Consider the following 144,179-nt stretch of genomic DNA (forward strand, 5'->3'; position numbering starts at 1 on the left):
TATCCTATACTTGCCAAACATCAATTTAGATTGATTTTCTTTTTTAAACGAAATTTACCTTTCAATGAGTAAGCAAAAATTAAATGGCGGAAATGCCTATTGATGTGTTGGAGTGGCACGGTTCTACGGGGATTTTAATATCTTCCCCGAGGCAGTTGACGGCCGTGCTGATGGAAGCTTAAGAAAGTCTCGTACTGCTCCTGAGTGGTCAAACCAAGTCTTGACAGAACGGATGTAGGGCTATGTTGTCGAGTATCGAGAATAAGCCGACCAATGTGCTCGATAAAGGTTTGGCAATAGCGACCACTAAAATTTGCGCAGACTAAAAAGAGAGTCGGGCAGGTGTCTCCGATAAAGAGCTGACAATTTTGCGGACATAAAGAGTGTGAATAAGGATGTAAGCGGCGGGATCAGGGTAACAGAAGTGTCCGGTAAAAGAATGACAATCTTCGGTACCACAAGTACGGGTATTTAAATGTCCGATGGCGGCGATTGGATGACAGATGCGCTAATAAAAGGAGCGGCCAATTTCCCGTACTTAAAGTGCGATGATCTCAATTGCATTGAATAGACTGCCGGAGACAGATATGCCGCCTGTACAAAAAGCGCGTAGATAGTAATCACTGTTAGCCGGCAGCAGACCACAGGTGTGCCCGCAAAAGGGTCGACATTTTCCGTACCAAAGAATATGAATTGGAATCACTTTCAGCGTCCAGTTAGCGAAAGTTTACACGAAAAAAGATTGACAATCTGCCGTACCTATGGTCAGTGAAAATTGAATGACTCTGAGCGGGCAGCATGCGATAAGTGCCCGATAAACAGCCGACTATCTTCCGTACCGAAAGTGCGGGAATTTCCATGGTAATAAACGGGCAGAACCTGACAATTATGTCGCTGCAGTATTACCAATCTCCCGTCAGAAAAGTAAATAAAGCCAAATATGTACAAATTTTATTGTGCGTCAACATTTGCCGCAGATGGAAATATCTATAAACGCTAAATATCACTTTACATTGATTTTCTTTTTAAAACGAAATTTACCTTTCAACGAGTCAGCAATAATTAAATGGCGGAAATGCCTATTGATATGTTGGAGTGGCACGGTTCTACGGGGATTTTCATATCTTCCCTGAGGCAGTTGACAGCCGTGCTGATAGAAGTTAAGAAAGTCTCGTACTGCTCCTGAGTGGACAAACCAAGTCTTGACAGAACGTGTGTACATGTTATCAAGTATCGGGAATTAGGCGATCAATGTGCTCGATAAAGGTTTGGCAATACCGACCACTAAATTGGCGAGGACTAGAAAGTCGGGCGGCGGGAATTGGCGAAAGTTGTATCAGATAAAGAATAGAATATATTCCGTACATAAGAGCGTGAATAAATTAAAGATGGCAGCGGGGGAGCAGGGTAACTGATTGTCCGGTAGAAGACTGACAATCTTCGGTTCCACAAGTAAGGGTATTTGAATGTCAAATGGCGGCGATTGGACGACAGGTGTGCTAATTCAAGGGCGAAAAATTTCGCGTATTTAAAGTGCGACGATTGGAATAGCATTGAATGGGCTTGCGAGGACAGGTATGTCAAAAAAGAGGATGAAAATTCCCCGTACAAAAAGCGCGTAGAGGCAGTTGACGGCCGTGTTGATAGAAGTTTAAGAAAGTCTCGTACTGCTTCTGAGTGATCATGCCAAGTCTTGACAGAACGGATGCTAACAGAGCAAATTAAAGATTAAAATTTGGTCCTATTATAATATAAATGGTCAAGTGAACCGATAAAATCATGAAATTTGCCCATATTTCGACTGTCATTCTCTGATTTCAGGGTGAAAAAATGCTTGGCCGAATAATGTCACGGATTTGTAGCACCTGAGGAAGTCCTACTTTTAGGACGAAAAGTTGTGCAGATACAATAAACTATTTGAACCAGAAGATTGGTACGTGTGTAATACCCTATAAACGAATATGTATATAACGAAAACAAATTAAGATGTCACTTTACATGTATTGTGTGTGCGTGTGTATGTGTTTGTGTGAACTACAAATCAACCAATGATATCTAAGCGCTTTCTTGTAAGCGATGCGGCACTCAATACCTCAGGAAAGTTTAACAATCATTTCACAAACGTCTCAATGCACACCGCTCAAACACAAACACAAAAAACTGACAGATCGCTATATCTTGTACCCCACTTCCGTATTCCTAGTCACACTTTGAAAGCCAAGGCTTTGACTGCTACCCTACTTTGCCTGATGTATGGAGTAGAATGATTGCCAAATTCGCCTATACAATACTGCAGTTCGTCTATGAAATACTGCAATTCAATGCAATACTGCAGAGCAGGAATAGTGTGATTGAGTGTAAATGAAATACTTAACTGTCATTATGAGATACTGATACGATGAAATGTGTAATGCAATGATTCACTAACAACATGCGGCACACCAATGACTACATGATTGCACATACTGACTGTACGAAAACTTTCATTACGAGCCTTATATCTTGATGTACGCTCCCATGCGAGAACTTTGTAATGGCGAATTCGTAATATTCAAGAAGCCATATACTCATCTCATCACTCAGTATATCATGTAATCAATTGATGATACAAGAGCTTCAATTCATCATTACAAAGTTTTCGCATGGAGGCGTACATCTGAAATAGAATGCTCGTAATGAAAGTTTCATATAGTCAGTGTATGTGCAATCATCTAATCGTTGGTGTTCCGCATGTTGTAATTAGATCATTACATGAAATAACTGAAATGTATCATATCTGTATGTCATAATGACATTGAAGTACAGAGTATTTCGTTGAATCATATTATTCCCGCATTATAGTATTGCGTGGGTAAACTTTGGCACGCATTCTACGCCATATTTGATTCCTAAAAGAGACGTTCAGGGAGCTTTCAGTAATTACAGGGGTGGGTAGGTCTTACCGAGTGCAAAATAAATTGAAACACCTCTCAGATTGCACATATCATTTTCTAGAAATTTTCGATACGAGTAGGGGTGTTCGAACAGTTTTACTTTGTAGTAAAAAACAAATTAAAAACACCAAATTGCATCAGACTGCATCATTGCACATATCACTATGTCAAATGCAAGATAGGGGAAGCCCCCTCTGACACTTTCCCCCTCGCGAATTCTCCCCCTGTACTTTTAAAGTCTGCCCAGTCAGATATCCTAGTGAAAACCCTCTAATGATACCCATCCAAATTAAACAATATCTAAATATACTATTTGGCTAAATACTGGTTATAGGTTATTGTCATGATATAACTGATGATAATCTAGCAGGCCGTACATCAGGATTTGAAAGGTCTTTACTATTGCTTCATTTTGTAAATTTTACAATACATGTATTGGTATTTAAGTCAAAATTTCAGAGTTAGAGAGGGGGTTTACTGAAATTTATCATGATTGGCAGGAGGGGGTTACTCGAAATTTCGGAATTTCCGATGAAATTCCTCCGACCCCCCCCCCCAGGTTGTAAATAATGACGGCTTCCTGATTTTGAAATTTGTCACTGACCAGCACGTCTGCATTACATTAAAGTGGGTATGCAGAGATCATATATTCACACATCACATATTCATCACATATTCACATTCAATCTTGGATTAAGAGCCCTGGATGGGAAATCCTACAAGTTGTGCATTTAAGGAAATAGTGTAATGGGGGCCTTCATAATAAAGAAAAGCATTAGTGAAACACGCTATGATTGACGAAAATTGAAGTTCCATTTTCATGGTCTAACATTTGTTGACTTCACCAAATAAATTCTGTGAATTTGCTATAGTCTTTTCATGTATTCATGGTGTCATTAAAACAATATCATGGGGACGACAAAATTTACACTGCCTGGAAAATAGATGATCGGAGAAAGAAAATAAAATTATTCGTTGGTGATGATACCAGGCGTTTTCATAATTTACTTGTATTGGAGCAAACGTTTACCCATGTATTGATAAATTTTCATTTCCTTTGAAATTTTGAGCCCTTACATGTAGGGCACCGCACACTTTCATCGCGTAAGTTCAGACGACTAAATGTGACACTCTCGATGTTGAATCACTGATTGCTGGTCAGTTAGGTCTTCCTGGTAAAGATTTTTTGTTTTATACGCTAAGTATATCCTGAGAAGAGTTCTATACCTATGGACCACACAGCTGGTCCTCTGTTACTTAATAAACTTTCCGGTATTAAAAGCGAAACGTTGACAAAATGACCACAGATGAAACGATAATTATGCAATCTTAAAAATGTATTGTTTGTTATAAATGTATACAGAGGAAATACTTTAACACCGTTAGTGCTTCAAACGTTATGGGTTGTAACGAACACAATGTATGGTTACGATGAACATAATATCAAATCGAATAGTATTTTCATAGTCAAACAAAGTTACCTGGTCCTATGTTTACCGAAAATATCTCAAAATTTTATTTTTGAGATCTATAACATAATGAGGAAAATATTCCTTCATCAAAATACAAGTAAAGACTTCTTGACGTATATTTGCTGAAAGCCTGCTGAAGCTTTAATCAGAGAAAAGATCACGCTTAGGATTGTACCCAGCTGAGGCAAGGCCATTTATGCAAAAAAATACACTACTAATACATATGATTTCACATCATCACAGATAGTCAAAATAAAAATGTAATTACATATAAAGGTACAATCGCGCCAAGAGCAAATATGACATTTTCGTGAAAATTTCCCCGGGTGAAAAATATTAGCCATTATATCGAAGTGTCTATTTAAGAATCGAAGGCTAGGCTAGAGTAGAGACTTTATTGTGAAGGGATCCGATCAATTCTTTTATTGATTTGCTCATATGCCACATTGATATACAATGTTTTTTAAACAAATAGATAAATATTGTGTGCCAATCTGACATGTGTGCAAATTCAATAATCTTTTTTTTTTAATTGAAAAACCTTGATGTGATACAGTTAAGGCCTACATAAGCTTATATTACGTGAATATCATATAATGTATTGACTATGCATATCACACATTTCTACGTTCAAGAACTTGAAGTAAGACCATGGGTCTATCGTCTGGCTGTAAAAAGTTATTTTTAGTTCACACAACATTACTGCAATAAAATCAAGATACTTTGGAATAAACTAACGATTAACATATTATGACACTGTAATATCGTGCCAAAATCTATTCGCATCATAGTCCGCTCTTCACTTTCTTCGGGCCAAGTAACATGTTGTTCCTAAAGTATCGTTTCGGATCCTCAGTGATGACCCTGTTTGACCTACATGGCATCAACCTGAAATTATGAAAATGAACATAAGTTAAAGATGTTTGTTTAGGAGGGACACAACTCTCGTCAACTCAGTTTATTTTATCGATTGCACAAAACAGAAAATGACTGATTTGATTTCGTCATGGAAAGAGTTTGTTTGATATTGTTTTTGTTGTTGTTGCTGTTTTGGGGGATTTTGTTTTTGTGTCTTTTTGTTTTTGTTTTTGTTTGTTTCTGGGGGGTTCGAGAAAACAAAAAATGCGTGCTGCATGACCATGCTACCAAGTTACCGCTAACAGATTTGAAAATTGTCGGATGCGGGTTTTGATGGGTCGACAGTAGCAAGTCACATAAATTCTTCGTGTTCCCCTAATCAAAAGATTGCAGAATCGCAAAACTTTCTCAGAATATTTGATGGTGGCATATGATGTAATCGAGTGCTGCACTTTATCATCTGAATTTGCTAGAAGATCAACTGTAGGGTCTTTGCATTAGTAGTAGGCAGTTGGGACGACTTAAAAAATAGACGATTCTATGTATTGATGTGATACTTAAGAGTAGTACGCTACCATTCTATATATGAGAGCGCCCTCTTTTGTCCAGAAGATGTACATGTTCCTTTTAGACTACCTAACCTGGTGAGCGTGAATGACAGGACAAAATGGCATAAAATCATGCTAGTGACCTTATAATATTTCTTTCAGAAGTTTTTAAGAATCAAAAGAACCGAAATTATGTTTTTGTACTGAAAAATCGACAGTTAGTGTTATTTTGAAAGATCAGTAGAGAATAATTAACAATTGTAGCTCCGACATAATATCAGTAAGCTAGAGGGTCAAATCTCAGGTCTAACAAAATTCACCTTTTTTCTTCACTTTTTGCTGTTTAATATGAAAATTGCGTGGTGACCCCAACTTTTTTTGCTTCTAAATCAAAGAACACTGTCTGTTTGATAGATATTGCTGTACTTTTTAACATTTTGAAAATTATTTTGTGCATTTATACGAAGTTTATATTTTTAAAAAAGACTAATTTTACAGTTAAATGATAAATTTAGGGTCTAATATTTAATTTTTAAGGCAAGACATCACAAATTTTAGTTGATTGTCCTAATTCAGCTGTCCTGGCGATGCAAAAATGTGGTATGCACACTGGGATCTGTTAATCGTTTGCGATAAAATAAAGCTTCTGCTGGTAAGTGCAAATTTCGCGAAATGGGAGATTTAGTGGTTTTCTGTCAATTTTGGCAGGTGTTTTTTCAAAAATTTTGCACGGGTACCCCATATTTTTTTCATATCTTTGCAATGTACACATAAAGGTTATTTCAGAAAAGTCAACTTCAAGAATGTCCCAACATATTTTGGAATGGTAGCGTACCTCCTTAAGAGCAATCAATGCAAGCAATTCCACCGCCAATAAGGCCATGCCTTTGTTAATAAACTTCTCCTTAAGGTTGCAATTATGGATTTCAAACAGTACCTTCTTTTTACCAGACTTTTTATAAACCAAAATACAAAGGCCGCCGACGCCCACTGCAGCGATGATCACAACTGCCACGGTTACACCAATAATCCAAACCGTAGAACTCTGAACCTCTGTATTATCAAGGAAAGTGTCAGAAACATTATAAAAAAGGAAGAATGTGTATCAAATAATCAATGTGTACGGCACGACGGAAAACAAAGATGTTGTGTTCTGATAATTAACGTGACATGAATTTCGAATAAACTGTCTGAAGACATACTTTTAAGGAAAAAAAGTTTAGAAGAGGACCACCCCTGAATTCAATCGGAAGGTTTCAAAGCTCTAGAAAGTGTGTTGCTTTTAATTTTACCTCCTCTCATGCTCCAATTGTACTGGTCTATGTCAGACAGACATTGTAGTTCAGCATCTGCAGGGTGAAGATCTCCATGTGCAAAACATTGACCGTTGATCTCGCAGGCAGTTTCCTTGGGGAAAAACGCCAATCATGCACTCATAGATCAGTGACATGTTAAACTTAACACTCGTATAATGATTTACATGTAACCACGTGTGTATCTGAATAGAATGTGATCAGCCATGTTTATTTGTCATTTCAACAGCACGAATATTCAAAAATGTAATATTTATGAGACTGTGACTGCACATATTGAAATTCCGATAGGTTTATTTGTTAATAAACGCCGTTCCTTTCAAAAATACGAGCAACTTAATATCCATGTACACATGGATTGGAGACGAGTAGATGTTACACATCGACACATTACGTCACGAGTTATTCCCGAACGAAGAAATGTGTGAGAAATAGAATTATTTATTAATATGTAATTTGGAGAAGAACTTTTTATTTTCAGGCGTATCTTAAATTTAGCATATTTCATATTTCAGTAGAAGGTCAGTGCAATAAAAATTTCCATGTGACGGAATTTCTAACAAAGTTTTAAAACAGATGACGTGATGCAGAAAGCCATGATCATGAAGCTGATATTTTTTTTCTTTTTTTAGAAGAAGAATTTTGCTGTTACTCGTGAATATAAAGAAGGATTTTGCTGTTACTCGTGAATGTAAAGATAATCTACATTATGTACCTTCAATGTGCACAATCCTCTGCTCTCACATCGTAAACACTTTGAATCATATATGGTGAGCAGCATGCCGTTACTTGAGGTGTTACCGGCATCGTTGCTTATGAAGACACGTAACGTTGCCGAGGTAACACCGGAATTTTCATCACTGTTTTCCACAGCTAAGATTATTTCATCAGGCAGACAGTAAACTTCACGAAAACTAATGAACACTGCATCTGCATCAACCTTGTTGTGATCAATGGCAGTCCAAATGTCACCAGATTTCTTGAAAAAATATAAGAAACTCGGTTTCATATATCTCACCGGATAGTTCCACAAAAGCGTTGTAAGTGAGATTGTTCACATGATCACTCTTTACAGAAATGTTTGTCTGTCACTACTCCTGTGTGGTCACAAGAGAGAGCTCAAATGCATCATCAGGATTTGTTTTGAATACATATAAATTCCCGAGAATCTTCAAAACAGTATAAGTTGCACTACTGCATAATCTCAATTATATCTTATACCAACATCTTAATATTGGAATAGTTTGTCCTTCAATACATACCAACTGGATTTTGCTCAAGGCAAACAACACTTGATGTCTGTATTTATCCCGCCCATCCGGCAGGGGCAATAATATTATTACAGTTAAAATAGGGGAAGCCAATTTCGACCAACTATCATTTGTGAAATATCGTACACTGAAGACTAATGTGTCAAATGGTTTGTGCCCTTTTCAATAAATTACAACGCTCTGCTGTAAACCACAATCTCATTTGAAGCTACAATCTTATAATTCGGTAAACATTCGTGCGAAGTTGACTGGCATTAGGCTGTGATGTTATACATTGACTCTTGCCTGCCATTCAGCGATGTAGTATTACATCTAATGTTAAGTTCAAAAGTTTTCAGTTGTCTCTTCATAGTTTTCTGTTTCTGAGTGAAGATGAGTCAGTCTCTCTCTCTCTCTCTCTCTCTCTCTCTCTCTCTCTCTCTCTCTCTCTCTCTCTCTCTCTCTCTCTCTCTCTCTTGATCATCTCAGGGTTTTTTCCTTCCCTCCTTTATCCCGCTCTCTCCATGTCTCCTCCGCTTCCTCCCTCTCCAAAATGTCAAACCTAAATTTAAATTTTACCTTCACAAATTCATATCGACATGTAAGCGTTTGGCTATTCAGCAAGTTGTCCCCGATGACTGAGATGGACTGGCAAAGTCCAGAACGTATATCACATAAACCGTGGTCTTCAGACCCTTCGATGTACCACACATCTGGCGGTCTCGTCAAATCGACTGAACAATCCGCTCCACCATATTCTGAAACATTACAAGTAAAGTTGTTGTTATTGAACGCTTTGAAGGGAACAATAATTTGCAATAAATGTAACGATGAAGGGAGAAATTGTGATTGACAATTTGCAATGACTCCTCTTGTCTTGATAATACAATAATAATCAACTCGTTTACGAGCAATGTCAGCAAGATTGGAAGTTATTTGCACGTGACCCGCTGATAAAGCTCTGTGAGCTTTTGTTGGTTGTTGGTGCTGCAGCGAAAGTGGCTCGTACCAACCGACGAAATTCATACACATGATTTTCTTGTTTCATGTTATGTCTTCTATTTAGACGAAAATAATGCCGTATGTAAAGGAATTAAAAGAAACTCTATGAGCAAAAACAGAAACTCTATTATCCTTGTAGCGTGGTAATGCTAAATCAACTGCCATTTATCATAATAATTAGTACGGGATCCCGCTTGTTTATAGTTTTTTGTCTTTAGTTTTTTACTTTCAGTGTCTTCACATTTTTTGTAATTTGTCTGTTTTCATTTTTCCTGCATTTTTAATGCACAAAGTGTGCATTTTGCATTACTCTACACCATGTAAGAAGAGCCATTGTTTGAGAATTTCATCGAGAAATGAATAATAATATAATATATCAACATTGAGTGTTTGCTTGGGAAGTATAAACACTTCCAGGTACCAATAGAGGGCGTTCTGTACACTGTAGTGCGAAATCAAACTCTAAGGTTTAGAATATACAAAATACACGCGTGTGAACATAGGTATAGTTACCATCATCGCATTGGCAAATCCCTCGGAGACAGTTGCCATGGTTACTACATTGCTGTGGGCAAATCATATCACCCAGAAAAGCTGCCGGTTTGTAACTTCCCGAGGCTGAAAAATGACGTTTCGCAGTTCAAACTGTATACAAACAATCTCAACAACAACAATATTGTTGGTGAGATTGAATCTTAAACTGAAATAGAAATAGCATTAGCTTTTTGATAACAACTGATAATTGTACCAGAAACAAGAACGTATCCTTCTTCTTTTTCACCTGAAGTGTCCCTAAAAACACTAACTTTAACTTTGCAAACACCGTACATTGTTACAATATGTAATGTTAGTAGTCGACTGATAAATTCTACATCACACCACCGTTCAGTTGTCGACAATAATATCGGATTTAACATACCTATCTACCTACCTACATACATACATACATACATACATACATACATACATACATACATACATACATACATACATACATACATACATACATACATACATACATACAGACAGACAGACAGACAGACAGACTAGCTTGCTTGATAAATTTAACATTAGGCTTTTTGACATTTTGGGAATAGAGCAAGCAATTGTATTTTACAAACTGGAAAAAATGACAGAAATGCACTAAGCGTTGATCAAAGTCTATTGTTCAGTGGCGTACTATTGAGTGTTTGTGGCTCGGAAGTCAATTTGATTGATGATATGATTTTGAGGAATAGAATTTGTCGATAAATAAACGCAATGTATAATCAAGTAATATAAACAGCTCAATTAACCTAGTCTTTGACTGAACAATTACAAAGCAAATCATATGTCAGTAGGCGCTATTAAGCAGATACTTGGTTCTGTTTCATACCATTTGAATAGAGTGATACATTCTTCAACGCAACGTCTTCACAGTGGTCGATCATTTCTTCTACAGCGACGTACACCAGATCGAAACCATCTATCAACTTTACAATTGCAAGATTTTGTAATTAGCATTCAAATGTATTCATCAAAGCCATCGAGAATGAAAATTGATCTTATAGGGATAACATGAACATTTCGGAATTGTCCATAGACGAATTTGAATACATTCGTTGCGTATGTCATGTATTTGAGGTTTCAAAAAGCGTCGTTGTGATTCCGAATGATGCCGAATAAAACATTATCTTTGTATTTGCAGAGAAGTCGACCTACAAATCATTGCTACTTGCACCAATCTTCCACGTCCAATATCCATCAGGTTGCCCGCTTCAACGAAGATTTGTTTCAACCTACAACATACTCACACCAATATCTTCAATGCAGCCCGGCACGCCTCTGAACGGATCGACACCAGGAATGTCAGTGCAATAGTTGGCGATCGGTGATTCTAAGACTGTCGCCCTACAACGTTCTTCTGCTTGTTGAAATGTAATACCACTCACTGTTGGCCAATCAGTCTCATGCTGTACGTCACGACGTATGGTCCTTTATTTGAAGAAAAATCCGTAAAACATTGGGCTCAAAACTAATTCATTGGACGGTAAAATTTGAATAACTGATCAAAGTTGTTACGGCGTAGTTCTATCATTCGATGAAGCGTGGCCACCATTGTGTGCACAGTTTTAAACATCATACTCGTCGGGTATAGAATACTTTTGATGTTGTAACTACCGCTAGCCAGCTGAGGTATAGTTGGAGAAAGTAGGTTAGCTTGTGCATTTAGTCTGCGACTCAAACGGTATCGAACGGGTTTGCTTTAAGTGAAATATCTATTTTTCAATAGAAAACAAAAACATTAAAAGTGTAATAATAATAATAATATAATAATAATAATAATAATAATAATAATAATAATAATAATAATAATTTTCAAGTTCTAGCTCATATAACAGCAATGAAAGAAGAAGACTACGAAAACAATTTCTATACAATCTTTTCCCAAAAAGCGCTATTAAAAGGCACAAACATTTTTATTTTCAGATTCTCTTTTGTGCGCTCAGTTTTCGTTGCGTTTTCACCGTGGGTTTGCTTCTTATTGTCGTTTTTCTGCCGTGTCAAAGTTACTCTCTTTGTTGTCAATGGCTGTGCATTCTAAAAAAGTGGTCAGTCATCCGGGCCACTTCAACGACAAGTATAGTTTAATGGTGAAGACTAACTTATTTGTTCTATATCCCAAGTCATATGAGTCAAAATTTGTGCATTACTTTTTTAAATGTGTCTGGTTTGCATGACACGTGTAAAAGATGGGACGTGATGATGAATTGGTTACGTAAGAAGGAATCCTCAATTTAAGGTTTTGTCTGTCAGAAGCCATTGTACAGTGAGCGATTTTACTGCTAGGTGGCGTTTGGGATGGAAGCACCTGGTGTTTTTTAGCGCAGGCGACAACGGCAGTAATATGGCGTTATGGTTCTCTTATAATATGAGTTTAAAATTCATTTGGACCAAGGTGATGAAAAGTGTCGTTACCGACTCATGGATCTTACGGCCGAAGATTTTGTTTCATTCTGGTTTGCCCGTATAGTCCAAATGAGAACCAACTTTTTCATCAATATCAAGGAAAGAATTTAATGTAGTGGTAATGATTCAGTTATAGTGTTAAGGGATTGAAATATAAATGCTGTTAGAGATTTTGATTCTGATACTGCTGGCCGTGCAAAAGATCTTCATTCCAATGCTCGCCGACAAATTGATCTTCTTTGCGAGGAATATAATTTGACAGATATTTGGCATGTGACAAGGAGTCCGCCAGTCAGTTTACGTCGCACAGGCGTAACTCTTCGTATTCAAAGTAGGTTGGTTGATTTCCTCATATCTCTAGACTTTGTTCAAATAAGATTGTCGGCGTCCATTCATGCTGGGTACTAGAGTTGACTATTCCATGATAAGCCTGTTGTTGTGATCAGCATAGTAAGGATTTTTAGAAGTTCAATATTTCGCTCATGCACGATGATCATGATGCCAACGATGAGTTGGTCAAAAACACAATGCAGGAAACAGTCAATGAGTGCAGAGTAGTAGCACATGCTGAAGACGGATCAAATTTTATAATCTCTGACGAGCTTCTGCTTGATACTATTAAGATGAAAATTCAGGGAGTTACAATTCCTTATGAAGCCAGAAAAAAACGCTGAACGATCGCGAACTAATGTTGAGAAAATGTTGAATGAGCTGACTATAAACGAGGAAGAGTAACTCCGCCAAGGACATGTGGAAGGGAGTCGAGTGTCCGCACAAGCTAGATGGTCGTCTGAGGGTGAAAAACTAACAAAGTATTTTTTCTTTGGAAAAGAGGAACAATATCATCGGTAAGCTTACTTTGGCAGATTGTAGTATTGTTACACACGACAAAACTATCATTCAAGAGCAAATAAAGTATCTCGACATTCATAAAGCTGTTACTTCAGAGAAAAGTGTTATGGCGCTAAAAACGTTACCATAAAATCACTGAGCTGGTAAGTGCTGGTGTTTTGGCAGGAGCACGCGTATTCAAATCATTACTGTACTTGATAAACAAAAAGGTAGTATCCGAATACTGAAGTCGATGTCAAAATATACCTACAAGTCTTGGTTCATCAAGCATCCAGTCAGCCTTTCAGCTACCTATCTGCCTGTGACGTGTAAGATTTCTGATATTGTTTCTCTTAGCCCGTGACAATTATCCAAACTAAGCTGTCTGTTGTGATTCGTTAATTTACGGTCACGTGGTATGCATCAGTTGTCGCTTGTATATGCAAAGGGCAAGTTAGCAGTTGACAGTTTCCGAAGCAGTCTACGGGGAAGTTTGAAAGTGTCGTATACGCATGTGCACATTTTAAAACTCGTCAAAGAAGATGGTGTTGTCTACGACCGTCACGAGTGATGATACCTGAGGATCTAAATTTTTCGGTGAGAAAATTGGATGAAGTGTTACAAAACACATTTCCTTCTCCTCGGGTCTGACAGTTGCCAAAGACACTCTGTCCATTGTATTGCAGTGCTACACAATATTTCAGGTGATACATTACCAGATCCATAGGACATTTGTGGTTTTACAAAGTTACGTAGGACCATCCTGAACCACTGATACTCAGTGGTGGTACCAGGTGTCCGGAATGGGTAAACGTACCCTGCTAGCATGATACATCCGTCAGCATTGGTCCCAAAATTGTCTAGATATTGTTTGAAATGATACACTATATGAATCACTGTAATAAGTCAAGAAGTCGAGACGTATACACACCATAAGCAGCTGCGGACGGAATATTACTTGACAAGTGAGGATAATTCTAATTTCAAAATCGAAATCATCCATTTTGTAATACAGCTTAGTGTGTAGCCCATCAGTACCCACTTGTAGGAACAGATCAAGATATGAAGTTGAGTCCTTACCCATGGTTGAGTCCTTACCCTTGGTTATTTCTTTAATTTTCAACTCATGCTGTAAGTAATTTGATTGTAGGGATTGTCTAGAGTAATCAGATCATCAATATATCTGTGCGTGTTGTTAAAACGCCTTGCAAACTTAGCTAGCCATATGTTAGTACATCTTATATTACACTCTAAGACATTCGAATGACGGATTCTCCCCTATTAAATGCAGATGGTGCATTTTCTTATCGTGACAATAAGGAACTCCTCACGGACAGTCAGAATTCTCGAGGAAATATGCTTTGGCCTATAGAAGCTCAGCATACAATCGGTTCTGGAAAGGAGTGTAACTTTCAAAAGAAATTCTTTGCAGCAAGCTCAGGACCATATTTACTCTGCCTGAGATAGGTCGAAGCTAAGGTTGACCTCTTAGGTCACATCTGCACAGTAAGATACCCAAAACTTAGCACAGGTCAGGTCAGGTCATATCATGAAAATGAAAAGCACAACCTTAGGTAGTTTCATGAGATTTACTGTCAATTCATAACATCTGCTCACAAGAATATTAGTAGTTGTGTGGATATAGTCGATAACATTTCATATTTCAATTCATTTTTGCGCTTAGCTTTTGACATACACTTTGGGGGTTTACTATTTTGTTAAACGCATAATGAAGAGGGTCCGCTTATCATTTCGGAGTCACGTGAATGGAAAATTTTTGTGGGCATCTGCATGTCGCAAAGCTCAGACCCTTTCTTTGTATTTTTGTTGTCCAAACCCTCATACTTGAGTCATCATTGCAACACAGTAGAAGATGACCCGTCCAATTATAAAATTATTGCGAGAGCCTCTCAAATTACCTTCTTGCTTCGGTGTGCCCATGATCTGCATCTATTGTGGTAGTCATTGATGAGCCTAGTCGAGAAGCCATGTCATTGATTTCCTCCGTGACATCCAACGAAGACAACTGTCGACCCACTGGTCGACGTGCTCTGCCGCCAGTGGTGTGCTCGCAGTGCCTATCTTGATTTTGGTCAAAAGCCACGTGCATGGAACAATCACATCCCACTTGTTCTTCGCTTTGTCCTCGCTGAGATCGATCGACTCCTACTTTGTCGGGCAAAGATTGAAATAAACTCTCTCCTGGTTGCATCCTCGAAAGGTACATAAACATATTAAAAAGTCATCAAAAGGTGCATTTTAGAGAATATCACATGCTGCATTAAAATTAATCACTTTCCAAGATTCTATGCAAATAATAAGAACATGCGAAATGTTTGGATATTTGTAAATCACAGATTTCGAGCAAGACTAGAAACACACCCGGATATCTACTACATGTACACGATACTTTTCAATATTTTTGCTAAAAATATCGCGATATAATATAAAAATAGCGATACACTGATGAAATGGATTTTCTACTCACATCCAGCTGGAAACAAAGTCGATGGGATCTCTTCCTGTGTATTCAGATATCATGCCATCACTCAGAGTGTAATCGTTTGTAATGTCATCATCAAGTACTCCACAAAGACCAACAGTGCTACCAAAATCATCACTTGGAACCGTTAGATCGATGTCCATGCCCCATTCATATGTGTGTGCTATGATCCTACTACCTGACGGCATTGCTATCTACAAGTGAACAAAATAACCTTTGTTTGAAAGTTACACTACGTCAGCGAAATCTATTGACTAGGATCGGGGAAGTATTTAGTTTATTAACAATGTGCATGCGTAAGGGCTCAGACAAATACCGATTGAGTGAAGGTAGAAGCTTCTAAATTTAATGTAATGATATATCATTTACAAGTTGCAGCGAGTCATACATATGTAATAACTCACAGATACACTGTGATTCGTGTAAGATTTTTGAGAAAGTAGTGTACAATAATCTTGTTAATCATGTTAAATCTGTCATATGTGAAAGCCAACATGGGTTTGTCAGCGGCCGTTCGACCACGACAAATCTGGTATCTTATATTAATTATATCAGCACAGTGATGGACAAAGGAGGGCAGGTTGACTCTATTTACTTGGATTTTTCAAAAGCTTTTGACTCGGTCGACCACACTTTATTAATTCATAAACTTCAGTCATATGGTATAGGTGGTAATCTGCTAACCTGGCTTTCCACATATCTTCAATGTCGTTTACAAAGGGTAGCTTTTGACGGGAACTGTCATCATGGGGACATGTCACATCAGGTGTACCCCAAGGGTCTATATTGGGTCCGCTCCTCTTTGTACTTTATATCAATGACATGTCTGAATGCATGAACCATGCAAATTTATCTTTGTATGCTGACGATTCCAAGTTATTTATGGCCATTACTGATATGTCCGATTGCATCAAACTACAACAAGATATCAACCAGGTTGTGAAGTGGACGAGCAAATGGAAGTTGTCATTAAATGTTAAAAATGTTCATGTATTTCATTCACTTTGAAAAAAAACGTCAAATATTTCCTTACAGATGTGCTAAGCAAACTATCTTGACTCGCACCAACTTTGTAAAAGACCTTGGTGTATTTTTAACAAGTAAACTTAACTGGAGTATGCACATTAACCATGTTGTTTCAAAGGCTTTTAAAATGCTTGGATTTATCAAGCGTTCTTGTAAATATTTTAATAGCATCAAAGTTTTAAAAACATTGTATGTCTCCTACGTCAGAAGCAATGTTGAATACTGCTCACATCATCTGGTCCCCTCATCAATTATATTTAATAAGGAAATTAGAAAGAGTCCAAATAAAATTTACCAAGTATCTTTGTTTCCGTTCATCGATGGCTTACTCAAGGGCTCTGTATAGTAACCTATGTTATAATTTCGCCTTCCCACATTGGAGAACAGGCGAAAATTTTTAGACACTCTTTTTCTTTATAAAATCCTTCACTCAGTTTATAGTGTACCAGATGTCCTTGCACAGATTCATTTTAACGTTCCTGCTTTTACATTGCGTCGTGCTGTTCTTTTTAGACCAGTGTCAGCACGTACGAATATCTTGAAACACTCATTTTTATCACGATCTCAGACATATTTTAATTCTATCTGTAACAAGCAAAATTTAGATATTTTTAATAACTTAAGTAATTTTCGTCATGGATTATGTAAGATCCTTTTTTCTGAATGATTACTTTTATCTGGATGTTTTTCTGTGTGTCTTTCGCTGTGTTGCTGTTTTTTGGTTATTTCTTATGTGAATTCTCCTGTCTGTTTGTTTACGTTGTAACTGTTATATATTTTTCGTTTTTGTATTATATTTTTATTTCAAACGAACCTGTTATTGGGGCAACCTGTTGGTTCGAGATTAATAAAAAAAAAAAAACTAACTCATATTGCTCCATAAGCTATCGCCGACTCGCATGGTAATTTTTTCGGGATAATTTTTTTTTTAGTTGTCCGCACTTGGTATCATTCCACAAAGAGATTGTAGCGGCGGCATCAGCGCGGCATGGATACTTCTATTAACCTAGCTAGAGAGTCCCTGAGTCGTTGATCGCGCGCCCTCACCATCGAAAAGTTTTAGGACAAGCTGTTACGGGGATTTGCTCTTTTACTAATGTATTTTCATGTTTAGGGATAGCGCAACCTTTAACGTTTAAGGCAGTAAGACCTTTATACACCTCAGTAGCTGTCAATTATTACAAGTGTTGGGACACGGTAGATCAGGGGTGGGTCCTCGTGCAAAATATGGCCTTGCCCAATACTATTATCTAAAATATAACCTGCCTCTTATCAAATTTGTTTAACACGACCCTCACCTGTTCCAAATTTGAAACTTCTGCCGGAAACACCATGGCTCAACTTCCCCTGTCCCCGTTTTAAATGTAGCTTCGCCCCTCTCCTCGTTTTTCACCAAGCCCTGTGCCCTGGACAATCAACCGATATCTGCCCTGCCCGACAAAAAAAACAAAATTTTGCTCCCCTGCCATCTAAAATGTGTCCCCTGCCCAAACAAAATTAAAATTTCCCCTGCCCTCAAAAATTGCTCCCGGAATAGCTTGAATAGCTCCGTTGGCTGCACCTGTCGTGTGTGCTATTCATAGTGTATATTTTTATGTATTAAACCTACGGAATGTAATGTATGTACTATGGGATTGCAGCTATTATAATTCTTGTTATAGAATTGGTTTGAAAAGTTATAAATTCTGTGAACAGCACATCATAAGTTTGTCAAATGTAAAATGTGATCCATACCCAAGCCCAAGCTCGTAAAATGTGACCCTCCCCAAAGGGCAGGTTTGTAAAAAAATCCCCCCCCCCGCCGCCAGCAAACGTCTCATAATAACTGAAATCTCGCTTACAGTGAACAGTTTTCCACCGTCGTCTATAGTGATAGACACCCCAGCTGTGAAGTTTCCTTCGCTGTATTTTATCACACGTGGCGCTGTTTTACCCCATTCTCCATCACACATATTGACACCAATTACGTCGTTGTTTTCACGCACCACCACACCACAGTTGCATGCTACTTCCCAGCATCGCCATGTTCTAGCGTGCACCTAATAGCGAATATAGAATTCGAAGAACAATTGATGCGGGAGTTTGGCTTGTTCACTCCAACCAATAGGGCTACCACCACTCTAGACTGATAAAATAATCAAGGATGTAGTGAAGTCTTGGGCAAAATTCCCGACAAAACTGATGATACCAGTAATAGACCGTTTAGTTATTTTGTACATGTCGGAATTTTTTTTCTCGGGGGAAGGGGGTAGAGATTCTCATTATTGTAAGTACTAAATGCATTCTATTCATCTGTTATATAATAAATGATTGGCTCTTACCTACCTATGGTACATGTAGCTTCCAATTTTTTTAATCAGTATTCAAGCTTTAAAAACAATGGTAATGGGACTTTATGAGTGAGCTACATTTTATGGTAAGGTATAGTGTAGCTTACCTCAAAGTCTCTGTTTTGACTTCTTTGAAGTACAAAATCACCGATGATGTAACTGTCAAAGCCCCTGTAAAAAAGATATATTCTATTGAAAGTTTTCTTGACAATACAATATTACAATGCAATTATAAGGTGCTGTAAGCTTACATAACGCCACGAACACACAATATAAGGATTATCAATTTGGACTATTGGCAAATATGTAAGGAAGTTTCAGTCGTCTGTGCAGCAGTTATTTGCTAAGGACAAGTATTAAATGACGTGTTGCACAGACTCACTAACCTTCCGTCGTATGTAATGTAGTGGGGATCTCCTCGTGACGTACAGCGCCCAGTGATGACGTCAGTAACTTCAACCTGAAGTAAACAGAATCAAACCAACACTAAGCGCTGCTCATTAGTCCCTTTGTTTAGGCTACCTCGAGGAAACCATATGAAACAGTTGTATTATCATATGATTCTAACAAAAATTTGGGAAAGCATTGATTTGCTGAATGCATATACACAATCTGAAAACACAAGATATCATCTCCGGCTAAGTACAGCATCGTGAAAGTGCTTTGAGCGGTTTCGCTAAGCTGAAGTACTGGCGAACTTGGTCTTTCCATGGAGGTACCTCCATGGTCTTTCTTATATTTGAAGTGTGACAAGGATAGGCGGCACAGGGATATTATATGGCACAATATACTGTTAATGGTATATCAAATACATATCCTCATCCATGGAGACTCACCATTGATAAAATGTGTACATCTAAACACTTAAAACTTTGTACAATCAGTAAACTTACAGTAATGCTTTCCCTATAACCTTCCTTAACATTAACAGAACAGATGTCAGATGGTTTGACGTAAACCGTCAAAAGCTGATCTCCGTCGATCTGGAAATCCCTGACGGCATCGACTTTGACTTTCTGGAGTGTGTTATAGGAATCATGCCTGATGTCAACGGTGCATGTACTGAAGACTATTTCCGGACGATCCAGGAAGACTGTAAAGAATAGAGTTTATGCATGGATAATTGTCTTTAATAGGATTACGTCTTGTCATTAAAAAGGTGCAAGGAACGCTATACCACAATACAAGACAAACTAGAATGTACAAGAAAATGAACAGAGAGAAGAACAGGTACACACAAACTCAGGTATACGAAGTGAACAACGAGCCCGTCAGACAGTCTGAGAGATAGACATTTTGATAGATGTTGGTACACAGTGAAATAAAGACACATGTGTTGATCCTTTATAACTCTGCTTGAGAAACAGGAATGAGGATGAATCATTCTTCAGTGCAAAGTAAAGGTAATTAATTAAGACCCGGTAAGTGATGACAAGAAAAAACAAGAAGAGGAATAAACTTACATTTACACATGAAACATCTATGGCGATATTAATAAAGTTTATTGTGATGTTAGAAAGAGGAGATCATGTGAAATCAGTGATATGAACTTAAGCTTACATCTTTCCGCTTGTAATTCAATTTTACAAGACATCGGTACCGTGGCCCAGATTGATACGTCATGCCCGGGTCCCGTCATATCTTCCCTTGTAGTAATGAAGTTTGGGCTTGCCTGAACGATTTCAATATATGAAATATTAATTGATTAACAATACGGTTCAAAGATTACCTTTGATGGTAAATTGCCATGTAGAAGATTATGAACTCTGTGAAATGCACATCAATAAATGCGCAGTCGACAACACATCTTTAGAAAACAATATCTTTCTTCTTCACCATATGTGCTTAAGAGAATTGGAATCTGTTAAAAATTGTCACAAAAAGGAAACAATTTTTTCACTATACGATCACGTGACTTGAGTTCTTGATCCATGAAAAAACCCTTTCGATCGAAGTGGGAAATACATAGTGTATTATCTATCCTTGCTGGAGAACAAATCACCTTAGCAGACAACACCGGAAGATAACTTGTCATGTTCATCATTAAGCTGGTAACTATGGAGGGTTCAAATTCAAATCCTAAACTTTGCATATCCATACTGTATTATTTTGGACTTACAATGATGCCGATGAATATGTCGTTGCTTATATAGGCCGGACTCAAAATATTCGAGTCGTGAAAATGGGTGACCACCTGACATTTAATCTATGAGAGAGAAAAAACCATCGACAGAAGTTAGCGTATTTTATGTAAGAATAAATTAACTGGAAATGTGATAGTACGTCATTAGAGCTATGTTTTCATTTTCGTCAGAGGACAACTTTCATGTAAAGTCGACCTGATACGATAGTTACATTTGAAAACATCCCGATTGATTATGACATCAGGCTTTCACGGTGTATTGACAGTGAACTTAATGTATAAAACTTTCCAGCAGGATAAACATACATGGCAATGATACTCGACGATATGATACATTTTACGTAGTATATACATGCGAAGTTACAATCGTTGTTTGTTGTCTGTCACCATATTCAAGCATCCAACAAGAATTATCCGACAAAATTTACAGTCTGGGCAAATGAGCCGTTATATACGACATTTATTAGCTCTGTTTGATTATTAAGGTATAAATTTCTCATGAGATATCCATCTCAAAACTGTCTTTATTATTATTCATGTATCGCCGTAAACTGAATTTAATGTACAGCCAAAGCAATGGACTATATACCCGAAAGCTAGATAATTTACTCTACGACAGGAGGAAACAAGGCCGTTTGTCCCGAGGGTACATATTCCCTTGTTGTTATGATTTTTTATTACTTACACCTTACGACAAATTTCATACTGTCTTTTTGGCTTGATTGGCATATGACTATTATATGCTTGATTTCCATGACAGACGAAAGTTTGTTAAAAATAAACGATATCTGTCACAAAGTATCAACAGTGTGTGGTTTTGTCTGTGTTATACGTGTCTTGTCTCTTGTCATTCTGATTGGTGGTTACGGCAGTCAGGTCCATGTACGTGTATATAGAGGTGGTGAGATAGTGCTGATTGTATAACTTTCTGAAGAGAGCTCTGAGACAACTTATTAATATTCGGGTCACCGGCCAGAACAATAGACAGTGGAGCAGTGAGAACACAATGACTATGAATAAATTATCCTAGCGGATGAACAGTACAGTGGGTGGAACTGTGCACCTGGGTTGGCATATATAAAGGCTCCAGTCAGTAGCAGCGAGGAGAACGAATTACACTGAGAAACTGATAACACCAGAATGATATATACCTGACTGGAAGGCCTCTGCGACCATGTGCCTGAAATGAGCCTACAAGATGAGTGAAACCACACTACTGACAACACTAAACTCCGCTGGACGTGGACACTGAGACACCTTATGTAAACCTGGATACTGAGACAATGTACGCAAACCTGAACATTGCGACACTCTGTGCAAACATTAACATTGAGACACTGTGAGCAAGCCTGCATGAACATTGAGACACTGTGTACAACAACTTGGTGATATTGAACTGCCGAGGACTCGACAGCCTGCAAACAAGCCATTAGCAAGAGTATGGCAAGTTGAATGAAAACACCACCCATTTGTAACTCGTTACATGTTCTATGTCCTTGTGTTGCCTTTTATGTTGTGTCGTGTCGTTCTATTTTCCGAGATATTTCATACATACAGTCCACCTTGTCGTGTATTTAACAGTCACGATACGGGAGACTGTCCCTGTATGGTATTCTGTGTGCTATAGGTACCTTCTTACGATTTGAGCTTGAGAAATAAATACGCTCATAAACTCGGAAACCTGTTTGTCTTGATTTTAACCTTTCACTTGGGCGTCCCAAAGAGAAAAGAAACCCAGTCACAAAGGTTTGAGTAGGCGGACTTCTGCACTATCTGCAAAACAACCAAGCATTGTGACAATATCGATGTTCTTTGTCGAATGGCGCATGAATATATTTGAATTACAGTGACGGGTTTATCGGATTTTCTACTATGGGTATTTTATGGTGTTTACTGTTTAAGAATGATTGTTTATTAAAGGGACTATTAAAGCTGTTTCAATGTATCAACTACAGAATATTACTATAATCCGATCATCATGACCAATGCCCGGTGTCCTGCTTGCCAACGCAGCCTGTATACATGAAATGACCATTGTTATTGTTGATATATTCTACTCCGGACCTGAATACAAAATTTGAACAATAACAATGCAGATTATACTCATATAGGGTATATTTCTGAGCTGAATATTAGGAATTTCTCCATGGTTCAGGGATTCAAACCAGAAACTGCAGATGATACACAGAAGCAACAAAATTTAAGAAATGACCAAAGTTAAAGCTAATGGATCTTTAAGGGAAAATGTAATCTCTCGTGATTGATTATGTAATTTGAAAATTTTCAAATCCCTCAATTGTAGTCAAGTTGAAAATAGTTCCGGGTAAGTTTCAGTCAGAAGATTACCATGCGGCACACGACCATTGACTCCATAGCGTGCGTGACGTTCGGGATGTGAGGGATGTAATTGGTAGGGTGTCCAAACGATTTTTGAAAAAAATGTTTACCAAATTAATGATTGTATTTGATGAAGGTCCTGGTGTGAAGTCAATTTCTGGCTAAAAATATGGACTACGTAACATAACCACAATTTGACAGTCATTAGAAATGCTAGTTTTCAGAATTCTTTCCGAAGAATCTGCAAATGAGAAATAGAGAGCCATCGGTCCTAAAATTTCGACTAGAAAGGGTTCTGAGGACGAAATGATACTTCACTCTTAAGAAATTTGAGAAAAGAACTGCAAAAAAATAAGTCTGTGGTCAAATAAACACTTTTACCGGTAGGTAAACATTGAGCCCACTACGGTGAAGCAAGATTGTCCTCACGCTGACCCTTTGTGTTTAGCGTATCATGGATACAAACCGTTGTTTCATTCGTTAATGACAGGTGTTCACCTGTAACCGCGTGGTGATCAAGAGAGGTACTGATGCAACCCTTACTTCCTGTCACCTAAAATTCCTTGGCGCTAATTTGCGCTGGATAGGTGAACTCTTTCCCCATCGAGAACCGATAGAATTCAGTGTAAACAACAATTTGCCAGCAAGGCCATCTTTACCCCTCTCGGAATGACGCTTCAAACTCATAATTGTTTAAAGAGTCCAATTCACCAGCTGTTCAACGAAAGAAAAATGGCTTTTTACGGAAAATTTTGTCACCAACATTAACTTTACTGTTAGGACAACCTTCACTGTGAAATCGAAAAATTTCCGTCGACGCGATCTCTCACAGCCGAAGTATGCGAGAATGATGGCGATGGCCAAAATGGCGTCCGTCGTCGGAAGTGGCTTCGTAAACTTCGGAGTTCTTTTGTCGTTACTTTGTTCATAGATATAAAGTAGCATGGCCGTAGCATAGTTTGAAGTAATTTCTACAAGTAGTGATTAGTTCTAAGTAACTTTATGCCTTGGATTTCGAATATGTTCATTCAAGATTTTTCGTGTTGCCCCATTGTTAAGGAATAGGAAGACCTCTCGATTGGACAACCTATAATTGGACATCCGCCCGTACAATTCTTCGTACAGAATGTCGATGTTTTTCGAATATTCTAGTCTGTAATGCCAAGGTACCACATGATTGCTATTGCAACAGTTGTAAGGTATGTACTGTGTACGTCTTTACAACGAAAATATTGACACAAAACACTTTAGTCCTTAACAAAATTAAGCTTTTACTCATAAATTTACATCTTAGATATTCTAGACTGAAAAACTATGGGACATTCGCCAGAAGTCTGTCTTAAAAGGAAAATGTCTAACTTACTGTACAGCCCATGACGTATTCATCTTCTCTTAAAATGTCTTGTTGAGAGTCCGCAGTGACGTCAGTGGTTTTTACTGCATTGTCGTCCATCAGCCATTCCACTGTGTATCTTACATTCTGTGTGATGGGGCCGGCAAATAGACACTCCAAATAACCATACATTGCGTCTCCATTATACTTCGGCATTACAATTGGGTTTTCTTCAAGTCTGGGGTAATTCTCTAGATTTAATAATGCGCAAAAAGATAGAACATCAGCAGGGTTTCGATGAAAAATCATTTAAAGTATGAAAAGAATGTTAGTTAATTCATACATATACTAACTTCTAACAGTGGAAATGAGTAATTTCACAACATTGTATATTTTCGCTCAAAAGGAAATGGCTTCATGGACGATACACTGATCATCCAAATATTCATTTAGTTCTACTTCCACCTTTCGGCATGCGCTGCTGGGTGCATGTTTTTATTAGTTTCCTTGATTGTTGTTTTTAACTTTGTGTTAGTTTTGATTGTGATGACATTTTTTTTTTTTGCGTATAGTTTTCTTTTTTATATGTTGAGTTTTATATATTTCTAAGGTGCCTGTAAATGGACTTTATGCCCGTTGGTCTACCTAAATAAATAAACTACTATAAATGACGGGTACGTTCATGGTCTAGTAAAATACACAACTTAAGTCTGAAGATATCTTAATTATAAATTACTATCAAGCCTACCCGAACAGCCAGGTTGAAATCCATCAGAAGAACCAAAACCCGGTGGACAGGGTTCTCTGTCACCTGAGAGAGAGAGCATAAAGTTGCTAAATACAGATTGAAAAGTCTTTCTTGTGAATTAAGAGTATATCTAGGCTTTTCCTGACAATAAGCTGAGAAACAGGCATGAAATACAACACTGACCTGTATGCTTGTCTAACTTGAAATTCTAATTTGGCAAAAAGATACTGACAGACATCTATAAACACGAAACGGTAGTATATTTAAAGGAGTTTTTTCTTTCTGGTTTAAATACATATCAACGGATGTTGCCGCCATGATTTGGTGACCAAGCAGTGAATACCTGCGCAGTAGGCCGAAGGGCACATGGGAAGTGGTTCAAGCTTGTACACGTAGAAATCTCCGCAGTCTTTCACCGTGATATTGGTACTCGAGTCACAACAATCGTCGCCCCCTAAAATATGATAAGATTGAGGATAAGTTTAAGCAAGGTATCTCAGTCTTTCAACGGGACAATAAGTTGTTATTCAACGAAATTTGATGTTGCGTATCGTTCGTATTAAGCATACAGTTCGTCAACAGACTCGTGAAAGCTAACGTTTGCTTGCTGTGAAACGCTGTCATCAATCGTTATTAAGGCAATCATTCACTCGGCCAGACAAAGTCCCATTATGTGACTACACCCGCAACTTACGAAACAGGTTGCCGGGAGTCATATTCCAAGTATTCTTGGCATCCTAGAACCTATGTCTTGTCGATTCAAGATTGTCATGTAGGAGCTCCAATGCACGGTTGGTACACACAAACGCCAAAGTTGGTTTTATTACGTTTATTTGACCAGACGAAACATAATGTTCTTGACACGTTCAAAGTGTGGTAGCTGCCACTATCATATGTTAAAGCCCGTCATTTTTAATGAATACATTGAGATGGAGTATGCTTACTTCAGACCTTGTAAGATCTGTTACTGAAGATACTAGATTTAATCTTTGGTATTAAGCTCATTATCAAAGTATGGCTATGTTCTCGAAATTATCGCAAAAATTGAAACGAATTACTTTTAAAATGTGTCAGAATATTATTAGATACGTTTACCTTCGTTAATGCACACAGCCATTGCCTTACATTCTCCTATTGACGGTAGTTCGTCGTTTAACCAAGCCGGGTAAGGAGTTCCAAAAAAAAAAAATTGTGTGTTTCCTGTAACATGCTCTTCAGAAATAGGGTAGGTAGGTAGGAAAATTTTTTTTTTTTGGTAATTTTTTTTTCTCTGCAAAAATAAAATGTGAAAATTTTAATACCCTTCGACAAGGGTCAAGGCATCGTCATTGTCAACACAAAAGATTACATACACGAATGCAAAAGACAATTACGCAACACTCAGTATTATACACAACTAGACAGTGACGACACAGAACAAACAGTAAACAAAGTACACGAACTATTAAACAAAATGTACGAGAACAAACACATCGACCATGATACTTATAAGTATCTCGATCCAAAAAACATAAAAATCCGTACCCCGCATTGGTACTTATTGCCTAAAATTCACAAACCGCCGCCTGAAAACTCAACGTTTGCAGGGAGACCAATATACTCGGAGTGGCTGCTCCAGTCCCACTAACAGAATTTCAGAATTCCTGGATTACTTCATAAAACCACTGGTCCAGCAACAACCGTCAAATATAAAAGACACAAACAAACTTCATACAAGAAATAGAAAAAACAAATTTCCGCCAACATGCATTTCTTGTAACACTCGACGTGGTGTCGATGGACACAAACACAATTCACGACGAAGCGATTCGGCTAGTCAGTGAAACATTCTTACAAACCTCGCTTCAAACAAATTACGGCATCAAAAAACCACCCACGGAAGACTTAATAGAAATGCTTTCACTAATTCTAAAACACAACAGTTTTGAATTAACAAGCAATATTTCATCCAAACCCGCGGCTGCAGCATGGGATCGAATGCCTCGCCAGAGATAGCAGACATTGCTTTTCATGAACTTGAAAAGAAAATAATCGTAAACAACCACAACAACATTCACTTCTGGAAAAAATTCAGAGATGATGTCTTTGCAATCTTTCTGGGAACACAAACCGAACTCACTAACTTCATTCAAAAAATCCACACAATGCACCCAACGTTTAATTTTTCATACGAAAACTCAACACAAGAAATTACATTCCTAGATGTAGTAGTTTTCATAGGTGCAAGATACCACAAAGAAAATATCCTCGACATCAAAACACATACTAAACCAACAGACACATTCCAATTTCTTCAAAGAAAATCGTGTCACCCGCAGCAACATTTAATGGCTTTATCAAAGGTGAAATCCTTAGATACGCTCGCACTTGAAACAACAATGACGACTTTACTAAAAAAGTCGCTTTCTTTAGAAACAAACTACTCGACAGAGAATACAAAAACAATGAAATCACGAATATAACAGAAAAAATAAACCACAGTATTCGTAATACACTAACAAACTGTACAAGTACACGTAAAGAAACAACAAACAAACTCATCTTCAGTACAACATACAGCCCTTACATAGGCTAACAACCAAAGATCTTAAGGGAAGTCTTTTGAAACATTTGGCTGAACTGGAGAAGGACTCAACACTAAGGAATCTATTCCCAGAATCACCAATCATTGCTTACAAGAGAAACAAAAACCTAAAAGACACACTAGTCAAAACAAAATTTACAGAAGTAAAGAAACAAAAAACAAACAAACCAGACCACCAAACGGACTCACAACGAGACCCAAACATTGATATTCTTGCCTCGCTATTCGAAGAGCAAGATCACTAAAATACATTAAAATAAATTTTCACAAACACAAACTAACGAAAGAATCTACATTGCGACTGATGAGAAACCACACCCTGGGTTTCGAAACGCAAGTGTCAAAGGGCCACTCATCAACTTTGTAACACCCACGCGTGGTAACACCATAGGTCCGGCTGCGTCTCGCCATAAGCTTTCCCCACACAAACAAAACATTACCGTACACACTAATCCAAACTTCCCTACAAATATCCGAGGCGAAACAAACCTTTTCATTAACACAAACAATCGGATAAGAATGTAGGAACACATTTTTTAAACGAATCAAACACAAACTCGACACAAAAACAATTTTGGATAGTTAGGTGGGGAGCCTCTTTCACACTTTTTACAATCGCCATAAGCTTTCCCCACACAAACAAAACATTACCGTACACACTAATCCAAACTTCCCTACAAATATCCGAGGTGAAACAAACATTTTCATTAACACAAAAAATCGGATAAGAATATAGGAACACATTTTTGAAACGAATTGAACACAAACTCGACACAAAAACATTTTGGATAGTTAGGTGGGGAGCCTCTCACACTTTTTACATTTTTTCTTGAACGTGATCGCATTTCTCACATGTTACGGAAAACACGCTTGCACAAGCAGTCGCTATTGTTGTTTAATGACGTCATGAAATCACGCGTGATTTAAAACTTTTCCCAGCCAATCTCGCGGGATTTGTTTTCAAGGTCCAAAAAAAAGTTTAGGGTCGGGGGTTTGAACTAGGGTAGGTCGGGTTACCGGAAACACACAATTTTTTTTTTTTAGGCCTAATGAGTTCCACAATGATATTGTGAAGTACATGACGTTGGCATCAAACCTCCCGCTTCGCTTGTGAATCTATACCAGCCAGGCTCCAAATTGTTGTCACATATGTAGATGTTGGAATCAATGTTGTGAGAATTAAATGCCGCACTACGGTATCTGTCGTCTATTGCCGTGTATGTCTCACATGGGTCGATTTCAATGCCTGCAAAGTAGCAGACGTACATAAGGCCAAGAAAAATAAAAAGTTTGTTTCTCATCCTCGCGTGCGTCAATTCAGACCCGCCGTGTCAACCTTTTTTCTGCTCACGAGGAAATAAAATGAAAAAAAACGTAAAAATACGCGACGATTGTGCATAACACAGTGCTGTATAAATCAGAACTGTAAACAAAATTACTGACACAAACATTCCGTTCAGAACTGTACATATATGTCACTGTTATGTTATCAAGCTATCAAAACTGTGTATTGCTGAACTAAAAGTAAAACCGAAAAAGTAAAGCAACACTGTTTTGCATTTATCTCTGCGTGCATTGCTATGCTGTTTTCATGTTTTTTGCGCGTTCTTGTTGGTTGAAGAATAAACAAATTCAGAAAAAAAAAATCCGCGTCACCGCATCATTTTTGCAATATGTCTAGGATGAGAAACAAACTTTTTATTTTTCTTGGCCTAACAGCTTATACAGGCGTCAACATTGCAAGCCATATACTTGGTATGTAAGTGTTTCAGATTAGGTATCTAGCGACTCAACAACTGTCTTCTCCAGAGACTGGTGAATAGTTGCAAACAGTTTATTAAGCCGTGCCATTAAGCCGTGCCATTAAGTAGTTTATTTTCCATCTGATGACCGCCTGGGTGCATGAAACCGAGTTTCGTATGGGCATTTGCACTACTTAATATTTTTTTTTACTTTTCTGGGGATACTTTCACCCACCAACCATACATATATACATACATACATACATACATACATACATACATACATACATACATACATACATACATACATACATACATACATACATACATACATACATATGGACGGACGGACGGACGGACAGACAGATAGGCAGACAGATTTTCTTACACACAAACAAACTCTCTCAACGACGCCTAATACACTAGCTATTTACCGTGATTAGCTGAGACCGTGGATAGCGTAGAGACTACGTTCACGTTGAGACTAACTCAATTGACATAGAATGGAAAATGATGTATCATGGCTTTGGAGATACAGCTTCGCCACGTACAGTGACATAGACTGCAATAGCGCTTTGCCATGCCACGCATTAACAATGACTTCAAAGAGGGACGAGGAATAAACCAAAACTGAGTTTGATGATATTGTAATGCAATTGTACAGCAAGAACCGAGACTAGTACTAAAGCAGTCTCAGTCTGGTATGCATCATTTGAAAATCAACTTGAAGTATGGCAATCGTTCTGTGACTCCATTCTACGTAGTAAACTTTCTGACATGAAAGTGTTTATTTAGGGTTACCAAATTAACAACATACGGTAGAAAGATTTGGATTATACATCATCAAAATTACCGTCATGAGCACAACACTTACGTTAGCATGCCGTTATTGTCATGCGTTATTATTTAATCATCGGTTATTACTAGATATATGTCAAAATGCATCGGTAACTGTATTCTATTTTAAAATTTATGTACTTACGTCGAGCTCTCAAAAATATGGCAAATACGTCCGCTTCACCTGGGTTTCCTGTGGACATTTGCAGAATTCCGTGAGAAATATTATAGGATACATTATGACAAATGTACACCCCACGGGTCTAATTCTAGATCACTATTAACGAGTTCGTTTTCCAGCAACACGAAGACGAAAAAGATCGCTATAATGAGAGCTACGAAGAAAATTGCTGTGTCACTTTAACATTGTCCAATGAGAAAATAGTAACAGGCTTAGGCATGTCAAAGACATAAAAACCTCTCCTTATATCAACATTCTCAAAAGGCGCTTCAAAACTAACATCTTCCAGAGAGCATTTTCATTGTAACGCTAAGCGCCACTGAGTATTATTTAACTTTGGATATTTGGCGCTATACAAATTTGATAGATAGATAGATATGATAGATAGATAGATAGATAGATAGATAGATAGATAGATAGATAGATAGATAGAAAGACAGTAGGGAAAGTATTGTCCATGGGCATGCATAGTCAATAGATGCCATACATGTTTCTCTATGATTAATGACCTTATGTTAGGTTAAACTTTGAAGAAAACTTGGCAGGTCTTTCCCTTTCCTGCAACATTCCTGTACGAATCAAAAATATACATCTAAACTTGACGACAGTTTAGATGTTTCTTTTTGCATGCAAGAGAATCTTATCATCATCTTTTTCCTTGAAAAGCAGAAGTATAAAACAAAGTCGTCATGCTGAGTCGACATGAAGTGACGCTGATTGTCAAACAAGTTAGGAACCGGTCAGTATCTTCGGCCGAGAGGGGCGGTGGATTATTTTTGCGGACATCAAAAGGTGGCTGACCCCCTCTTGGACAAAACACTAGCAGGCTGACCCCCGTTCTAACTTTAAAATACAACCTGATACCCCACGTCCAACTTTCGAACTGCAACTGAATAATACAAGTGGTGGCTGGTGTTATGCATTTGATGAAACTATAAGCCTATGTTCTAATTCAAAAACACCATTTGAATATTTAAAACCAGATATGAACTGAAAATGTTTCAGCATATATTGCAGTTGTCTAAATTTAAACTTTTGCCACATGTTTGCGACTTCATGGAAATTGTTATGATCAACATCATGAATAATATTCACCACAGATTAATTCTAAAGGTGATTAAGTATATAAATACGTAATTAGCTGAAAAGATGCAAAATTTTTTTGACTCCTGTCATTGTATCACCACTTTATATAGCTAGTGTAATTGCCTTCAATGTACGTAGCAAGTTTCATTAACTTTAATCTAGTCAATCAAAAATTATCCGCAAATTAGTAATTAGATGTTCTAAACAATGTAAACCAACTTTTGGTATTGTTAAATCATAGTATCTGCAGTGTACATAGCAAGTTTGGTCAACTTTGGTAAAGTCAATCAAGATATGTGCATCCCTAATTAGGAAGGTTCGTTAAATATGCAAATTGGTAATTAGCTGAGGTAAAAATGCCAAATGACTTCAAGTTTTGTCATATTTTATTCAGCCAATTTATATATTAATATATGTATATATATATATAATCAGAAAATATCGTTGAGTATTTCAAATTAGTAAGTAGATGATCTAAATAATATAAAGAGACTTTTGGTTATCATAGTTTCGTCAATATACAAAGTACGTTTCATCAATTTTGATCAGATCGATCCAGATATATATCCCTAATAGGGAATGTTCGTTAAATATGCAAATTATCAATAAGCTGAAGTAAAAATGCGAAATGACTTTCAATAATGTTTTAAGTTATTATCTTCAATGTCCGTCACAAATATTTTCAACTTTGATCGAGTCAATTCAGATACATATTCCTAATTAGGAAAGTTATTAAATATGCAAATTAGTAATAAGTTTATCTAAAACAGCTAAAACAACTTTCACGATTGTTAGTTGCATCAGCGTATCTCAAATATACATAGCAAGTTTGATCATGCCTCTCTTGCCATCTTTCTTGCCATTCCCAAACACAATCTATGTACTAGATTTGATTCTCATTCGATTAGCCGTTCTTGAGATATTGGGCCAAAAGACACACAGACAAACTGATATCCCTGCGACATTAGCTCACGTATTTGAACACGTAAGCTAAAAACTGGTAGCCCCCAATCACCAAAATCAAAAACAGATTGACCCTGGTGGAGCCATTGCCTCTCCTCCCGGCCGAAGAATGTGACCAATCCCTTTCTCTAATGCTAACTGACCTGAGTCCCACACTACGTTTGTAGTGAGTGGAGAGTACAGAAAGCGACATTCTTCAGAGAAATCCCACTCACAGGTTGACCTTGACTGTCCCGTGGCTATTGTGAGCCAACCGGCGTCTTTTTCACAGCCACGGTAGAAAGCATGGATAAAGAATCTTCTCCCGATAGGGGCATGACTTAAGAGTGGTGATGACACAAAGATAAATGATAAAGTGCAGTGAGATCTTAAATTCGGATACCAGAGGTACTTGAAAAGAACCATACACAAGATCAGTATGGATCGACATTATCACTATGGTTTACACGGTGTAAGCCTGAACCTTTAAAAACTTGAGGTATGATCAAAGCGATTTCTATAAATTTAATTAACAATGGAAAAACACCAAGTTACCGCCAGCGTTTTTACTGTTTGACACTATAGACTTACACCGTATTTCAAGACTTGCATATTATCCCCCCCCCCGTCTTTACTTTTTAGTGTTATCTTATTTACGTAATAAACATAAGCACTACTATAACCATCAGTTTTTCATGCATAATTTCGGTGCTCTAACCACCCACGATGTGTGAAGCATTTACAGATCTTTTCGTAGAAACGAAGAAAGTCAATGTAAGCTTACAAGTTACAGCAATTAGACGCTCGAGAAAACACGACATTTAGGCACGAAGAATTTACTATGTGCCTCTCTCTCTCTCTCTCTCTCTCTCTCTCTCTCTCTCTCTCTCTCTCTCTCTCTCTGTCTCTCTCTCTCTCTCTCACATACATACACACACACACACACACACACACACACAGGCACAGGCACGTCCTCCTTCTGTAATGACGTAGAAAAGAAACAGACCCTTCGATGGAAAAGTAGTTAGTCTCTGTCGTCAGCCCCAAGTCTTGATAAGGACTATCGATCAATCTTTCCTTGCTAAACCAATTGAACTTGTCGCTACTTTCACCATTAAATATGAAGTATGTCTTCTCTTCGCCTGATGTGTATAGAGCCACTTTCACCTAAAGAAGAGACAGTATTTCAAAACTTGTGGGTCCGTAGTCTGTAAAGTCTACTTTACAATTTGTCGTTCATCAGACCATTACAACTCACTTCTAGAACATAATGATATCGAAATAACTCTGAACTTGAAGGGCCGCACCTCGGCTTATTTTCGTCCCTAACCTGGGTGGTTCATAATATCGTATAATTCAAAGAAGGAACTAAAAGCACGCATTTGCGCATTTGAAGGTTAAAGATGACGGCACCATTCAAAGGTGTATTTCTCACTTTACATGATATCGGTTAGTATCGAAGTTTAAGCTATTTAAATGATCTGCCAATTAAAGCTCGTCATAAATACTCCGCATTAACTCATCATTTAAATGTCTTCAAAAACTTGTGGCATTGTCTCAGCCTGAAGTATCCCCATTTCAATTATCATCATGATTATTATCTATGCAACGAAGTCCGTTCGAAAAATATTAATTATCATGCAGCGGGTATTTAGTATCATGCACTTCATATTTCATGTAGATATGTATTGCACAGTGGAAGAAGTTTGTCAAATGGAACAAGTTTCCACAGTGTAGTGTGAATCAATATCGCGTCTGTCGAACAACTCGCACCACCTACAACCATAGAATCTCAGTGCCTATGCAAATCAACATACATATTTACGTATTTTGTCAAATATCAACATGTACCCTTTATCTTTGCAGCAGAATACCTTATTCTTCGCTAGAAGAGAATGGCCAAGTGGACATTTTTGGATTTGTTTTGTGTCTTTCGACAAGATCATTTTATTGTTGAGTAATTACCTCTGTAACGTTAAGCTGGTTCCATTCTTCAACTAGTTCACTCTTATAGTGCCCAGAGAAGGAGTCGTCCAGCCGTTTAGCTTCGTCGTTGTCGGCATTGAGAGTGACGCTTCCAGTCCATAAGTCGTACAAGTCTCCATTGAGTCCCTTTACACCCTTGAAAACCAATGTCCATGGCTCATCTGCAAAAAACACCTACAACTGCACTTTAAATCATAGCGTAACATTCATTTTTTTGATCCGTCATGTCAATGGTATCCTATGACTTATTATTTCATTACATGCAGTTTGTTAGATATTCTTCAATCATGTGTCCAAATTTAGTACATTTATCCCTTAGTCCATTGAATTTACTATTTGTTACATTGCAATATTATTTGTAGAGCTTCAACATTATTTTGAGTGGATTCGTAAAATTTCGAGTGCATTTTATCTTTCCAAGATAAAATTCATCATGTCTCTACGTTGAAAAATTGTTATTTTTATCTGTTTGAATCTAAGGGAATACATTTAGCGCCAAAAGCTGTCGATGTTAATGATATAAAATTTTAAAATTTTGAAACGAACAGCTCGAAAACTACAGACATGGGTATCAATGCCAACAAGGTTATAAAACGCCATTACCGCAACTTCCATGGGCAAAGTCTGAAGAATATAGCAAGATGATCAAGTAAAGGACGATATTCATTGCCACAGAACGAATAGCTACCACGTCACCGAAACGTTGAGGGTGGTTTACTCTCTGATGTGATCCAATTGAATGCCACTTTGTCTGGTGTTGTGGAGAAGTAACTGGTCTATACATGACCTATAAGATTGCCGACTTCACTTGTGGCATTCTCGTGTTCAACGGGAGCTTGGTCATACATACGGTAAGATTACTTGAAACACCTTTAGGTACCAGACATACTATGGCAGCAGCCTCGATGTGATGTGTTTCAACAAAATTAAACTATTGCCAATCGTAGAGGAGCGGATAATGGATTAACCTCACGTGGACAAAACACACACACACACACACACACACACACACACACACACACACACACACACACACACACACACACACACACACACACACACACACACACACACACACACACAGGGGAAACGGGGACACTTTTAATCGAAAAACTTTCAAGTGCCCGAAGACTGAAATTGCTTTGAACCTAGGTGTCCTTACCCAAATGAAATGTAAAATTGTCAATTCATGCAATGTTGTGCTATGCTAACGGCTAGTATTTAATGAAAGCTGTTCACAAATGGATCAAAGTTTATCTGCTGTAAGAGAGAGATCAAGTTGGACAACACTATGCTTGCAGACATCGACCGCTCTTTTTAGACGATAAAACTGCACCGTTATGGGCATTACAGTCGTTATATTGGATCTCCATTGAAGTAGTATACATGCGTCCGTGGCGGGTTAGATTTTGTTACTAATAGAAAAAAATTGTAGGAAAGTAACCATGGACATGGAAACATTCTTATTTTTCTGTACAATAGTTCTAAAAACGAAGTGGGAAAATTAAACTCGATCTGTTGATACAAACAGCGATTGTTAGAGCTGTACAGGAACACAGCCAGCTGTCAGGGACTCAGTATGTTTGTGATCGAGTTTTTATCCGTAATTTGAATTGCGATTTACATTTGATAGAAGGGCGCTTACAGGCAAGATGATACAGGATAACAAGAAGAAGCTTAAATGATGTATATTCAGACCTAAGCCGTGGCAGAACAGTAACCAAAGGGGTTTACCACTCGATTTTGATCTGTTCACTCCATATGCACTCACTATCGCCGTCACTGGGTGTGGTTTATTGCTTAAATAACTCGAAAGACTAGAACAGCTTTATTTAACGGACTTTTATAACATTTACGGCGTTGTACAAATCTAGCAGGAGCTTTACCCGAGGGCAAGCTTAAATATCTCTTTAGTAATCTATTCCTAGAGTATTATGCCAATCTGTCTCATGGACATTTTTGTGATAAGAAGAGATTCTCTTTCTGCGCGGCGACATTAACATTAGGCTTTGAAGAGACTGTATTTATGAGCTACCATAGAAATAAGGAAACAACTGTTAATGTAGTTGTGTACATGATATTTACATGTTGGTTTTACCTCAGCTGCAGTAATTCTTTCTGCATTTAGTGTTGGCCTCGGTGTCTAGTTTATTTAAAATCCAGTAAAAGAATGTACCAGAAACGTTGTTAGGACAGGCTGTTTGCCTGATATATACACGTACACGTTATTTATTTGTAGATAACGTTATTGGTGGATTAAATTATCTGGCGTTATTTGATAGTGTTCTCTACGATGCTGATTGAATCTTATTTTCTAGTTGATAACTAGTATCCCAATTAGTGTGATGAAATCCTTACTTAGTATCTTACATGTTGTCAATATTTTTGCTGAAGGGTGTTTTGCTGTAAGGAGCGCTCCAATATGGTTACTAATTGTTTTAAGACCAACTTAATATGGGATTAATTGTGGTTCCGTGTAAAGCCGAACAAAAAATATTGTGCTGTTCCGATAACCCGACCTACCCAATTTTTTACCTGCCGACCCTAAACGTTTTTAGAGCTACGTAAACACGGAATAAAAAGAAGAATGAAAAAAACCGTTTCCCTGCCGACCTGCCTACTTTATTTTTTGAAAACCATATTATCGGAAGAGCACAAATTTTTTTACCTAGTGCAGAGTTGTTGTTTTTTGTATTTGGTTGGGTTTTTTTTTCAGATGCAAATAAGGCAAAGTAATATAGAAATAACGGGCGACGCGCTGACCATTAACGTTTATTTGTGGGCAAGGGCGAGAGGAAAGCCAAAAATAAACGGGCGAGGCTTGCCGAGCCCGTTAATTTGGCTTTTCTCCAGCCCGCACCCACAAATAAACGTTAATGGTCAGAGCGGAGTCTGTTATTTCCATTATATTATCAGCGAACCAATGAAAACCGTCAAAATTTCCGAAAATTTCAGGAGCGAACGACAACTGGGCCCCAGAAACTGAGCAATACGCGACGCACTGTCACGCGCTGTAAAAAATTGGCAAATCCGGAGATGTTTTCAGAAAAAAAGTATCTCAACTTGACCTACAAATGCTCCATTTTATTTTGTGATTGATCATGATTTACGTTTGAGCTCTAAAGTTACGATACTTTGTGTTGCTAATCTTATTATTCATATTCACGGGCCTGTAAACAAACCATTACTGTGTATTTGTGGTCAGTCACGTGGTTCAGCTCGACCAATTAAAATGCGATCGACAGGGCATGGTAATATAATTGTTATATTAGCGGCTCTGCAAGGTTAGATGCGTAAACCAACAACGCAATGATAAAGCATATCAGTTTGTAATCTCACAGCTCCTCAAGGACTGGACATAAATTATTGTTCGGGTGGTGGGTCTCTATTTTTCACAAAAGCATTTTTGAAGGGTCATGAAATTTCACGCACGTCCTTTAGTAGGTTCACCATATTTTGCGCAACTATAAGAGTAGTGGCTGATATATTTCTTCAGCCAAAACATCAAATCATAATACATGGGAGTGTATTGGCAAAAATATTATCAATTTCCTCCAGAAAAGAAGCTATATCTGTACATTCATATATGTTTGATAATTGATGGAAATGTTACTTTGCTTGAAGTGAGAAGTAAAAAGAAAAATAAATTGATTTCGGGATTTCAACAAAACATGTTGATTCCCTATGTATGGCAGTCTATGAGAAAACTATAAATAAGTTTTTTCGAAACACAAAACTAGTAATATCTGTGCTTTTACAGATGTTTAACAATTGATATAAATGTACTTGATTATAATAGGGTGTTTTAGATGTGCCTATTTGAACAAGAAATTCAATTTTGGAATTCATCGAAAATGTTGATCTACCATACTTAGTAGTCTATGAGAAAAACTGTGTAAAACTGGCAATGTATACGCATTAATAGTTGTTTGACAATTGATTAAAATGTACCTGATTAGAATAGGGTTGTTACTAGAGCATTATTGTACGAGTTATACCACTCCAGGTCATGGGACCTATTGTTCTTGCCATCCATTTATCTCTGAAAGCACGACTGACACCTATTGTTCTTATGCAAAATAAGTAATCAGTCATACTTTTATTCATATGTAAATAAGTAATCACCACACTTTAATGAAAGAAAATCATTATCATATCAATAAAAGTGTAGTGATTACTTATTTAAATATGAAAAAAAAGTATGACTGATTACTAATTTGCAAGAGAACAATAGGTCAAGTCGAGATTTCTAAAACATTCACACACATTCAATAACAGAATGAAGACAATTTGTTCAACTGATATGTTATAGCATCACATTTTATAATTCAATTTTAACTTTCTTTGGACCATGCTCAATGTAAGCAACATGATTTATTGATGAAGACTGTCCATCTTTAGATTCGGCGACTTCTTGGGTTGGACCAATCTTGTCTGTTTTGTTACATTGTTTTGTCGTCACTTGAGAAACTGGTTTACTTACAGATTCCTATGATTTAACGCTAGATGGAGGTGGTAGTAATATATTCGACACATGCTTTTGTTGTGCAGTAGACATACATTTGAGGCGCATAAACCGTCATCTGATCTGTGACCTGTTTGTTCTTTGATTAAGCTGCTCATCGAATCCCTGATGGTACAGAGATGTTGCCGCATTCACCTGAAATTATCAAACACAAGACATATGTGACAAATATCATGGAAATAAGTACAGCCTTTTTGTAACGTTTGTGGAATAGTCGAAAGAAATTCTGTGATACTGCCGCACACACAACAAATTGTTTTGGTCAATGAATTCAATTTTATAACTTTACAGAATTCGTTTTGTGTATAATTATTTTAGTAAAAGAATAAATTACCTGGCGAGAATATCCAGTGTGCTGGCAGTCTGGCCAAGCCATCTTGCACATTTGCTTTGTGTAAAGACGTATATTTTCTGGCAGGAGAACTTGATTATCCCTTGGTAAGGGTCATCGATATTACAATCCCGTCCGGTGTTATCATCGCCAAGTACTTTTTTATAAGTTGAAGTACACATCGTGGATTTTATACGCTCCGTAGTAGCGGCTGCTCTTATAGGGCAGTTTGCCCGTGTAAAATCCACTTTGGTTGTTTTTACATGGCCGTCCATGGAACTCTAGGAAGTCTCTTTGGTCATCAGATCAGACAAGTTGACAAGGTCCATCTTGACCAGTCGAAAACACGAAAATGGTATTGAAAGCCTGATGCATCCACGAAGCAATCACATGCATCTACAGATTGCATTCCTTCTCGCTAGCCAATAGCCAACAAGATAGAGTAAGGCAAGCCATTTTATTTAACCAATCAGACTAAAACAGTTTCCTTCTACACAGGTGCATTATACCACTCTGTAGCTCTTATTCAAATGCAGATTTGCAGTTGACCAGAGCCCTTGTCCTACTTGTCTGGGATAGGTCATTCTCCCTAACTCGCATGCCAGGTTCATAATGACCTCTGTGAACCTTTCGACGTACAATGGGTTACTCCATTCCATTGTTGATATTCAAATCAAAAGTAGACGATTTATTGACAGTAATTGTCAAATTTTAGAGAAGATTGGCCTGTTTTTCGTGGTATAAGTCGTTAATCGCACCTCGTAGGTGAGCTGTTATAGTTGTAATCACCACACTTATGGTCAGGAACTTGTAAACATCACTAGGCCTTCGGCCTCGTGATGTTTACAAGTTCCTGACCATAAGTGTGATGATTACAACTGTAACAGCACACCTACTCGTGCAATTAACTATACTTATACCACTCCAGGTCAAGTGACCTATTGTTCTTGCCATCCATTTATCCCTGAAAACACGACTGACACCTATTGTTCTTATGCAAAATAAGTAATCAGTCATACTTTTATTCATATGCAAATAAGTAATCACCACACTTTAATGAAAGAAAATCATTATCATATCAATAAAAGTGTAGTGATTACTTATTTAAATATGAAAAAAAGTATGACTGATTACTAATTTGCAAGAGAACAATTGGTCAAGTCGAGATTTCTAAAGCATTCACACACATTCAATAACAAAATGAAGACAATTTGTTCAACTGATATGTTATAGCATCACATTTTATAATTCAATTTTAACTTTCTTTGGACCATGCTCAATATAAGCAACATGATTTGTTGATGAAGACTGTCCATCTTTAGATTCGGCGTCTTCTTGGGTTGGACCAATCTTGTCTGTTTTGTTACATTGTTTTGTCGTAACTTGAGAAACTGGTTTACTTACAGATTCCTCTGATTTTACCCCTAGATGGAGGTGGTAGTAATATATGCTTTTGTTGTGCAGTATACATACATTTGAGGCACGTAAACCGTCATCTGATCTGTGACCTGTTTGTTCTTTAATAAGCTGCTCATCGAATCCCTGATGGTACAGAGATGTTGCCGCATTCACCTGAAATTATCAAACACAAAACATATGTGACAAATATCATGGAAATAAGTACAGCCTTTTTGTAACGTTTGTGGAATAGTCGAAAGAAATTCTTTGATACTGCCGCACACACAACAAATTGTTTTGGTCAATGAATTTAATTTTATAACTTCACAGAATTCGTTTTGTGTATAAATATTTTAGTAAAAGAATAAATTACCTTGCCAGAATATCCAGTGTGCTGGCAGTCTGGCCAAGCCATCTTGCACATTTGCTTTGTTTAGAGACGTATATTTTCTGGCAGGAGAACTTGATTATCCCTTGGCAAGGGTCATCGATAGTACAATCCCGTCCGGTGTTATCATCGCCAAGTATTTTTTTATAAGTTGAAGTACACATCGTGAATTTTATGCGCTCCGTAGTAGCGGCTGCTCTTATAGGGCAGTTTGCCCGTGTAAAATCCATTTTGGTTGTTTTTACATGGCCGTCCATAGAACTCTAGGAAGTCTCTTTGGTCATCAGATCAGACAAGTTGACAAGGTCCATCTTGACCAGTCAAAAACACGAAAATGGTATTGAAAGCCTGATGCATCCACGAGGCAATCACATGCATCTACAGATTGAATTCCTTCTCACTAGCCAATAGCCAACAAGATAGAGTAAGGCAAGCCATTTTATTTAACCAATCAGACTAAAATAGTTTCCTTCTACACAGGTGCATTATACCACTCTGTAGCTCTTATTCAAATGCAGATTTGCAGTTGACCAGAGCCCTTGTCCTACTTGTCTGGGATAGGTCATTCTCCCAAACTCGCATGCCAGGTGCATAATGACCTCTGTGAACCTTTCGACGTACAATGGGTCACTCCATTCTATTGTGGGTATTCAAATCAAAAGTAGACGACTTATTGACAGTAATTTTCAAATTTTAGAGAAGATTGGCCTGTTTTTCGTGGTATAAGTCGTTAATCGCACCTCGTAGGTGAGCTGTTACAGTTGTAATCACCACACCTATGGTCAGGAACTTGTAAACATCACTCGGCCTTCGGCCTCGTGATGTTTACAAGTTCCTGACCATAAGTGTGGTGATTACAACTGTAACAGCACACCTACTCGTGCAATTAACTATACAAATTTGATTTTGGAATTTCATGAAAGATGTTGATTCACTATTTTGAAAATCACCCCCTGTAATTTTTTGTCCAGTCCCTTACCAAAGAGGTTTTTATTTACATGAAGTGTGATAAATCGTAAATCTTGGAAGGCCTATTGTCACATACTGGCCTCTCATAAAAATATTCACTGAAAACCTACTTTGGATGATGTTTAAATTATACGGTGCTAAGAACCATGAACACTCCTAATAAAGATCGTCAACTTTAGAAGTTAGCTGTCGAGGGTGACTCTTGATCACTAAATACTGGAATAAATACAATAAAACACTCTAAAGCAAAGCCTAAAGAAAATGATCAGATGAACAAAGAAAGAATGCTCATCATATCAAAAAACCAACAACGGTAGACTCTTTACTTAAACATGACACCAATTTTTAGTATTCTAACCATGTTCATCGCGAGCTTGATCATACCTACGGTATAGTTACTTAAAACTCCTACTTGGGACTCATCTGTAACTGTAGCAACCTCGACATGATGTGCTGGAGTTGTGGCTGAATTTACATCAACGACAGAAGAAAAACATGCTGAGTTATTGCATGGAAAAATAGTTTTCAGCATAAGTTTAATTCGATATTGCATTCAGTTTTTGCAAGACGATATTAAAGAACGACATCATTCCATCGCAGTCTCCAGTAGGCCATCAAATATAAATGCGACTACAATGTCGAATATTGCAGTTTTGCATTACTTGACTCCGTCTATTCAGTGTTTCATTGCCAGCAAAAAGGACACATATCTGACTGCCTTTGTGTCAAATCAAGAAACTTTTCGTAGCCCTAGATACTGATCACTTCTTACTCTCCACCCCTTAGATAGATTAATTTATGACTTGTGGTGAACTGCTCTCGGCACGTACTTACTATAAGCTTTTCATATCCGGGTCAAATTTCTCTTGCTCTTTATTTGGTTTTGCGAAAAGGAGCTTAAGGAATAGCTTGCTTTGGCATTCCCAAAAGTTGGTAAGGAGGACGAGAAGCTGTGATGGGGTTTGCCTTGAAGCTGTACCGCAGTATAACAGCTGAATTCGTCAAGTATGGTCTGCCTAACAATGTTGAATTCAAGGTGTAATAGATCCAATTGCATATAACTTTGCACATCAATACCTATTGTCGAAAACATTGCATCCCAGGTTTTTCATTCCCTCTTGCCTGGCTACCTCAGCTTTCGTCACAATGTACTCTTGGCATGTTGCTGATTACAATTGTCATATACAGTGAATTGCTTTGAAGCATTGGCATAAGATGAACTAGACACATTGTCTCAATTGAGGTGTTGCCAACACTGTCAGGTGTAATTATCAACTGAGCAGTAATTCCAGTCGACCACAGAGAAATCAAACCTGCCAAAGTTGAAACATTGTCATAAACTCTTTTGCAGAGTTAGTTCCTTTATGATCGACTCATGTTAACGTTTAGCTGTTAATTGCACCCGACACTGTTGGCAACACCTCAATTTAGGCAAATTGAATATGTCTAGTTCGTCTAATGCCAATGCTTCAAAGCAAACCTTTATATCATACAATGTGTTCATTGAAAGGCATTCGGGCCCTGCAAACATATTTTATCGCTATATACTTCGCGTGAGAAACATTTTACTAAAAGTTACCCTTACCTAGCACATGAGAAGAACGTTTGTGACATTTTTCAAAACGGTGCCGAAGTTCAAATAATGTCTCATCCGAAGGCAATCTTTGATATATTCACCGTAATTAAGTCTTACAGCGTCATCTACAGTCTTTATCTCGAACGTTGTATGATAAAATACCTTCCTCCGAGGCACTTTTTATGTCATATCATATTATGTTTGTATATTGCCAGTTACCATGGAGAGTGGAAACAACCACCAATGAAATAGACAGACAGACAGACAGACAGACGGACAGGGACAGAGTGAGATTTGATATTAGATAACAACAACAACAACAAAAGCAAAACCAGCAAAGAGGTTGCACCTATACGATTCATGACCTGAGTGTGCGCATCCGATTTTGCAAAAATGATGGAAAGCGTCAATCATAAATTGTCCATGGTTTCCTTTATTGACTTTCAACAATCACGCACTTTGCAAACGCATAGATTGAGATCTTCCCAAAATATGCTAATTTTTGAAATTCTGTCTGTGTTGACTAGATCCTAGGAATACATTAACTTTAAAATCAATGACATTCAATATAAAAATTCAAAATTCGGTAAATCCAGCTTAACACAGTGGTGATGTTCGGCAATGAACAAGCTGCATGAGGACCAAGACAGAATTAAAAGGGGGCGCTGGAGCAATTAGGAGTAGGGTCACTATTTGAGTCGTGCAAGTGTTTTAGGTATGGCTTTTAAAATTTGTGCAATCATTTTCGGAAGGGCCTCTACTTTTCGTGCAACGATTCTAGATGACATATGATTCACAAATCCAAAATATACCTTAAACCATCAAAAAAATGAAATATCTCAGTCTTTGTGTTGACAAGATATCATCAAGAACGTGATCAAACTTCTTTATATCACCATCACCATAATTGCCAACATCAACTGTGTCAGGGCATAATCCTCAAAGTCGAACCATTCAATTCCATACTTTCATACCTGCATTAAATGTTCCGTTAGCAATATTGTTCAGGAATATCTTTCTCATTTATAATAAGAATCAAAACAAAACGATGTTGGTACATAAACCATTTTTTATGTGTCAACCATTCAGCAATTTACATCAGATATCTAAAAACGAACATCGCTACATGTATTGCCGCTCATTGTGATATGATTTAAAACAGAATAATAGAATATAAACCTTTATTTTCTACTATTATCAACGATGACTAAATCTCTTCAACTCACAATTTCCATATATTACAGACAAAGCAATTTTGTGTCTGTTTTTTAGGCAAAGTGATATCATCCTATGCATTACCTGCTGTAAGGTTTGTCGGACAGGTGGACTGTTCTTGTCTACAAGCTAACCCAACAAGTCATCAAATGACACCATTTCAATTGCGTAATGTCCCTCTTTTTTCAGTGGTCCAGAAAAGTTAATGGCCAGCACTTCTCAAAATTCACCCATAATATTCCTAGTGACATCATTTTAATGGCTAAATTTTCATAAGTTTGTGCATCAAGAGGGGACACCCCCTTCCGACCTCACCAAACAAAAACACTGCATGGTTGCATTGCACTACCTCATGTCACAAGTAATTCCTTACAATGTGTTGCGGAAAAGTTGATATCATAATACCATATTCTGGTTTAAGCTAAATTGCTGTTTTGCAAATCCCTACAAAAGACAGATCGTTGTATAAAAACACTTCACTGATTCTGCACCATTAATATCATACATTGTGGATGATAATAAAGAATTTAATATCCTAGCAAACAGCTGAGGGTCACGTAAGTAATCATCCCTATTTAAACGTGTATGTGGGCTATTCCTTTTCGCTTTTTTTAATTTCATCGCCTATTTTCTCACGTGATTTACACTCTTCCTTTGGATAGTCGTCTTTACTGCAACCACCATGGTTTTTTTATAGTCACCGCCTTGATTGAACGACGTTTGTTACCAAGCTATCTTTATAGTTTGAAAGCAAGATGCATTATTCAAGACACCGTATGCCCTCCGTTGGTGACCCTGTCGAATGAGACTGTATCGGTGGATTTAGGAGTCTTAAATGAGGGCTCACTGTATTCTTCATAAAATTATGGGTGTGCAAGCTCAGGGAATGGCTTGGTAAGAAACGTGGGCGGGTCAAGTGAACTGGTAAATTTAAAAACCAAAGACCCAGGAGAATTTGCAGAAAATGAGCGATTAAATTTCAAAAGAACAAGAAAGAGAAAGAGGGTTAACAACACAAGATTCAATAAATTTCGTAGGTCTTTCCAAACACCTGTGGTTCTACAATTAACAAGTCATCGTTGATGACAGAGTCCCCACTTGTTAATGGGTACTTTGATTACATGTCCTAAGAGGATAGAGTCCTCTTCATTAATTGAGACATGCCCAAGTTTTGACTAAGGACACGAAAAAATTGTAACAAAATGGCTGCCATGCAGCCATATTGGATCATATCAAGAAACAAATTGACATACATATGTATGACATAGGTTGATGTCCTTGTACCAACTTTGAATAAAATCGGTTAAGATATGCCTTAGAGTATTATGGCCCTCGACAGGAAAAAATCATAATAAAATGGCCGCAAGGCAGCCATATTGGATCATATCACATAACAAATTGACATGCATATGTATGACATTAGTCAATCTCCTTGTACCAACTTTGAATAAAATCCGTTGAAACATGTCTGAGTTATTGCTCTGTACATGAAAATATCGTAATAAAATGGCTGCCTAGCGGCCATATTGGATCGTATCACATAACAAATTGACGTACATATGTAAGACATAGGTCAATGTCCTTGTACCAACTTTGAATAAAATCGGTTGAGATATGCCTGAGTTATGCCTCTGCATATGAAAAAATCGTAATAAAATGGCCACACAGCAGCCATATTGGATTGTATCACAAAACAAATTGACATGCATATCTATGACATTGGTCAATGTCCTTGTACCAACTTTGAATAAAATCGGTTAAAACATGTCTGAGTTATGGCACTGTATATGAAAATATTGTAATAAAATGGCCGCCTGGCGGCCATATTTGATCGTATCACAAAACAAATCGACATGCATATCTATGACATTGGTCAATGTCCTTGTACCAACTTTGAATAAAATCGGTTGAAACATGTCTGAGTTATGGCTCTGTACATGAAAAAATCGTAATAAAATGGCCGCCCGGCGGCCATATTGGATCATATCACAAAACAAAATGACTTGCATATCTATGACATTGGTCAATGTCCTTGTACCAACTTTGAATGAAATCGGTTGCAACATGTCTGAGATCTGGCTCTGTACATGAAAAAATCGTAATAAAATGGCTGCCTGGCGGCCATATTGGATCGTATCACAAAACAAATCGACATGCGTATCTATGACATTGGTCAATGTCCTTGTACCAACTTTGAATAAAATCGGTTGAAACATGTCTGAGTTATGGCTCTGTACATGAAAAAATCGTAATAAAATGGCCGCCTGGCGGCCATATTGGATCGTATCACAAAACAAAATGACGTGCATATCTATGACATTGGTCAATGTCCTTGTACCAACTTTGAATAAAATCGTTGAAACATGTCTGAGTTATGGCTCTGTACATGAAAAAATCGTAATAAAATGGCCGCGTGGCGGCCATATTGGATCGTATCACAAAACAAATCGACGTGCATCTGTATGACATATGAAGTAATCCTTGTACCAAGTTTGAATGAAATCGCTTCTCGCATCTCTGAGATATCTGCGTGAACGGACGGACGCACGCACGGACGCACACTCGCACGCACGCACGCACGCACGGACGCACACACGCACGGACATGACCAAACCTATAAGTCCCCCCGGACATTGTCCGTGGGGACTAAAAAACACTAGTACACTATAACTGATTACTGTACTTTATCGACTTAAAATAATATCACTTGTCACTGGTACATAAGATGTAGCTACTTGAGTATATATTCAAGGTCATGGTCGTAAAGAAAACGAAGTTGAAATAAAAAATGATGAGACACATTTAGAAAGTAAAACAATATCAAATCTTCTAGGTATGCTGTTCATTTAATTATTTCAAATATTTGCTTGCTCGCTTCAGGGTCTGTGAAAGTGCATATCCCGGATGTTGCAACCTACAGTTTCAAAGTGTGCTGACTGTCTTCAAATCGTGTCAACCTGAAATGCGAAAACGTATAAGGTACATTTTTTACACGAATTTTAAATACAAAGTAAACAAAGTAAAGTACAAAGTAAATAAAAGTAAAGTTTACAGAGTATAGTAATAATATCAAAGTAATTTGCGTTATTATCTATAACACTCTGCTTTTAGTATCGAGAACTGTAACTGCAATTTCCCACGAGGACATCTGTATACTTTGATATTATATACATATATATATATATATATATATATATATATATATATATATATATATATATATATATATATATATATATATCGGCACAGAACAAAGACGTCAAACGATCTGCCGCCACTCCTATGATGTTGGAAGTTTACAAAAGCAATAGACGGTTGCTCACTAAGAGAGGAATAATAACAAATATCGTATCACAAGCTACACATTTTACTCACTTTTACTCACAAGAAACCAGCAGGTCAATAAAGGACGTCATTTATGACTCAGTAAATAGACTGCTGGATTTGTACAAACCTTGGCCTTTGACCTCTTGTAGAGCCAGAATGTGAGAACTACTGTTACTGCAGCCATGACTAAACCAGCTATGGGTATACCAATAGCCATAGCAATGAGCGTGAAACCAACAAAACCTGTGTCAATAACGGAAACATTTAAATTAGAAAAAATCACACCACGATGAAAGACAGGTGAGGTTGCCAATAATTAACTATCACTAACATCGTTTCTAGCGATTAATTGAGAAAACAAGGCAAAAAGACTATGCAACCCTCAGCCATTTCATCTAATCGAAATATGTACACATTTTATGAAATATTAGGATAGAACATCTGAGTACATCATAAAAAGCAAGTACTTTTGTTCACAAACCTTCATTAGTATGCGTTGCCCCTACTAGTTAGATCCTGTGTCTACATGAGGGGAGGGCAATGTCTTCCCCGTTATTCATGTCTGCCTGTCTATTTGTCTGAATGACTAACTAATGTATGCCTGCGTACAGACTGTTTCGGTTTTAGTTTCAGGAACCTGATGTATAGTACTACCTAATTCTGCATGTTATTCATTATACAATGCAATGTTGTTGCCAGGCAGCCAGCTTGCTTCAATCTTTATGTCAAAAGCCATTGTATCATTCAGTAGGTTGACACACGGATAATTTATTTTGACATACGTGTGCAATTATTCATTTTGAAATTCAATTTAATAAGGCAATCGGTGGGAATCTTGTCACAATCTTTCACATTTATACCCAAAACACATACAGGCTTTAGTAGAATTTTCATGATGTTTCCTACGACTTGAAAGTGTCTGTGTTTGTTTGTGTGCTATACACTACTTACCGTCAGGCATACTCCATTTGTACTGGTTCTTGTCTGACAGACATTGTAGCTCAGCATTTGTTGGGTGATATTCGCCGTGGGCAAAGCATTGACCATTAATTTCACAGGCAAATTTCTATGGAAAGCCACATCAAACAAATTACTGGCATGTGATGACAGAATCTGCTGTTATCATTAAATTGCTTTACTACACTGCCATTGATTTTACAATCAATCAGTCCGGCTCTCTCTCTCTCTCTCTCTCTCTCTCTCTCTCTCTCTCTCTCTCTCTCTCTCTCATTATTTGACATGTAACAAACTCTATTGTCTTTATCTGTGTACCTTCAATGTGCACAGCCCCGTGTTGTCACAGTGTAAACACTTCGAATCAAATATGGTTATCGCCATCCCTTTACTTTCTGTGATGCCGGCATCATTGCTGGCGGTGACGCGTAAAGTTGCTGAAGTAATGCCGGTGTTTTCATCCAGACCAATATCTAAGATTGTTTCTTTGGGCTGACAGTAAACTTCACGAAAGCTGACAAAAAACACATCTGCTTCAATCTTGTTCTTGTCAATGGCAGTCCAGCCTTGATCATCCATCTACAGATTCAAAATAATGTTTGTTTGTTTGTTTGATTTTTTGATCGATTATAGGTATAATATCAGATCAATAAAATGCCAATGCCGAAAGTGGTTCGTCTCCAGTAGTACTACTTTTACCACAAAACAAGCCCAGTCCGTCAACATTCTGTACACATATCTGCCATATCTGCCTATTGCCAGTGCATTAATAGATCGAGTATACGTCAAAGCATCGACGGTGATGATGACAAAACAACTCCTACAATACCAAGCATGGACAATATTTCAAATGGCTATCGGTCATATCCAGTACAGAAGTCGAATTGCGGGTAACAGAGAATCTATCATTATGCCTTGGTTGTCTTTTATTCAAACATTTGAGCTGTAGGGTCCTGAGAATTTCTAAATTGTGTGATTCAGTTTAATTTAAAACTTAAAGACCACACAAGATGGTATTCGCAAAATTTGGTATATCTGATACAGAGAACCGTTATGCTTTGCATAGATGCCGTACAATAAGTAGTATAAGGGGATAATTCTTTACTGATGTCTGACTCTCACGACATCGAACTCTTACCCTGACAAATTCATAGTGACACTTCAGCGCTTCGCTATTCAGGAAGTTGTCGCCGATTATCGAGATTGATCGGCAGAATCCAGATCGTACGTCGCAAAGACCGTGATGTTCAGACCCTTCGATGAACCAAACATCTGGCGGTCGTGTCAAGTCAACAGAGCAGTCCGATCCACCATAATCTAGGGAGGGGGCGGAACAAACGACATGAATGAAAGCGACAACACTGTATTTATGCTACCAAGGGACAACTACAACAATTTATTCGAACAAGTTCAGCGGAGCGTCGTTCACGATCTTTCAGTACTCCACTTCCGCTACATACATGCAGGACTAGCAATCTAATTGCTTTGAATCTCACTGAGCTAAGCAACAAATGAAAATTCTACTTGCATGTTTTACGACTAACATTTGCCAAATCGAATGAAATGGTCATCATTTTTTCTGACAGCAGTTTTACGCAACATTTGTTGAACTGAAAGTAAATTGCTTATTTGTCATTTATTTTCAAAACAATTTTTCAAACTTTGTTGTAATCGACTGTTTCTAGACTAAGATTACGTTTTAATTCTCCATTCATCTTCCCTGTGTACCTTTATGACAATGACAAACACCATCAAGACAATCGCCATGGTAACTGCACTGCTGAGGGCAGATAAAATCGCCTAGAAATGACGGCGGAGATTTTTCTTCTGCGTCTGAAAAAATCAAATAATATATCAGCATTTGCTGCACCTGTGACGAACAGTGACTGTAGCGCGGGTGAATTGTCAAGCGCAACTTTTCATTGCTCACCAAAGAAAGAGGAGATGCCTTGATTAATGATGACGTCATTAAATACACTTCTTACTCTCAAAGCACGTAAGTAGTACGGACAAAACACACAAGTAATTTTGTCTAACTTTTCAGTGAATTAATGTCACAGACACATAGCCCATCTCAACAAAAATGCCGAAAGTTCCTATCCATGCACAGCAGGAATACCATAAAATTTCCAAGATACCAATTGCCGCTTTAATGATTTGCCCGGTAGTCATTGTTTTTGTTGTTCCGAAACCGGTCTCATGTGATTAAAAAAAAGTCGCAAAGAAATAGAATATATACCATCTGAATAGAGAGAGACATTTTTTACTGCCACGTCTTCACAATGGTCAATCATTTCTTCAACAGCGACATATACCAGATCAAAACTATCTGTCAACTAAATAAAGGAAAATTTTGAATAGTCTTTATGCATAAGAACTGAGAACAACTCAGATAATAACAACTCAGTCCATAAAGTAAATTTATTTATTGGTTTGTTTGTTTGTTTGTTATTATTTATTTATTTATACATTTATTTATTTGCACTCGTTTGTGTTCTTTGAGCTTTGATATTTGCTTGATTTAATATAGCTCTGAAGAGAGTTAATGATTTATTAAACATATTCTCTGACTTACTAACAATATGTGTCAAAGTTTTCAGGTTAAAAACAGCTTTAGTCATGTGGAGGAGTACAAAGATAATCAAGAAAGAGGATGATATGCCAACTACTCACACCAATATCTTCAATGCAGCCTTCCAGACCGAGGAATAAATCAACGCTGGGAACATCAGCACAGTGCCCTGCGATTGGTGATTCATGGATAGCTGACCTGCATCGCTCTTCAGCGTTTTCAAACGTTATGCCACCCTCTGTTGGCCACGTCACCTCTCCTCCCAAAACTTCCCGTTGTATTCTCCTTTTTCTGTAGAAAAGCCCCAAAAGACTGTTTAAATCATAAACTTTAGTTTCCTGAGGGTCGATGGTTAAAGCAACAGGAAAAATGCGTCTTTTTGTATTTTTCAATCTTTCTTGTATTTTAATTTTTGTTATGACAGTTCTAGGTGCTTTCTCGATATTTTTATTTTTGTTCATTTCCACTAATTTTAATAAATCCTAGAATTAAAATAGAAACAATTGATCTGTACGCTACAGTATTAATCCAATACGAAATCATACAGAACTGCTGCAAATATTAATCTGGACAACATTTATAACATTAGTTCATTCATTTGTAAACTTTTCAAATTCGGAAAATAAATCTAAATATTCACGTTATACCGATAGAGACACAGATAAATTGACAGACAGATAAACAGATTGTAGATAGATGAGTAAGACAGACAGACAGATAGACAGATAGATAGATAGATAGATAGATAGATAAACAGACACACAGGGACACACAGGCAGACAGACAAAAACAGAGAGATACATTGATTTAATGATAAACAGTGAAGAGTACCAAAGTCATGCAATACATCTTACACATTCTCTCAGCCAATTAAAGACGTGGAGGATACTCATTGAACAATTGATAAATGGTTGGATTTTTATCTTTCGATCTTTTTCATCTTTATAATTCCAACCCCAGGTAATTAATTTTGTTTCTTTGAAATCCATGTTGTCCTTGTCTGAATTGAACGCAGTGAACAGTGCAATCCAATATTTATCTGTACATGAACCAATTTATACAGAAAATGTCTCAAATTTTCTGGTTGAAGATGGAAGATGGAGCCGTACAAACCTCAATGTACCAATGGTTACAAACAATTTGACAAATTTTGCAAAAGCTGTACTCGCAAACCTATTGATTTTGCTTTACACACATAATATAATTTCTTAAATGTCATATTTGACATACAATTATGAATGATTATACTAGGGTACACTTTACCTTTTAATAGCTTCAGCGCGTTTCAACTTCCTGCGTGATCCCAATTTAGATTTGGTGTCATTCACTAGTTCTGTGATCGAAGTCATTGTCTGGCGTCTACCCATAGTTCGCCGAGCTCTGCCGCTCATAGAGCAGCCCCCTTCTTTATTTTCACCAGGTTTGGCGTCAATGAAACACTCACAGTTTTCGTTACCACGATGACGGTCTTCCCGATTTTGTAAGCCATCTTCAATTTTGTCGGGTACTTTGTCAAACAAACTTTTACCGCTTGGAATCCTTCAGAAAAATATTTAATTGATAGTTTATAGTTACTTTCCGGTCGAGAGTAATTTAACTTTTGACATTTTTTGTATCTGGTTTAGTGTATCCCAAACACTTTGTTTGCCTATTCTATTGTACATGTTGAAATACCGAGTACTTGAATCATAAACCAATCTATCGATCAATCAATCTTTAAATTCAAGTCAACTTCGCTAGCAGAGTGTGTGGTATGGTACATTCAAAATTGGAGAAAGTACAAAGCTGAATACTTTCAAAAGGACAACAAGTATCCAAGTTGTGTAATAAGTAAATTGTTTAACAGTGAGAAGTCTACTGAAGGTTCAGCGGTCAAGTGTTCTTCAAGAATAAGTACACAAAGTGTACGTATGTTCTTATTAATATATGGAAAGACCGCTTCTGTGTAATTTTTTTCAGGCCCCCCCCCCCCTTTTTGTGACATTCTGGGTAAACACCAACACGCCATTATGCGGTTCAAACCGGTTCCAACTGGTTTTAAGTGATTCCCCTGCCCCTTGGGCACACAGTGTTAAAACAACTATACACCTGCATAACTGCCGTAAGGGATATCGCTACGCAGTTACATTTTAACAAGAACATTCCCATCTCTTCAGAATATATTACTATTTCCTGTGTCAAGGATCGACTTAAATACCCAATATTCGTGCTTGTTATGGAGCTGTTTATCGTCTGCATCACGAAAACCACTGATAACGTAAGGGAAAAATGAGTTTACGGCATTCTTGAACGAAGTCAAGAATCTCTTTATACAAGTTATCATCATGCAGCTGTTGATAGGTGCCTCTTTGTCCATCTTAGCCTGCACCACGCTATGTCAATACAAAAGTCAAAACTATAAGTATTTTTCTGAAACTTTGATATATTCTTTTCACCAAGCATGATTACGTCGTGTCTATACACATCTGGTTAAAATAGTCCATGTCCCTTCCGACACGGCAAGATTCTGTAGTGCTGATAACACTGGCAGTGGTGACAAACTCAGTACAGCTGATTGTCGAGTTGGTGAGCAAACCTTGGCATATAAACCGATAGCAGTTTTGATGACACCTATAATACTGATACTTAGAAATTATTATACTGTGAACAGTGACTGACTCAAGCAAAGCGCTCTCACCACTGTACGTATAACCTTATATCTTGACCATGGAGCCAATTGTTTAATTTGATGATCTGTAGATGAGTAGTCTGGCTAACGATATCTATATAGTTGTTCCATAGGATTATAAACTTGTACAAATGAAGGGCCAATCTAATAACTGGACGGAATTACATAGGACTTAATACCATTCCCGCACACACTGCACTCTAAGCAAGTGCGTCCGTTCGTCGTACTGTGTATTTCACATCTGCTTATCTAAGTTCCAGGGCAACCCTGTCAATGACACACACACACACACAATTTTCTTTGAAAATGGGGATTTCTTTTGATATGTTGGTAATATAACAGAACAAATTTGCTACGTTTTGGACTCCGGCAAGAGAACAGGAAAATCAAAGTGCTCGGCTCCGCCTCACATTTGATTTTGGCTTTCTATTCCTCTTACCCTTCCTGAAAGGTCTGGTAGACCTTGAACGACAGTACTTAGTTGTGTGAAGAAGTATGAAATATAGAAAGTCTACGGGTGTATATTCAATTACTGAGTAGATTGTCAACGGTGGCTGACCATTGGAGAGTTAAAGTGATTTTCAGAACATTATACTAACACGATTAGAACTAATTTGGGATAATTGCATGGTGAAGTAGTGTCGGTTTAATCAGCAAATATAAGCTCAGCTGTTCTTCTTTTAAAGTTATACAGTGGTTTTTATGAGTAATCTGTACAATATTGCAACATTCAGCTATAGGGCACCTAACACTTTTGAGAAATTGGAAAAATATGAAGATCAAATTATCCCAAATTAGTTCCAATTGTGGTAACTATACCTGAAAACCTGATATTGATTCAACACAGATATGTGAACAAAGATTTTCGACGAAACAAATAGTATTATAATATATTGCTACAGATGAAACCTATATTAAAACTCACATCCAGCTCGATATGAATTCATGTGGACGTCTTCTTGTGTACTCCGAAATATTGCCATCAGACATTGTGTAATCGTTTGTGACATCATCATCAAACACTCCACAGAGACCAACTGTTCCGCCAAAATCGTCTCCTGGCACGGTCAATTCCACATTCATTCCCCACATACCAGTTTTCGTGACAACTTTACTTCCTGACGGCATTTTGATCTGTAAAAATACATAGTAACTTATTTTTGACGCGATATCTAATGGCGTTGATTAAAAGTTAAAAGTTTATGAAATCTACTCACGGTAAACCGTTTCCCACTTTTGTTTTTAGCTATGGACACTCCTGCCGTAAAGTTTCCATCGCTGTATTTGATCACACGTGGCGCTGTTTTACCCCATTCTCCATCACACATAGTGACACCAACGACGTCGTTGTTTTCACGCACAACCACACCACAGTTGCACGCGACTCTCCAGCATCTCCATGTTCTAGTGTGCACCTGCCAAATTAACACAGTAACATTATAAAAGAGGAGGTAGCAGCATCACATTAGTATTGCCATTTCAAAAGCTTAGCTGTCTAGAGAAAAGGGCATTAGATAAAGGCCACTGATGAATACATAGACAATTCTGAGCAGTAGTACAAAATTGGAGGGAGAATGAGGGGGAATGAGGGAAGCATTAGGCTTAAATATTTCAATCATCAGATTTAAGTACAGTGATTGATTGACATCAAACGCGATTATCTCGTCATCTTGCCACACAGAAACTGTTGAAGTAACATTTTAACTCAACGATTGAAAGGATTTATCCATTGTAACGTTTTCCTGGGGCTTTCCTCGCCATGTATTGTGTACTGTGATTTCCTTTGCAGTTCTTATCGTACATTTGGGCCCCAATGAAAATTACTCTTCTGAGGATCAATTAATTCAATGAAAATATAAACAAACGAAATGTTTTGTGAGAGTGTGAAGTTTACAAACCCGGATGTCACGCCCTTGATTACTTTAACCTTGCCTAATGTAAGAGTTAGCGGTGGGTTTATGCATATTTTACGTAAAAAATCTGTTAATTTCTGTTCTTATAATTGAGGCCCACACAGTGGCTAAGAAAAACGTAAAACGCCCACGGGAGCACAGTACTGAAAGGGACTAAGGCCAGACGGACGTGTTTCAATAATCATACACAATGTCTTGAATGCTTCGATAGGACACTGAACCTATTATACTGTTGGAGAACTTAGTAAATACAATTAGTACCAATTATCTGGGATATGATATCGTTCATGATGAGAGTTTATTTCACGGGTTATCATGTGAAGAGCTTCAAATGAAAATAGTCTCTCTTCCTTACTAGTCAATAGACATACAAATATCTATATACATACTACAAATATCTACATACATCTCATAAATCTTTGTGGTAACTTCAATGTCAATTCGCTCCCTTTATTGTAGAAATCAACCCGGAGATTTTTAAGGAAAAGGGTGATGGCGACACTTCGTACTGAAATTGTATCTGCCTTACCTCAAAGTATCTGTTTTGGCTTCTATGGAGAACAAAATCTCCTTCAATATAATTATCAAAGTACCTGTGAATTACGGAAAAATATGAACGCTCAGTACTCGCTGTACTCAGTAATATATGAAAATTCAGAACGAAAATATGATTAAATATGTTATTATTAACACGGTGATTTCACGGTCATTGGGGGAGAAGACCAGTAGGCATAACTGTGTTTCATTATACAGTTGACACAGAACTTTTGAATGTAGACGCACGTTACATTCTACAAGGGTGAAATCCAAACTCTCAGATTTACCATAAATAAGGGAAACGACAATTCTATCATAGATGCCATCGACGATATTTCTCTTGGTCACCAAAACTTTCTCGCTTCTCATATTTTCAGCATATGAGCAAACACTAGTCACGGTTTACCCTCTCTCGGGTCATCGACTCTTCTACTTTGAGTGTACATACGCTAACCTGCCAATCCTATTTCCAGACATCATTTTATCGGAAACACTCAGTTTTGTCACTTTGTCAAATTCATTTCGGTAACAGAAATTACGTCTTGTTCATTCTCAGGCTTGTATAGGAATGCTGCAGTGTTGGTACGAAATAATAATGTTAAACAGAAGTGAATTTGAATGCAGTGCGCACACACCTGCCGTCATAGGTGTTGTAATGAGGGTCTCCATTGGATGTGCAGCGGCCAGTTATGACATCCCTTGACTGAACCTAGCACCATGACAGAAACAATCTGGTGAATATGCGTTTTTAATATACAAGATGCCTCTAGAATGATGTCGCGTTATACATATGATCAACTTGATTTTGCTAAAATTGGTTCCTGTATCAGGCGTCAATTTCAGAGGACGGGCTAGTTCAGTACAGTGTTACATTCAGTATATTCACTCCGATCCCGCCCTAAAAGTGTTTAGCAGGAAGGTACAGACAAACGGACAGAGACACACTCATTTACCAAAACATGTCCTCTTTGAAGTGGAAGCGGTTTTGATAGTTGTGTACCTATTCTCAACATTAACACTGAGTGAAAATCGTTTTACTACTATTTCATACCTTACGTTTAGTGACGGTGACAATAACAGAACGTTAACTTACTGTTATACGTTCCCTGTAGCCCTCTTTAACGGAAGCGGAACATTGGTCTGATGGTTGCATGTAAACCGTCAGATACTGGTCTCCATCAATCTGAAAATCCCTTACTGAATCGAAGGTCACTTTGTTGAGGACATTGTAGGACTCACGCTTAATGTACACCGCGCATGTACTCATAAGTATTTCTGGGCGGCGACTTCGTAAAGCTAACAAATGTATGAAGGGAACACATAGGGGAGCAATATTAATCGACGAAGTCAAGAAGAAGAAAATAAACATAGGTGTAGGGATCAGCAAAGGGAAATGATATACAGAACGGGAAAACCACAAGGTTCAAACTTGAAAAATCCTTGGGCAATACCACGGGAAACAAGGCGTATTGCAAATCGCAAAACGACTTGAGAGAGTTCATTCGTCTTACCTCTCTCAGCTTTCAGCTCGACCTTGCATGACATTGGTACAGTTGCCCAAATAGAAACTTCGTGTCCTGGTCCAGAAGCTGCTGTTAAATCCTCTCTAGTGACAATGTAGTCTGGACTTACCTTGAAGGTGAAGATAAGACAGTGTTTGGGTATGTTTGAATGTAGGTTTTCCAGATATACTCGTTGATTTGGCCTTACAATTTTCCCTTCAAGGGCGATGCACTTTTATGTGCCAATATACGTTGCCTTTACCGTTCAAATGGCGCCAATACCCTCTAACATACCAATCTATGCGTAAGTCATAAGGTTTAGAACGAGTTCTGTTTAGGAAATTATGGTTGGTGTTTAAAAATTACGGATATTTGTGTTTTGAACAAGGAAACATTACGTGGTAATTTACCTTTACTCCGATGAAAACTCCGTTGCTGGCAAATGCTGGACTCGAAACCTCTGAATCATGGAAACGAGTGAAAACATGGCATTCAACCTGAGGGTTGGAGCATACAGAGAAAAATTTAGATTCTCGTCGCATCGAAAATTATTACGTCAAAATATTGATTTTTTCGTGAATGAAATAAATATGAGAACCCATCAAGTATGTTTGGTCCCTGTCACTCGAGTTTCACGCATACACGCGATCGTCAGATAGGTAAATTTTATTTTATGAAATTTGCTTCAGGTGCTTACATATAAGTATCAGGTTGGGTCAAACCATTTGTTGTGGTGGGTTGGATTGAAATTGTAAATTTATATAATCTGGTTAGGTAGTATAAGGTCAATGACATTGGACATATCAAATAACTAAAATCGTAACTCTTTCAAACGATGTGAATGACAACTATTGAGAAATCATGAATTAATATACCTGTAAATGGAATCGTCTTATTTACTAGAGTTCTTGAGCATATATCGATGAACTATGGGATTCTTGACAACAGAAAAATTAAATGATATAAAGGATACTTTTTTGATTCACATTGATAGTACAGAGTTGCACAGTATACTTAAAGCCCGTTCAACCTTACACCCCTATGCTCCCAGAGTCTATGATTTGACAAACTTTTAACACTTAAAATCGACCATTTAAAGTAGAACATGTTGGGAAATGTAGTAGGTGTTGGCATAAACAGACTCACTTTGTATGCAATGTAAACAAAAATTAACTAGCGGAACTTACAGTACGGCCAATAACGTATTCATGTTCAAATAACATGTCAATGTTTGATTTCCAAGAATGTGCTGTGGTTTTTATTAGCTTGTCATCCATCAGCCATTGAACTTCATACGTCACGCTGTTTACTCTTGGACCGGTAAACAAACACTCCAGGTAACCATGGTTACGAATTTTGTTGAACTTTGGTGTCAGAACCGGATGTGTCTCCAGCTGAGGGTATTCCTCTATTTGTAAAGACAATGACGAAAACTCATCAGTGTAATGCTGACTTGTATTGTCAGTTGGTTAAATGGTAGTTATAGTACGATTTGACTGTAACAGAGTTCTTTGTTTACACTTTGGTACAATTTCTAACTACAGAGCAACCTCAAAATATACAAAACGAAAGTCTAGATGTTTTCAAATAGATTCTTTGCAAAGATGGCAAGCGTACAGCATGTCGATGACAACACTGCCGGCAAGTTCATTAATGAGGCCACCTGCACAATGCCATTGTTGCTAGACAGTAATGGTATCGGGAAAATGATTTTAAAATATACAAGTTCCTCAAATCTTCATGATTCTGGATAAAGGAGTCAACAACTATGTTGTGTTTGGGTCTCTTCCCAGACTAAAACAATAATAGCCTGGTTGTAGCCCCACTTTCCTACTTACAGAGAAGAAGGTTCTTACTTACCAGTACAACCTGGTTGAAATCCACCGTTGGGGGAGACAAACCCTGGAGGACAAGGTTCTATATCACCTATGATGTGGAAAATAGGAAAAGGCCTTAGGGAGCAAAATGAGATTCAACCGAATTGTATTTCGGTCTTCTAGCTCGACGAAAATAAAAGCATGTTTAACAAAGTCCAGTAAGATGACCGGTGAAAGGCGCAATTTCATGATATTTGGGATCATTTTATTTCCATAGCTTACCAATAGATTGTTTTTGGCATATGTTGAGACACATGACATCACTATAAGATCAAGACACAAAAAATTACCAGGTTTATGTATGTCCTGGAAAGGTAACTTAATTTTTGTTAATTTTTGGGTCTCAAAATGAGCCTTGCGTATTACGAAATACTGGTTTTAATCAACGTGACTTGACAGAAACAGATTAACACTTAGGGTTACAATACATTAGACAAGAGTTGATGTTACAAAACATAACTAATAATCCATGGAGGATATTTTCGTATCTATGATTTGATTCTCGTAAATGCCAATACTATCATTTTTCATTTGTTTTTAACATAAATTGCGAATAACATTTCTATCGACAAAGTCGCCAGGTTTTCAGAAAACTACATCCCTCGCAATAAACTAATTATTGCCTCTTTTATTGCCTATTTTATCACTATTTACAAGAAAATACCTTCTATTCTTTTGCCGTGGTTGCGACTTAGAAATTCTCGTGATATGATAAGAACTTTTTTACTGTTAATGTTGAATGCGATGGTACATCTTGACTACATTTTCAATTGTTGTATCCAAGGAAAAAAATTTTGTGCTTCCTTGGTCTCGCTCGCAATATTTATGGCAGTTTGTACTGTCTGCACTTTAATTGCGACTTGGAATTGTTGACCCCTACAAAACTGTTCAGCAAATCTAATACAAACAGTAAGAGAACCTTTGATTGGTAATATATTTGTTGATAAGAAACGTTATTTTCAAAGTGGACTGAAAGCTAGGCATAATTAGAAAACAATGAATCTTAATTAACATATATTATTTTGACTTGAAGTAATTTCTACACACACACGACGATGACATAATGATAATTTACACAATGTGTACTCATTTTCCGTTTCTGCTGACGAATATGGATCGCGGTGCTTGCACTTACGATGCTCGTTAAAAGTTAAGGTAGTATGCGGCTCGAAAGTGAAAGTCTTGCTCAAATTTTCCTCAAATAATCTTTCAATTATTCACTTTCAAAATCAAGAATACAAATCGGGGGTCACCGTGCAAATGTTGGTACAAGAGAAACAGAATTACCCAAGATTTTATCTATGTTTGAAATTCAAATGGCCACCATTCCTGTGTTAACTCTACGAAAAATATAACATTTTCGATTTTAAAAAACTTTCATAAAAGCTTTTCTTACTCGAAGGGCTGCAAAATGAACCCTAACAACGAAAGATAAGAAAAGAATTGAGAGCCAAAATATCTGTCCCCGAGGCGCATTCTAACTGAACGTAATGTCTACCTGCGCAGTAGGCTGCGGGACACATTGGAAGTGGGTTTAATCTATAAACGTTAAAACGTCCACAGTTCTTCACCATCATATCCATCTGATGAGAGCAACAATGATTGACACCTAAGGAAAAACAGAGAAAGTCTGCTAAGGTGATTATAAATGTATGAACTGTACGCGCCGAGCCTTAATGACAAAATCAGGTGTTTCATAATTTTTTTTCGCCGATAAAACATCAAAACAGCTGGCTAGTAAAATGCAGCATGCTCTGTCCTTCATTCCATGTGGCACCAAAAGCGAGAGATTTGGGCAGCGATCATAAAAACTCCTGGAGGCTAGAGTTTGTAAAAAAGTCTCTTTTTTCAGATTCGCCGAGACCTCCAGAAATATTTTCAGGTCCCCCTCATTTCTACAGATAGCAATTTTGAAGTACTTCCTTCAATTCCTGATGCACTCCCTGTATCCATCAGAATTGCCTAAACGACTGCACTGTATATACTGTGCACTGTAAATTCGGCCCAAAGTGGGTCAAATGTCAATCTTTCAGCTTTGTAGTGCTTTAATTTGTTCAAACAAATTTATGTTGTTATCAAAATCAAACGTAATTATAAGATGCATTGGCAAGATCATGTAATTATATATAGATTCACAGCAAGGATTGGCCGAGTACTTGTGATTGCCAATTTTACAGCGGAATGGTTTGATGCAATTGGGCAAAAGTCCAATGCCTAGCAATACTGTGTATGTGTGTGTGTGTGTGTGTGTGTGTGTGTGTGTGTGTGTGTGTGTGTGTGTGTGTGTGTACACACACACACACACTTACACACATATATATATATATACACACACACACACACTTATATATATATATATATATATATATATATATATATATATATATATATATATATATATATATATATATATTGCTTTTAATTCTTTTAAGTTTTTTTCTTTTTTGTTCTTTGTTTCAAATACGGATTGCAAAACATCTTCGATCGGGGACAATTTTTCAGAAAATGACAATCCTTGCTATTCTTTTATTGGATAATATACTGAAGGGTATGCAGAGCTTAAATCTTCCTGAAATGAGCTGTGAGATGTGATGAAGTTGTGTAATACCGAAATCAGACATACAAGGTCATCTGCTCGGAACAATAATAACAACACTGGATTCGATACCTTTGTCTTACCTGGTACATTCATGAGGGACCAAAGTCATTAATGGAAAAGTTCGCCTCTTCTTATTACAAGCACTGTTCAACCAAACTCCTGTCTACAAATTGTTTTGAACAATATAGATTGGGGCAGCTAAGAAGGAGTCACATCAATATGTGGACAGAAAGTTTGACTTTTGAATTCTGATGACACTCTACAATTGCACACAACGGAGGATGATCATCATTTTTTACAATCTTCTAAGCGGTTCATTAAAATTTTATTGAGAGGGTAGAGGTTATTTTATATGGACTGAGGTGCACGAAATATTTGCCCTTCTCCCAGCAATAATAAGGGACCGTTCAGTTTTAACGTCCGGGGGGGCCGGCAAAATCCAGGGGTCATCGTAATTTTGAAATCCGCGAAGGGGGGTCATCGCTTTTTCACTGGTAGGAAAGGGGGGTACACCACATTTTCAAAAACATAATACCTACAATAAAGTTCACTTTATGCAATGGTCATGATCGACCCTCTTTACTGGCAGGCCACCATTGGTGGCCCACTAGAATAAAGTTGACTTTACGTAATGGCCCATGACCCTCTTAACCGGAGGGCTGCCTTTGGTGAACCACTCCAATAAAGTTTACTTTATACAATGTCCATGGACATAAGTTGTCTATGGAAATTAAGTTAAAAATTGCCTCACAGTTGTCCTAATTAACAGACGTTTGCATGGATGTGGCTGACAAGTTTGTGCACTGGCATCTCTCCTACACGAGTAAAGTGCGCCGCGTACCGGAGTCCAAATCCAAACCGTGCCGGTAAATTTGACATATGGGTTTTGGTTATTTTTCAGCCGTGGGGGGGGTCATCAAATTTTTTCGTCTGACAAAGGGGGTCATCTTTTTTTCACGAAAAATGTAGGGGGTTTCTATATTTTTTTGAACACCGGCGACAAGATTTTGCCCCCCCCCGGCCGTAAAAACTGAACGGTCCCTAACTGAACAACAAAGCATGGACACAGTACCTGCACTGATACATGCATTAACGTGCTTGCATTCGCCTGCGGTCGGTAATTCGCCATGCAACCACACAGGATGTTTAGTTCCACAGCGTTCTTTTCCAACACAAGAGGTTGGCATCTGACTTCCGGCTTCGCTTGTGAATCTGTACCAATCACTCTTCAAGTTCATGTCACAAATGTAGTGAGCAGAGCGCCCAATTTCGCTGTATGCTACACTTCGATACTTGTCGTCGATGATGGCGTATGATTCACAAGGGTCAAAAATTACACCTACAAATTGATAGCCGGTAATATTTTGTCATTGGACATGAGGTCCCTTCGGAAGTACCCTCACTTACGACACAATTTGAATGTTTTGAGTAACATAAAAGCGACGTCAGAATTAAATTATTTCTTTCCCCCTCACCTGCTGACAATATTTCTCTAAAAGACCTCCATCCACCCCTAAATAAATTGTCCTCCCCTGAACACGGTTATCCTACAGTCTAGTTTGTTAGTCCCTTGTGCATTCTTTTCTTGTGTTTCACTAACTTGTTCACAAGGTCTGAGATTTTGGCTGTAAATAAATGTTCGGACTTCGTATACCACTAAGTTTCCTCACTACTGCGTAACCCTCTCATACTTTTATGTGTCTTACAGAACTGTGCCGTGACCTAAGTCCCATATCATCAGAGTATTATCGTTGAGTCAACGATCGCGAAATAGCAGTTCTGTAATGATCGTATTATATTTCAATGCTTGCAATTTTGGTAAATAAAAATAAATGTAGGTCTGTGTGAATAGCTATAAATCAAACTATTTTACTATTGACACAGAAAAAGATGATATGCACACAGGCATGCCACAGAGACAAACAAAACAAGAATACAAACAACGTTATGCTGACTGATCCACAACATTTGTATACTGTTTTTTCGTAGGAAAAAATAACTATTGCTTTTGACAACACTGATTGTCTCTGTGGTATTCGACAGAACCTCAGGCGAAAATCTCTCCTAAAATCCATCAATGCACTAAGATTATTGAAGAATTCTATGAGAGCTTAGAATAATAGCGGTAATTAAACAAGCCAGTTGATTCGACCACAGAGTAATATCAGACAGAGTGGCAACACTTGCATGCCTTTTGTTCCATGGTCGTCTCGGTAGACTATTGGCTTTTCATATTAAAATGAGCTTCAAAGGTGTTAAACTTTTTGGAGGCTTGGTTTGTGGTTGATAATTACACGAGATTATGCGAAACATACGACGAGATGGCATCGTACTGCCAGTCGCGTAGCAACCATAGTTACTTTGTGAGCTCTCAGGCCAGAAACACTGCCTCACGCCAATCAAAACATAACACGCCAGCAGTTTCATAAACATGTCCTTTCTTGGCGCACGTGTTAAAGACGGTGTGACTGACCGTAAACCATTGAGTAAAACCAGACAGTATCGATAAAAGACTTTCAAATTTGGTTCAAACACACTCATTATATATTCATAAAAATATGAGAGGAATTTTTAAAACGGTAAAATCCACTTTCCTGAAGCTCAAAACACTCCCGTTTTTGCCAGCACATCCATTCCGATCAGCACCACACGACAACAACAACACAAACTTTGTCGAACATACTTTCGCTTAACAATTGGTGAAAATCCGAAAATTACCGAAGGGTGCATGGTCGGCACTCTTCGGAAAAGAGAGCCAAGAGCTTCGTGAGGCGAGGCAAACATGGATTGCTTACGTAACCGCTTCACGCCTTAAACAATAGCTGTTGCCACTCTGTGTATGATATTACTCTGTGATTCGACTAAAGTAACATATCTCTTTCATTTGTGACGTGTCTGTCGCTGATTTCACCGCTTCAGTCTCCGTTTGAAGCACAGAATGAAACACAGAATAAATTACGTCTATACTTACTTGATTTCACAAATATGGCGAAGACATCAGCGGTTCCTATATTTTCTGTGAAAAGTCAAATGGATCAGAACATTTTTGAAAGATATTTGAATTGGTATGACGTATGTTGTTTGATTTGAACTTGCTACACAGAATAACAAGTATTATTTAAACGACTAATTTATGGCCTGCCAGCAAGAAACAGATCTCTATCAAAACGCCCCTAAGTACATTTAATTTTATAAATCTATTCGCAGTATTTCCGTTAAGATATAAAGTTGGATGTAGGCACAAGAACAAGGGTTATCACATGACATGTCCCCAGGTAAACAGGAACAGAACACAATACAAGAGTGTGGCATAGAATACAGCAATAGGCTTCACCAACGAGCGTGTATAATTCACTCACTCATCGTGGCAAGTGTGTGGCTGGTCTTTCGTTTTAAGAAAGTTTTGAATTTCGTTACTGATCCAAGAAAATTATAATTGAATAAATACATCAAATATGCCAATGATGACGATGATGATAATGATGATGATGATGATGATGATGGTTGTTGCAGATGTTGTTGTTGTTGTTGTTGTTGTAGTTTTATGTGCGATATCAAAGTAACTTTTTATACCGTTGTTTTAACGACTTTCATTCTCAAAATCGAGATGTTTTTAGTAGTAACATTTTACCAATAGTTCTTGTGACCACAGAGTCACAATAGAGGGGGGGGATGTTGCCTTGTCCTTTTTTAATAAAAATAAATTTTGTTCTATGTTTATCGTACAATGCGTTTATACTGCAGGTTTTTGTTGCTTCTGAGTCGGCCCCAGTTTTAAGTCAGCCAGGAAGTAGCGATATGAAAGCATGAAGTCGGGCCGTTATTGAGGTTGGGTTTGATCGGTTGGTTCAGAGTCGACACAGCATGTGCCAACAGGCTCAAATCATAGAATGTGAACGGTTTTGACCGACACTGTATAGAGTTAATGCCCTAGCAGTTGACCTAAAATCAGTCCCAAGGTACCGACATCGAAAATGCGATCAAATCATTCGATTGACAATGTACAATAATGGCTGTTTGCAGCATCGGTGTCATACATCTCGCGATGGGAGCACGTCAGCTTGATAGCCAAAGTTAGATATGGCGGTGGGGATTAGACTCGGACCATTTTCTCCTTTTTTCTTATAGAAAAACTCTCGAATACTATTTGTCTCGTATAAGCCTAGCTTGAAAGGCCGCCTCGTATATCGAACGTCGCGCGCTCCATAGGATTCAATGGTAACTCGCCGATGACGTCGCGGGCCGCATAGTCATCATTTGACTGAAAGTGAACCGGAACTATTTTCAACTTGACAACTTTTTTATGTAAAAATGTCGAAATTTCATGTTTTGCACAGGAAATCCGGTTTTGGAAATTTTGCAGAAAAAAAAATGATAAACCGCATAACAGTAGTTTAAATATATCATTGCGCCATTCGATGATAAAAACCGTTTTTTGTCTAAGATGGAAATAAAGCATTGAATTATCATTTGCCAATAAATCTAAATATTTTGAGTGAAAACTGTGTAAGAGGGGAATGTAATAAAAACATTATAGCCCAAACAAGGGACTATGTACCCTCGGGGCAGGAGACAATTTGCCCTCACGTCGGGCAAATGGTCACCTGCCCTCGGGCACATAGTCCCATGTTTGGGCTATTATATATATTATAGCCCAAACATGGGACTATTTGCCCGAGGGTAGGTGACTATTTGCCCTCCTTACGTCGGGCAAATGGTCTCCTGCCCCGAGGGTACATAGTCCCTTGTTTGGGCTATAATGTTTTTATTACATGCCTCTCTTACTCAGTTTGCACCAAAAATATTTACGTTTATTGGCAAATTATAGTCAAATGCTTTATTTTCATTTTAGACGAAAACGGTTAAAAATAGAACGATTTTCATCATCGAATAGCGCATTGATATATTTAAACTACTGTTATGCGGTTTATCAATATTTTTATGCGAAATTTTCCAAAAACCGGATTTTCTGTGCAAAACATAAAATTTCAAGATTTTTACATCCAAAAGTTCTCAAGTTGAAAATAGTTCCAGTTCACTTTCAGTCCAGTGATGACTATGCGGCCCGCGACGTCATCGGCGAGTTACCATTGAATCCTATGGAGCGCGCAACGTTCGATATACGAGGCATGTAATAATCGTTCGTCTCGAACCAGGCTTATCGGCGGCCCTGAGGATGACTGGGGACCTTCTATAAATCACATTGTCCTGATCGCCTCTCCCGGTCACAATACTTAACCATGAACAAGACTCACTGAATGTTGCATTCTGACTGTGTGACAATCAACAGTTTCAATAAAACAAGACTTTAACAGTGTCAGCATGGCTTCACTGGGAGACATAATGAATAAGTCTATATAATGTTTAGGGTAACATCAATAATTCTATATAATGTTTAGGGTGACATCAATAATTCTATATAATGTTTAAGGTAACATCAATAATTCTATATAATGTTTAGGGTAACATCAATAATTCTATATAATGTTTAGGGTAACATCAACAATTCTATATAATGTTTAGGGTAACATCAAGGTGACTATTAAAGCTGCGTACTACCGACCTGTGTTCCAGCCGACGTTTGTTTCTCCTTTGGAGAACATAAACTGGCATCCCGGTTCTTTCTTAATATTACATTCTTCAAGGTTATCTGCTGTAAGGACAATTAACCAACCTCCGGCCGACTCACAGTCTAGGTGCTCAAGACCGATAAAAAAACTGCTTCCAGAATTCCTTGTTGTATGAGGTTTTCGATCTTGTCTTTCAGTTACACTGGAGGGAAGAAAAAGAAGTATGCCCATTTTCTTGACAATGACTGCGTGTATATGTGTGAAGAAAAAATCTTGCCTTCAGCACATATGACAGCCTGTGCACCTGCTTGATGAGTGATAGTTTGGTGCATACTTAGGGAGCCTTCAGTTATTATGGGGGGTGGGCCGGAGGAATGGAGGGGGAGGGTCACCTTTTAGACACACATCAAGACGAAACCGGACTTGACGGTTACACAAATGCTATGGTAACACCTTGCAATCTTGTAAGATGAAATATGATTTGTAACAATGATCAAAGAGAACGGCGCTTTTATTATTCTTTGATCACATCACTTGATATGCATTGGTATGTCGACGATAACCACATATACGAAAATAGTCCTCGATAGAATTGTCTCAGGTGAGTTCCAAGTTCGACAGGTGAACACACTGGCAAAGAACAGACAGCAGGCACAGATAGACAGCTGACTCTGTATTTGAAGTGTTGGTTAAATTCAGATTTCCAGGTTCCATTTCAAGTGATGGGCTCATGTAGTCTTTTGTTAGGCGCTGGTAAAATCTTGGCTCTGGCTTTGGCCAACTGGTTCGTCAACAGGCTTACCTCCCGTCAATATTTTGGCCAAGTTCATTTTCATTTTTAACAATTTTTAACAACTTGTTTCGCGAACTTGCTCATTATTTCTCTTGATGATACACTGCCTACATTAATTACATTTAATGTTACCGTACAGCAGTTAGAACCTGTACTTTACTCCCTATAGGTCGACCGCATTTTGAGGATGAAAGTCTGCGATCAGCATCTCAATAATTAGATAGACAGTAATCTGTGATCCCTTCTTGTCCCTTTCAATTTTGATATGATGTAAAAGGCTTTCTGACATGGCGAATTACGAACGTTAAGGGCGATGGACTTACTAGCTACGTCATCGAGCCAGAAAACAGTTGAAAGCGTTCTATGACGCGCGAGTCAACTGTAACTTGGCTGTGCTGGCTGTGAAAATCTTTGAAATGCCTGAGCTGCTTCCAAAAAAAACACTCGACGATCACAATACAAATATTACAGCAAGGATATTATCTGAGGAAGCAAACTTTAAATCCCTTGATACTCGTATAGTTTGATGCCCCTAATGCAAAGTAAAACGTCTATAAACATTAGGGGACTGTTTTTATACCATATATAGAATTTATGTTCTCTTGACGTGCGTGAAAAGTGAATGTATTTGAGCTCCTAGCCACAAACCTCGAAATTAATGTTACCGTTAACTTCAGAGAACAATAAGAAAAAAATATTGGTTGCAAACACAGTGGCTCGACCACCCTTTAAAGTTAGCTCAAGCAAAATTTACTTTCTACTTTGTTGGGACAATAATTGTTCAGTGTTATGCCTTAGTTACTAAAAGTGTTTGCATGTACTTTTTGTGTATTATGCAACCATGATGATTGCATTACACCTAATGGCAATACCCTTGGGTCGACATTGTATTTAACAAAACGTGCAATTACTTAAATGTTACCATGACAACCGGCCAATCAGGATAGAAAAGACTATTATATTACCATGCCCTCTCAATCGCGTTTTAATTGGTTGAGCTGAACCACGTGACTGCCCACAAATACACATTATATTACCATGCCCTGGCTGTCGCATTTTGATTGGTCGAGCTGTACCACGTGACTGACCACAAATACACAGTAGGGATCTGTTTTCATGCCCGTGAATATGAATAATAAGAATAACAACTCAAAGTGTCGTAACTTTACAGCTCAAACGTAAATCATAATCAATCACAAAATAAAATGGAGCACTTGTGGGCCAAGTTAAGATACTTTTTTTCTGAAAATATCTCCGGATTTGCCATTTTTTTACAGCGCGCGTGACATTTTGTTGCGTATTGCTCAGTTCTTGGGCCCAGACATTGTTCGCTCCGGAAATTTTCGCAAATTTTGACGGTTTTCTTCGGTTCGTTGATAATGTAATGGAAATAACAGACTCCGCTCTGACCATTAACGTTTATTTATGGGCGCGGGCTCGAGGAAAGCCAAATTAACGGGCTCGGCGTTAATTTTTGGCTTTCCTCTTGCCCTTGCCCATAAATAAATGTTAGGCCCTAATGGTCAGCGCGTCGTCAGTTATTTCTATAGTAATGGTTTGTTTTCCGTGAATATGAATAATATGGTAAACATATTAACTTTACAGCTAAAACGAAATTTGTGATTGTACAAAGATCATAATCAACCACTAAATAAAATGGAGCATTTGTCGGCCAAGTTTAGACGCCTTTTTTCCAAAAAATCTCCCGATTTGCATAACTTTTGCAGCGCGCGCACTACTCACTGACAGGTTCTGGGGCCCCGTTGTCGTTTGCGAGGGAAATTTTCGTAAATTTTGACGGTTTTTCGCGTTTCGTTGATAATATAATGGAAATAACAGTCTCCGCGCTGACCATTAACGTTTATTTATGGGCAAGGGCGAGAGGAAAGCCAAAAATTAACGGGCTCGGCTTGTTAATTTTTGGCTTTCCTCTCGCCCTTGCCCATAAATAAACGTTAATGGTCAGCGCGTCGTCCGTTATTTCTATATTCACAGGTAAAAGACTCACGTAAAAGCCACTGTCAAAACAAAACAGTAGCATATCACGTGACTCGACCATCTTTGGAGAAGCCTACGACTATCACTTTGTGGCTGCTTTGGTAAAATTCTATCGTCATAAGCTTATGTGATTGAATATGATCACAAACTGTTATTGGAGAAACATCTTTTCATAGTACCATATTGTTTTTGGCTTTTTTGTTCCATCCTTGATTATTTTTGCTCTCTAATTTTACCTCGGTCCGTAAATGTTGAAGCTTCACCACCTACACAAAGCCAGCCATCCTTATTCAGACCAAATGCACTGGCCCATAATGTGCGATGATGGAAGCTTTGCTGTGACTGATGATGACGGTGTTGATAATAATTATGACGACGACGATTATGATAATGATAATGATAATGATAAAGATGATGATTATATCGTGATGATGATATTTATTTATTTATTTATTTATTTATTTATTTATTTATTTATTTATTTATTTATTTATTTATATTTATTTATTTATTTGGTTTGTCTGTTTTCATGCTTTGTTTATGTTTGTCATGCTGAGACTCACAGTACTTGAGATATCCCATGATTCATCATGATTTGTACCATTGGACAGCCCTCAGCGAAGTCTATCATGGCCATGTGTGAACAATTAATAGACGAATTTTGAAAGTTCTAAAAACATACTATTAAGCACATCATTCTTTTGAATTTACTTTTTAAAACTTTGGAAAATTATGCTCGATTGAAACAGGAGATAGGCTACAGGAGATATGCATGTTTTGTAAAAACATCCACTGATGTGTCCTCAGTCATACAGAATAATGGAAAGGAGAGTAGGGAGACTATGTACTTGCACCTGTTATATAAAACAAAAGGATATCTATTTTACCAAGTAGAAATAACAAAAAATATTGACAAGCTAACTTAACTTCGAGAATGAGCCGTTCATTTACAGTAACTCGCTTCCAAGAAATATGGCATTTGTAGTACCTGCAGAATATTTTTAATCGTTATTTTACGCTTATTTTGATATTTTTACAGGAAATTTCTAAACGTACTTTTACTAGATCTTAAACAACTATTAGAAGCTTCACATCGTTGCTTGTATGCAAAGCAGAAAAAGTTGTAGAAACATAACCTCCATCGGTACAAATCAAACAGAATTGTGGGTAATTTATTGTACTGTGTGACTGTTCTGTCTAATCGGTGATGCATAGTGCATCAGTCAGTAGTATTTCAGTAGTAGTCACTAGCATTTTTAACAGTACCACTTCAAACGACTGAAAGCTTTGAGAAATCTACAGAATTTGATTTCTAGATCAAGCTGTCAAGTAAAATTGGACCTGGCGACTATGTATTCTCATACGTTATGTTTTCACTAACCATAACTCTATGAATTACTGAGGAAGTCAGTATTATGAGTACTGCTGTAATAGAATCGAGGTCCGCGCCAAGTACTTGGATCATTGGCACCGCAGGATATCGAAGTTGTGAGTTTTCCTGTCATGACATTCAGCCACCAACCATTCTCACAGTAGCATTTGCTAATGTTTTTTCGGCTTATAGTGAAACGGCTATGTGTGACACCGTTGCTGTCAGGGTATGTAACAAAAGGTTATATAGATTCGTGATCTATGACGCTGTATTGCTGAGTAACACATCGACAACTTATGATGTTACAGAAATAAAATAGGTTTACGGCAAAATGTATGAAACGGAAGCCTTACACGTTGATGCGCGTTTCACAATTAGAAAAACAGTCATAATGGAGAAATCAGAGAATCATTCTTTCCTTGTTAAAAATGCTCTTTATAAACTTCAAATAAAATACCGATATGGCCAAACCGTTTGTAAAATACCCATAAAGGGACATACTATATGAATCAAGACAGTTCAAATTATACAAAGTGTGGCCGGTGGTAACATAGTTTAATGGGAATTATCCGTAACCGTGTGTGTTCATGCCATTTCGTGTTCAGTTTTCGAGTTTAAATCGTTCTGCTTACTACTAGTATTTGTGATGGTGAATGGGGAAAACTTCTCACAAATCCTTGCAAAGGATGTATCGTGCAGACGAACCATTGTACCAAATACAGGCGTACATACATGCATTTCCATGTACATCATGTCTAACCACGGCAAGTGTATGGTTAACATCCTTAATAACAATGAAGATCGCTGCAAATGCGGGATAAAAGTACAGATACAAACAAGTCACAAACCCTTCAATTGAGAAGACGGCTGTTTCCGTAGTCGAATTCAAATCTCGGTAAGGACTGTCGATCAGTCTCTCCTTGCTGAACCAATTCATCTGGTCACTGTCTTTACCGTCGAAAATAAAGTAAGTTGCTTCTTTTCCTTCTGTATACAGAGCCACTTTCACCTAAAAACCAAGTGATTTGATAAATGATACAATAGGCAATATAGAAACAAGATGGTGTGTCTGTTAAGTTTCAGGAGATCGATCGAATTCGACGAATATAACTTTGGTCATCGTGCACATTATACGTAGTTGTTTGTTAGCTTTAATGCGGCTAATAATTGCCAGATTAGGGGAAAAAGCAATCTTATAATACTCATGTTTCGATTTTCAATTTTTTTTCATCTCAAACATTACAGCTTGAACATGTGTTTTATAAAATGTACACCGCGGAAAATTAGTGGAAAGTTCTACACTCACTGCTTTTATTAAGGTCAAGATATATGATCGTTATTGTTAAAAATAATTTGAGCAAAACACTGACCTCTGTAATGTTTAGCTGCGGCCAATACTGAACAACTTCGCTTTTGTAGTGCCCTTGAAATGAGTTATCCAGACGTTTTGCTTGTTCGTTGTCAGCATTATGAGGACCGTTCATTGACCACAAGTTAAAAAGACCCCTTCCAGCTCCCTTGACACCTTTGAAAACCAAACTCCATGAAAAGTCTGTAATAAAAGTCGTTGTTGTCAGGAAAATTTTCAGATAAAGACATGCACATTCAATTATCCTATACCTAGTGTAATTTGGTAAATAAAATTTGATTTTAGTGAACAACAGCTCCGTTGCAAGTAGCTACACTTGAAAAACTTGAAATCATTGACCATTCACGTTGTGCGAAATTACTGATACTTCATTGATTACATCTTCATTGTCTCTTTGTTTTATCACTATCACCGTGAAATGTGCCTTTGTCATTACGAAAGCTTGCAGTCGTCATTATAAATCTACGTTGTAAATTCAACATAACAATGGACTGAAATGTAAAACTTCATACTTACCGCAGTTTCCTTCTGCGAATCTCACACAGTATATTGTACAGAGGACGAGAGTCAATCGAAAAGTTGTGTGAACAAAATTCATTTCGTTGGAGAATAAGTATCGCCGACAAGTTACCACCACAACATCTGTCCGACGTAATGGTAAATGTTATACATTAATTGCTGCTTAAATGCACAGTCAGCTTATTTCCATGGTATTTATCAACTTGTCTTCATTAAGAATATCGCTTTGTCTGTTTGTCATATATGAAAAGGTCTCACAAACACTCATTCTAATGCCTTGCGGGGCATAATTAATTTACTCAGAATTGATTATGTCAAAAGGCGAAAGACTCACTGAAACTTTTGACCGAAGGCAAGATATAACACTGTTGATTGTAGTGCATGTCGTAACTGCAACACGATGAGGTGTACGCATGTTCGTTTTGCTACTGGCCTGACCTCCGGAATGTGATGAAACACTGCTACAAAACAACCGCCTTTCTTTGAATGTTTACCAAACTATCACCGCCCCTCAGCGATACATGAAAAGGAAAGATAAAATTGACAATGCCATTCGTTGGAAAGGCTAAGACTTTGTATTTCAACATATTTTGGAGAGAAGAATTAAAATTCTTCTTTTCAAGAATAAGAATAAAGTAATGGACATATTATTACAAACTACAGCTATTAACGTTCCTGACGCAGCTGCTTTCAAGCAATGGGATGCAATTTTGCCTCGCCTAGGAATGGAGCGTTCTCATTACCTCATCGTAGTCTGAGAAATATACTCATTACCAGAATCTGTCCAACCGATTCCATCATTATTTAAAAACACAAAGTCAGATATTTTTACTTTAGATGCCTTAATTCTGAGTCGATATGTTACGATTGCGATTCATAAATATCGAATCTTCAGATCAAGACCTGGAGAATTCTAAAATCAACGACACCATAGAAAGTTAGATACATTTCGACTCAAAGCATTTAGGTCAGGTTGTGATGTGATGTTACAGTATTCGATACACATTTCATATTCTGGAGTTCTGCATTTGAAGGGAACCTAAAAGGTGTTATGCTTTTTAAATTTAAAATATGCTATACTTGTACTGTTTAGGTCTACGCATTACATCTAAAGGTGTCTACTTTCGATTTAGTTGAGTCAGACATTTGAAGAGAACTTTTAACTGGGCAACAGGTATATGAACAGTTTATATAAAGTTAGACCCAATTTGCAGATTACTTCATGATACATATTGAATTGTTTTCCGACATTTTAATATATGTCATGAATAGTGTCATATGTCTGCCATGTTTAAATTTCGTACCATGTACGACATTAGTCGTTTTTAATATCGCGATCCAAATGAGACAAAAACTGTAATGGTAAAAAGGAATAATTTGTTCTCACTTATCGAACTGCTAAGGAATGGTGAATATTGTTGTACATTTTCATGTTTAAAATGCTCATAGCACATTCAATTCAAAATTTGCCAATGTTCTAGACGATTTACCAAATGGCCATTAATATTGAAATGGTTTGTTATTGGACCGTTATTCCTGCGGATTTTTTAAATTGACAAATCTTTTTTCCAGCTAATGTATGTAAGCTGCTTCTCCTTTTTTCCAGAATTTTGTTTCAGCGTGTCAGAATAGTTGTTCTTACACAATATATTTCTCAAAAAGTGACAGTTTTGTTTCACCATCACATTGAGTTGAGTGGTAAAAACCAGCTACTCAGATGAAGTCCCCTGTGATTCATCTTGAGTTGATATCTACGATATTGTACTCCTTTTGGGGCACTTACATGTTTTCAAAAATGATCTAGCTTTTCGACAATCGTACATTATTAAACCACAAGGAGGAGAGAGTTTTCACGGATGATTTTACCCTTCTTCCTATACGAATCTGACACACCTCACTACGTAAGTGTCAAAATATTACCCAACACATGAGCTGGGATCAGTTACACCAGCCTTTTAATGGAAGACGTAGGGGGAAATGATCACATTACTTCCTTTGACAGTGATTCCTTGCTAATGGATTCCTTACTTTATTCTTCCCAATATCTAGCCTATCCTAAGGATAGGATACCCAAATGCCGATTGCAGGTGTAAAATACTCCGTCAATTTAAACAAATCCCCGGCAGAAATAAACATTGATTCACCTTCTGTGAACAAGTCACTGTCGTCTTGTGGTTTCCTTCACTGCTAGCCGAAGCTTGCTCACACACTACACGATGGATTTGCTAAAACGGGTTTCCATGATTTACTGAAGTAGTCATGGTATATTTTCACCTCTTACTTTGTTGTCTTAAGGTAGTACGCACCTTATTACCAAAAGCTTTAAACTTTAACCGAAGCTTTCCTCAAAGAAACTTTCAACCGTTTATTTTCAAAATAAATGTTAAAAATTTAAACTTGTGTCACCATGTAACTTTTTGTGCTGTAGGAACAAATGACATAAAATTTATCGATATTTGGAATAAAATTTGGTTGCTATCCCTTTGTTAACTCTATGAGGAAAAGTCCAATGTTCGATTTTCACTAAAACAAGACCAGCAAAGCTTTATTTACTCAACAAGCTTTAAATTAAGTCTACACAGGCAGTATAGGCCAGCTATTTGTCCGTATATCCGTCTCAGAGGCGCGTTCTATTTTATAAACTACTTGCCTCGTTTTCAAGGTTTATTTATACTTCACCTTTCGTCAGTTCGATGTTTCCTAAAGATAAATAGTTTATATCTTGAAGCTATACTTTCAAATTCTAAATTTGATCCGGTACATGGTGTATACTGTTTCCCAAGAATGATGTTTTCTAATGATACGTAGTTTATTTGTACTTTCCCATTCTGAATGTGATCCAGTATCACAGTGTATAACTTTTCCCATTCTGAATTTGATCCAGTACACAGTGTATAATTTGATCCAGTACACAGTGTATAATTTTTCCCATTCTGAATTTGATCCAGTAGGCCTACACAGTGTATAATTTGATCCAGTACACAGTGTATAATTTTTCCCACATCATACTGTAAAGTTTACGTCTCATTCATCCAGACTTTTTATGGTCAGCGACAAAAAATATTTCCCACCACGGAAAGACATGATTTTAAGCGTAGATTTTTTCGAACAAAAACAAAGCATTGTTATGTAAAAATGTAAAAAGTAACCCACGCTCAACATGCTAAAGTCTAAATGCTCGAGTTGCGCAGAGCATATGGCACTGCCAAGGACACTGAATCAAAGAGAAACGGGGGCAAACCACCCACACTTCAATGTGAAAAATTGATAAATACAATGTCCTCAGTCAGACACGCTGAAATGAGTAAAGACTGCAATCAGAAGAATACTGCTTTACGGAGACATGGAAAATGTACTTCTTAGATGGAGTGGATTGACTAGCGATAGAATCGATCGTCTTTATTTTTCTGACTATATCCTCTCATATTTTAGTTCGCGAAAATCGGAAATATATTTATAATAGACGTATTATGTTTTTTTACGGAGACAATAGAAATGAGGAGGGTAATTCGTTTACAGGTGATGTTTTCTAGCAAAAATGAAATTAACTGATTGAATGATTATTTAGTTGTAACTCGAAGCTGTTTCCGCGGCTGGGGTGTAACGATATCATAAATTGCATAATCTTTGTTCAGGTGTCATATATTGTGCGTGTAGTATGTGTTCCATTAGATTCGGCGGACATGTATAAAATCGTTGCTAAAGGAACGATCATGCTTAGCAACCCTCGTCTGTCATAGTCATATCCACTTCATCCAAGACATTAAAGACAGAGTTTAGATGACGTGACTAAGTGCTTATTTCTGGGACGTGAAATACTTTATTCGCTGAGTGGTAGGATATTTTGAGGATTGAGGGATTTTGGAGACTGTCATTCAATCCCCAAAGCTTTACACAGTTGCCCGGACATGAACAACGAACAAAACCCTGCTGTGTCTGTCCTAAGTAATTATACCTTCGTCGGCAACAGAGAAACCTAATCATCTGTCGGACGCTAAACACGTCAGGGTTCCACTTTAAGCACTTATTTACTTAGTGCAAGGTTTTTAAGCACTTATTTACTTAGTGCAAGGTTTTTAAAACAGCTAAGTTGCTATCGCTAAGTACCGTTGAATGAATGATTATGGAATGCCCTTCTCATATATCCTATGATTGTTAACGTGTTGCATCGTCAATTCTTACAAAGCAGAGTTTTCACTGCTGTTCCTAAAGGAAACATAGCATCTGCCTAATTGACTAAGTATACCTTTAAGGTGGATAGAATAGAGCATCGTCTGTCAGTTAATACATAAACCACTACAATAACAGCAAAACCACGCCATAGGCCATATTAATAATACAATCAGTCCTCCTTGAAGATAGTGGTACATCACTTCTATCGAAGTTGCACCATATCTATATCTGTTTTACGCTACCTTGACGACATTTACCTTTCAATACAAGTAGCAGACAGGTAGGTAGGTAGGTTGGTCATTGGTAGATAAGTAAGTAGATAAGTAGGTAGATGGATGGATAGCTGGCAAGGTGAATGTGTTGGTAGATATGTAGCCAAGAAAGATATCGTACAACGTAATGAGGTTATATTTATTTCTTCACCACAAACTATTATAAATCTGACAGTATGATTAAATTGAAGATTGTGATTGTAAAGGTTTACAACAATCAGGTTGGCGATCTTCCATCAGTGTGTGAGTCAGAGAACACCGTGGATTTTGTATTCACAGAGTGTATGTGAGAGATTTCAAACGTTAAGCCAGCCGCACAAGAGAAATTAGCAGAGCAAAATCTCGTGTGCGGCCATTTTTCGTGACTTTTTGTTCTCTCGAGCCGTTGAGCAAAATATTCAAAATGGTTGATATTTTGCCTCGCGAGGCAATTTCCTTGCCGTGTGAGCCGGAGAAAGTGATTTTCCTAACGTCTTTTTGACTAAAGCGCGCGTATGGACTTCATCTTGCAAGGCAAAAAATATATAACATGTTCAATATTTTGCTCAACGGCTCAAGAGGGAAAAAACTCACGAAAAATTGCCCGCACACGAGAGTGAACTAGCTGAGTAAGCAGCCTCGAACGAAATTTTGCTCAGCTAATTTCTCTCTTGTGCGGCAGGCTTAACATGAAGCCTCTAGTGATTGTGTGTGATAAGCATAAAATATTGTAAAATCGCAATATTGACCTTTATAGACGCGATCACACGTTTATTTTCAAAGAATAAAAAAGTTACTGAAAATGATCATTAGACAAGGTGTGCTCATATGACGAGTTTGCGCACGTCACTTTCATCTAAATTCATAAACTATAGTATACATAATGGTTCCATGTACACTAGAGTAACTGTGGTGATCAAATTGTTTTAATCGAAGGAACAAGTTATGATTGGAGGACGTAAATTTGACAGCAATAGTAAAACACTATCTAATAAATAACAATGATTGAACGAATTTGAAAGAAATACCTGACGGAAAGCAATATCGCATTTTACAGTTTAACATGTACTGTAGTATCATATCAATGCTATGACATGTCAATTAAGGTCAAGACGGTCATTGAGGAAGAGACAGATATTTTGATCCGTTGCCATGGTGATGGACATGTCTACATAGTATCAACCTATAACAAATGTTATGTAGGTCATTTCCCCCACACTCATCATGACCTGAGTTCAATTAGTCTAGAACATTCTCAAGGTCACTACCCTCAATGACCTCACAACCTTGAATTCAATTAGTCATGTTTGGAATGTTCTGGAAAGTTGATTAGTTGTGTAAGGGAGATAATTTTAGAACAGTAATTAGCATGTCAATAAAAGTTCTAGATTGTTCTTATATGCATGTGTATATAAAAGGGACGTGCACAGCTTCCAGTCAGACTTTTGGGATCGTGTCTCTTGTGTGTTACTAAACTCCAGCAGTAGTCATTCTCAAGACTTTTCAAGACCTTCTCTGCCAACGCTGGATTTATACTGTGGACTTTGTGCAACTTCAAGCCTGCAAGCCAAAGGACTGTTCATTCATCCAACTGACTGTTACAACTCTGAGACTGGAGCTTTGCCGTCCCAGCTGAGATAAGTAGTCTGTACACTTTTAAAGCTTGTACTCTATCCCTGACTAAGCAATTAGTTTTATTTTCGTAATAAATTTTGTTTAAACGTTAACTGCTGAGTTCACCCTTTTGTTCGTTTTCTCTGCACGTAACAAAATTGGGGGCTCGTCCGGGAGACGAATATTTTGAGCCGTTTGACAACATTTTGTCTGCCTTTTCAAAACTACTGTATACTGTGAACTCAGCAAAATTCAATCATGGCGGAATTCAAGCCAGACGAATTTATGGATGACCTTGATCAGGACGCATTTGATTCCCTCAAAAAAGACAACCTCATTGCACTGGCCAATTTCCTTAAAGTAGATGTCAAAAGATCTATGCGCAAGCGGGAAATACAGTACCACATTGCAAAACATTTAGTTATTTAGGCCAATTTGAGGAATCCACCTTGAAAGATTATGAGCCCGAGTCTACCTTTGAACTAAGAAAATTAGAATTAGAAATGCAGACAAATTTGGAGATCAAGAAACTAGAATTACAAATGGAAAAAGAGAGACAGGCATTAGAAAAAGAAAAAATACAAATGCAATTATAAATGGAAGAAAGACAGAGAGAGAAAGATAGGCAGGAAAGATTAGAAATGGAAGAAAGACAGAAAGAGAGGGAATTGGAAATGAAAGAAAAAGAATTACAAATGGAGGAAAGACAAAGGGAGAAAGAAAGAGAGGAAAAAGAAAAAGAAAGAGAATTAGCAGAACACCGACTGCAGTTAGAAATGAGACGTTTAGAGCTTAGAAAGTCAGGAAAATTCTTCCCTTCAGACAGTTTTGACATCACTAAGCATTTCAGGTTAGTTCCCCCTTTCCAAGAAAAGGATGTTGATAAATATTTCCTTCATTTTGAGAAAATTGCTCAGAGTCTGGATTGGCCTAAGGAGTCCTGGTCTATGCTTTTGCAGAGTGCTTTGGTGGGTAAAGCCAGAGAAATTTACATTCAGTTGTCAGTAGAGCAGGCTTCAGATTATGATTCTGTGAAGGAATTAATTCTCAAGGGCTATGAGTTGGTGCCTGAAGCTTACCGTCAGAAATTTAGGGATTGTGAGAAGGTGAAGGATCAAACTTATGTTGAATTTGCTCGAACAAAAGAACAACTGTTTGACCGTTGGTGCTCTTCTGAAAAGGTCAGTCAGAATTATGACAAATTACGACAGCTTGTTTTGATTGAGGAATTTAAAAGGTGCATCCGGAGTGACATCAAGACGTTTATCAATGAACAAAAGGCAGATACATTAGAGGTTGCTGCACGTTTGGCCGATGATTATTCATTGACCCACAAATCTTCATTTCTCAGCAAACCATCCCAGTCCTTTTCATACAGAAACAATGCAGGTAAATTTAACTCCTCCTTTTCATCCAAGAATTTCTCAAAGGAGAGTAGGAAATCAAATGACAGCAGTTCACACAGTTCAAGTAACACTCCCACATCATCAGATCCCAAGTCTCAATCTCCTTCTGACAAACAGTTTGGTACACTTTCTTGTAATTATTGTAAGAAAGACGGCCATTTAATGTCAGATTGTTTCAAATTGAAAAGAAAACGTGAAGGTCAAAGTGGTCAAAGTGGATCTAAGCCCACCGGCTTTATTTCTTCATCAACTCGATTAGAGTCTAATAATGTGTGCAACACATTTTCTGAGGTTAAACCCCTCTTATCCCCAATTAATGAGGTCAAGGTCAATTCTTCTCAAGATAGCATTATGGGTATTTTCGAGCCATTTATTCATAATGGTTTTATATCACTTTCTAGTGATTTTTCTTCTGCTACCCCTGTCAAAATTCTAAGAGATACCGGGGCTTCCCAGTCTCTTTTGTTGGCAGATACCCTGCCGTTTTCTGAAAAGTCATTTTCAGGTTCTAAAGTTCTTATTAAGGGGGTAGATTGTAATGACTACATTCCTGTTCCTCTCCATAATGTCTATTTGTCTTCGGACTTTGTTTCTGGACCTGTGACTTTAGGTATTAGGCCTTTTTTGCCTTTTGAAGGGATTCACCTTCTTCTCGGAAACGACCTTGCTGGGGACAAGGTCATTACTAATCCACTTGTGACTGATAATCCTAGTTTAGATCAGGATCCAGAGCCAATTGAACAAGAGATACCCGATTTATTTCCTTCATGTGCCATTACTCGAGCCATGTCAAAGAAAACTTCCAAGAATCAAAATACTCTCAAAAATAATGTCACAGATGTTGACTTAAATGACACCTTTCTCAGTCAGGTGTTTGACACGGATCATTCCGTTATCCCTCGTGGATTTGAAACTTCCAGTAAAACTTCTGCTGACCAAAGTCAGACATTTTCTAGATCAAATCTCATTGCAGAACAACACAAAGACCCAGATATTTTGTCTTTGTTTGACAGGGTAGATGATGAAGGTAAAACTTCAGATAGCTCTGTTTCCTATTATACAAAATCTGGTATTCTCATGCGTAAATGGAGACCTCCAGACGTTTTGGTTGATGACGATTGGGCTATAAAACATCAAATTGTGGTTCCAAAGCCCTATCGTGCTGAAATATTGCGCCTGGCCCATGAAACCCCTGGGCTGGTCACTTAGGAGTCAGGAAAACTTATCATAAAATTCTCAGTCACTTTTATTGGCCTAATCTCAGGCAGGATGTAGCACATTTCTGTAAAACTTGTCACACATGTCAAATGGTAGGAAAGCCAAATCAGACCATTCCAAAGGCCCCTTTACAGCCAATTCCTGCATTTCAAGAACCATTTAGTAGGATTCTAATTGACTGTGTTGGGCCCCTACCAAAAACAAGATCAGGAAATGAGTACATGCTGACAATAATGTGTACATCAACTCGGTTCCCAGAAGCCATACCACTGAGAAACATAAAGACAAAGACTATAGTGAGAGCTTTAGTCAAATTTTCACTTTATTTGGCCTCCCTAAATGTGTCCAGTCCGATCAAGGCTCCAACTTTATGTCTGGAATTTTTCAACAAGTAATGGATCAGCTAGGCATTAAACAGTATAGGTCCTCCGCCTATCATCCAGAAAGTCAGGGTGCTCTTGAGCGATTTCATCAAACTTTGAAAAACATGATTAGGACCTACTGTTTTAACACAGAGAAGCAGTGGGATGAAGGAATTCATTTTCTGCTCTTTGCTGTTAGAGAGTCAATTCAGGAGTCTCTTGGTTTTAGCCCATTTGAGCTTGTATTTGGACATACAGTCCATGGCCCACTTAAGCTCGTTAAAGAGAAATTCCTATCAGACGATGATGATTGTCTGAATATTTTGCAATATGTGTCAGATTTTCGTACAAAACTCTCTAAAGCATGTGAATTAGCCAGAGAAAATCTTGAGTCATCTCAGCAGTCAATGAAAACCAAATACGATAAAAACACCTCAAAACGGAAGTTTGAACCAGGTCAAAAAGTTCTTGTTCTACTTCCGGTTCCTGGCAAACCACTCCATGCTCGTTACTTTGGGCCATATCTAATTGATAAGAAATTGAGTGATTTAAATTACATCATAACAACACCTGACAGGCGAAAACAAAAACAGCTATGTCACATAAATATGCTTAAGCCATATTTTGATAGGGATAATCCTACTATAACTCAGCCTGTCAGTGCAGTCAGTTCAAACCATTATGAAGATAGTGATACTGAAACTGACTTGAGTGAAAATACTCTAAACTCAAAGCTGGGCTCGGTCAAGCTTCAGAACTCAGAAATCCTGGAGAAGCTGGAGTCTACAAAGTTGGCACACCTCCAGCCAGAACAACAACAACAGGTGAAAGAACTGCTCCACGAATATAAACACCTATTTCAAGATGTTCCAACGAGGACAAACGTCATCTATCACGATGTTGATGTTGGGGACAGTAAGCCTGTAAAACAACATCCATACAGACTGAATCCAACAAAAGCGAAATATCTCCAGGAAGAAGTCAAATACCTGCTGGACAATGACTTTATTGAACCCAGTAAAAGTAACTGGAGTTCGCCGTGCATACTTGTTCCCAAACCAGATCACAGTTATCGTATGTGCACGGACTTTAGGAAGGTCAACACTTTAACAAAGACAGACACTTTCCCAATCCCGAGGATTGATGACTGCATCGACCGAGTGGGAAAAGCCAAGTATGTGACGAAATTTGACCTACTGAAGGGATTTTGGCAAGTCCCTCTGACAGATCGTGCTCGTGAAATATCCGCCTTTGTTACACCAGACGGATTGTTCCAGTACAAGGTGATGCCATTCGGAATGAAGAACTCTCCGGCAACGTTCCAACGGATGATCAACGACGTCATATCTGGGCTAGACAGGTGTGCAGCCTACGTTGACGACGTCGTCCTGTATAGTGACACCTGGGAGGAACACATCAAGCTTATGCGGAAGTTCTTTGAGAGACTGAGCAAAGCAATGTTGACTGTCAACCTTGCCAAATCTGACTTTGGTTGGGCTAGGGTAACTTACCTCGGACATACTGTAGGACAGGGTGAGGTAAAACCTGTTGATGCCAAAATCAGTGCCATTTCAAGTTTTCCCATACCAAACTGCAAACGACAACTGATGCGCTTTCTCGGTATGGCTGGTTACTACAGAAAATTCTGTCCAAATTTCTCCACAATTACTGAGCCTTTGACTAACTTACTTAAAAAGAAAGTAAAGTTTGTTTGGTCAGAGCAATGCCAACAGGCATTTGATACACTTAAAGCCATACTTCAAAGTGCTCCAGTGTTGTCTGCACCAGATTTCACTTTGCCATTCAAATTAGCTGTGGATGCTAGTGATACGGCTGCTGGTGCTGTTTTATTGCAAGAGGATAGTCATGGTGTAGATCATCCTGTTTGCTATTTTTCACGCAAATTTAACAAATCCCAGAGAAACTACTCTACAATTGAAAAAGAGTGTTTATCTTTGATATTAGCTTTACAGCATTTTGAAGTTTATGTTACTTCTTCAAATCAGCCAATAGTGGTTTATATTGATCACAACCCTCTTGTCTTTCTACAGAAATTTAAAGGCAAAAATCAGAGATTGCTAAGATGGAGTTTAATGTTACAGGAGTTTAATCTTGACATTAGACATATCAAAGGCAGAGACAATTTAATTGCAGACTGTCTTTCTCGTATTTAGAGTTTATTGTTGTTCACTTTCAAGAAGTTTTACTTTAGAAAAAAAAAATTGAGTACTTAAATCTTTTTCAAGATTACATTTGTAAAAGAAAGATTTTTCTTCGAAAAATTTTTTTTTTGAAGAGGGGGTGTGTTATGTAGGTCATTTCCCCCACACTCATCATGACCTGAGTTCAATTAGTCTAGAACATTCTCAAGGTCACTACCCTCAATGACCTCACAACCTTGAATTCAATTAGTCATGTTTGGAATGTTCTGGAAAGTTGATTAGTTGTGTAAGGGAGATAATTTTAGAACAGTAATTAGCATGTCAATAAAAGTTCTAGATTGTTCTTATATGCATGTGTATATAAAAGGGACGTGCACAGCTTCCAGTCAGACTTTTGGGATCGTGTCTCTTGTGTGTTACTAAACTCCAGCAGTAGTCATTCTCAAGACTTTTCAAGACCTTCTCTGCCAACGCTGGATTTATACTGTGGACTTTGTGCAACTTCAAGCCTGCAAGCCAAAGGACTGTTCATTCATCCAACTGACTGTTACAACTCTGAGACTGGAGCTTTGCCGTCCCAGCTGAGATAAGTAGTCTGTACACTTTTAAAGCTTGTACTCTATCCCTGACTAAGCAATTAGTTTTATTTTCGTAATAAATTTTGTTTAAACGTTAACTGCTGAGTTCACCCTTTTGTTCGTTTTCTCTGCACGTAACACAAAGAAAATGTGAAATTTGTTAGCAATTTGTGTCGGTTCAGGTTGTCGTTTTTGTTATATTGTGTATAGTCAGTAGGGCTTTGCCGTCCAAACAACAAGAAAACTTTAAAATAAGTCACTGCTACCATTTATTATGGTATTGAAGAGTTTGCAAAGCATCCTTGTTGTAATATATGTTAATTTCCAACTCCTCCCCCTCTTCAATGTTTAATTAGACAATGGATGTGCACTCAAAGATATAGACACAAACACATTCAATATTCAACTATAATAAGCATTACAAAAAGCAGTGTACGAGCTAACTTTCCCATGAAAACACAATGACAGCGAAGGCCTAGGAGGTTGTCATATCAGCGCTCTGAAACGACATATTGGTGCATGGTTTAAAATGTTGATTACGTAATGATGAAGGACAGGAATGGTTTCCATTATCGGTCAGCATACTTACCTTGCTTTTGGATTTGTTGCACAAGATGAAACTGAAACCAACTCCAAGTAGCAGTATGATGATACTGGCAAAAGGAATACCGATTGCTAAGGCCGTTGAATGGTCAGCCTCTTGATGGCCAAAATATGAAAAAAAGTCATAAAAGGCGTAGCAAATGTGAGAACGAGAAGATAAAGTCCATATAAATAGTAATGAGCTCGAATGTTGAAAAATATAATTGTTGTTTTAACCACGCAAATTTCCGTCCAAATATGCACAAAATATGTGTGTATGGACATCATTACTTCAGCATATCATTATGGTCTAGGTTTGTCACAATTTGCCCGGGGTAAAGTCTTACGTACGCAAAAACTCTTTGGAAGATGATATCTATTTTCCCTTTAGGTGTATTCCTTTACTAATGTGATTAAGCTTTTTGTATCAAAGTTCCTCGTTCCGAAATTATGTGACAAAGAAGGTCGCTATTGTCTTTGAAAATGTCGTTCTCAATGTGCTCCATTAGTAATCACCTACCATCACGCATGCTCAAATGGTACTGGTCTTTGTCAGCAGACACTGTAGTTCAGCGTTAGTAGGGTGATGATCGCCGTGGGCGAAGCAGTGACCATCTATTTCGCAGGCAGTTTCCTAGAGGCAATATGTGAAAAGATACTTTGATGACAATTTTGCGCTAGATGGTCTTTATTGTTCATCACTGATTGACTGACTGACGCTGAAACATTTGTCGAATAAAATTTACCTAAGTGAACAAAACATATGTCCGTTTCGAAAAAATATTGCACAACGTTTTGTGCTGAGGTCGTTTCGCGTGGTCTTCATTGCCATAGCCTGAGAGGGCAGGGGCAACTGCCCCCGCCGGAATTTTCCACACTGTCAATATTTCAGTGTTTTAGCAGGAAAACAGTCATTAATTAACGAGTTCAATACAATGAAACACAATTGTGTACAATAAAATAGTGTTGCTTTAAGCATAGAGAAAGATAGATAGAGTGGCAACAGGTATTGTTTAAGGCGTGAAGCGGTTACGTAACCCATCCATGTTCGCCTCGCCTCAAATTGCTCTAGCCTCTCTTTTCCGTAGAGTGCCGACCATGAATCCTTCGGTAATTTTCGGATTTTCGCCAATTGTTAAGCGAAAGTATGTTCGGCAAAGTTTGTGTTGTTGTTGTCGTGTGGTGCTGAGCAGAATTGACGTGCTGGCGAAAACGGGAGTGTTTTGAGCTTCAGGAAAATGAGTTTTACTGTTTTAAAAATTCCTCTCATATTTTTATGAATATATAATGAGTGTGTTTGAACCAAATTTGAAAGTCTTTTATCGATACTGACTGGTTTTACTCAATGGTTTACGGTCAGTCATACCCTCTTTTACACGTGCGTCAAGGAAGGACATGTTTATGAAACTGCTGGCGTGTTATGTTTTGATTGGCGTGAAGCAGTGTTTCTGGCCTGAGAGCTCACAAAGTAACTATGGTTGCTACGCGACTGGCAGTACGATGCCATCTCGTCGTATTTTTCGCATAATCTCGTGTAATTATCAACCACAAACAAAGCCTCCAAAAAGTTTAACACCTTTGGAGCTCATTTTAATATGAAAAGCCAATAGTCTACCGAGACGACCATGGAACAAAAGACATGCAAGTGTTGCGACTCTGTCTATATGTTACTCTGTGCTTTAAGGTAGTATGCGCCACGAAAGTGAAAGACTTAAACTTTGGCTCAAACTTTCCTCAATGAAATTTTCGACCATTCTCTTGCCATTCTCTTGCCACATCTACAATAAAAAGTTTGAATCCGATAGTATTATTATTTAACTTGCTACAGATTCCTCCGTAAAACAGACATCGTTTATGTTTGAAATTACAAATATTGAATCTGTTTGATTTATAGCCATGCATTTTTGCATTGAAATAAAAATGCGGAAATATTGTCTGTCTGTTTATTTACCTTCAGTGTACACAATCCAAAGTTGTTACATTGAAGACACTTTGAATCATATAAAGTCACAAGCATCCCATTACTGAACAGTGGCACCGGCATCATTGCTGACGGAGGCGCGTACGGTTGCTGAGATAATGCCGGAATTTTCGTCCAAGTTTCTATAAGCCATGATTGCCCGTTCAGATTGACAATAAACTTCGTAAAAGCTGACGAAGGGTGCATTTGTGCCGGCTTTGTGGTGACCAATGGTGGACCAGCCTTCCTTACCATGCTTGAGAAATTGTTATGTTTGTGTTTGCGTTAGTGTATTCCTCTACTTTTGTTGTTTATGTAGTAAATAAATATTCTCTTAAATGGTCAACAATAAGGCAGCCTGACTCATCAGAGTCATTTACATAAAAGTAATGCACAATGCTGTGATGATACTATTGTTGTCATTGTAAACAGCGATATCAAATGCCAAAGCCTCTACAACCTGTCAGTTCATCCGTAATGTACGATATTTTAGCCCCTAGTACATTTACTACGGTACTGTGAGACAACTCATGAAGCGATCAAGAATAAGAAAGACTTTACATAGAATCCTTTAGAAGGCCGACAAGGATATTGAAACTTGTCATAGCAAGGTGGATAATACCGCTTGTACCAGTGGAACCAATGATCGAACAAGACAAAGAGATTCCCTAGGATGGAAGGTATATTTACATAAAGACAATTGACAGAGTACTGTCCTTGGACAACATCTCAATTGTTTCATGGACGACATAATGAACTTGTTTATTGTCAGTAATTATGACTTGTTAACGTGAAGAACGTTCGCTCGAAACTTACCTCCATGAACTCATAGTGACACATCAAAGTTTCGCTATTCAAGAAATTCTCGCCGATGACTGAAATCGACTGACAAATATCATGCCGTGTATCACAAAGACCATGGTGCTCGGAGCCTTCGATGAACCAAACGTCTGGTGGTCGTGTCATGTCGATGGAGCAATCCGTCCCGCCATAATCTGAATTAAATTACAAAATACTTCAACATTACTAGGAAGAACAGAGAGAAAACCTGAGAATTTCAAGACGTCCCAGGCGCATTTAGGCCTATTGATTATTGGTGTATTGCTGAAAGTTTATATCGATATAGGTTTTGCCAACGGTACACATTACATTCCCAAAGAACAAGGTAAAAGATTAGTACCGGCCACTTAAATTTTAGGGGTTATTACACGAAGTTTGGTCGATACCGCGTCGTATTCGAGTGATATGTCCGTATTTTGACGAGTTGCGCAGCAACGAGTCAAAATACGGACACATCACTCGAATACGACGTGGCATCGCCCAGACTTCGTGTAATAACCCCTTTATCATACATGCATGCTTTGGTTACGACTGTTTACCTACGGACGTTCCGAAATTAGCGACGAAATTAACTGGAAATCGATCTTGATTGCTCCTCGCTGTACTCATAAAAAGTTGGTCGCTAAGGAGTGACGACAACCGCATCACTTCTTGATATTATTCAGCTGTTGGGCCATTCCACTTCAAGGGGGGTTACTGGCACACATTTAAAGCGAACAATTAAACATTAAGATGTAGACACAGGTTTTCACAATTTGAAGAAGATTTATTTTGAGCTTAAAATGGCGGTGGACGTAAAACATAGGCTTTAGTGTGTAAAATGAGCGTGTTTTAGTGTTTTGAAACATAACCTCTTCCCTTCGCGAAAGTTATTGGGCCAGCCAAAATCGGGTCAAAATACTTGCGCCGCGCCAGCGGTCGATTTCAAACACGATCGAGTATGAACACCTTAGAGCATAGAGTTAGCATAGAGCAAGCAGCATTGCGACACCTATGAATGCACAGTGGATTTAATAGCCGTACAGCGTCGTAACTCGTTCGTGATTTTATTGCTGTACAAATAAAATATTTCATAGATATTTACATCGTCTGCTCGTATATTTTCGTAGCTGTGGAAACGCAGCTATCTGTTGGCGGGGTAGCGGGCATCGCTATGCGGGTCAAAAGTCAACCCCGCCACGGGGTTTGACCCGCATAACGACGCACGCCACACCCCGCCAACAGATAGCTGCGTTTCCATAGCTAATATTTTCGTTACTGGCTTGCCTACATAGAACTAAACTTCTGTTAACAACCTTTGACTTTCCCAAGTATCTTACATTGTATCCGAAACCCGCACCTGTGTTACCGGACACGATCATTCCCAGTGAATCTTATCGACTGGTACAAATCGGATACATAATATGTGCACCTCGTCTATCGCGAGTATTTTCAGTGCGGTTAGGTTTTTGAGGTTCTTTTATGGCTGTAAACGAAGTAATTCACCACCTAGATACTTAGACTCGTCAACAATAAACTTGTCCTATAGCGGTTCTATCATGACGCACTGTCAACCGGGACCGCAATCTTCGTGAACGATGACAGGTGTTAGGAAAACATACAAACATATTACCGCTTAGCTGATAATTACACCTGACAGTGTTGGAAACACCTCAATTTAGACGATATGTCTAGTTTGTCTAATGCCAATGCTTCAAAGCAATTCACTGTAATATCAGTAATATACCTCTGGCTTCTTACAAAACGTGATCAGGTATGTAACATTCTCATTTACCAGCGACGGCCTTGCAAAACTAGGTTTGTTTACACCAAAGGTAATTAGGAATAACATTTTCATAACATTTCGGAAAGATGCGATGGGTTTCTGCCTCGAGTAATTTAACGTGCGTGTTCTCTGTGGTTTGAATTCAATTCACCACTGATTTCTCTGTGTTTTTTGCATTAAATGATGCAAGTCAAATGCGAGTGTCGGTAAGATAGCAATATGTAGAAATTATAAAGACGTACATAACAATACCTTCATTGCAATGGCATACACCATGACTACAGTTGCCATGGGAACTGCACTGCTGAGGACAAATCAGATCGCTCAAAAAAGCGGGAGCGGAAGGTTCTTCTGTATCTGTATAAAAGTCAAAGAACACACAATGTCGTGTGAAACACCCATAATAGATATAGCAGGAAAACTATAGGGACAAGAAGATATTAGCTTTACATGGTGATTTTTAAATAATATTTGTAAATGTTTTCTCAAATTGATATAGCAAACACATTTTAGATAGACCAACAAGGAAAGATCTACATTATCATTATATAAAATCCGATTTCCTTGACTTAATTAGCAACTATATTACTGATCCTTCACTCGTACGGTAATGATTTGACATTCGTTATCCCGACTCGGAACTCGTGATTTCTTCTTTCTGGAGATAGATAATACAGCATTGTGAGATTCTGATTCCGTCCAAATGACATGCTAAAGTCCATTTGTCTTTGACATTGACATCTGCAAAGCCAATCGAATTGTTACCTTTCGAGTAAAGGGACACGTTCTTCAATACAACGTCTTCACAGTGGTCGATCATTTCTTCAACGGCAACGTGTACCAGATCGAAACCATCTATGAACTGAAGAACATTGTCAGCATACTTGCTTGTAATATATATATATATATATATATATATATATATATATATATATATATATATATATATATATATATATATATATATATATATATATATATATATATATCAAATTTTCTTCTGGTTAAATAGCATTCCGTACAACTTGGAAATTCAAGGGATTACGTACTAGTATACCAAATACACAAGGTTAATGGACCGCGTTCGTTCTAATTTCATGGGGTTACAATGAAAGTTGTGAATACCACGACAGAATATAGCCCTCCAAAGTTGCCGGAGTAATCATTCTGCCATGCTCTATATACTTGCTGTTTGTATCTGATATAAGAGAAAGGGAATATTTTAGGGGCACAGTATCGCGTCTATAGAATTTTCATTTAAGGTTAAAAAGGCACTGAATCTTAATTACACCAATATCTTCAATGCAGCCATGAAGACCTTGTAACAGATCGACACCGGGAATATCAGCGCAGTACTCTGCGATGGGTAATTCAAGGACGGCAGATCTACAACGATCTTCCGCCTGTTCTAGGGTTATACCACTTGCTGTTGGCCATGATACGCTCTCAGTCTCTGTCTGTACAGCGCGGCGTCTTGTCCTGTGTTAACAAAGACAAAATTTAAGTTTTTAAAATTTTGAAACAACATACTCTTGATTCTCGACATAGAGAATCCTATGGTGCAAAATCTGTAAATATAGTCAACTACTTCTTGAGAAATATTGGCCAAATATGTCGTTAAGTGGCTGTGATGCGGTTGGAGGAGCAAAGTACCTTATCAGACAGTACATCCCAGTTTCTCATGTAACAGCTCTATGGTAAATTTAACGATACTCTTGGATCTGTAACTGGTTCATAATGGTTGGCAATTAGAAACAAAATGGTAACAAATCTACATCACTTTTTTGCGACTTCCGTTGGTGACTTATATAGGTTTCGTCCATGTTGTCCCAATATGGTCAGCCATAGTATAACACCAACCTTAAGTACACTTTGCTGAACAGTTATGCTTACTGTACCTTTCAAATTCGTTATTCTTTCCGACTTTTCCTGTCTTCTTTGATTTTCGACGCGCCCTTGACCCCAATTTCGATTTGACATTGCCAACATCTTTGGTGATGTCTTTCATAAAAATTAGTCTTGCTGATAGTCTTCTCTCTTTTTCTGGTTTGGCACAGGCTTGACCTGGCAATGCATCATTTAAACACGTGCAGTTTACTCCAGATGGTCGACGCCTTCTCTCGATTTCCTTCTTCTTTACTATTTCGTGCCTCGAAAGGTCGAACATACTTTCTCCAGCATCGAGCCTTTGAAGTAAGTGCATAAATTGGACATAAATTTAGCATAATTTCTGAATCTATGAACTTTTTCGTGCGCATTTGGTAATCATGCATTCTTGCCATACAAAGGCAAACACAATTGTCTTGCAAAGAAATCGAAAATGTGGGAGACTGTCACAATAAGAACACAATATTTCGACAAACGCACAGACGTTAGCATCCATCAGCACTAGCGTAGTTCCTGATCTGAAATGGAAAATGTGTGTAAACTTACATCCAACTGGTCAGAAATTCATGCTTGTGGTGATTTCTTTTGGCAGTCAATACAGTACCATTGCTCAAGGTAAAGTCATTCACTCGATTACCATCAAACACTCCACAGAGACCGACAGTTCCCCCCGAAATCGTCCCCTGGCACCGTCAACTGGATATCCATCCCCCATTTGGATGTTTTTGCAACCACCCTGCTTCCTGAAGGTGTGTATATCTGTAAAACAATGTCGTATCAGCTTGAAATTTATCGTAGTTTACAACTTAAAAGCATCATCGTCCTACACGTAACCAAAAATTGACATTAACGCTTATTGCCGCAGTAATTAAACGGAAGATACTGTGTATTTCACAATCAAACGAAATACGAGAGATAAGAGAAAAGCTGAGGTAGCAATCGACTAAAAAATATCTAACTCATACTCACTACGAATCGTCTTCCACTGTGATCTATTGAGATTGATATTCCATCTGCAAACTTTCCGTAGCTGAAATTGATGACTTTGGGAGCTGCTTTACCCCATCTACCGTGACACCTAGTTACACCAACGATGTCGTCGTTTTCGCGTACAACCACGCCACAGTTGCACGACGCATCCCAACACTTCCAGGTTCTGGTGTGAACCTCATAGAGAAGATGTAATGCATAATAGAAGATACTATTTCCTAAGTAGGTTGTGGGTCATTAATACCTGCTAGTTTTGGAGCACTAGGCGCTGCTGGAAGCAATGCTTTTGCAATTTATGCACTTGAGTTAAGAAGGTAAATTATTAAAATGTAAGCTTTGTAAGGTTCAAGTAATTTTTTGTGTGCTTGTTAGCATAAATTTCTTTGCCTTGTGCAGAAAATAAAAGTTGTACAATTATGAAAATCAGTCTCTCTCTCTCTCTCTCTCTCTCTCTCTCTCTCTCTCTCTCTCTCTCTGTAGCAACATACAGTTGTAGCATACGTTGAATCTCGTGGTGTTATGCAATGACTATTTCCAAGAAGTTAGAAGAATGTTATTATTATAGTGGGAACCAAAAAAACACTGTTGACTTTTTCTAAAGTTTCGCCTGGAACGTACAATTCAATGGATGATATGAGACAATAATTCGGACAACGTGTCAAAGAAACTATGGAAAGTTATATGGCACTTAATATCTATTGCCTTTTTTATCAAGCACACTCCAAATTATAACTCAGTGCTAGCTGTTCCTGCTGCGTTCATTACCGAAACGGAAATAGAAAAGAGTAATAACATTTTGATATGGCAGAATGATGAATGCATACGTAACGCTTCTCCCATCAATACAAATGAATCATAATGATATATACATATAAAATTTGTGAATCCTTACCTCAAATGACCTGTTTTGACTTCTATGAAGTACAAAATCTCCTGCCAGGTAGTTGTCGAAGTTTCTGCGGCATACAATGGAAATTGAGAGTCTTCGTAAATCTGTTTGTCTTGACAAAGTGCATTCTAATCAAGATAGGACTATAAAGCGACAATTTTTCTCTTCTTTGCTGACCTTCGGCGACTGACAAAGAGCAATATGGCTGCCTCGTTTTTATGTTACTAGGAATCCAATAACGTCGACCAACATTGACCGAAGTGCCATGAGATAGGGTTATGACGAATTCATCCTAAAATACTCGAACGGGAATGTAGTCGAGTAAAGGGTTTGGGGTCGAGTCTGAATCACTCACTAAGTAATCCTATGTGAAGTTAGAGTTGAAGAATGAATTAATGATTGTTAATTGTCTGGAAAATTAAGCTCCCGTCAACGTTCCCATGAAAATGCCCGTATTTGGGAAAGGGTGATTTCGCTTGCCGATGTAAGATCGCGGATATTTTATACTATTTTTCTCAGTTTAAGAATACCAAGTGTCACTGCGTCGTATGATGTATTCTTCTTTGTGTACACACACTTTATTTATTTATTTATTTATTTATTTATTTATTTATTTATTTATTTATTTATTTATATGTAGATACCGACGCCCAACATGGTCATATAGGTGCGCATGCCACTCAGTGACGATAAATATTTTTGAAATCTTTCCTCTCCTGGAAAAAAATACTCACAAGATATATTTATCACTAAGTTGCCAGAAAATAGATAATCAAGCTTCACAAAAGTTGGGCAAAATAGTTAAAAGAATGATTCATGAAAATGTGCTCTTCGAAATGGTTTTAAAGTCGTGAAATAATACACGCCAAAGAAGTAATTTTGGCTACTGCAAGAATTTCGTGGAACAATAGACCACAACAAACTGTGTAAACCCGTATTGGCACTGTAAGGAGAAGACTATCGCATAGTGTTCTTATACATATTACTTTTACTATAATTTCAAAAGAAATGAGGGGTTCGTGGTCGATTTTCGAAAATATAATACTTTAGCGAGCCGAAAAACGTACGGGTCGTAAATGTTGGCAGTCGGTATCATTGACCAGTCAGTTTTACATTATTTATTTGTGATAAACGAAATGTAATTGAATCAAAGGTAACATCCTGGTATTATTCGTGAATTTTAGCTCAGTGGGAGTAGAAATGAACTTTTTTGGTCTTGTTTACACACCTTCCGTCGTAGCTGTTGTAATGAGGATCCCCTCGGGATGTGCAGCGCCCAGTTGTGACGTCGATGACGAGGACCTGGAGAACATATTTAGACACAAGATTGATCGGAATTTTTGACAAATCTCACAGTACACCATGCAAGCAAGAGAAGGAAAGCGAAATATTTAAACGTTTCACAAAAACAACAATGTGACTAACACACAAAATAGGGTGAATGTTTGATTTTTGGCATTTTATGATCATCGGTTGGCATCTTGCCCAGAGAAAATTATTACCACAAATCCTTTCACACACACACACACACACACACACACACACACACACACACAAAATGATGTCTTTTTACACAAAGCAAGCAACCAATAAAAGCTGAATGGAATTTTTATAAAACTGGTGTCCTTGCCATAGCCAATACCAATTTTCCAGTTACCTTTTAATTAAGTATATGGTATAGCCGATTAAGATATGAAGCAATAGAATTTATGAAAACTTACAGTAATTGTCTCCTTGTAGTCATCTATCACTCTAGTCGAACACTTATTGGATGGTTTCACATAAACATTTACAATCTGATCTCCGTCATCCTTGAAATCCCTGACTGCATCGAACTGAACTTTGTGGACAAAGTTATGGGAAGTGTGCTCAATATCCACAGAACACTTACTCATCAGTACTTCCGGGCGGCGTAGTGAAGGGCCTGAAACAGATAACTAATTAATTTATTCGATGTTGTGATAATCTAGCAACAGTCGCAGAGTCGCAGGCATTAGCTAGACCCCTTAACGTAGAAATCGGATGTGTAGAGGTATCGGTCAGTATTGTGATAGAATGGCGACAATTACAATTTTTATTAATGATAAACACGTTGAAATTTTCTTTTGCATCAACTTGTTTTGAATTTATAGGTGTTAATTGGTGTTTTAATGAACGATAATCATTTCTCGCTGTGACTACAGGATGGTAAGAAAAAGACTCAGACATACCAAGACAGAACAAAACGTGGTCGACATAGACTTGATAAAAATGCAAAGGTAAAGAGAAAACAAATAATATGAATGCATGAAAGAGACGGTCATTAAGATAATATGGTCAACGGTGTTAAACTTTTTCGCCTTTGAGTTCAATGACACATGACATCGGTACACTGGCCCAGATGCCTACTTCGTGTCCAGGTCCCGAATACAGATCTTCTCGAACCACAATGGCGTCAGGTTTTACCTAATGGGAACGTAAAATGGTCAACATCACGTGAATATTGATCTAGTTTTATAAGACTTCATTAAGTATACATTGTTTGTATAAATGATACCGATTTTGTAGTACAAAGTTGGCTACAAATAAAGTAACACCGAAATAGAATGTGAGTATTTCTTTATCACTCTACTTTCAAGAATTGTGAAGATTCGATGTAAACGACCTCAGAAGTACAGTAACTGCATTTACCGTCAATAGGAATTAATGGCGTATTTTTAACTTCTTGTGTCGCCCTTCCTCTAAATAATCGTCATTGTCAAAATTGGTCTTAGAAATGTCTTCCTAAATTCGCGCACTTACCATTATACCGATGAAAATCTTGTTGCTTGGAAAAGCCGGGCTAAATATGTCACTGTCCTGAAAGTTAGTGACGACACGGCATTGAACCTTTTATGGGAAAATAATTATTATTGTTAAGTAATAACCAGATAGAGCTACATTGCGTTTGCGTAATTTACTTCCGACGTACATTGAAACTTTCATCAATCCATCCGTCTTTCCATCCATCCATCCATCCATCCATCCATCCACCCAACCACCCATGCATGCATTTATTCATGCATGCATGCATACATACATACATACATACATACATACATACATACATACATACATACATACATACATACATACATACATACATACATACATACATACATACATACACGTGCGAAAAGTTAATCTTTACTGACAGGTCTCAGGATGTACATTGTATGATGTGTGACGGTTGTCCCAGTATTATAAAACGTATTATCATCTAGAATCATTGTATTAATTAATTAATAAATCAATTAATTAATTAATTAATTAATTAACATTTGATTGGTTTATTGCTCTCCTACCTATCGCAATGTTTGGAGTGACTAGTTGTCGTTGTAACACACGAGAACTACACGAGGAAACTTACTTTTCCAGTACATTGTATACTTCGTCTATTGTTGAGAATAGTGTTTAGAGACGATGAGAGTAAACACTTACATTGCTGCCCATGATGTATTCGTCTTCTTTGATGATATCACGTTGACTGTTCCAGGAAAGTTTCGTTGTCTTCACTATGGCATCGTTCATCAGCCACGTAAATTCATACCACACATTTTGCACAGCGGGACCGGCAATTGCACACTCCAAGTAACCATACCTTTTGGTTTCGTCAAACAATGGTGTCAGAACTGGATCTCCCTCAGGTTTAGGATAGTATTCTCTATCTTCTGTTGGTTATAACCAGAAAACGGAGGAAGAGGAGGGCTTTTATAAAAGCATGGGTGAACGGTTGGTGATTTTAAATTTCTTTTGTCTCATGATCGGAATTGAAATTGAAGATATCGTTCAAAATTCACGTATGAAGTCTGACTGTATCGCTATTCGCCATGTAAATATTGCCGTGAAGTCAGTTCGAATAGGAATGTAATTTTCCTTGCATTTAAGACGGTTTGAGTCACTTCGTTCAAAAGCAGATGGTATTTTCTTGTTTGATTGTTTTCTGGAAAATCTCCCTTTCGATCGACTTGCCTGAGTCAACATGTTTATAGTGCCACTAGCTGTAATTTTAGATGATTTTTTTGTTTCACAATGTTTGTTTTTTCAATGTCAACTACAGTTTTTTGTTCTACTTCGCAAAGCATGTTGATTTACACAATATTCCGCTTGTAAACTCAGTCCGCACTGGTATATATTGTACTGTTATTGTTGACAATGAATTCTTGTCCAGACAAGAATTCACTATGTTACAGACTAAATTTTCTCTGGCTTATTGATATTGCTTTTGTAATTTCGGAATCTGTACAAAGGTAAATGAACGAGACGGCTGAACTTTCCAAGTCTGTGTAAGGGTTAATGATCATTACGAATTTTCCTACATCTTGGTTAAAACTCCGTTGTCAGGGACATTCAATGTATTTGCGTCATTGATACCTAAGTATCAAGGATAAAGATAGAAACTTGTACTAGTGACATCTATTGTCAAGGCAGTAAAGTGAATTCTTACCATCAATATCTAAATTCCAGACAGGACCCTGGGACGATTACGTAAGGGAAATGTTGTATAACGATGATGTCACTTATGCAGATCATGTATGATTTTATATGATCAAGGGCCTATCAGAGAAAGTTTAGTAATGTATTTCTTTAATTGAACCAATCAAGAAATACTAGTCGATTAGCGATTGGAGGCTTAACTAATTTAATCTAATTAGGATGCTACAATTTCTTTTAAAAAAAGGGATAATCACCCACTATTTTCAGTCGGAGATAGCTGGGCATCTGATGTGTAAACTTTACACTTCAGCAATAAACCACCATCATTGATATCCAACAACTCTGTGAGTCTCTACTCTGTCAAAGATCTCGAAGTACCTCTCAGCAGTGAGTTCACTCCCCAGACCGGCGAGATAAGACTATAACACTTGGTGGAGAATCCGGGTAACAAGCAAGCTCACATTGTTGAGTGTATGACAACTCGTAGTGGAAGGCACTACTCTAGAATGGCCGACGAGGAACAACAGCAGCCCCAGCCAGAAGCCGGTGAAGAAACTACTGAGTGGCAGCGTAATATCGCCACTCAACTGACTGAAATCCGCCTTAACAACAGCGATGATAATGGTATTGGTCCCGGCATCTTTCGTGGTCGAGAGGATGAAAACGCACGGAGATGGTGGCAAAGGTACAAAGACTACGTAATCTTCAAAAACTGGCCAACGGAGAAACAACTGAGGGGAATCAGTCTCTACCTGACTGGTGAAGCAGAAAGATGGTACCATGGCCAGCCTGATGATGCAAAAAACGATATGGAGGCCCTAGGGACTGCATTTCTGGATCGATTCGGTAAGTGCGGCCCGATTTGGCTATACGATCAGATGTTGTTCAAGTTAAAACAACAACCGACCCAAACTGTCGAACAATATGCAACCATGTTGAAGGAAAAGGGGGAGAAGGCTCAGAAAACCGACCGGGAGATTTTATCCTTTTTCATCAACGGACTGCGACCACCCATTCAAGCCTTCGTCGCGGGAAAGGCTCCTGCGGACTTTGCCTCTGCTTATCTACAAGCCAAAACAGCCGAAGTTGTAACAGCAATACCCCAGGAACCGTCAAAGGACAATGACGAATTACAACAAATCATCGGAAAACTCGGCGGGCTCCAACAAGAGACTGAAGGACATAAAGACAAAGATAGACGATCGTCGACCTCTAAGGGAACCACAGCGACCAAAGCAAGTCTACGGGGGACGGACCCTCCAACATGCACAGGTACGATGCAACCGTTGTTATCAAATAGGACATAGTGCTCCAAATTGCCCTCAAAACCAGCATAGTTTTCAGTTAGATTTCGTAAATGTTATAATTGTGGGGAACAAGGGCACATTGCCCGACGATGTCCACGGAGTCATTTAAACATGTAAGGCCCCGTCGGAGAATAAGTTCTAGAGAGTCGACCGATTATAGGCCATGTTATAGTGATGATAAGACTCTGCTAGTTATAAATCAAACAGGTAGTGATTTTTCTGATGACAAAGGCTTTGGTGTTTTTCATGAGAATTTAATTTCTGTGTTAATGTTTAATCAAAATGTAAAGTCTTTGATTGATACAGGGGCTCATATTACGGTAGCACCTATTCGATTATTGGATAAAGTTCCTGCTTTGCGAAATTATCCTATTCTGAAATCACGATATTCCCAGGTACAAACTGCAAATAATGGTAACATGAATATAATAGGATTTATGAAAGTTCCTGCTTTTATCGGTAATAAGCGTGTGATGCTGTATATTCATTTTGTTAATTCATTGTATCATGATTTGATTTTAGGTTTAGATTTTATGAAGCGTTATCGAGCTGTTATTGATTTTAATGCTAATAATTTACGTTTGCGTTCTAATGTACCCCTTCGAGTTAGTAGTGAGGTAATAATTCCTCCTAAATGTGAAATGGTGATTTCTGCAAAGTGCCACATAAGTACTCTGATGGAATTTTGGGATGTATTTCTGACAAAAGGACCCGATTGACGCCTGGTATTTTAGTAGCTCGTGGGTTGGCCTATTCAAGTAAACGATCACTCCCAATTAGAATTGTAAATTCATTTAATACTGAAGTAAGAATTAAGAAAAATGCTGTTGTTGGTACATTTTCTGCTTTGCCTAAGGGAAGTCAAATTCTCCGTTTAACAGATCCCATGATTAATACGTTCTTTGCTCAAACTAAAGATTGTGCCAGTGAGAAGTCTGATTTGTTAGATCAAATGAAATTAAATGAATTAGATATCACTCCAAAACAGAGGGAGCAACTTAAAAATGTATTGTTACGAAATTCTGAGGCTTTTGTTGATTCTACGGGTCAACTAGGCCATTGTGATGTTATTAAACACAACATTAAGTTGAAAGAGGGTGCCATACCGTTCCGCCGCCAGCCCTATCGTGTTACCCCAGAGAAGCGACATGAAATTGAGAATCAAGTTGAGACTTTATTGAGACAAGGTATTATTGAACCCTCCACCTCCCCCTTCGCCAGTCCGGTGGTTTTGGTCGCAAAACCAGACTCTTCCTTTAGATTCTGTACGGACTTTCGTTTATTGAATAATCTTACGGTTCCTGACTCATTCCCTTGCCCAGAACCGATGAATCATTGGAAATGTTAGGGCGAAACAACCCCCAATATTTTCAACTCTAGATTTACAATCAGGATTTTTTCAGTTAGAATTAGATGAGGAAAGTAGGCCTAAAACTGCTTTTGTTACACATCAGGGGTTATATCAATATAGGAGACTGGCCCAAGGGTTAAGAAATAGTCCCAGTTGTTTCCAACGTACCATGCAATTTGTATTACGTAATATTATGTGGAAATATGTTTTGTGTTATATTGACGACATTATTATATTTAGTAACACCTTTGAAGAGCATCTCCAACATCTTGATACTGTATTGACGCGATTACGTCAAGCAGGGTTGAAACTAAAGCCCAGCAAATGTCAGTTCATGCGAAAGAATGTTAGGTTTTTGGGACACATAATTAGCAAAGATGGGATCTCTGTGGATCAAAGCAAAGTAGAAGCTGTTCGGAACTATCCCGCCCACACACTGTTACACAATTGAAGTCATTTTGGGGTTGGCAAATTATTATAGAAAATTCATTAAGAATTTTTCAATTATTGCGAGGCCATTGCATAAATTGTTGGCAAAGGACACTAAATTTGAGTGGAGTGATCAATGTGAAGAAGCATTCGCCAAGTTGAAACAAACTTTGTGTGAAGCGCCCATTTTGGGTTATCCTGATATGAATGGGGAATTTATAATTTACACAGATAGTTCCACCTACGCTTTGGGATTTGTGTTAGCACAACAGCAAGAAGGTGTCGAGCGGGTTATTTTGTATGGGGGACGAAGTTTAAATAGGCATGAGAGAAATTATTCTGTGACTGAGTTAGAGGCCTTAGCTGTTATACATGCTGTTCGATATTGTGATCCATACATACGGAGTAATCATATTACCATAGTGACTGACCATTCAAACCTAACGTATATGTTTAAACAGAAGGTCCCTAGTGGTAGACTTGGTCGTTGGATAATAACTATGCAGCAGTACAATTATGATATTGTTTACCGACCTGGAAGGAAGCACATGAATGCGGATGGCTTGTCTAGGAGGCCCTATCAACAATGTGAGGGATACCCTCTGATGTAACTGATTTAGAGCAGGCTCCACAGATTAACAATAATTTAGATGACAAGGTTAAGTTGGTTGACAAGGCTGTAAATACAAGTCAACTAGAAATTCCATTGATAAATAATGTAGAGAGGGGTACACAAACAGAGTCGGAAGCGGAATCTCTAACAGAATCGTCAATACACAGTAGATCCCCTACAGGGAGTGATAATGAGGATAATGGTAATGATTTAAATCAAGAGGTAATAACTAGAATGAAAGATGAGCAGCGGAATGACTCTTACCTGAAACAGGTAATTAAATATCTAGAACAGAGTGAATTGCCCCTGAATGATAAATTAGCCAGGAAAATAGTTAATATGGCCCCTAACTACGACATAGTTGATGGAGTGTTGTACCACTACTGGAAACCTACAGGAAAAGCAGCTCGTAAAACTGATTGTGCAAGACAGGTAGTAATCCCAGCTTCTTTAAAGAATTATGTAATCAAGAGGGCCCATGACTGTGTTCTAGGTGGACACTTGGGTTATTCCAAAACGTTGGGTGTTTTACGACAGAGGTATTTTTGGGAAAGGATGCCACGGGACATAAATTTATATATCAAGACGTGTGCACACTGTCATACAAGGAAGAGGGCTATCCCTCCTGTACATGCTAAATTAATGCCCATTCCCGTAACTGGGCCCTGGGATCAGTTAGGGATGGATATTGTAGGCCCCTTGCCTCGGACTTATAATGGTCATAAATACATCTTAGTTCTCACTGATTATTTTTCTAAATTCCCATTAGCATATCCATTGCGAAATGCAAGAGCTGAAACAGTAGCTAAAATACTTTTTGATGAAGTCATAGCTACATATGGTAGTCCGAGGGTCCTACTAAGCGATCAAGGTACAAATTTCCTTTCACAAGTTGTGAGGGAAACTTGTAAATATTTTAATATAGAGCACAAAGTGTCCTCCCCATATAGACCTCATACGAACGGATTAACGGAACGTTTTAACGGTGTGTTAGTTGACATGTTATCCATGTTCGTAGATAGCAAACAGAAAGATTGGGATCGATATATAACTTCCGTGTTATTTGCTTATCGAGTTAGTCCACAAGAAGCGACAGGACTATCTCCCTTCTTCATGTTATACGGAAGGGAGGCTACTCTCCCTATGGATGTAGAATTCCAACCAGTTGAGGGACGAACAAGAAATATTACCACACATTTGGAATATTTGGCAGAGAAACATGAAATAGCTCATAAATTGGCGAAAACAAATATTGCCAATTATCAAAAGGGTATGAAAGACCGTCACGATCGGGCCATAAAGAAAACTCAGAATTTAAAGATAGGGGATGCAGTTTACCTTTTTAAACCAGCAGTCAAACCTGGGGTAAATAAGAAATTTATCCACAGATGGACGGGCCCCTATATAATTGCAGAGCAGGTATCTCCTGTTAATTTTAAGTTACGTCATTTAAATAGCAGCCGGAATTATCGGAAGGTCATTCATATGAATCGTTTAAAGAAAGCTTATTTGAGGCCTTCTGAATTTAATTCGTCTTCATCTGAAGACCTGAATGAGGAACCTGAAGTTTCTATGAGGTCCCTTAGTGAGCATGCCGAGCCTCCCATACCGAGGATAGGGTTTCCCAGAGTAGCTCTGAGGAGCCTACACACAGGGAAGTAGATTCGGATCGTATAAGCGTTAATACTGATAGTGAAGTGTCTCAGGCGAGAGTTGATGATTTGTCACAGTCCCCTGCCCCTTATTTTGAAGTTGATAAAGTTTTGAAAGGTCGATATCGAAATGGTAAATTACAATATCTGGTAAAATGGAAGAATTTCTCATAAAGAAAATACATGGGAATATGCTGAGAACTTGAATGATACTTTGTTGGAATATCTTCGAAAGAATCCTGTAAAAATAACTGGTAAACCTGTGATAGCTCATTTCCACGTATTTTAGATGAAGTAGCTTCAAACAGGGTCTGTTTTAGAGTTGTGGTCATGTGAATGAATGAAAAGAAGTCAGACTTCGTGTGAATCACTGTATGTTTGTTTGTGTAAATGGAGCGCTCCAGTATGTTTGAGTGTATGAATGGAGTGACCCAATTCCTTGACCCTGCGAGTTACGTAACCGTAATTGCTACTGTACAGGAACTCAACTCTAAATTTAGAAGCCCCTTAACTGCTTTTATTGAGGGTAATTAACTTCTAAGTGTGAACTGCCGGCTGAGGTTAGGAGTAGGCTTACCCATTGTGATTTAAATTTGGCTCAACCTCAGAAGTTTATATCGGGAGTTTTTTCTTTTCTTTCTTTTTATAGGGTTCTCTCTGCATGCTCTGGTTGGTTATGCTAGCCGTTCTCCTTTTGTCGACTAGGGTAAGCAGCAATGTAAACCCAGACATAATCGTTCGCCAGAATTTGGAATTGTTTTTGAGCCAGTGGCCTTGGTTGAAGTGGCTCATTCTTACTGGCATGTAACTTTTTCTATTCCTCGTTTAAATTTTCTTGGCCTGGATACTATTATTACCGTTATGCCTACTGAATATCCTTGTAGTGACGTGCCCATGCCAAAGTCATGTACACTCCATGACAAATCAATCCAATCTTATCATAAGGAGGCAGTCCAGTTGTTAAAAGACGCCCAGCGTGTGCGTCGCGAAATAGATGATGTAATGGGAACTAAAGATTTTGAAGATGATGTACGTTCTCGGACAAAATGGGATGCCCCATTTTCCTTTATAGGAAAATTGTCAAAAATTTGTTTGGGACTGCAACTGCAAAGGATGTACGGATTTTGGCTGAGCATGTACAAAAGGTAGAACGGTCTCAACAAAAGAATAGTCGGTTTATTTTAAATTTCGAAAGAGACTTGAGTTCCATTGTTCAACTTACTAATCGTAGAATTAATCACTTGTGGAAAACCTTTAACAAAACTCATAGTGATATTATGGCTCTCACTTATACAGTTGAATCTATTAGAGATGCCGTTAATGTTGGTATAGCTGATAGAGCAATGTTGGCTAGTGAAATTAATCTTATTCATAATCTCTTGCATACCTATATCGAATTGGATCGACGAACCACCTACTTAATGCGGATCTTATTTCTCTCTGAATCTCGTTTAGCAGCTTTAAAAACATTGGTCCAAGGTCGATTGCCCCCTGAATTAGTGAGTACCTCTGATATCAAACATGCTTTGGGGTCTGTTCAAAGAATTCTCGACCGGAAATATCCCCATTTTCGGTTAGCCCACGAAGATCCCAAATACTATTATGAACAAACTCAAGTCCTCCATTATCATACAGCTACGTATCTTTATGTTAAATGGCCGTTCCTTTGACTAACATGGATGCCCTTCATCAATTGTATCGGGTTCTCTCTTTTCCAGTACAAATACCAGACTCTTTGAGAAACGCAACAATGCGACCATTTTATCGACAGGGTACACAGAAATTGTAGAATTATCATCCTATTTCGGGGTGGCTACTGATAGTTCAACTTATTTGAGTTAACTACCGATCAATTTTCACGATGCAAGGGAGATCGAGTAAAAAGGTGTAATACGCCCTTTAAGATTTATAAAGCTAATTTTAAACGGTGTATTTGGTACTTATACATCAACGATATTAATAATATCCAACGTAATTGTCCCACCACTTTGAAACTGGCCCCTGAAATTAATGATGAAGTAATCCAACTTCCACAGTCACGAGCTTTAATTCAAGGGTCTAGTAAGGATTGGGAGTACGATGTTCTAATGACACATTAATTCCTCTCGTCCCCTGTAACTTTTGTATTATTGAAATACCTTGCGATTGTGAACTTCATTCTACTGATTTCTTTCTCCCGGCCGTAATAACTAGCTGTCAATCAAATGCGACTTTATCCACATATCATGCAGCCAATGCAATATATCTTAAGGCTTTTTATTCCTTCGACCATGTTGTGAATTTCACTGGAATAACAACTTTTAATAAGCCATGGTTAGCTCAGACCCCAGATACTTTAGTTATGCAGAAAAGCTGGAATCGCTCCTTGGCCGTAGATCAGACGATTAAACTAGATATAAAAAGAGCAGCTGATGTTTTACGTGAGCATGAGCAAGTTTTCCTTTCTCCGCTTGACGAGGCAGCGTTTACTTACGATTGGGATGACATTTTTTCAACATCTTATTCTTTGTGGTTAATAATTCCGATTGTAATTGCGTTTGTATTGATAGGCTTGGCACAACTGTATCTGTTCTTGAAGTATAAAAGTTTACAACGCTTTCTTTTATTGTTGCAAATTCCCAAGGGTGTTCAGGCGGTAGAAAATTTAAACAATCTCTATTGGGATCCTTTGCCAACAATAGCTGTTAACTGGACCAAGACTTTCGAATCAAGCTCTTTTGACTTTGAGACTTCATCATTTTTGGACATGATCATCGCTGGGGTATCCCTGTTTGTCTTTTATAAATTGATAAAACGATTAAGACTATGTTGCTTGGGTCTTGTTAACAAAATTACCCCTCATAAGACGAACCTTTTATCACCTACGCCCAAAACTAATATCTTCCTCGAGCTGTCATCTGACCTCCAAGTAGTGATGCTCTTCGTTCACACTATTATTTATACCCCTTGCTCATTACGAACCACTTGTTTGACCTCGTTAGACATACGCGTAATAACCAAATATTACTTTAAAAGGTATTTGCACATAAATTGGGACCCCTTGCTCATCTATAGGTGTGACGGTGACAAGCTGCTAATTAAAAGGCATTTCTACTTACCGACAGACATCCCACTACCGTACTTTTCCTTTAGACAATTAACGAAGATGCCCCTCTCAAAACTACGTTTCCGATTGTTAGCAGGCAATTCAAATAGTTTGATATATACAGAAGTGAAAATTGTCTCTCCCGAAGGCAACTCACCTACACTGGAGGATATTTCTTCTGATTTGTTGAATTTGACACAAGAAGTGTCAGAGGTGAAAACAATGATACAAAAGACCACCCCCTCTCTTTTAAGTCCGCCTGACCAAGATATTAAGGTAACCGAATCTTGCAGTGCAGTAGATAGTGGCGAAGGCAGTGTCGAAAAGAAACGATTGAAAACGAGAAAAAGGTCCATGGAAACTGCTGGGGGTCAGGACAAGCCCATATATCGTAAAATATTGGCCCCTCCAGCAGCACGGTTTTTGAGCTCTAAGTATTCCCCTCTTTCTAGTATCGAAGAGGCCCCAATGGATGAAAAAGTCGAACCGAACGTATCAATTGAACTACTCCCTCGACGAAATCCATTAGGAAAGAGTAAGAAAAAATCGGTAAAGATAAAAGAAGAAGGTAAACCTTTAGCGGCAGTTATGAGAAGGGAAGAGTCCCCGGGCCCTTCTGACGATTTCACGCGTGTGGCTATTGAACAGTATGGCACTCCCCCATAAAATAATGAATTTCTACGGAAATTTGGGTTAAAGTTAGAACCCGTATGATAATTATTAGTGGGGAATAATGTGTGAAAATTAATTAATGAATTTATTATTTCTTAAGGCGCCATATATATACACATATATCCGTATACTCGATTTTTGAATATTTAGTTTATTACTTATCGATATCTATCATTCTTTTAATTGCATTTATATCTGTATGTATTTTTATATCCATTTTATATCTTTTTTTATGATTGTATCTTATTCGTCGACGGTATTTATGTATTTTAGTCATTTTATAATATATATCTTGTTTTACTTTATATATATGTATGCCATTTATACTTTAGTCTTAGCATGTATTTTATGGGTTTTATTATTTTTGAATTATGTTGTATGTTATCCAAACATTTAATCGATTATGTATTTTTTATTGCATTTATTCACTTTATCTAATAATATTTACTTGTATGTTAAATTGTTTTAGTATACTCGAATGCGGGACGCATTCCTTGAAATGAGGGGAGTGTTACAGACTAAATTTTCTCTGGCTTATTGATATTGCTTTTGTAATTTCGGAATCTGTACAAAGGTAAATGAACGAGACGGCTGAACTTTCCAAGTCTGTGTAAGGGTTAATGATCATTACGAATTTTCCTTCATCTTGGTTAAAACTCCGTTGTCAGGGACATTCAATGTATTTGCGTCATTGATACCTAAGTATCAAGGATAAAGATAGAAACTTGTACTAGTGACATCTATTGTCAAGGCAGTAAAGTGAATTCTTACCATCAATATCTAAATTCCAGACAGGACCCTGGGACGATTACGTAAGGGAAATGTTGTATAACGATGATGTCACTTATGCAGATCATGTATGATTTTATATGATCAAGGCCTATCAGAGAAAGTTTAGTAATGTATTTCTTTAATTGAACCAATCAAGAAATACTAGTCGATTAGCGATTGGAGGCTTAACTAATTTAATCTAATTAGGATGCTACAATTTCTTTTAAAAAAAGGGATAATCACCCACTATCTTCAGTCGGAGATAGCTGGGCATCTGATGTGTAAACTTTACACTTCAGCAATAAACCACCATCATTGATATCCAACAACTCTGTGAGTCTCTACTCTGTCAAAGATCTCGAAGTACCTCTCAGCAGTGAGTTCACTCCCCAGACCGGCGAAATAAGACTATAACAACTACATTACAACACAGTGACTTATAGATTTTGTGACTTGAGATCACTGGAAGTGAAATGCCATTACCTGAAACACACTGCACTGGAGTTACAGGGCAATTAAGAAGTCGTTTTACATCATAAGGGGAGAACCATTTGATTTCTGGGGGGATATGGAGGATTTTGAGAAAAAAAAATTTGTTGCAAGGTGTGACAGAAGAAAAAAAAAATTGATCCTGTCATGGCCTGAGAAAAAATAAATTGTCATAACATACAGAAGTGAAAAAAAAAATTGTCACAATGCACCAGAAATTAGCAAAATTTGGAAACCATATTCTCATGTATTCTTTGCCGGCGCGCCGCCATAGGCGGCGCATATGTTTTTACCACAAGCAATTCTTATGTTGTTTTTTTCCTAGCACTTATGATATAAGCATACACTACATAGGTCTACTTTACACCTCAGTACACTCAATGTTTTCCTTCCCTTCTCTGACCCAAGAAGTCATATTTCAGGACTTCTGTTGCAATATCTCAATGGCATAGGCACTATCTAAAGGGGACCATTTGACTTCTGTAAATTGTGAAAATTCAAAACACAAGACAGGAGTCAATAAACTAGTGTTAAAACCAATATATTATTCTCTCAATATAAATATGTTAGAAAGATGTACCTTGACAATGAAAATTGAGAAACAACAAATATAATGAAATACAATGTGTGAGCCTTGTTTCTCTGACCACAAAAGATAACATCTTCCCTGAGAACTTACATCTATGATTGGTCATGTTAATCATAATATGACACCAGACGCCGGATCGCTCACTATAGAGTCCGTCAATAGTGGCGAACTTTCTCAATAACTAATCTGGCACAAGAATGACGATGACAATGTAAAAAATATCAGTGTTCAATGTCATTTTCAAAGAGTTTTACCAAGTGCAAAATAAACTGAAACTCCTCTCAGATTGCACCATTAAACACATAAATTTCTCAAAATTTCCAATACGAGAGGGGGAACCCCCCTCTCGTGCTCTCCCCCTTGGGGTATTCTAACAGTTTCACTTAGTAACAAAATTAAAAAACACCTCTCCGATTGCACCAGACTGCACCATTGCACACATCAATATCTTAAAAATTTCCATGCAAGATAGGGGAAAGCCCCTGTGACACTCTCCCCTAAGCCTCTCGCATGTTCTCCCCCTGTACTTTCAAATTCTGCCCGGTCAGATATCCTAGTGAAAACCCTGTCATAATACCCATCCAAACCAAACAATATACTATATTGTTAGATACTGCGTGAGCTTTTATATCTTTATTTTATTTGACTTTGAATTTCGTTTTGATGTGTTCACCTTTTTTGAACCATCATGAGATAACTGATGATAGTGTAGCAGGGTACATTAGGATTTGAAAGGTCTTTACTGTTGCTGTATTTTGTAAATTTTACAATTACATGTATTGGTATTTAACTTTTCTAAGTGGGGGGGGGGGTCAGTCAAAATTTCAGAGTTAGAGAGGGAGGTTACTCAAATTCATCAGGGTTGGCGAGGAGGGGGGGTCACTTGAAATTTTGGAGTTTCAGGCCATAAATAATGACAGCTCCCTTATATACAACGCATTACAAACTTGATGACCAATAAAAAAAAAAATTTGCATTGCTACTCCATTTGAAAAAAAAAAATTGATGCAGGTCAGACAGTAGAAAAAAAAATTGCTGTCACTCTGACAGGAAAAAAAAATTTGCTCCCATACCCATTTCCTCCATACCCCCCCCCCAGAAATCAAATGGTTCTCCCCTAAACATAAAAACTCTCACAATTCTTCACATTGATCTCAATTCTTTGATAACAACAATCTTCTCCACCTGGAACAAGAGAGCGATTTTGAATGTTGAACTTCGAGATGTAATGCTTTCCAGGCACTACAGAAGTATCTTTTTTAGGTGCGATTGCTTGTCACTGTCAATCGAAAAGTTATTTACACTGGTTTCTTTAAAATTTCAATTGGAAGATTGAAGTTTGCCTACATCATGTGCAGGAGACATAAAATAGAACACACTTTCATGTAATAACAGAAGTAACAGTCGCGCAGCATAAATGTTTTTGAGCAGCCATATGTTCTGTGTACCTAGTACAGTTTCTTGTCCTACCCTTCAAGCATGTTTATATGTAAAAAAAGGTGTAATATTAATAATAATAGTAGTCAACTTTGTTACTTCGATAAGCGGGGTAACCCGGGCAAATTGAGCATTTAATGCTGTAAGTTACTGGCGAGAAACCAATATGTATCATAGATCAAAATGCCCAAATTATAGGATGAACTTCTGTTTGCCATTCCTTCCTTGTTAGAGGTGTTAATATAATTCAATTTATGTTACCTCCAAACACTCCCGTTGATTGCAATAAATATATGGTTATGAAATATTACAATTCAAGCATTATTTTACGAGCAGACGTAAAGGGCAGCTGTAGCTTTTGTTAACTTTCGACTATTTTTGTTTTTAATGGCAACTTTAGTTTCTTATTCTACTCCCCAAAGCATGTTTAAATTCATAGTGTTCTGTTTATCAGCTCAGCTTATACATGTGTAAACAGCATTGTTATTGTTGACAAGTGAATTCTGGTCAGGACTGCAATTCAAATGTAAACAAAGACAGTGCATCAATACACCTATAGACGCTGTGTTGACAAGCTGAATAATAGATGTTTCAATATGCTTGGAGAGTGGACCAAAAACTTGAAAATTGACATTGAAAGCGAATATCGTCAGACAAAAGCATCAGAAGTTACAGCTACTGGCCCTTTGAAAACATCTAATTCGACAAATCTATTTACTTCAATGATCAAATTCTCGAATCTAATAACAAAGCACTGAGAAAAGCATACCTTCATTGATGCATGCTGAAATCTTGGCACACATTCCTGCCGTTGGCAATTCACCATTGAACCATACGGGATATTTCGAACTACACACGTCTCTTTGGATGCATGATGTTGGCGCATTTAGTCGTTCATCGAATCTATACCAACCTGGCGACAATGTACTATTACACAGGTGGTCGGAATTCATACCATTAAAACTTGAAGTATCCTTTATTTGATCTTCGCGGATGACGGTGTGAGCAAAGCAAGGGTCAGCAATGAAACCTGCAAGGTACGCTCAAATAGATTCATGTTTGGGGCAGGGGTCTTCGAAAAATAATGACGTAATTACCCAATTCTTCATTACCTCTCTGTGGTACATGATTCTTTTAGTTCTGTAAAACATCACGGGTATTCATTAATTGTTCCTTGCCTTTAATACATTCTTATGTAAACATATTATATCTTTTTTGAATGCTGGGACGACATTTAAAGGAAATATGTCACTCTCTTGGCCATTTTGCTCTTTTTACAATGTCAAGTGTATGATGTCAGTTACATAGGTCAGAGCACTTTGTACGATGTCAGTTACATAGGTCAGAGCACTTTGTACGATGTCAGTTCCATGGGTCAGAGCACTTTGTATGATGTCAGTTACATAGGTCAGAGCTCTTTTTACGATGTCAGTTACATAGGTCAGAGCACTTTGTACGATGTCAGTTACATAGGTCAGAGCTCTTTGTATGATGTCAGTTACATAGGTCAGAGCACTTTGTACGATGTCAGTTACATAGGTCAAAGCACTTTGTACGATGTCAGTTACATAGGTGAGAGCAATTTATACGATGTCAGTTACATAGGTCAGAGCTCTTTGTACGATGTCAGTTACATAGGTCAGAGCACTTTGTACGATGTCAGTTACATAGGTCAGAGCACTTTGTACGATGTCAGTTACATAAGTCAGAATCTTATACGATGTCAGTTACATAGGTCAGAATCTTGTAAGAAACTGAAAAGCTGACGAGCTCAACATGGCTTGTATGCGGTCAAGATGAAGGGAGTTGTTATTTCATATCCTCCAGTATATAGCAGAAGTATACACGAATGTGCCACAAGTTGTTACTAAAAACTACAACTTTAACGTTTGTTAAAGCCAGGATTCGTGTGTTTTCATTCCGCTAATGTGACTGCTTTTTTGACTAATTTGCAAAATGACGAAGGGAGTGCAGACAGACTTCCATTCGTCCCTTTCGCAATATTCCATCACTACTTAAATCTAAACCGACTGTGCCTAAAATTTTATATTTATGTTGACAGGTAATAAAAAACCGATGTCTATAGGTGTTTTAAGGAAGGCTACTTGTACTTACGTGAAGATTTTATAAATACTGCAGACACCTCAGCGTTGTCCAAATGCCCTGCAAATATCAACTATGTACCAGATAAGACTGCTCCCGTAATCGTTATATTAGAAACATAAAAATGTTATTGTCATCATATTTTCACACTCAACTGTATTTAAAAAGTTGAGTATACATTTAGTTTTAACACAAAATAAAACAGATCATTTCAACTATAATTTTTTCGCATCTGTTCAATTATGAAAACAATTATGCCCAAATACAGGCTTCTGTGAAAAAAGAACATTTCCTTCCATGTTACAGTGGTACCAGGACCATCTCCTTTCCAGAGACCACTGATTTTGCTTTGTAGTCACTATGTCGACCTTTAATTGTTCGCTAAAGCTTTCTGCTTTTGGTAGATATAACCACTGTGCACTTGTTTCATCATACAGGCAAGAAAACATGGGTACAGGAATTTCGGGCAGAAAATTACCTAACGACTTATGTGACTGGCATAAAGTTGACCAAAACATCTGTTGCAACATAAGAACAAATAAAAAATCAGTTTTCTAGTTGGGTATGATGGTTTAATACCCAACTAGATAAAACTGAAAATGCAAGGTAAAAATTCTGAGAAGAAAATATAGTTGTTCTTATCAAAGGATCAATCGTAAATTTCAATATCAATTATCCCACCTTAATACTGTCACCGTAAAATAATAGTCGGACATCCATTTTTCCTTTTTCTTTACTTCATGAAGTAAAGAAAAAAGAAAAAGCTGACGCTTGCCGTGTATTTTCTCTTAATGAGAGAAATATTTCAATAAAGAGCGTGATTTTGGTGTACTCATCTGATGAAACAACAATAAGACATAGAAATAAATAAACAATAGCTATTTTGCTAGTGACGCTTTCCGATCTGGTCCAGGTTCAAGTCTCTCTGATTGAATCATTATCACATTACATCGTCATCATCATCAAAATGTTGTAACCATTGACTAATTTATGTAACTGTTCCATTTAGTCTTTTTTGTAATGATGATAAAATGATTTGAGGACAGCTTGCTAGCGGTCAAGAGCTGATTGATCTTTTGACTTTCCACGATTCCTCCTCTTATTAACAAAACCAGATACTCGACATCGGTAGCGACCGTTTCAGAAATGTTATTACAATTTTCGGCATTGTGAGCGATTGAACAAAATGTAGCAATTGTTGGGGACAGTTGTCCAGCCGGTAAATGTCGGGGGGATTGTTCGAGGCAGTTGTCGGGAGGACAAATGTCGGGGAAAAATTGTTCCGAGGCCGTTGTCCAAAGTCAAATGATGAGGGGGCAGTTGTCCAACCGTAATTAGTGTTGATACTCTACAGTTATTTGATATATGTAGTATTTGTAAGCATTTATAGGTTTGCCACAATAAGAGCATGTAAGGAAATGCTACTTAGCAAACTACTACTATTACATGAGATTTTGTAAAAGAACGGTTCTCTATAAATAATTGACCGTATACCGATTTACTTTTAAGGCATAATTAGATGCATTCGCTTTTCCTTCCGTCTATACTTGTCTCGAATGTTGGCCTTCGTGAGGAACGAGAACTTGATTTCCTCACCTGAACTTTTATCAACCTGTGTGTCATTTCTGGAATACAAAATGCCCCTTCTCTTCGTGGTATTTCCAAATTCACAGGAACGCATTGCTGGTGATCTTACTCCAGCTATCAACCAAGCACTACCCTCACAGTCTAAATTCAGATTATGGATTGCAAAGAGTCCCAAGGAGAGGAAACGTTCCCTGATATAAAAGGAAAAAAAGTTCGGTGAAATGACGGCAGAAAAATACGTGCATTTCGTACCGTGCTCGGTTTTAATTCTGTGGCACAAACTTGATTAGCAGGTATTATAACACATCACATGCTCATTCCGTGTCGCGATTCGCCAGAATACGTCACGTGACGAGAAAATAGATACGTCCAGTCTCCACTAAATCGACCAAATGACGTCAGAGCGTATTTTTTGAAAAGCTACTTCCCTAGGGAAATAGTTTTGACCAAATTTGGAAAAGTGCCCGGTCACGGGACTGTAGTGTCGTCTACAGCTTTGCAACAATGGCGAGTGACTAGAACGTAATGTGTGCCCGGGATGAGCAACGAGCCTCTAAAACAGATTTTCAAACATTCCAACAGCGTAGTAACTTGAACAGCTCATGGATGAAAAAGATTCAAGTGCGACCAAGGATGTTGCTGGTATGCTTAGAATATTTTTTGAAAGAAATTGGTACCATGTATACCTGTAACCGCTGTCGAAATATCGCCAAGTAAACTTGTCACAATGGATTGTTGCGGTCCAAAATATCAAAACACATTAAAAACTATAAACACAATACAACATGAGTATGTGGTGTGTTATAAAACACCTACAATCTGGTCTTTATTCGGGCTCGTGGCCGTGTGTTACCAGAAACACATCGCTATACCCCTCGGCCTACGGCCTCGGCGAACAGCGATGTGTTTCTGGTAACACACGGCCCCTCGGGGTAATGAACGGGCGCTATAGCCCTTATGACCAGGTAATAGGTGTTTAATATGTTTAACCAAAGAAACCCGTCTCCCCTGCGATTCTGACATTAATCAAACCATCCGATTCTTAATTGTCATGCGTTCACGTGGTTAACTTTCTGACAGTCCTGGCACAGGGAGTTTGGTAATGATTGTAAGCCCTTGTTTTGACCATAGTACACCTGGACAAAACGTATGGGTATGGCCTAAAACAACCACTTGCAAATGTCACTAGCTGTCAGTCTGTGTTTTTCGATTGCTTATTGTAAAGTTATCTGGGTTAATCAAGTAGCGGCGTTTCTCAACTTGCCTCAACGAATGACAAAATTTAAAAGTTCAGAGGCTTAACTTTGAGCTTGAAATCGGAAGTGAGTTTAAGTCACCGCAGATTTGCATATGTTCATTTTACGGTAAGAGATAATTATCAGGGATAGTCAATCACACAGTAGCAACGATGCGGAATTGGTGGCGCACTTCTTTTGCATGGGCACGTAACTCAAATCTTTTTGATTGGTTACTATCTCATTACGAACAGTTTGAATAACTGCTGCTTTCCCATGAACAGCTTCTCTCAAACGTGTCTCTTCTCTCGGGAAACGTACCGTCATAACGAAATATCAAAGAACACTGAATTGAATCACATACTGTTAATCTCGACATCCCTCGATCTCCCTCTCTTCCTTGCAAACTTTTCAACCCCCAATCCCGCCCCGGTCTAAAATACGACGCGAAACTTAACTGTGATCCCAACATCGTGAACACGCCAACTTCCGTGGTAGTATTTAAATCTCGGTAAGGGCTGTCAAGGAGTCTCTCCTGACTGAACCAATCGAACTTGTTGGTACCTCTGCCATCGAAGATGAAGTAAGTCAATTCCACGCTGTCGTTGTACAGAGCAAATTTCACCTGAAATAGCGAGGGACAATCATTCATTTTATCCAGAAAGACAAAGTTAAAGTCACTGAGTTTATAGGCCTCAGTCACTGAGTTTTTGGTTTGGCACCAGTTCGACAGAGTTGAATGTCGATTAAATAGTTTCTGCTCTTTCTTAATCAGTTATAGAAAAATAATAAAGAGGGCAGATTAATATGTAACATGTCCCTGATTTTATATCTGGCGTCGCCGCTATCAACCCTTTTGGTAATGCCAGACATACCTCGGTATATTCAGAAGATTGCCTTGGAAAGTAAACTCTAGCCGATGTTGAGTCATTACTCTATCTTTAGTCATTATACGTTGTTTGGTTTACTTCAGCTCTCAAACGATTTTTACAAAATATTGTTTTGTTGGTCGACTAAATAAGTAACGCTGTCTTTGTGTCCATTGCTAATATAACAAACGTTTGAAAATATTAATTTGTCGTTGCAAAATGCAGATATCAGCCATATTCAAACGGATCTTCCTGTTATGTCTGCAACCGATGACTGGAGTGTTCTGCAAATATATGATACTACTTTACCTGCAATTGGAGGCATTTTCACAACCATAAACTATCAAAGTTAACTCCGCGAGGTCATTTCTCCACAGATAAGCACTGACGTTTCATCTGAATTTGGGATTTTATTGCCCTGTGTCGGCATAGACTCTGGCGCTTTCGCATGGCGTTTCCTAGACAATGCAATATTTCTTGGAGGTCCCGAGTTGAACATTTCTTAGTGATTTCCTCCTGTTGTTTTTGTGTGTTGATACATTTAATTAAAATGATATTTCTTTTTTGCATGTATCACTTGTAGAGTAGGCCCTATGTGCAACTATATAAGTCTGTACTCTGTTGATGATATCCAATAGACTTTTCATTTACTCCCTGTTAACTGTTTACATCTTATTTGATTCAATGTTTGTCATTTTATGACTGACTCAGCCTCTGATTCAAGATTATAGTTTAACTCTACACATGGTTTTGTTGACTCCTTCTATCGAGGAACATCGGATTTGATTGAAAACATTGTGGCAATTGCATAGAAACGACGAAATTTTGTGATATTGGCAAATCAAATAAGCCACAAAAGACGGATAATCTTTAAGATAGACTTCATGCAGTAAATTTACGATATCTCACCATAACATTTTTCAGTTTTTGAGTCGGGCGTAACCTGTTGGGGCAGGACTCTCTGCCTTGAGACAAAATTTTCAGACTCTTGAAGGCGATCTCTTGCTGTGGTTTATGTCGCCCTCTGTCATTTGTTGTGTCCAAGAATACGTCGATTGTCGTTCTCTGATCAACCATTCAGTTACCCGGAGACATTTCAATTTGTCCTATATTTGAGCTAATAAAAGAAATTAGTCTTTGAACTCACCTCTGTGATATCAAGGTCAGTCCATTGGTCTGCGATTTCACTTTTGTAGTGTTCTGGTAATGAGTTATCAAGACGCATTGCCTGTTCGTTGTTTGCATTGAGACTACCATTTTTGTACCACAATTCGACGTAGCTCCCCCCAATATTGTTTACAACCTTCAAAAGTAAAATCCACGGCATATCTAGAACAAGGAGGAACATCAAAGACAGCTCATAGGGTACGCAGTAAGTGAAAAGGATTTTCATTGTCTTTCGGAGTGATACGATCGGCACTGGGGGTTTTTCATCACATGTACATCTTTTCGGCATCGGCAATGCAAGGAGACATGATGCCTTGCCTTCCTAGGGAATACTAGTTTGGCTTGCCAAGACTTGAGTCCGTTTCAATTACAAACACTATTTCTGAAAGTCAACAAGTTCTTCAGACCTATGACTTGATTCCTAGGTGTTCCCATGCCTCCATGTATCAGACTTGTATTTCCAGGGACGAGCGAAAGATCGAGAGAGTGCAATATTGTTGAAGCATGGGTTTCAAAGGATATTCTAAAGGCACAGTTTCAATCTTACAATACCTACAACTTAAGGATGAAAAATTCATTCAACCAGCAAATTCAAATATCAAATATCATGAAGTAACTGTGCGACTATTGGCTACTCATACTAACCGATACATAACAAATTATTCTGTTATGAAAGTAACTTATCCCTTTCGCTAAATCTTGTACAAAGGTCGATACATTTGATGGTTACTTATCCCTTTCGCTAAATCTTGTACAAAGGTCGATACATTTGATGGTTGCCGACTTCATGAATTAAGATAGTAATATTGAGAAATTGAGAAGTTTAAGGGTAGGCAATTCTTATAATATCTGTTGTTTTCGATAGTGTTTAATTATTTCATGAGGGTATTTTGAAATGTCACTTAATGAATTTTGTTTTTCATTTTGAAAAGTTAGAAGGTTTTGTTGATAATATTCTTAGAAATGTACATGCTTCATATTTCCCTCAAATCAAAGGCCACTTCGTCTTTTCTTCACTTTTAAAGGCAAAATATACTGCTTCTGATAATGTTCACTGTAAGCTTTTGAAATTTGCTGCTCCTGTAATTACAGATTTTCTTCTAAGCTTACTAAATGTGATAAGTATACGATGGTCTGTTTTTCCAAACGCCTTCAAGTGTGCTGCAATGGTTCGCGTGTCGATGATATCGTGAATTGTCGTCTTTTACAAGTTCTCTCTAAAATTCTTGAGAACATGTTGACAGTACCCTGTCTGGTTACTTGTTGTGTAAATAGTTACTCTTAGAAAAAAACATTCCTGTCAAACAGCTTTGCTTAAGCTCGAAATAGATCTTAAACACAATATTGATGACTGTTATTTAAACGTTGTAAATCATGAGATTCTGTTGAAGATTCTGTTGAAGATACTGTGAATTTATAATTTGTCTGACGGTATTTATTCGATGTTGCAATCTTACCTTTAAGATGATCAGTAAATTGTTAGGGTGTTGGTAGTATGTCAAAGAAAGGTTTTATTGATGCGGGAGTTCCACAAGACTATTTTAAGTCCGCTTCTATTTACACTTGTCTTAAATGATATGCTTCTTACAATATTCATCTCATTTACATATAGATGCAGATTAAGAGACTTTGCTTGCACGTAGTAAAACAGTTGATTGTGTAAATGAAAGTATTAATAATGACGTTTTCCTGATAGACCGATGAATTGCCTCTGACTCTATTTGTCTAAATGTCAAGAAAACTAAGGGTATTCTGATCACTGCTCCTTTTAGGTTGAATAGTATCAACGATAGTGGTAAATCATTATACTATCAACGGGACATCGATCTATTCCACAAGTTGTAATGAATGTCTATCTCGGAACTATCATGTATACTGTTCGTGTTCTACAACAAGCAAACGGATTGGTCTCATACCAACACAGCGTTCATTTATACCAAGTGATTGTCTTATTATTTATACTTTGCTCTTATCCAAAGTATGTAAGATTATTGTTGCATTGTTTAAATAAACAACATCGCAAAAAGTCTAGATATAAAACTTTACATTCTTCAGAAGAGAATTTTGCGTGTACTTTTTGAGATACCATATGAGTTTCCTTCAGTTGACCTATTCTCTTTCTTTAATTTTGTGTCAAGAAGCTCCCAATGTAAATAATTTCAAGATAAAATTGACCATATTTATAAAAAAGAATGTACCCTTGTACGTTTTCCTAATTGTTCACTATGTAGTGTGATTTCCTTTACAATTCACGGCACAATTAAGGCCGATGAAAATTATTCTTCCGAGTAACTCGGCCGCTCATTAAAAGTGTAAATAGATGAATAAATAAATGAATAAATAAATAAATAAATAAATATTGTCATTAATTGTGACACGTAAAATGTAGCCCGCATATTCCTTTCAGAATTGGTTTACGGTTTAACTTCAGTTAAACTGTAATAGATTAATTGAACTTTAGTCACTGTAATAGATTAATTGAATGTAAAACAACAATTAGACTTGGATTAAAGCAGGGTTGTAATTTTGGTTTTTTGGTATGTGAGCCTTTACGATCAGTGGGCACTTCTGTTCGTAGCGTTGTAAAAAAATAAACACTCTTATTAACCATCCACCAGCCAACACTCTGGTACAGTTGCTCGTAAGGCAACCGAGGATTTGGTAGTGACAATCCAATGTGGATATCGTGTATGCTTATTACGTTTGAAATTAAAATAGAAACCTACGATAGGCTAGGGTGCCCTAATTGATCTTGGGTTCATCAGTTGTTTGTCGATTACTAATCGACTTGATCGTCCGCTAATCGCATGACTTATATCAAAATTAACTCGTAATTAAGTGTCTGGTGTTTTCATCGTCGGTGTGTTTAGCAACCATATCAAATACAGTAAGACTTCGAGGGAAGTGCTTGCGTGACAATATATATATATATATATATATATATATATATATATATATATATATATATATATATATATATATATATATATATATATATATATATATATATATATATATCAGAAATTAATCTTTAGATAGAGGGGAAAATATTAATCTCGGCATTTCATGTACAATACAGACATCGAATAGGTAAAGTGAACTATACATATATATATATATATATATATATATATATATATATATATATATATATATATATATATATATATATATAGTTCACTTTACCTATTCGATGTCTGTATTGTACATGAAATGTCGAGATTAATATTTTCCCCTCTATCTAAAGATTAATTTCTGATCAGTTTGCGGGTTTTCTATATTCAGCTTTGTCTTCATGTGAATCTAGTGTAAAACAATTTTTGTTAGTGATCTCCAGTAGGCGCTAAAATAGTGCACATTCATAAAGAAGAAATTAATTGCATACCACAGCTGTCTTGTACAGGAATCGTACACCATACTGTAAATGGCAAAACGGCCAACCACAGACCCAAGTAGCATTCGAATGTCATCGAGTAATAACTAAATTGTTTCCTCCTCAGTGCTCTCTGTTTTGACAATGCTGGGCTGCCTTGTGCCTGTTTATATAAGTGCAACCCATTACAAAAGACGTAAATCCGAAAGCGGAGTCTCATATATGGAGAGCACCCCCGGCCTTTGATTAAATTTACTATAGCCGAAGAGCCCATATACCAATACCTTTTGAGTATGAGAATACAAACGCTATACCATCTGCATTATTGTCAAAAAGACGCTGTTAGAAATGATGAGGATAAAATATTATTATCTTCAAGTCGGTAATACAATGACAGTACATTAGCATGTTGCTTGGCCGATTGACTGAGAGGCAGACGGATGAATACCGGTAGGTGGTGGGTATGTGAGCAGAAGAAATGATGGACGGATGGGCGGGTGGATTGGATTAAATAATTGTGAGCCGACATCGCCAGGCGGATGTCAGCCAATGCCGTCTGTTTGGATATTTTGTTCATTAGAAACGACTAGGGCCTTTTGAATGAGTAAAAATCAATAAATATGAATGATGTATTGCGTAAATAATAATGCAGAGTGAGAACGACTGCCAATCTAGTTTCTCCCGTATCGGCTGCATGAGGCAACGTTTAATGTCCATGTCTACCGAACTATAAGAACGAGAAACCTACTTCACAATTATTGATTTGTGTAAAGCCAACTTGAATTCGAAAGACAAATATGTCAGCTTTATATATACGGGTACATTTTGTTGACCTCTCTACAAATGAGAAACATTGGATCTTAGACAACTGTAAGAAGTCTGAGGTTAAATACTGAAACGAGTATAACAAGATTTGAACCCCCACCCCTCCCCCACCCCCCTCAGGCCCCGGCCCCTTTGAAACAGCTAATGACGTAGGGAATGTGACGAAATGAAATGTGGGCTTTCATGATTATAAGGTGTGTAAATCTTTGTCCTAATAATTGTCTTGTTTACTTTTAAACTGTCCCGTAAGGAGATGAAAAGTATTCCAAACTCTCTTACTGAAAGACAATTCTCAGGAAACATGCCTGAGCGATTTTCTCTTGTAATTCTGTCTTGTTTTTCCGACAGAGTTACATAAAATACGACGATTTGGTAATTCAAAACGCAGTGACATTGGAAAGATGTCACTTTAAGTGAATTTAACCGGAGCATTCCTACAATGCAACACGTTACATCCATTATCTGAACAATGAAACACGCTACATCCATTATCTGAATAATGCAAAAGTATGTTGTTCCTGGCAGAAACCACGCCATGAAGGATCTCACCATCCCACCTGTAAGAAACATTTTTGTAATACTATATATTTTTCTCGGTAACGAAAGCTTCATTCTTTAATCAAGTCTAATCTAGGTTCATGTCTGGACTAGCCAATTTGATTACTCCAAGGAGAAGGGAAAATCTCAGGAAAGTCTATAAAGTCTCAAAACCAAGCCAATATGAGACAAGGAAAGTGTTATACAGGATGATAAGTAATGAGAATGGTAAAATACTATGTAACCTGCTCTACAAAATTCCATTATATTGATGGATCTTTTTTCTTTCTTGAAAAATATGTTGCTCCCACAAAAGACTGTTATCAAGGCAGAACCCTACAAAAGCTGTCCGTCTCTTTCACTCCGTGGCTGTTCAAAGTAATATGATATTGGACTATTTTACGATTGGCTCTACTGCTGATTATCATGTCATTTGTTAATATTGGTTGTCAGCTTATAGCATAACACCATTTAGTCAAATTTTCAAACTCTATGTTTGCTAGACGGAGGAAAATATTACCTTATTTTGACTCAATTGTACGAAACAAATTCGAATCATCTACATTGAGTATGAAATTAAAGTAATTTGAAGACTTCGCAATATCATTAATATACAACAAAACAATATTGGCTCTAGAATGGAACTCTGTGGAACACCACAAGTAATATTTGAAGAATGTGAGTCTGTATTCTTGATCCTGACAAACTGCTGTCTGTGATGTAAATAACTACTGAATCATTGAAGAGGCTGGCTTCTGATTTCATAATGTTTCAATTTATCAAGTAAAATATCATGATCGACATTGTCGACGCCTATTCAGTAAAGACTGAGCCAAACTAACAATAGAAAGTTTACAAGTGTGTTTTTCTCTAAATTCATTAACTGACATACAATTCTTCAACCACTTTCAAAAGTAATTTAAAGAACGTATGCAATTCTTGGCTGAAGAAAACGTAGTACTGATAAATTACGGCTTTGATTTAACCTTGAAAAAAGGGCAAAAATTAATTACGTCTGCGTAAAAATTCCATTGATGTGGGTTCAGTATATGTACATGTGTAGTGTGAGTAAAAGCGTTTACAGCATACAGAAACACAGACATTTCAAAGATCAAAATAAAAACAATTTAGCAGTGAAATTAGTTGTAGTTACAAGTGAAATTCCTCGAATAAAAAGAAAATTCATTTGGACCGTGCTGTGAGATAAAAAAGCACCGTGTCATGAGAGAAAAATAAACGTCCGTCGCGTCGCGACGTTAAATTAGAAGGGGCAGGGCAGCTATGGCGGATATGCCATAGGACTCTTCTATTGCAGAAGAGGGACGTAGGATTAAAAATAACGAAAGGAAGTTTGGCTTGACTTGCATTTCGGTCACTTCGATTCTACAATATTTTATAATGCTATATTGCTGTCGTGCATCAATAAGGTAATCTTATCAAATCATTCGTAACTGAACCCACATCAATGGAATTTTTACGCAGACGTAATTAATTTTTGCCCTTTTTTCAAGGTTAAATCAAAGCCGTAATTTATCAGTACTACGTTTTCTTCAGCCAAGAATTGCATACGTTCTTTAAATTACTTTTGAAACTGGTTGAAGAATTGTATGTCAGTTAATGAATTTAGAGAAAAACACACTTGTAAACTTTCTATCGTCAGTTTGGTCACTGTAATCACTTTTTCACACTTTGGCAAAATGTAGAGGAGGCATTCACAATTTGCATACTTTCTCATGATCATCATTTTGTGTGCTCGTCAATAGGTACCATTGGCCTGGCCAGAGTTGGATTAAGTCAAGTCGGTCAAGACTGATAAATCCAAATGTCCACTGATGCGTTAAAAATGTATCAATTTAAGAACTTGCCTTAGGAATATGGCTGTACAAACTGCTAATATCAGGTAGTGTCGAAAATCTGCAACCAGAACTGCCCAAAACATTTTATTTTTCTTTAATATGCGGCCATCTGATAATGGTGGGGGACGCTTGAAAAATTTTTAACATATAGATGGGGGACTTGAAATTTTTTGAGGGTATTCAATTAGGGGGAATCTAAGAAAAATATGATTTCAATAGCGATTCCTCCAGCCGCCTCACCCCCCCCCCCCCCAAATCATCATTTGTGAGTGCAGCCTTACAATAACAAATGTGAGTATTGAACAAACAAGTCCACGAGAGAGAAAAATGAATAGCGCCTCCAACGAACAGTTTCCAACAGGAAAGGCGAGGGTGAAAGGGTGAAAGGTCATGAGTCAGGGTACAACCGTGCACAACAACCCACTTTGACCATGGCTTCTGTACTTCGTTCGGTCACCGCCAGTGTCGCAAGAAGTGTGGTAAGTGGTGAAATCCATCTTCCATGCTTAAATCGCTCTATAGCGGACCGTATCATAGGGTTCTTCACTGGAATAAGTGACACAAGATCAGGTGTACAGTACTAAAACTGCATTTGCAGACCGGACGCGGACGAGTGCAGTGTCACGTATGTTTTTTAAGCTTCGGGTCTGTAGCCAACAACTTTCCCCATCGCACAAAGTCACCAGGGAAAGTTGTAGGCCACGGAGCTGCAGCAATAGCTGTACACATCGTTTCTGCTCTGACGACCTTTGATGTCGCCAATTAATGCATATCAGCGAAAATCGGCAACGAGTGTTGGCTCAAGCGCTCTGGGGATTCAAACTGGGGTCCATTACTGCCCGTCACTGCCCGTCGCTGCCTGTCACTGCTCATCAGGAAATTAGCCTTCCAATCACTGTAATCAGTCGATATTTCACAAAAAGGGTCATGACATGGCAGCAAATCAAAAGCGAGGCACTAATGTAGCGTGTCATATCTTTGCGTTCAGTATGTGACGAGTTATTACATAAATCAAGTTAAATCAATCAGTTATGGCATAAACTATAAAGCATGGTTGCAGTAATGCGTTACATGTAAGACTACCAGAAGTTCAATGACATGATGCTTATCATCAGTCTAAGGGAGCCTTCAGTAATTACAGGGGGGCGGGCCGGGGGAATTGGGGGGGAGGGTCACTTTTTAGAAAACAGTTCAAGGGGGAGGGTCACTTTTTATAAACCTATCTTGGGGGGAGGGACACGTTTGACAGAAGCTGATATTATGGCCAAAACTTTGATTGTCCGTGTGATATTTCCTGAATCATAAGGAAATCACCAACAAAATACGCACACACTTATAGACCGCCATGCATAGTGAATTGACATTGGGTGAGATTCCAAAATCAAATTTCCTACACAACCATAGATTTGTAACCACTCTAGTCTAATCAAGAACAATAATCTTAATAATCAAGCATACATAAATGCACAGATTTATCTAATTTTGTACTGAAAAAAAATTATTCATAGTTTCATCATAGACCTCTATGCATATAGTGAATCGACATTTTGGTGAAATTCCAAAATCAAATTTCTTGCACAACCATGGACTTGTAACCATTCTAGTCTTATCAAGAACAATAATGTGAATAATCGAGCATGCATAAATGCACAAATTTATCTAATTTTGTACTGAAAAAAAATTATTCATAGTTTCATCATAGACCCCAATGCATAGTGTATGGACATTTTGGTGAAATTCCGAAATCATATTTCTTGCACAACCATAGACTTGTAACCACTGTAGTCTAATCAAGAACAATAATCTAAATAATCTAAATATTCAAGCATGCATAAATGCACAGATTTATCTAATTTTGTACTGAAAAAAAGTATTCATAGTTTCATCATAGACCCCAATGCATAGTATATTGAATGACATTTGGTGAAATTCCAAAATCAAATTTCTTACACAAACATAGACTTGTAACCACTCAAGTCTAATCAAGAAAATTAATATCAATAATCAAGAATACACAAATGCAAAGATTTACCTATTTTTGTCTTGGAAAAAAACTATTAATAATTTCATCATAAACACCATGGATAGTGAACCAACTTTTTAGATGAAATTCAGAAATCAATTTCTTGTATACAAGTGTTCATTTTACTTCTCTATTCAAGCAAAGTACATTTAAATACATTATCAAACATATATAAAATACAGATATAGCATGTTTTGTGGGGGGTAAATTGTCAATAATTTGCCTGATAGACTCCATGTATTATGTATGATTTGATATTTTTGGATGAAGCACTAAATCAGCTACATCTTGCCTTCTTATAGTTGCACAAAATATGGTGACCCTCCCTAAACTGTATGAAATACCATATCTCTTCAAAGATTCTTGCATGATAAATTGCGACTGTCCCTCCAAAAACACCAGCCCTCCCCTCTGTAATTTGTCCCTAACATAACAATTGAACCAATTGTTATGTAAATTAGCTGATACTGTTTTAGTTATTCCCGGGGAGAATACCGCAGTGGTTGGGGGGGGAGGGTCAAGTTTAGAATATCGGACAAGGGGGAGGGTCACATTTTAGACAGGAGGATTGGGGGGAGGGTCACATTTTACGGTACAGGTGTTTGCGAAATTCCCCCGGCCCACCCCCCCTGTAATTACTGAAGGCTCCCTAAGCCGACTTATTTGTCAACGTGCTTGTGGCTTTTTGGTTTGATTTGTTGTATTTTCTTTTTCTAAATACTGGATCTATTTTCATGTTTTATGCCTGCTGAAAAATAGTCACATCATGAATTGTTGGTTTCAAGTTTCTTTCAGCCTTGCAATATGCACATATAGAATGAGATAATTTTTTTACTGAGAGAAGGAAAAAGCATCAATTTTCAAGCTTACAGGTTCCAGATGTTTCAGGCAGCAGAATGAAGGGGAAGCATAACATTTTCATAAAGTCACAACAGAACAAGAAATTTTTTATATCCACCTGTATCAGATAAAAGCAAATACATGCAGGTTGTTTTCAAACTTTCCACTGTAAATTAACCTGATGAAAGAGGTAACATCAGATGTCCTACATTTTGTTTTCAATAGAATACACAGTCCATTGATGAAAATGCAAAGTTTATGGTATTTCATCAACCCTCATAGTAGCTGTGATATCGCAGCAGTGCTAGTGGCGGCTATCGAATGCACTCGGGTCAAGGGTCACAGCCACAGTACTGCTGCGAGCCAACCCATAGGCTTTTTTGGTAGTTTACTATGACACCGATCGGTGTCACAGATACTGTAGGTGATACTGTAGGTACAGGTTGATTTATTCAAAGATTAATGTATTTTATTATTTCGCGAGCTAAATCACCGACACCAATAGGTGTCGTAGTAAACTACCAAAAAGCCTATGGGTTGGCTCGCAGCGGTACTGTGGCGTGACCCTTGACCCAAGGGTGTTCAATAGACGCCACTTGCACCACTGCGGTATCACAGCTTCACTTGTAGTATTTTTGATTCATGTATTAGGTTTAAAAGTGTTGAGTCTGCCTGTACGTGGAACATGCCCAGCTTTACAGTAACTAGGGAACATAACATATGATTGCTTTTCTGTATCATGTTAGAAAAGAAAGATATTTTGTGAGAGTAGGTCAGATGTACAAGAACAATAAGGAGAGTAGAAATATAGAATATATCAATCCAAGAACAAGAACATCTCTGCATTATAATCTTAGTCAGCAGAGAATTTGTTCTTATAGTTTTGACCAATTATATTTTACCCTTATCCTGCCAAGCTCTTATTTCACCATTCGGTCAAGTCAATTAAAACCAGTGGGGCATAACAATTAACATGCTCCGTAAATACTGCAAAGACTTGAACATTTGAAAACAGAGATACTGTGAACATCATCTTTATCGCCTTTACCTACTATGACGCAAATGCCAGGTAGGTTAAAAGAAATGTATGATTTGGCTCAATACTTCTTTTTGCTGACTTGGCAGATGTGAGGAAGTAACAGGTCTGGTGGGAAAGGGAGTGTTAATATCTTGTGTTGAATCTCAATCCCTCCACAAAACTGTTGTCAAATAAGACCCATGCACAAACAATAGTGCATTGACACAGAAATTGACTTTATTTCCTTAGATGATGATAAAAAATAATCAAATTATCATCAGATGATTTTTATCTTTGACACTCTACAGAGGTTGTTGGCAAGCACACAGTCATACTGTACAAGTAGCGGAGACAAAGTATGGAACCTAGGCAAACTAAACCATGTTGCTATAGCAGTGCCAGATTTGGGTAAGTTTAGATTTGTAATTCCAATACATACCGCGTATTGAAAGACAACAACAATGCAATTTCTGAAAAATAATTTTCCAACACTTGTCAGTTCCATGTATCTTTTGCTAGGTCAGGGTCAAAGAATTCAAAGGGGACAGACAAAACTTAGCTAAGTTCCACATCTTGATGACTTAATCATGTTTTACCCAGAAATACAAAATCATTTTTTCTTGTGAAATGAAAATAGCATATGTAATCTCCAAAATTACAACTTCAACTGCTAAAATATGATGACATGAAACCTAAATGTACATGATACAGAGCAGTAAGATGGATATTACAAGTTCCTTATACTAACCCATCTGGCATATTTGAAATCAAGTCATTATGACATACAGGTACAGTATGCAATTAAAATTTGAGGCCAGACAAAATAAATAAGTTGTCCTCAGAAACAGTACTCCTCATGTTTTTAACTGAATAAAGGTTTATTTGTTCGTTAGTTTGTTTGTTTGTCAATTCTGTAAGATAGTTGTTCATATTTCCGCAACTTCTCCTCGATTACATCTATCAAATTTTACTCCTTTTCCTTCCCTTGTCTTTTCTACATAAAGGCTGGTGAAAGCTCAATACGCTGTCTGGTTTGACATGCAGAGTCCCAGAAAATGAACTTCTTGATAAGTTTGGTAAATTGATAAGCATTTGAGAGATATCAAAATTATCAAAAACAATTTGATGTGTTTGCTAAACTTTTATAAGCTCCCCTCCTTACAGATAGAAATTCACTTGATTTCTAAAAATATTCAATACTGGGGAACATCTCTGTTTAGGCAGATGTCAGATATAATAAACAGGTCTAAGGTTAGGGTTATTGGTAAGTGTTGGACATGTGGACAGCTCTAAAATTTGTGGGCTTAGACAAAATGTTAATAATACAACATGGTAAGCCGTTAAAGATCACGTCAATTTAAAAACTGTTTGAGTTCTATTTCAGAAAAGGCTACTGCCCTCTATAGAGATGTACTTGGAGCACAAGTCAGTGGTCAACAGGTAAGTGCTGTAAACAAGAAAGTTTTGTGATAGAAATCTGTGTCAACATTCAAGCAGTGAGTAAATACAGGGCATACAGGGACATTCAACAATTTGGTTTTATTATTATTATTATTATTAGACTGTATTTAAACTCGATAAACTGTGGAGCCTGAGGCTCTTCTCACACAGAGTCGAGTATAACAACATTTACAATATTTACATAAAAAAATAATTCAGGAAGAAAACTTTATACTGAAAAATAAAAATGTACTATACTGAAAAACAAATGTAAAAACTTTATACTAAAAAAATGTAATCTACTGAAAAAAAAATGTGAAAAAGATGTACTTTGAAGCGTTTTTACATTTTTTTTCAGTATAAATGTACAATAATAACATGTGTATAAATACAGAAAAGACCAAGGTGATGGTCATTGGAACCTCCCAGAAAAAATCTAGAACAGACAAATGTATAAAAGTTGGTTTTCTTACTATTATTTTATTGTGATATCAAAGCTAAAACCTTTGTAATGCGTATGTGAAACGTTTTCTACATGTCATGAGCTATTCATTCAGAATGTTATCATTGATGCATATTTGCACAATTGAGGTATTTTAGGTTCAAAAATTCAGGAACAAAAATGACAAAGTAAACAAACAAATGCAACATCCATCAATGCTCATCTGTAAATGTACTCGGAAGAGACATTCAGCAATAATGGTCTTTGTCTACCTAGAGCGCCCTCATAAAAGATTTGTACTTTTTATGTCGTTTTCATTACTGAAGGTTTCAACAAACAAGAAATAACTCACTATTCCAAACTAGCAGCGTCCCCAAACAAACTTTCTGTCATTGTATTGTCTCTATATTGGAATACCGATAAAAAACACAAAAAATGACAGTCATTTGTCATGTCATGACAGTACAACGTACTTTAATATTTAAAACTGCTTCAACATGAAAGAAACAATTTTGAGTATTGGTATTTTTTAAGGTTGTTATAGAGGAAGTTTACCAGTCTGAGTAAAATATAAATGTAGTTTATTCTAAATAATAATACAAAAACATTCCAAAACCATTGGTAACTTCTGGATCTGGATTTTTTTATTGTAATGAATTATATTTAGTCAACATTAACATGGCAACAAAGAGAAAATTGTCATTCCAGATACGATATTAACTTTATTGTAATTTTATATGTCTTAGCCATTTGGTCAAATTTTTTTGTTTCTTTGTTTGATCAATGATTCATTTAAGTTCAGGAAAAAATAATAAACACTGAATGCAATGCCGTTTGTCATATGAAATATTAATTTTGATAAGTTTTGCCTCTAAGTTCTCGTTTACTCATTTTGAAATTTGCAGCAATTTTACAGCAAAACATAGGCATATACTTGCATTGGCTTAGCACATTACAAAGCTTGGTATCATTTTCCTATTATTACATGGGGAATTCTATAGCATTTCTGTCAGTACACAATCAAAGGCAGTATTCTGACTTCATCTGTAGCCGTATTACACAGATGAATAAAAGCCATTGATTTGCCTCACATGTGTCATTTAAACAGCTATTGCTGCAGAGATTTCAGTGAGTTTTCAACACTCAAATTACTACAGCAGCCTGAGCCATCCAAACTAACATATTGTGTACCATGTATGTAGAGATGTAATAGGTAATCTAAAATGTGCAAGTATATCATCCATGTATGCAATACACTACACACCTGTGTGTTGTACTATTTTTTTAATTGTCATTGTACAGTTGCAACTACGCATCACTTCCTTCAACAATTTGTTCACAGAAATCTTACTTCTTTGCTATATGTATCTTAAAGAGGTGTCAAAAAAGGCATCAGATCTCTATGGCAACAGTCAAACACACATATATAGTTCACTATTTTTGCGATTGTATTATTGTATTGATTGTGAATAATGAATAGACATGAAAGAATGATTCATCAGTTTATGCCAGTGGGGGATTTTACTTGACATAACATGCAAAACACTTCCAATTTGTCACAGCCCGCATGCAGGTACTCATATAGTTGACAGGTCACTCACCTCAGAGACTGTCTTTGATAAAACGAAACCCCACTGATCACAGCCTACCACCTGTTGTTCTACAGGAGTGTTTTTGTAAAGGGAGTGGCATCAGCCTTATTTTATTGTCACAAACCACAGCTTCTTCAAAGAGGTCAAACGAGGGCTCACCTGTAGTATGAAAATCTGGTGCAAGACTTACAATTTATCTGTCAGTCGGCATTGTTGGTTTTCAAGGTGATAGTGTGTGAATACTCCAAAGTCCAAATTTTACAGCCTCCTTGATATCAGTTTGTAAAGTCATTGAGACAGCAGCTAGGAATGTTGCTGTACACTAGTCAGTTTAATGACATATGATATGAGCTTTGCTCTAGCAAAATCAGTATTCTGTTGACATTGCTCTGCACATGGGGAAGTTTTGGTAATATGGAAGCCAAAAATTTCCTACCTATGTACCGACAATGTCCTATACATCCCTGTACTTTCAACTTTGCAATGCCAAAAGGTCATTGCATATGAATATCCCCATACATTGTACATTGGGTGTATTATCTAAAAACACAGCTACAATAATGTTGTAAGGAACCACTTCATATACCCTAACATTCCAAATAGTTCAAGCCTTGAAAATGAAAGACTTTAAACTTTGCTCAAACTTTCCTCAAGCTAACTTTCAACCATTCTTTTATAAACTCAATAAAAATCAGGGGTCGTCATGTAAAATTCGGTCTTGGCGAAACAAATTGCCTAATATTTACTGACATTTTAAATTCAAAATGGCTGCAATCCCTGTGTTATCTACATGAAGGAAAATAAAGTTCACAATTTTCGTAAAACTAAGCCAGTACAAACTTATTTATTCCATGATAAGCTACAAAATGGGCTCCAACAAGTGGTAGACCAAAAGAATATTACAAAAGTTTGAGCATATGAATATCTGTCCCTGAGGTGTGTTCTAGCTTAATCTAATATATTTTGCAAAGGTTTAGGAACATAGATGTCTGGTTTGGTAACCATAGCAACATCACTGCTGCTCTCCTCAAATTACAGCATTGGCATGGTGTTAAACCCCTATGCTGACTTAATCCAAAAATCTAGCAACATATTTATATAATGATTGCAATTTCAAAAGAAGACAAAAGACAGAAATGTTTCATAATCCTCTTAACAAATCGGTTATCCTGATCCTTGGCCTTTTCAAGCCAGGGTTTAAGAATCCTTGTAAAATGGCTTGGAAACTCAAGTGAAAACTACGTGAATAACAGTCTTTATGAGAAACAATAGCTTGATCCTTTGATGATATTTTGATTATTTATATTCAGTAAACAAGTAAATGTTATAGAGTTTTTATACTCTCCTCGGTCAAGTATGTTTAAATACGCAGAGTGTAAATTGTCAGCTTATTTCCAGATGTACAATATGCAGTGTTATTGATAACAAATGAATTCAGTTGTCAGCAGTGATAATAATAGCTGGTACACACTTACAGACTTGAACACTAGGCATCGGAGGTGTAGAACAAAAACCTGTGTTTCTCAAACAGTATAAATACACTGGGAAAACTGGCAATGTAATTGAGTTTAAACAAAAACTCATAAACTTGAAGACTAAGGTAATGATTATATAAATTAACAATGGTAGTGCAGAATTGTCAAACATGTACATTATCATTTATCAGCCTGAAATAGCTGAGATAAGAATTAATTCAGCCCTGTTCAAAATTTTGTGATAAAACTTCTGATAAAAGAGTTTGGAATGCGGATGCAGAGACATCTAACAGTTTTATCAACAAAAATGCACCTATACCGTATAGTACAGATGTAAACATTGCTGCTCAAATAAATTAATCAGTTATACCCTTAAGGATAGTACATAAGCATCTTGATCCCCAATACAGATTCTCTGCATCAGTTGAGAAACAAGTTTATCTGCTTACAATTAGACAAAAATGTTGATTTCTGGATTTCAATATTTCAGCATTAATCTATTGTAAAGTTAGAAAATACTCTAGCATACTATAAAACACTAACTTTTACAGGGTCCATGATTTACACATCCAAGAGATTCATCAGTGTTTTGCAAAAAATTCAAAATATTCATGTTCAAAAAAATTTACATTCGTGAAGATAACACCCACAAAAAAATGCGGCTAAATCTGAGAATATACAAGTATATCCATGTTTTGTTGTCTAACCAAACATGCAAAACGTAATCTACAAATCCTGTTGCACATGACCAATAAAATAACATACAGTCAAACCTGTCTTTGTGGTCACCGCTACACAGGGGTCACTTCTTTATAGTGGTCACCTTGCATCAGTCCCCATGCAGCAGCCCCGTGGCATTTTACATGTTAAAGGCCCTTTATACGGAACACAGCCACCTTTCTTATATGGTCAGTGGCTACATGTATTTGCCCCAATCTGGAACAACATCTGTGTATAATGGTCAGCATATCTGACTTTTAATGACCAAAAAATGCTTTGAATGAAAAGCAAGAAATGTGTATACTGAAACTGATTTCATAGCTGCAAAACGACTCGTTTAGAAATTGAATACATATATTATGATTTTTAAGAGATTTATGATATTGAACTTTGTTATTGCTGTTGTCTTTTCCTAAATTCACCACTCAGCACACCACCTACACTGTAAGTAATGCCACACCCACCCTTTATAGAAAGACCATCTCCATATACATGTACATGTAGTGGACACTTTGTTTAGGTGACCAGTATACACAGGTTTGACTGTATATGTATAGTTCAATATCTACTGGATATATTATTATATTGTAATGCAAGCATTAGCATTTATGCATACAACGTAATACAGACACAGTCATATTGTACAAGTATGCAGTAAGGAACCAAAGTCTAGTGTGTATGTAGACAACACATACATGAATGCTATCATGTCATTATACACATACTTATACTGCAAAACAGTAAAGGCACATTACACACATGTCAAATCATGATTTGATCATATATAGCCAGCATACGTGCATAAATCCCTACACATACATATTCAGACGGCATACATGTAGACATTTATATTCAATAATACATGTATTGACAGGCAAAGCCACACTTTCACATATCAGGTTGTTGTTATTCCATCACACATTACACACGCACTGATGCTCCTCCACAAACATACTTTCACAGAGGGAGGAAAGACAGATGTGCTCATTCACACACCTATCCTAGAGTTAATCCCCCTGTGAAGCAGTCAGGACGTTTTCAGTAATCAGGGTTAGAGACCAACAGTGGTGAAGCCAATACAAAGAGGAAAGTACGTCAGTGAAAACGGTACCAGCTAAATTGTAATACTACAGAATTTGCAAAGAATACGGCTGCCAAGTCAAATGCAGCAGTTTTCATTGTTCCTTGACCTGCCTTAGGGCCACCCCTGCAGATACTTTTAGCTCATCAAAGGAGATTTGTAACTTCTTTTCTTCACTGCCATAAATCACACGGATACATTTCTCCCAAAAGATGGACACTACCATTTTGAAGTTGAGGGAAGATTAAAACTGAGATTCTCATGTTTTCAGTCGTGAGAACTGGACTCATTGCTGTTTTACTGAGAGTAGATACCTGCCTTTACAAAATGAAGTGATCGTAAAACCATACAGCAACATGTGAAATATTCTCCTAAATCATTTTAAGAGTAATTCAGAGACTGTGTCCCATGGACTGAGTGTTGTCAGCTAGTCAGTCATCCAGACATGGACACTCACCAAGGTTATCAATCTGAATAGACTAGACCTTGTCATCAATTCTCACATACACACAGCCTGCAACTTGTACCAAGACAGTGTTTAATGTTTTCATGATCACTATACATGATCACAGACTACAAAGACATTTGATGCACCAGCTGTCTTGAAAGAAAATCTCATTCATTCTGTAGATTGAAGAATATGAGGGTTCTTGACCTGAGTTACACCTACTTCAGGGAGATACAACATTAGCTGTTCTAACAAATATTACTGCAAGTCTCCAAATCAATGTCTTCAGACTTGCCCAGTGTCTTAGTCTGTACCCATCTCTCTACTCACATTCTCATAAAAATAACCACCATAACCATAATTCTTCAAATCTACATTCAGAATACAATTTTTTTTCCGCAAAGACATCAGGCATATGTTGATCAAACACCTAATCTGTCACAGATCTGAAGGTTTTTGTAATTTTGGTCATCCATGTCAATAATGCACAGAAAGTGTTCTGATCACCAGATAAGAAAGCATAGAGAACCTTAATTGCAGAGTTCTTATAATTCATGTTTCCACTCTGCAGGATATCATTGGTGGACACTCACTTCAGAGTTGGATGAAAAGAACATTGACCCCCTCTTTCAAGTAATTGCATCTCAGCAATGACTCTTGAGTTTGTTATGAAATGTCTCAGATTTCATCGATTTGATGTCATTCTGGACAATCCTGTCACACTCACTGGGCAAGGAAGCTATGACAGTGATTTTAAAGAGATAGCGAAAGCATACTGTGTGGTAGGCTGGACATTTGCACTGCTTTGAATGGATTCCTGAAGGGTGGTGTTACCATAGCAACTGCCCCAGCAATTAACATCCAAAACAGTGTTGAACACAATGGACTCCCTTGTCAGGAAAAACGAATTTTCAGGAGGGCAGAAATATTCTTGGTCACTGAGTAAAACCAATCATTTGACCCAATCACAGGAAATATGAGAAGAAGCCCTTTTCTCTATATACTATGAACTAGCCTTAATGTAGAGTCTAAACCTCTTCACAACCTAAATTTGATTTTCTTCCAATTGTCACTTTGGTGTGGTTGGTCTTCAGTACAGGGAGAGGGGTGTGATAGAGAATAATATTGCCATTTTGAACAGGGATCAGTTAATATTTCTGCTAAAGCCAGCAGTCATTATTCCCACTTTTCACTGTGGTGTGGTTGGTCCTAAGTACGGGGAAAGGAAGAAAGCATGAGAAAGTTTAAAGAATAGTTTCTTGATTTTAGACACATCTGTTATCATTTCTTTGTAAGTCATCCATCACGATACCTTATTAGAGTCCAGCAGTTGCTCTGTAATTAACAAGCTGCAGTATACAAAGTCTGATATTGGACCTTGAAATGGTGGAGGAAAATTGACGGTTGTATTGTTTCAGCAACTAATGAGCAGAATGCTGAATGAAAGGAAAACAGTTAGACTTAGCAGTTGTAGTGCCATGCTTAAGATTAAGAATTGCCTTTTTGTTCAGCAAATAATGCTGAGCGCATACTAATAGCTTGTTGATTGATACTGTTATTGTTAATAGTAAAAACACATGCAGAGATGACATGTAATAATTACCACAAACAGAAAGTCTTTGACAGAAACAAATTAGTCAGAAAAGGCTAATCCCTTGCTTGTTTTTTGTTTTCTAATCTATGTCTGACATTTTCATTTTAGGCTATGTCTGACGTTTCATTTTAGGCTTTGCCAGAGCATGGAGTCACAACAGTCTTTGTGGAGCTTGGCAACACCAAACTTGAACTGTTACATCCGCTGGGAGACAAAAGCCCCATCCAGGGATTCCTTGACAAGAAACCAGGAGGTGGCATGCACCATATTTGCATAGAGGTATGTAATCCATATTGTATAGTCTTACACATTCAGTCTGATCAAGGGAACCAGTGGCTATGTCATAAGCCACCAAGTATGACAGCAAAATGTTGACTGAACAAGGCTTGCAGCGTATGCTTCAGAATTTGTTTTGGATTGGAAAGTGAACAAGAAATCTGATTTAATCAGAATTGTTATCTAAAATACTAAATGGTAAATGCAAGAATTGTTATCTTTAATTGATTTATTCAAACTAGCCAGTGAATTAACATTTGTTTTGATATGGACCCAGTTTGAAATCTTTTGAACACATGTTTACCTGTACATCAAAATTATCACCACTATTAAAGAGTAAAATAATCTATTATGTGATAAAGTTCAATCATAGTGAAAAATTTTGTAATCTGATAGCTAAATGAGTTGTAACCATTTCATGAGTAAAGTTTTGTACAATGCTGTTATTTTTCTCTGTCAAAATCAGACAACCATCACATGAAATGGGTTCACAAGGGGTAAGAGAGAGCAACAAAAATGTACCATTTGAACCAGTCTTATTTTTCACAAATCATCAAGAGGTTGTTTTCATTGAAAATAATTCCTAATGCAAATACAACCATAATGAAATTAAAACTGGAGATAGATTGAAACTCTTCAGTATTAAGAAACACATATTACCATACAAATAAATTCTTTGGATAAACACAACAGTACACCTCCAATAAAATTCTGTGTAATTCAAGTGCACATTTTGAATATGTGATATAAGTATCACAAAGCTCAGGTGCATCACTGCAAGCAAATGTTTATCAGGATGAGAACTTTGAGTGGTGGGTCAATCAAGTCAAGGTAGTAAGGTATGCTATTGTGGAGTGGATAAAACTTAGTGTTTTTAGTCCCAGAGAAAGTGAAAGACTTTTAGTAGATTGTAATGTTTTATGTGAGGAGAAACATAAACTGCTTCTATCAGCTGTGTCTCCAAAGTTGAAGCTGTGTGAAATGGATGACAACTGAATGAATTGAAAAAGGCCGATTATTGAAACTTTGTGACCTTGCAATACCATGAAGGTCAGTGAATCAAGCTATAAAGATTGATAGCATGGAAGTGTTGTAAATCTTGTGTCGCAAAGAATGGCAAGGTGCTGGATGGCAAAGCAGTGAGCCACACGTCCTAACCATTGTCCAGCACCAATGAACTGGGAATGTTAAGAACCTTTGTGCTGACATAGTCTTGCTGTCAGTCAGAAAAGGCTAAGCCCTGTATCCAGACAGCTATGTGTGTATCAGAGTCTCTGAAGAAACAGGCACTGAAGAACTGTAAAGGCCACCATGGTATAGTTGTCCTGGAAACTTAAAGTAAACAAAAGTCTAAAAAATAAAGGCCACCAGGGTTGTAACCATGGTCACAACTGACCTGTTGCATTTTTTGTTGCTCCAAGAATGTTCTCCTTGGGTGATTTTTGCACAGTTTCAACAAGAGATGTATCAAAAGTAGAGAGCTGATACCTAATTCAATTATGCGGATTGTCTGATACATCTCTCTTTAGAATAAATTCTGTTGGACATCAGACAGATCAAGACAAACATGCATGGCACAGATCCATATTTGATGCTGTCTTCTAATAACAGAAGTTCCCTGGACGTGTTCATTTTGCAAATCCCCCTGAGATCCAACACAAGTATTTCTGCGGTCACACACCAACAATACATGGAGGAACTTGCTGTGGAATGTGACATCAGGTCACCTGTTCTTAACAAGAAGACATTCCCTTGTTTACATTGTAATTTGATGAATTTATTCTACTCAATGTGCAATTTACCTTTGGGTATTAGAGACTTTTTGGTGCTCTACCGCAGGGCTTTGAAACCAGAAACTGCTCGGTAGATTGCTGCATTGTCAGCTGTTTTGGAGTCTGAATCACCAAATATCAACGGACAACAAAGCCCACACTCATTGACTCACTTTACACCACTGTATACCGTACTGAGGATCTTCAACCACGCCAAAAATTTGTTCAGACATTTTGTAGAACAATAAACTCTGGTGGAAGCAAACATTTCTATGATGCTTGCATTAGTCAAAAATACAAATCTAATGTTAAATAATATAAAGAATGGGTTCTTTAAGTGATATTATGATGCATAATGACTTGTAAAGTGTCCCACCTTCCTTGTCAATGCAGGGAAATATTACTTTCTCATGAGCAGATTAATTTGCATTCATTTGTAGGGATATTATATTCTGTGTCTTTTCCAGGACTTGCTGAATTTTTACATCAGTCATAAAACTTCTTCCATTCTGATGCCATGCATTTCATATGCTTATCATCATCATCAGATATTTGAAGTGGAAAGAGTCGGCCCATTTTTTATAGTTTACAGCATAGGGTAGCAGATGGCAATGTGAGGGGATTAAGTTACTCATTTGGCTATACTCATGTTGTAGATTTGGCCATTGGTCTACATGAAGAACACATTATTCACTTGATTTGGTCTATAAAACCATGGGTCAAAGGTCATGTAATTCTGTATATGTAATATTAACAGGGTTTTAGTGCTTGTAACTTGTTAACCATAGGCTTACACTATTAGGGATCAGTGTTTGCATGATTTGAAGTTTTATGTCAGATTGACCATGACTTTATATAGATAAAATGACATTATTCTACAGACAGGCAGGTTTTGTTCCCGGTGATGCTTACAGGTTGTGATTACTCTCAGTGTTCACTGATTTCTAGAATCTAAGTGTAATGTATCTGTAGATATGGCTGAAGTGCCGTCAATGTAATTTTAAGACAAAAATTGTTAAATAGTATATGTATTCATGTGGTTTTACTTGGTGAGTCACACCTGATAATATAGTAAATACTATTAATCATTATACATCTACCATCGAGAACAATAGAATTTTGAGTGTGCTAAAAAAGCCACATGGAACGGGCATTCTGTAAGGCTTGTACCGTATGGCTTGTACCGTTTCAAGGCGCCCACACCCCTGTGGCTGCATCTGCACGTTCACCGTTGGACGGTTTCAGAAGCGCATCTGTGCCACACTTAGGCTATAAATTGGAAGGAAAATTGTTGACATTGCACGAAAATGGTCAGTACTCAGACATTTTGATGCCCCAGTCATGAATGAAAGATGTAGGCCGTGGGCTAGAGGGGGTCTACGTGCACCCCCCACACAGGATAACAAACCTGTATTTTTCAGAAGCCTTGGGATCCCTAGAATACGAAACGGAATTTTAACAGAAAAAATATAGGGATGGAATAGCTGTTATGGTCATGTTTTGAAGGGTACCGCAAAATCACGATTTTGCAACCCAATTGCATTTTCGTCAAATCTGTCTTCTTGTAAGTCATCTGCTGAGCTTATTTTTTAACATAACCTCACTTGTTGGTAGCATTAGAAAGGCAATTTATTCTTCTTTAAGATGATATATTGCAACATGCAATATATTCTACAGTTTTTGTGAAATATGACCAAAACTTACCCCATACCCCAAAGTTTAACATTGCAAATTAGAGTAAATCTCAAATTATACCAATTTTTTAGCTAGGCAGAATAAACAATGCAATTCTTTGTATGAAATCGGTTTCATTTGGTACAGGGACATGTCGGAAATATGAAATAGACTTTTAACAGAAAAAATATTGGGTCTCTACAGCTGTAACAGTCATATTTTGAAGGGAACCGCAATATTACAATGTTGCAGATTTGCATGCCTTTTTGTTAAAGCTGTCTTCATATTAGTCATCTGCTGAGCTTGTTTTTGAATATAATCTAATTTGTGAGGTATCATTAGAAAGATAATTAACTAGTCTTTAAAATGACATATTGTAACATGCACTATCCTGTATAGTATTCATGAAATATGACCAAAACTTACCCCATACCCCAAAGTTTACATTGACAATTGCAGTCATAGCTAAAATCAAATTCTACCAATTTTTTAGCTAGACACAAAAAATCTGCCCATTTTTGCTATTAAATCTGTTTTATTTGGTACAGGGACATATCAGAAATATGAAATAGACTTTTAACAGAAAAAATATTGGGACTTTACAGCTGTAACAGTCAGATTTTGGAGGGAACCGCAATATCACAGTGTTGCAGATTTGCAAGCATTTTTGTTAAATTTGTCTTCCTATAAGTCATCTGCTGAGCTTGTTTTTGAATATAATTTAACTTGTTAGGTATCATTAGAAAGATAATTTATTCTTTGTTAAGATAACATATTGTAACATGCAATATCTTGTACAGTATTCATGAAATATGACCAAAACTTACCCCATACCCCAAAGTTTACATTGACAATTGCAGTCATAGCTAAAATCGAATTCTACCAATTTTTAGCTAGACACAAAAAATCTGGCCATTTTTGCTATTCAATCTGTTTTATTTAGTACAACGACATGTCAGAAATATGAAATAGACTTTTAACAGAAAAAATTGGGACTTTACAGCTGTAACAGTCAGATTTTGGAGGGTACCGCAATATCACAGTGTTGCAGATTTGCATGCATTTTTGTTAAATCTGTCTTTCTATAAGTCATCTGCTGAGCTTGTTTTTGAACATAACCACACTTGTTAGGTATCATTAGAAAGATAATTTACTAGTCTTTGAAATGACATATTGTAACATGCACTATCCTGTATAGTATTCATGAAATATGACCAAAACTTACCCCATACCCCAAAGTTTACATTGAAAATTGCAGTCTTAGCTAAAATCAAATTCTAACAATTTTTTAGCTAGACACAAAAAATCTGGTCATTTTTGCTATAAAATCTGTTTCATTTGGTACAGGGATATGTCAGAAATATGAAATAGACTTTTAACAGTAAAAATATTGGAATTCTGTAGTTGTAACAGTCATATTTTGAAAGGTACGGCAAAATCTCCATATTCCTGACTTGCATGCATTTTTGTTGAAAGTCTCTTCTTATAAGTCATCTGCTGAGGTTTTTATCGAATATAATGTAAGTTGTTAGGTACGATTAAAAAGATAATTTACTAGTCTTTAAAATGATGTATTGTAACATGCAATATATTGTATAGTTTGTATGAAATATGACCAAAACTTACCCCATACCCTAAAGTTTACATCTAAAATTGCAGTCATAGCTAAAATCAAATTCTACCAATTTTTACTCAGACATAAAAAAATTGGGCAATGTTTTGTATTAAATCTGTTTTATTTGGTACTGGGACATATTAAGAATATGAAATAGACTTTTAACAGAAAAAATATTGGGATT

General features: G+C 37.5%; 5 protein-coding genes and 1 long non-coding RNA gene across 6 annotated transcripts in view; 1 reads left to right on the forward strand and 5 right to left on the reverse strand.

The window, feature by feature from the left end:
* Nucleotides 1-4,254: 4,254 nt before the first annotated feature.
* Nucleotides 4,255-26,693, reverse strand: LOC139120970 (von Willebrand factor D and EGF domain-containing protein-like). Its single transcript, XM_070685558.1, has 20 exons — nt 26,672-26,693; nt 25,920-26,030; nt 25,577-25,639; nt 24,859-25,079; nt 21,135-21,221; nt 20,576-20,687; nt 19,909-20,108; nt 19,402-19,475; nt 19,123-19,186; nt 18,527-18,724; nt 15,645-15,853; nt 15,076-15,369; nt 11,170-11,350; nt 10,752-10,848; nt 9,890-9,994; nt 8,954-9,132; nt 7,840-8,103; nt 7,104-7,218; nt 6,749-6,864; nt 4,255-5,293 (listed from the first exon to the last, which is right to left on the reverse strand). The coding sequence occupies exons 1-20, from the start codon at nt 26,691-26,693 to the stop codon at nt 5,279-5,281; spliced, it is 2,727 nt and encodes a 908-aa protein (XP_070541659.1). The 3' UTR covers nt 4,255-5,278.
* A 21,313-nt stretch (nt 26,694-48,006) lies between these two features.
* LOC139122068 (von Willebrand factor D and EGF domain-containing protein-like) lies at nt 48,007-58,910 on the reverse strand. The gene is made up of 15 exons (XM_070687445.1): nt 58,819-58,910; nt 58,401-58,603; nt 57,943-58,016; nt 57,300-57,363; nt 56,075-56,272; nt 55,783-55,991; nt 53,453-53,728; nt 52,291-52,480; nt 51,857-51,953; nt 51,346-51,450; nt 50,756-50,934; nt 49,936-50,196; nt 49,615-49,729; nt 48,791-48,906; nt 48,007-48,293 (listed from the first exon to the last, which is right to left on the reverse strand). The coding sequence occupies exons 1-15, from the start codon at nt 58,850-58,852 to the stop codon at nt 48,279-48,281; spliced, it is 2,136 nt and encodes a 711-aa protein (XP_070543546.1). The 5' UTR covers nt 58,853-58,910; the 3' UTR covers nt 48,007-48,278.
* Nucleotides 58,911-60,661: 1,751 nt separating this feature from the next.
* On the reverse strand, nt 60,662-66,300 carry LOC139120971 (oncoprotein-induced transcript 3 protein-like). Its single transcript, XM_070685559.1, has 4 exons — nt 66,257-66,300; nt 64,358-64,624; nt 62,185-62,295; nt 60,662-60,735 (listed from the first exon to the last, which is right to left on the reverse strand). The coding sequence occupies exons 2-4, from the start codon at nt 64,521-64,523 to the stop codon at nt 60,662-60,664; spliced, it is 351 nt and encodes a 116-aa protein (XP_070541660.1). The 5' UTR covers nt 64,524-64,624; nt 66,257-66,300.
* A 13,268-nt stretch (nt 66,301-79,568) lies between these two features.
* On the reverse strand, nt 79,569-90,195 carry LOC139122069 (uncharacterized). Its single transcript, XR_011549387.1, has 5 exons — nt 90,029-90,195; nt 89,204-89,468; nt 87,773-87,886; nt 87,260-87,369; nt 79,569-80,513 (listed from the first exon to the last, which is right to left on the reverse strand). It is a non-coding gene; the product is annotated as an uncharacterized lncRNA (long non-coding RNA).
* Nucleotides 90,196-94,265: 4,070 nt separating this feature from the next.
* Nucleotides 94,266-99,132, reverse strand: LOC139120972 (von Willebrand factor D and EGF domain-containing protein-like). Its single transcript, XM_070685560.1, has 8 exons — nt 99,043-99,132; nt 98,365-98,421; nt 97,923-98,028; nt 97,305-97,423; nt 96,812-96,885; nt 95,587-95,650; nt 94,674-94,871; nt 94,266-94,463 (listed from the first exon to the last, which is right to left on the reverse strand). The coding sequence occupies exons 1-8, from the start codon at nt 99,130-99,132 to the stop codon at nt 94,344-94,346; spliced, it is 828 nt and encodes a 275-aa protein (XP_070541661.1). The 3' UTR covers nt 94,266-94,343.
* Nucleotides 99,133-126,351: 27,219 nt separating this feature from the next.
* LOC139122070 (methylmalonyl-CoA epimerase, mitochondrial-like) overlaps nt 126,352-144,179 on the forward strand; it is a 25,644-nt gene continuing 7,816 nt past the window's right edge. The window contains exons 1-4 of the mRNA XM_070687446.1: nt 126,352-126,464; nt 130,175-130,274; nt 131,251-131,306; nt 138,791-138,937. Of these exons, the coding sequence (XP_070543547.1) occupies nt 126,417-126,464; nt 130,175-130,274; nt 131,251-131,306; nt 138,791-138,937 (351 nt within the window). The 5' untranslated portion in view covers nt 126,352-126,416. The remainder of the gene's footprint in view (nt 126,465-130,174; nt 130,275-131,250; nt 131,307-138,790; nt 138,938-144,179) is intronic.

This window comes from Ptychodera flava, chromosome 21, assembly GCF_041260155.1.
Source record: "Ptychodera flava strain L36383 chromosome 21, AS_Pfla_20210202, whole genome shotgun sequence".
NCBI classification, from domain to species: Eukaryota; Metazoa; Hemichordata; class Enteropneusta; family Ptychoderidae; genus Ptychodera; species Ptychodera flava.

Coding starts and splice junctions, on each gene's coding strand:
- LOC139120970 (XM_070685558.1), bottom strand. CDS start 26,693: ATGGCTGTGTGCATTAACGAAG. Junction 25,080..25,576: donor ATTTCAACCTGGCTGTTCGG/GTAGGCTTGATA, acceptor TATTAAATCTAG/AGAATTACCCCAGACTTGAA. Junction 18,725..19,122: donor GTCAAAACAGAGACTTTGAG/GTAAGCTACACT, acceptor ATTCGCTATTAG/GTGCACGCTAGAACATGGCG.
- LOC139122068 (XM_070687445.1), bottom strand. CDS start 58,852: ATGTCATGCAAGGTCGAGCTGAAAGCTGAGAGAG. Junction 57,364..57,942: donor TACAACACCTATGACGGCAG/GTGTGTGCGCAC, acceptor CGTAATTCACAG/GTACTTTGATAATTATATTG. Junction 48,907..49,614: donor CAAATGGAGTATGCCTGACG/GTAAGTAGTGTA, acceptor TTATTGACACAG/GTTTTGTTGGTTTCACGCTC.
- LOC139120971 (XM_070685559.1), bottom strand. CDS start 64,523: ATGAACTTGAAGAGTGATTGGTACAGATTCACAAGCGAAGCCGGAAGT. Junction 62,296..64,357: donor TAATGCATGTATCAGTGCAG/GTACTGTGTCCA, acceptor GTTTTTCCTTAG/GTGTCAATCATTGTTGCTCT. Junction 60,736..62,184: donor TCCCGCAGCCTACTGCGCAG/GTAGACATTACG, acceptor TCCACATCATAG/GTGATATAGAACCTTGTCCT.
- LOC139120972 (XM_070685560.1), bottom strand. CDS start 99,132: ATGAACGATGCCATAGTGAAGACAACGAAACTTTCCTGGAACAGTCAA. Junction 98,029..98,364: donor AGATTTTCATCGGTATAATG/GTAAGTGCGCGA, acceptor CGTTCCCATTAG/GTAAAACCTGACGCCATTGT. Junction 95,651..96,811: donor TACAACAGCTACGACGGAAG/GTGTGTAAACAA, acceptor TGTATGCCGCAG/AAACTTCGACAACTACCTGG.